Here is a 144,179-nt window from a genome sequence, read left to right on the forward strand (position 1 = left end):
CCTAGCCATTCTCGTTGTCACATTCCAGGATGCACAGAAGCTCAGGCCTGGGCTGAAAACACCATTGTGTTGTACACCTTACAACATGGCAGAGTTCTAATTTACTTGTCTACTGAAGGATGCTGCCGTACAAGAGATGGCACATTAGTCATTACCTTCTGTTGTTCACTGAATATGTACACTATCTGTAGCCCGGAGACTTTTACACATGCTGCTGCCTACCCTTAATCCTCAGGCTTTCTTTGGCCCATCTGCACACAATACAAGAGTCGCTTTCACAGAAAGTGGTTGCCTGAAATGAATGAAGATCACTGTACTCCTTTCACACACCGCTGATCTTTCTTCCCACAACGTCTCCTCATCCATTTCCATTAGTGGGCCCCTTGCACTACAAAAAGTAGAATATCCTCCTTATCTTTTCATTACTGTACAATAAGCATTGTTCCTAGATCATTATAGATAATTAAAATTGTATTTGCTTGTTGTAAGGAAGCCACTTGTTTGTTTCCTGGCCACCCAGACTCCAGAAATAATCACACAGAAGCCATACTATTCAAATCACTGCTTGGCCCATTAGGTCTAACTTATTTGCTAACTCTTATATCTTAATTTAACCCATCTTCATTAATCTGTGCATCACCAAGAGGTCATGGCCCACTAGCAAAGTTTCAGCATGTCTGTCTCTGGTGGAGGTTCCATGGCTTCTCCTTAACTCCTCTTTCTTTCTCCCAGCATTCAGTTTAGTTTCCCATGTCTACCTCTATTACCTGCATAGGCCCTGGTGGCGGAGGCACCAGCAGGCACGCCTAGGCGGCGGAAGCACCGGCGCGCAGGCAGGCCCGGGCGGCGGAGGCACCAGCACGCAGGCAAGTCCCGGTGGCAGAGGCACCGGCGTGCAGGCAGGCCCGGGTGGCGGAGGCACCGGCAGTCAGGCCTGGCAGGCAGGCCTAGGCGGCGGAAGCACCGGCGCGCAGGCAGGCCCAGGTGGCGGAGGCACCGGCAGGCAGGCCTAGGCGGCGGAAGCACCGGCGCACAGACAGTTCCGGGCGGCGGAGGCACCGGCAGGCAGGCCCGGGCGGCGGAGGCATTGGATGCAGGATAGTGCAGGCAAGAAACAGTGAAGCCTGCACTGAGAGCAGATTGCCCCGCTACAATTAAATCAAACCCAATAGATAGCATCGGTAAGAGGAGATGGGCAGACGCCAAGGCAAGAATTCACCCAACAATCTGAAAAACAACATGAAAACACCAGAACCCAATGATCTTACAACACAAGGACTTGAACACCCTAACACAGGAGAAGAGGAAAAAACTGACTTTTTGAAAGCAATAGAGTCCCTTAAACAACATGTAAAAAACGCCCTCATAGAAATGGATGAGAAGTATAACAAAAAGTTTGAAGAAATGAGTAAATACGTAAATGATACCCTGGGAAGCCAAGAAAAAACGATCAAACAGGTAATGGAAACAGTCCAAGAATTGAAAACTGAAATGGAAGCAAGGAAGAAAACACAAACTGAGGACCAGCTGGATATGGCAAATATAGGTCAACGAGCAGAGACTACAGAAACAAGCATAATCAATAGAATACAAGAGATAGAAGAAAGAATCTCAGATTCTGAAGACAACATAGAGAAAATAAACGGACTGATCAAAGAAAACACCAAAACCAACAAATTCTCATCACAAAACATTCAGGAAATATGGGACACAATAAAAAGACCAAACCTAAGAATAATAGGGATAGAAGAAGGAGAAGAGGCACAGCTCAAAGGTCCAGAAAACATTTTTAACAAAATTATGGAAGAAAACTTCCCCAACATAAAGAAAGATATTCCTTTGAATATTCAAGAAGCATACAGAACACCAAACAGACTGGATCAAAAAAAAAAACGTCCCCTCGCCATATAATAATCAAAACACAAAATATACAGATTAAAGAAAGAATATTAAGAGCTGCAAAGGAAAAAGGCCAAGTAACTTATAAAGGTAAACCGATCAGACTTACACCTGACTTCTCTATGGAAACCATGAAAGCCAGAAGGTCCTGGATAGAGGTACTACAGAAACTAAGAGACCATGGATGCAAACCCAAACTACTATACCCAGCCAAGCTATCGTTCACTATCAATGGAGAAAACAAGACATTCCAGGATAAGAACAAATTTAAACAATACGTTGCCACAAATCCAGCCCTACAGAAAGTAATAGAAGGAAAATCACAACCCAAGGAATCCAACATTGCCAACACTGCCTACAATAACCCAGGCATCTAGCGGCCCTTCAACAGCACAACTCAAAGAAGGGAGACACACAAACTCTTCTACCAAAAGCAGTAAGAATAACTGGAGTTAACAACCACTGGTCATTAATATCACTTAATATTAATGGTCTCAATTCACCAATAAAAAGGCACAGGCTAAGAGATTGGATACGAAAACAGGATCCAACAGTCTGCTGTTTGCAAGAAACTCATCTCAACCACAAAGACAGGCATCTACTCAGAGTAAAGGGTTGGGAAAAGGTTTTTCAAGCAAATGGTCCTAAGAAAAAAGCAGGTGTGGCCATACTAATTTCTAACAAAACTGACTTCAAACTAAAATCAATCAGAAGAGATCGACAGGGACACTTTATACTCATAACAGGAACGATTCAGCAGGATGAAGTCTCAATCCTGAATATCTATGCCCCTAATATAAAAGCACCCACTTATGTAAAAGAAATATTGCTAAAACTCAAGGCAGACATCAAATCACACACACTAGTAGTAGGAGACTTCAACACACCGCTCTCACCAATGGACAGGTCAATCAGACAGAAAACTAATAGAGAATTAAGAGAATTGTTGGAGGTAATGAATCAAATGGACTTAACAGACATCTATAGAACACTCCACCCAAATAGGAAAGAATACACCTTCTTCTCTGCAGCTCATGGAACCTTCTCGAAAATTGACCACATACTTGGAAACAAAGGAAACCTCCACAGATACAAAAAAATATCAGTGTCCACCTGTGTCTTATCAGATCACCACGGATTAAAGTTAGAAGCCACCAACAAAGCTACCCCCAGAAAGCTGACAAACTCATGGAAACTGAACAGTCAACTACTGAACCACACCTGGGTCAAGGAAGAAATTAAGAAAGAAATTAAAGTCTTCCTTGAATTTAATGAAAACAAAGAGACAACATACTCAAACCTATGGGACACGATGAAAGCAGTGCTAAGAGGAAAGTTCATAGCACTAAGTGCCCACTTAAAGAAAACGGAGAAAGCATACATTGGGGACTTAACAGCACACCTGAAAGCTCTAGAAAAAAAAGAAGCAGACGCGCCCAGGAGGAGTAGAAGACTGGAAATAATCAAACTGAGGGCAGAAATCAACAAAATAGAAACACAGAAAACAGTCCAAAGAATCAATGAAACAAAAAGTTGGTTCTTGGAGAAAATCAACAAGATTGACAAACCCCTATCCAAACTAATTAAACGACAGAGAGAGAACACGCAAATAAATAAGATCAGAAATGAAAAGGGGGACATAACCACAGACACAGAGGAAATTCAGAGAATCATTAGATCTTACTACAAAAGCCTGTATGCCACAAAACTGGAAAATGCAAAAGAAATGGACACTTTTTTAGATAAGTACCATATACCAAACCTAAACCAAGACCAGGTGAACGATCTAAATAGACCTGTTACAAAAATCTCCTTTCCAAAAAAAGCCCAGGGCCAGATGGTTTCAATGCAGAATTCTACCAGAACTTCCAAGAAGAGCTAATACCTATACTTCTTAATGTATTTCACAATATAGAAACAGAAGAGTCATTGCCAAATTCCTTTTATGAAGCTACAGTTACCCTGATACCAAAACCACACAAAGACCCAACCAAGAAAGAGAATTACAGGCCTATCTCACTCATGAACATCGACGCAAAAATTCTCAATAAAATACTGGCAAACCGAATCCAAGAACACATTAGAAAAGTTATCCATTATGATCAAGTAGGCTTCATTCCAGAGATGCAGGGCTGGTTCAACATACGCAAATCTATCAATGTAATCAACCATATAAATAAACTGAAAGAAAAAAACCATATGATCATTTCATTAGATGCTGAAAAAGCATTCGACAAAATTCAACACTCCTTTATGATAAAGGTCTTGGAGAGATTAGGGATACAAGGGTCATACCTAAATATAATAAAAGCTATTTACAGCAAGCCGACAGCTAACATTAAATTAAATGGAGAAAAACTCAAAGCCATCCCACTAAAATCAGGAACACGACAAGGATGTCCACTCTCTCCATACCTCTTCAATATAGTGCTTGAAGTTCTAGCAATAGCAATAAGACAACATAAGGGGATCAAGGGGATCCATATTGGAAAGGAAGAAGTTAAGCTTTCATTATTTGCAGATGATATGATAGTATACATAAGCGACCCCAAAAACTCTACCAAAGAACTCCTACAGCTGATAAACACCTTTGGTAATGTGGCAGGATACAAAATCAACTCCAAAAAATCAGTTGCCTTCCTATACACTAAGGATAAGGAAGCAGAGAGGGAAATCAGAGAAGCATCACCTTTCACGATAGCCACAAATAGCATAAAATACCTTGGGGTAACTCTGACCAAGGAAGTGAAAGATCTATTTGGCAAGAACTTTAAGTCTTTGAAGAAAGAAATTGAAGAGGACACCAGAAAATGGAAGGACCTCCCTTGCTCTTGGATTGGGAGGATCAACATAGTAAAAATGGCAATTCTACCAAAAGCAATCTATAGATTCAATGCAATCCCCATCAAAATCCCATCAAAATTCTTCACAGATCTGGAGAAGACAATAATCAACTTTATATGGAAAAACAAAAAACCCAGGATAGCCAAAACAATCTTATACAATAAAGGATTGTCTGGAGGCATTACCATCCCTGACTTCAAACTCTATTACAGAGCTACAGTACTGAAAACGGCTTGGTACTGGCATAAAAACAGAGAAGTCGACCAATGGAATAGAATAGAAGACCCTGACTTTAGCGCACAAACCTATGAACACCTGATTTTCGATAAAGGAGCTAAAAGTATACAATGGAAAAAAGAGAGCATCTTCAACAAATTGTGCTGGCAAAACTGGAAGTCAATCTGTAGAAGAATGAAAATAGATCCATATCTATCACCATGCACAAAACTCAAGTCCAAATGGATTAAAGACCTCAATATCAGTTCAAACACACTGAGCCTGATAGAAGAGAAAGTGGGAAGTACTCTACAACACATGGGCACAGGAGAACACTTCCTACGTATAACCCCAGCAGCACAAACACTAAGGACATCATTGAATAAATGGGACCTCCTGAGACTGAGAAGCTTCTGTAAAGCAAAGGACACTGTCACTAAGACAGAAAGGCAACCCACTGACTGGGAGAAGATCTTCACCAACCCCGCAACTGACAAAGGTCTGATATCCAAAATATACAAAGAACTCAAGAAATTAGACTGTAAAAGGTTAATCAATCCAATTACAAAATGGGGCACTGAGCTGAACAGAGACTTTTCAACAGAAGAAGTTCAAATGGCCAAAAGACACTTAAGATCGTGCTCAACTTCCTTAGCAATCAGGGAAATGCAAATCAAGACAACATTAAGATACCATCTTACACCGGTCAGAATGGCTAAAATCAAAAACACCAATGATAGCCTCTGCTGGAGAGGTTGTGGAGAAAGGGGCACTCTCATCCATTGCTGGTGGGACTGCAAACTTGTGCAACCACTTTGGAAAGCAGTGTGGCGGTTTCTCAGGAAAGTCGGGTTCAACCTACCTCTCGACCCAGCAATACCACTATTGGGAATATACCCAAGAGATGCCCAAACATACAACAAAAGTATATGCTCAACTATGTTCATAGCAGCATTGTTTGTAATAGCCAGAACCTGGAAACAACCTAGATGTCCTTCAATGGAAGAATGGATGAAGAAAGTATGGAATATATACATATTAGAGTACTACTCAACAGTAAAAAACAATGACTTCTTGAATTTTGCATACAAATGGATGGAAATTGAAAACACTATCCTGAGTGAGGTAAGCCAGACCCAAAAAGAGGAGCATGGGATGTACTCACTCATATTTGGTTTCTAGCCATAAATAAAGGACATTGAGACTATAATTCGTGATTCTAGAGAAGCTAAATAAGAAGGTGAACCCAAAGAAATACATATAAGCATCCCCCTGAATATTAACCTTCATCAGGCGATGAAAGAAGACAGAGACAGAGACCAACATTGGAGCACTGGACTGAAGTCTCACGATCCAAAGGAGGAACAGAAGGAGAGCGAGCACGAGCAAGGAACTCAGGACTGCGAGGGGTGCACCCACACACTGAGGCAATGGGGATGTTCTATCGGGAACTCACCAAGGCCAGCTGGCCGGGGACTGAAAAAGCATGGGACAAAACCGGTCTCGCTGAACATAATGGACAATGAGGACTACTGAGAACTGAAGAACAATGGCAATGGGTTTTTGATCCTATTGCACGTAATGGCTTTGTGGTAGCCCAGGTAGTTTGGATGCTCACCTTAATAGACCTGGATGGAGGTGGGTGGTCCTTGGACCTCCCACAGGGCAGAGAAACCTGCTTGCTCTTTGGGCTGAGGAGGAAGGAAGACTTGATTGGGGGAGGGGCAGGGAATGGGAGGTGGTGGCGGGGAAGAGGCAGAAATCTTCAATAATTAAATAAATTAATTAATAAAAAAAAGAATTATAAGAAGAAAAAAAAGATCTACTCTTCCCCAATACATTGAAGTTTGTGTCAGGTTGACAAAAATCAACCAGGGCACAATGATATCATATTAATCAGAGTACCATTAGCTTCAATAACAAAAGTTGAGATTTTAATGGCTTAATACAATAGGCATTATTTGCTTGGTCATATGATAATTTAGTGCAGGTGTTCTTGGTGGGAAAAGACTTTCCTCCACAGTCAGCTAACTCCAGGCTTTGCTATCTTGTGGAGAAAAGGGATGACAGAGGAGATGCTAGCATTCCCAGTACCAGCCTGGAGGAGATGCCAGCAATTCCTTACACTTCATTTAAGTGGAAATGTTCAGCATACTAGAAGCAAGAGCAGGATGATAGGAAATGGGATACTTATCTGGACATGCCCCCATGTGACAATATTACAGGTGATATGAAGGGCCAAGACTTTTAGTAGACAGCTGACATAACTAGCCACACCATATAATAAGCCAATGCAGACAAAATAAAACCTCCACTGAAATGCACCAGTCTCACAAGACTTGTTAATTAGAGAGATTTCTCTTTCATTTTGACTATGAACTCCTGGGCCTAATAAGGATATTTGAATTATTAAGACCAATGTTCATAAAGCTCTTTTTGGCTTCCTGACAGCTTCCATAGATTTCCCATGTGTCATGTGCTGTTATTAAATCATGCAAACTATTTGCGTTGACTGCTGGCATTCTCCTCTAATCCCCAAACCTATCCTTACTTATTATCAGCATCATAATAGAAGGCAACATGAATGCTTACCTGTAGGAAGTCTTAAAAATTTTAACACAGAACTAAAATAGAATGACATGGCATCTCTGTGGATCATTTTATTAGCATCAAACAGAAGAAATAATTTGAAGATCTTTAAATGTAGTGAATTAAAACCTCTATAAGGATTATTAACCAGTTTCTTTGGATGCTTCATAAACACAAAATATTATCTAATACTCAAATGACACTCAAACATGTGTGTGTGTGTGTACCTTAAGATGAACTTATTAAAAATCATGGGCTCTTCTTTGATGTATGACATCATAGAAAACATTCCTGTTTAATGTGAGGTACATTCTTGGGGAGGTATACTGGTCTGGTGAGTGGGGGGTGCAGTGGTGATTTTGATCTCTGTTTACTGTTTCTACTCTCCTGAACAATCAACGTGGTCCCATCTAACAGCTGCTGGTAGCCCAGGGCAAATGGGCTGACCCAGTAATTATGTCGTTTAGACTCCTTACAGACAAATGGCATATTACTAAATTAAGACCAAAATGATGTAGGAATCATTTTTTTTTGGTAGAAAGGCTATAGAGACATAAGTTTATTTGTTCATTTAATAATGATCATGGCTTCAAAAGCGTGGCTGGATACTGAGGCTGTGTGAACCACACTGATGGTGTCAAGTTCTTACTCCAAAAGGTGCTTATTTGTTGGACTGAGGAAAAGAGAGGTTGGGAAGAAGAAAAGTCGCAGTGAGAAAAAGCACTTCCCACTGAGCCTATGATCTGAGTTCAAACCTAGGACATATGTAGTGGAAAGACATAACTGACTTGTCCATATATACACTGTGGCATACACACACACGCATGTATGCACATGCTCTCGTGTGCACACACATACAATGCAATTTTTAAAATTATAAAGAAAATACACTGGACAGTGGTGGTGCTCACCTTTAATCCCAGCACTCTGGAGGCAGAGGCAGAGGCAGAGGCAGACGGATCTCTGTGAGTTTGAGGTCAGCCTGTGAGTTACAGGATTGCTAGGGCTACACAGAGAATTTTTATTTCAAAAAAATTATACATTCATGTATATGTATATGGAAGGATGGAGAGGATTCTTTTTTGACATCCGGTAGGGATTGCTAAAGAAACTGTTCTTTGGTCCCTGCTCCAGTGTCTCTGGATACCTGATATTTAGCTTCTCCTTGAGTTTGAGTCACTTACATCTTTCAAAAGAATTCATTTCCGTGCTTGAATTAATTAGAATCCATTTCTATGGTTTGAGACATAGAACCTAACAAAAGAAAAGACTTTAAAAATGGTGATCAAAGAGTCACCCAGATATGAGAATGCTAAAATACAATAATGTGATTTCTTCTACAATTTTAACAGTTGAACAATTCTGCCAAACAAGACAATTCTGAAATCAGATCAGTCAAGTTTAAAGCCACATTAAACGCTAAAGAAATGCTCAATTCAGTCCAATTGCTTTGCATAGGACCAGAGATGGTGTAAGGTGCTAGTGACGGTTAATGGTCTCCAATCTGTATATATTCTATTCCCTGGGAGCTAAGAGTCCATGAATTTAAGTACAAAAGTAAATGTGAAGGTTTCCCAAACTCGTAATTTCTACAGTTGCAACTCAAAACACTGAGCTGACAGAAACCTGGAAGTCGCATTCCCTACCCCTCGGCGACACGTCATGCCTTCAGCTAGCAATGCTGGCGCTTTTGCTCTGAGTATTTCACAGCCCTTTTCCCTCTGTGGAAACACTATCAGCCTCTTCAGAACCATCACCTTTCAAACACGTAGGAAGATATAGTATTGGATTTACCATTTTAAAAATGTTATTAGGCTTCTCCCTGATCACATTTATTCTCATTACCAGCCTGAAAGAGAAAGAACAAGAGAACAATACATCAGAAAAAGCACTGAAAACATCTGGCAACCTTCCATGTCTTTGTTTGTAAAGAGCTAATCCCTAAAGTCCAAAGACTAGGGTGCAGACAAGGTGTCTGTGGAAGAATCATGACAAGAGTATCATTTCACAGCAACAGGGAAATTCCTGAGGTTAGCAGAGTAGGTTAGATAATAAACAGACATAGTCCGGGGATCTAAATACAGAGGGGACCTGGGAGCTACTTCCTCGGCACAGTCCCTAGAATAGCTGAAGCCCTTCGGTAAGGAAACGACTATTTTGGCAAGAATTTTGACACCTCAACCACTGCAGACAGACCCTCGCTCTGAGGACTCATATGGAAAACAATGTCTATTTTCCTGTGCTAACCTGGTATTGAGATGGAGCAGATGGCTCAAGTTAAGTGGGTTCATTTACACTCAAAAGTTTAGCATCATATAAGATCCAGGGACCATCGATTTAAAAAATAAAAATAAACAGAAAGGTAAGAGTGAATAAGGTCAAAATTTTCTACAAACCTGAGAAGATGGGAAGCATGAATCAGATCTGAGCTTGAGAAAGCAAGCAGTAGAAAAGGGCATCCACCTCCTTAAATGCAAACTTTCTAAAGCCCCACCTGCTGCTCCAAACTGCCCTTAAAACACTGGGAAAGCGCTGCAATCTTTTCATAAATACACAGTCTGGTCTAAAGAAAGTCAGGAAAGCCCCGGGGGTCCAGAAGGAGGAGGAAATGGAACTGTAATGAGTGTCAGCAGCTGTTACAGCCCTAAGTTTAATGACCACTTGGGAGACAAGAGGTAAGAACTTGACCTGTGAGTACCGCAGCGGTGGAACTGGATTCGTATCTAACACTAAGGTCTGTGTATTAAGAGAACTTTAAAAAAAAAAAAATAAAGTAGGCTGTAAAAATATACCTCAGGCAAAAGATGACACACAACGTAATTGTAAGCATCTCAACTCAGCTTCATGTGAAGAATAAAATATATCAGCTGTAACAAAGTTCTGGACACTGGGCAGTGGGCAATGCATAAAAGGAGGTTTTAAGAGGTCATGGTCTGGAAGGCATGTCCATTCTGGCATGGCCAGTCCTATCTGTTCAGCTCTCTAGACTGAGTCACATCATGGAGCTGGCATCACCATGGGTCCTCCTGCATGAGAAAGAGATCACGGGGGAAGGCTCGAAGTCAGAAGGACTCAGGTGTACTCTGTTATAATGACTCAGGTTCAAGGGATTCTGTTTTTTATCTGAGGGTAACCCCATTGCCAGTGGAGGCTTAGCCATCCCCCACCAGACCCCACTATGTATGAAGTTTTTACCACCTGAACACCACCGCACTGAGAAGAAAGCCTTAACACCTGAACAAGGAAGGAAAACTCTATCCAAACTCCAGAAGAGCACAAACAGAAAACAGACTTCCTCCAAAATCAGAATCCATACCCTAATGCCACACGATCTGGAATTTGCTATTCCAGTTGCAGTATTCCAATGTTGGAATCTGTTATTACCTGCTTTAGAAGACCCAAGCTGATCACTGTCTGAACAAAGTTAGGCAGAATCTAACTTAAGTTCCCTTAGGACAGGGGTTGGTAATCTATGGTAATTTATGAAAATTTGTTGCATAAATTCTGTGATCTCAGAACCAAAGCACTTTTCATGACACATGAAAATGATGTGAAATTTAGATTTCTGTCTTGAATTAAAGTTTTATTGAAATATCCACTCATTTGTGAGTCTCTGACTGATTTTACCCCTCTAACAATGGTGTCTATGTGGAACAGCTGTGACAGAAGAGACACGGCGTCTCACCACTTCCGGGTGCACTACACATCACAGGGATAAAGTCACAGCCTGAAAACATTTTAAGTGACACTTAGATTGCTGCACTGTCTTGGTCCATTTTATGCCACTGCCTCCCAAGTGCTAGGATTACAGGTATGTGCCATCGTTTGACTTTCTAAAATGACCCATTTTCCATGATCACAGAATTAACCATTCACTTTGCTCTTGTGGCATAATTATGTCTCATACAGCCCTACCTCTGAACACTGATGCACTGGGGACTGCTTTTTCAACAGGCCCCTTGAGGGGACACATTAAAACCATAGCACAGGCCAGTGCCTTTTATTTTGCTTGTTACTGCACACTCTTCATGTAAAAACAAGACAAACAACAAAGAAACGAATAGAAAACAAGACTTTAATTATCAACCTTCTAAGGCAGAATGGAAAGTGGATTATTTGTAAACTAAACTGAAAAACGTTGTTTCATATCCTTTAATATATTAGTAACGTATTAAAAGAATAGAATATATATTCACAGAATGAGACTAAATGTCACATTCTGCATAATATACAGTGTTCTCAAAGAGTTATAAAATGTAGAATTTAATCCTGTTAGGGAAAAATTTATTTTCCAAGTGGTTTGATTGGTAAGCAAGTGTTTGACTATGAACTTACTCCCACAGGTTTATTGTTTGAACACTTGGTCATCAGCTGACGGCATTGTTTCAGGGGATTTTGGAATTCTTTGGGCATGGGGCCTAACTGGTAGATATAGGGTCATGGGGGTGGCGGCTTGTGGTTCTAGCCAAGGTTCTGCTGGTTGACCTGCTGGCAGCTAACAGGCCATGCTGCAAACTCCTGCCATCGCAGACAGAACTCTAGCAGCCAAGCCTCCTGACCACACAAGTGTGGTCTCCTCTCCCTCACGCTGCTTCTTCTCAAGTATTTGACTGAGGCAACAAGAAAAATAACTAATATGCCAAATAAGAAAAGCTATTTACCATGTGTGACTTAATTACAGTAGCCAAAAAAGGACACTCAGAGAAAGTGAATGCCATTTAGATAATTAGCATTCATACGAGAATTAGTTGCTGTAACTTGAGAATATAAAATAGGGGTGGGGGAGGTGGAGGGAGAGAGAACTGGAATTGATGTGTAAAATTTCAATTAAATAATAAAAAAGAAAAAAGATGATTGTTATGCTGCATACAAATTCAGAAAAGGAGGAAAAAAAGAAATATCATAGTGAAATTAAGACACAAGCAATTAAGCCGGGCGGTGGTGGCGCACACCTTTAATCCCAGCACTCGGGAGGCAGAGACAGGCGGATCTCTGTTAGTTCGAGGCCAGCCTGGTCTACAAGAGCTAGTTCCAGGACAGGAACCAAAAGCTATGGAGAAACCCTGTCTCGAAAAAAAAAAAAAAAGACACAAGCAATTAATTGTCAGTACTTTCCCTGGGCTCTTGATAAATCATGGCATTACCCATGCTGTGGTTATTTCTTGATAATATTTCTTATTTTATTAGCTGGGATTCCTTTTGCTATGATGAAACACCATGACCAAAAACAAGCCGGGAAGGAAAAGATTAATTGGACTTACCCTTCTATATTGCTATTCATTATCGAAAGAAGTCAAGACAGGGACTCAAACAGGGCAGGAACCTGGAGGCAGGAGTTGATGCAGAGGCTATGGAAGGAAGCTAAATACTGGCTTGCTCATCAATGACTTGCTCGGCCTGCTTTCCTATAGAACACATGACCAGCAGCCTACGGGTGGTACCAACCACTACGGGCTGGATCCTCCTCCATCAATCACCAATTAAGAAAATGCTCTACAGGCTTGGGCAGAGCCCTTTTGGAGTCAGATCTTAGGGAGCCTTTTCCTTAATTGAGTTTCTCTCCTCTCAGGTGATGGTAGCTTCTATCAAGTTGACATAAATCTACCCAGCACATTGCTATTTGAGAATGAAATACTGAATGTTTTAAGAGATTGAAAAATCAGCTTCTATGAATTTTCTGCGCCTGCGTGGTCACCAAACCATTCGACCAGCTATCTGAGGACGAATCGAACCCTTTCGAGGTACTGAAGGCAGCAGAGAACAAGAAAAAAGAAGCCGGCAGGGGCAGCTTTGGAGGCCCCAGGGCCAAGAGTGCGGCTCAGGCTGCATGTCCCAGACCAACTCTAAGGCTGCAGGCAAAGAGTTGCATAAAGAGTCCCAGGAAGACCGCAAGAACCTGCTGCCCCGCATCGTTGGGGTGGCTGACAAAAAGGAAGAGGCACAGCCGCTGCTGGAGCTTAAGAAAGAAGGAATAAGGCGAGTTGGAAGAAGACATGATTAACAACTTCAGGGTGAAGGAAAAATAATTGATAGGAAACCAGAAAGGCGACCACCTCAGGAAAGAAGATTTGAAAAGCCTTGCAGAAAGGGGGAAGGGGGTGAATTTTCAGGTGATAGACTGATTATTGAAAGGCCTATTCGAGGCCGAGGTGGTCTTGGAAGGGGTCGAGAAGACCTTGCACTTGGAATGGACCGAGGCGATGGATTTGATTCTCATGGCAAATGTGAATTTGATAGGTATAGGGAAAGTGATAGATCTGGCCTGAAGCGTGAGGACAAACGTGGACGTAGCGGATCTCACAACTGGGGAACTGTCAAAGATGAATGAACTGATTTGGAGCAATCCAATATGTCGGTGGAAACACCCGAAGGTGAAGAGACAGACTGAAAATAAGGAGAATGTAGTTGAAGAGGTTAAGGAAGGGGGTTCAAAAGAGATGACTTTGGATGAATGGAAAGCTCTTCAAAGTAAAGACCGAGCAAAAGTAGAATATAATATCAGAAAACCAAATGAAGGTGCAACAATGGAAAAAGGGGTTTGTTATGCATAAATAAAAAAGGGAAGAGGCCATGCTGAAGATCCGGTTACGGACCATTATTTCCGGAAGCCACCAAATGACGTAACGTCTCAACTGGAGATCAATTTTGGAGACCTAGGCCACCCAGGACGTGGTGTCAGGGGAGGACGTTGTGGATACAGGCGTGGTGGACGTCCAAACCTTGATAGCAGGACTGATAGGTCAAGTGCTTCAGCTCCTGATGTAGATAACCCAGAGGCATTCCCAGCTCTGGCCTAACTGGACGCCATAATACAACCCTGGCTCCTTTGCCGACCTCCTGTTCAAAGCGTTTGCGTGCTTAAGGATCCCAAACAATTAAGAATTAAAAAAAAAAAAAAAAAAAAAAAAAAAAAAAAAACCTGTCATTCATTCCATTTACACCTAAAGACTGAATTTATCTGTTTTGAAAACGAACTTCCCTAGCTACTCAGAAGTAACAAATATGTTAGTTTTGTATTTAGAAATGTATTGGTAGCAGGGATGTTTCAATAATTTTTAGAGATTATGCATTCTTCATGAATACTTTCGTATTGCTACTTGCAAGCATGCATTTCCAAACTTGAAATATAGTTGTGAACAATGTGGACCAGTTAAAAAAAAAAAAAAAAAAGAACACCTTGGAAGTTGAGAAAATATTTAGTTTGCCCAACTTTAAGTAAAATTTACTAAGATACATACAATTTGTAGTTAAAATATACAAAACAAAATTTGATAAAACAAGATGAAAAGAAGCATGTCTAAGAGAGATGGCTCAGCAGATAGAGGGGCTTGCACAGGGCCTGATGATCCGAGTGCTGTCGCTGGATCCCATAAGGGGGCAGGAGAGAACCAAATCCTGAGAGTTTTCCTCTCGCCTTCATGTGCACGCTGGGGTCGTGCACACAGATTATTCCTGATTTGTAAAATCAAAATAATTTTTATACCAAGATGGAATTTAATATTTTTATATTGTCTTTTCTTTTTGTTTCCTTAGAGCAAATGAAAACAAAGAAAGGAAGCTATGCTAGTAATCACAGGGCTGCTAACCACCAAGTGGTCCCAGTTTAAAGGGAAAAACAGTAAGTTTCATGTGTTAATAACCTTGGTTCAGAAGTACAGGTCACTGATTTCATTACATATTCTTGATACTTTATGTTAAAAATTGGGAAATATGGATGTAAAACATGCTTGTACCAAAATGCAATAGTGATTTTGAAAACACCATGGTGTGATGACTTCCAAGCTATAGGAGTTGCATTTTCCGTGAAATACATTGGTTTGACCTGGAAGACAAAGTTATAAACTTTGATTATTTAGACCTGGGATCTGTGAGACACTTTCCCATGAACTTAGCTTGTCATGTCAGAGAAAACAGTTGGCAGTGTTTGCAGCCGTAGGAAGACTCAGTATTTCAGGGGGAAACTAAAACTTGAAGATCCAATTAATTTTTACCAATAGCTTGATAGTTCCCTAAAACTTATTTTCTGATAATGAGGTCTAAAATTGTACAAATACTTTATATTTGTCAAGTGTGGTATTTTTGATATCCTATAGTAAAATGCTTTAAAATTTTGGATAATCTGTAAAACTCAGTGAACCAATGTTTTTCATGTAGCCAATGTTTAATATTATTTAAAAAATCCTTTGTGGATGAAAACCATATTCAAAGTATAAAATGGTCTAATGGATTTTAATGTTTCATAATATAAAAATTACATTAATGTGGTTTCAGGTTCCACACTGGGCTGACTTTTAAGAATCCATGCTTCATTGAACACAGTTGCAGAATGAAAGAAGAACTTTCAATTACCTGAAGGGATCTGAAGATGCCGTTCTTAATAAACACTTCAGAGTTCTTAAAAGTTTCATCAGTGCAAAGGGTCCTGAGACCACAAAGTTTGAGAAATTCTACTATAAACTCTGCATATGTCAACTTAGACAACCAAGCGGCACAGCGGCTTTGAGTAGTAATGAACCTAATTTGTCTAAACACTGTGATGTTTGTCAGGATGTTACTATCGATCCCACTTTTCCATCATCATCTTCAGCTTTACCCTATGCAAGCAGCATTTGCTGAAATTCTTTGTCTAGGCTCAGTCTTGACCCTCTCTATGTGCCTGCAACCATCTGAAGTACAGTCTGCAGGGGGAAAACCGAGAGTTGAAAGGTCAGAGACCTTCCTTTGGTCATGCATCCTTCATTCTCATTCACACCACTCCTCAACTGTTGCTCTGTGGCTGAGCTGCCCATGATGGCACCTGCCCGTCATATTTACTGAAAAGCAGATAACCAATTAAAATAACCTGCATGTCTACAAGTGTCAGATCTACAATGGGATTCAAAGGATGAAAAGAATGTGAACCAGCTCAGAATATTTATGTTTGATACCTGTTGTTATGATAACTAGGACATCTTGGTTTGGTAAAATATATTCTCCAATAAATTCTAGTCGTTGCTTTTCCTTTTTAGAGATGTGATGTGGGATGGAGTTGGAGCTCAGTGGTGTAGAGGGTGCCAGCATGTGCAAGGCCCTGGGCTCTAGGCCAAGCACTAAAATGAGAGAGAGAGAGAGAGAGAGAGAGAGAGAGAGAGAGAGAGAGAGAGAGAGAGAGAGAGAGGAAGAAGAGGAGGAGGAGGAGGAGGAGGAAGAGAAGGAGGGAGGGAGGGGGAAGAGAATATTAAATGAAGCCACTCGAAAAATTTAAGTTGTGCATGTGGCCAGGCCAGTGTTTTATTTTTTTGGACAGCACACACTAATCTAGGGTTATTAATTCAATTAAGTTTTAACTAGTTTGAATAAGTAGTTCCATTGTGCGCATAGCCTCCAAGAAGTCAGTGTCTTCCTTCTTGAGATATTTAAAGAGTTTTAATCGTTAATTAAAAATTACTGACACATGGTTTGTTGTTCTCAGCGTGATCGTGCAGCTTCAAACCCTGCTGTTTAAATCAGGTAAACAAGCGTGTCTTGTCCTGCCCTTCCATAACTGTCCAGCTCAAGCACTTATTTCTCAGCTAAGTTCCAAACTTGCACTTCTACAATTTGTGTAATCACTTCTGATATATTTTGTTAATGTTAAATGTCAAAGAATTAGAGTTCAAAAGAGAAAAGCAAAGCTATAGGGACATGTGATGTAGCCCCAAAGGAAATGTGTTTGCGATTCAGCTTGTGGAGCGTAAACGAAGCAAAGATAAAATATAGCAAGGTCTTGAGGCTGCTGTGTTCCTGCCTTGCAATAGCAGCAAGGGGCGGGGGAAGGCTGTAAGAGGCAGGAGAGCCTTCCATGCTGTTCATTTGCAGCAGTAGAGATTACTGCTCTAGGAGCTCCCGTCACACAGCTGTGTGTCAAGAACCTTGGCAGCAGGTAGCAACGTGTTCCCACTGCCCAGAAACTCCCCAAGTGTTTTCATATGCATGCCAAAGTTTCTTCCATAGACATGTATTGGTCCTTAGATTGCAGCAAGCCTTTTATGTATATTATCTGAAGCCTCAAGGTTTCCCAATCCTGTGCTTTGAGAGCACATAACTGTTGGTTTCTCAGTGAGAGAGGACTCGGGCTCAGAATGCCTCATATCTTGGGTCCTCAGAATGACCCACACCCACTTTAGATGAGAGATGAGAACTTAGATGCGGAGCTGGTGCTGCAATAGCTTAAGATTCTCGGACCTGTTCAGGGTGGGATAAATGTGTGTTGTATGTTGTAACACGATTAATAAAAACACAGAGATAGAAATTGGTATTCAACCTGAAAGTCAGAAAAGCATAACAGCCAGCCACTGGCACTTACCGCTACCATAGTGCAAACTGGAGATCCCACCTCCAGGAATCTAGGATGAGACAGTGTCTGTAAACTGTCTCCTCCCATCTTATATTCCTCTCTAGGGCTGGGATTAAAGGTGTGCACCACTACTTCCTGGTTTCTATGGCAAACTAGCGTGGTTACTGGGATTAAACGTGTGTGTCTTTGCTACCTGGTCTGTAAGGCTGATCAGTGTGGCTGTTTTACTCTCTGAACTTTAGGGAAGCTTTATTTATGAAAATACCAATGAAATATCACCTTATTATGTGTGAGAAGATAAATTTTGGGAACCAGAAAATGGGATTTATGGACCAAGTGAGTGCTCCACTGTAGGTGACCACGTGAGAGGAGCAGCAGATAGCAAGTGTCTTTGCATGTTTGCCACTGCCATTTTTATCTGGTCCTGGTACAGTGTGGATGGGCAAGGGGAGATCCTTGCTCTCTATAATGCGGTATGATCATCTCTTGGAAATATCCCGCTCTACTGGGCATTTTTATCTGTGGATTATTATGAAGATCATTTCCTCCTAAGTTGTATTGTTTAACTGAAGCAATGATTTACACTATGTTAGTGTTACTTTAAATAGGATTTTGATGATTGAGGGTTTTTTAATAAATATAGTCAGGAATTATGATAAAGGTTAGTGAAAAGATGACAGAGGTTAGTGAAAAAAGGTCAGATAAAATGTTGCCCCTTCCTCTGATAAAGCAGAGTCTGCAGAGGATTAAAAAATAGAAGCAAAGACGTGGTCACACAGCTAGATACATGAGTTTCTACTGAGGAGCCATGTAGACTGGGGCTGAGGTTAATGACTAAGAAAAACAATCGAGTCCCAGTAACCCAGCTAGCTTAAATTCTAATCTTAGTGTTGGGAGATGTGTTCACAGGTTTTGGAGTGCATCATAGCTTAAACAAAGCTTTGAAAATAACAAGTTTAGACTAAGATCTAAACTTACTTTTGTCACATGGCTTTGAGGTGAAAACCCTTGGAAAACACGCTAAAGTTTACAAGGACACAGGGATGAGCAGTAGATTCATTAAAGGCAGGGAACAATATCAAAGCAGCCCAATTATTGTCAGCTGCTGTACCTTTTTTTGCAAGGATTGTTTGGTGATCAAGGATGATGATTAATTCTTCATACCCATTTCTGCCTTCAGTCTCCTGATACCTACTTATTGATGAGCAGGTATACGCCCTAAAGATTTAAAGTAGAGCTGGTTGGTTGTTTTTCATGTGTAAAAGTTTAGGTTTGTGATTTCTTTAAGATACCTTATAAAATTACCTTTCAAGATAAGTAATAAAATGATTGATTCTTCCTTTGTAATCGCAATATGCAGCCTATCAGCAAAAGAACTGACTTAGAAAAATACCCTGCTTGCCCACACTCTGTTATATATCTATAACAAGTTACTTAGATATAAATGTATGTGGGTTCTTGGGATGACTTTGTCTTAATCATGTAAGGGAAATGAAAAACGTTTTTTTTAACCTGTATTCATTATAATAATTTGAAAAATAGAATGTAACCACATTGTAATTTTTACATTGTCTGAAAGATTTTTGTTGGGGAAAAATAAAGACAGAATGCAGAAGAAAGAAATCAAGAAAGAGTGTGTGTGTGTTTTCCTTAGTCCCTCATTTAAAAAGTTTTAGTGCACCAACTCCATGGTTCCCCTTCATGCTCTCCTAGAGGCTGGTCCCCATGGCAGTGGAACTCCATACCCATTTCAGACACAGATGTTGAAGCTCTGACTGACACTGTGACTCTGTGTTGTAAGGGGCTGCTTGTTTGTTTCAGGCTGCTCAGCCCCAAAATAATCACACAGTAACTGTGTTATTTAAAACACTGCTTGGCCCTTTAGCTCTAGCTTCTTCTTCTTCTTCTTCTTCTTTTTCTTCTTCTTCTTCTTCTTCTTCTTCTTCTTCTTCTTTTTTTTTTTTTTTTTTGGTTTTTCGAGACAGGGTTTCTCTGTAGCTTTTTGGAGCCTGTCCTGGAACTAGCTCTTGTAGACCAGGCTGGCATCGAACTCACACAGATCTGCCTGCCTCTGCCTCCCGAGTGCTGGGATTAAAGGCGTGCACCACCACCGCCCGGCTTTAGCTCTAGCTTCTTATTGGCTAACACTTATATCTTAATTTAACCCATCTCCATTAATCTGTGTATCGCCATGTGGCTGTGGCTTGTGGGCTAGTGTTCTGGCATCTGTCTCTGGTGAGGCTACATGGCTTCTCTCCACTCCGCCCTTCTTTCCCCCAGCATTCAGTTTAGTTTCCCCTGCCAAACTAAGTTCTACCCTATCACAGACTCAAGACAGTTTCTTTATTAGCCAATCGTATTCACAACATACAGAGGGAAATCCCACATCAACTCCAGATATTTGAAGACAGAATTTTTAAGGAGGTAACTACAGATAAATTAGGTCATAATAGCAGATCTGCAATCCAATAGGACTGGTACCCTTATAAAGTAATAAGGTACATGAATATACACCACAGATAAAAGGTCATTTGAGACTATATCCAGAGGACAGGCATTGTCAAACTAAGGGGAGAAAAAAACAAATGATCATAAATAAACTCTCCAGCCCTTTGGTCTAGCAGTCAACGTCTATAACTTTAAAAAATAAAATTCCTCCAGACCTGGTGGTGGAGGTCTGAAATCCCAGATATTTGGAAGGCTGAAGCAGGAGGATAACAAGTTCAAGGCCTCCATGGGCAACAGAGCAAGTTTAATAAACTCAGCCTGAACAATTCAGCAAAGCCCTGTCTTAAAATAGAGAGGAAAAAGACAGCTGTGGACGTAGTTCAGCGAAAGAGCAGTTGCCTAGAATACCTGAGGGTCCACAATCAGTCTTTAGTATTTTGGAACAGGCTCCAATACCTTAGCACAGCTGACACCATGTTAGGGCTCCATTCTGACCTTAGAAGCCAGCACATAAGCCCCAGCACTAAAATGAGAACAAAGACCTAGTTGATCAAAGATCTAGTCCATGTTTCCAGGATCTGGGGAAGTCCCTAACTGGACTAACCTTGCTTTTTTGGCCTCTGTAGTTTTGTCTCTCCCTAACTGTTGTTGCTAACTGATGTGCTTTTGTGTGTGTCAACCTGATGTGGTTTTGTGTCTATAAGGCAAAGAATGGTGAGGCAAGTTCCCCATGCAGTTGCTAGGCAGCAAATGGACTTTCTATTTGGCTTTAAGAGTGTCCATGTGTTCTCTGGTGGAATTACCTTACAACGTTGGAAAGAATGGAAGGGAGGGATGGAAGAAGAGAATGGGGGGAGGGACAGAGGAAAGAAGGGGGAAGACATTCTGCTTTTTAGGACATTCAATTTATAGTGTATTATAGCAGCCTTAGAACACTAACACAGGTGCCAAGAGAGTAAAGTCCTTGTTTGGCAGTGGTAGAGAGTAGGCATGGACCACACCTCTACCCACCTTTACGCAATCTCACACAGTTCTATTGTCCAAATTATTCGCTCCTTCCTCAACCATGAGGCTAAAGGTCTAGAGATAATATTTCTGTGAGTCTGGCATATCTCACCTAATATGATCCGTGAAATACAATACATCCAGGATGCGAAAAGTTAAACCAGTCAAGGGTAATGTTTTTGTAAAATGTTGAAAGTCAGTAACACTAGAAATCTATTTTAGCAATGATCAAAAACGAACGAAGTCGGTAAAAGGCAATTTTTTCCCTCAGGTTTTATCCCACTGGAACACTATAAAAGAACCAAAAGGAATCTCTGAAGACAGAAAAGCATAAACAGCCACATGCAAGTTCCACCCCTGACCCACTGATGAGAGCATGTTCCCTATTGCTATATAACTTCAGTTTCCTTCAACTCCGAGCATCTTAGCTACTTAACTTTCAAAGTTAGAATAGTAGTGTCACGGGAGAGAAAGTTTAGTTTTGACTTTCTTATATAGAATGTCTTAGCTTGGACCCTCTGTAATGAAAGGCAGATTAATATGAGAAAAAAAAAACAAGTTTAAGAGTGTGTGTAAGCGTTACAGCCATTAGAAGCCAGCCAATACCTATAACTCTGAAGAGAAAGGTATCCTGGCTGTCAGAAGCCAGGCTATTCCTATAGCTTGGAAGGGAAACTTATCCTGGCTGTCAGAAGCCAGGCTTTATCTGTAAGTATTACAGCTCAGAAAGGAAAGGTGTCCTGGCCATCAGAAGCCAGGCTGAACTATAGCTCTGTTCTGGTGCGGGATGGTTTCCCTGTAGACATATAGCAATCCTGTTGCTCTCCCAGAGAACCATTACAGCTCAGCTCTGCTCCACTCTGTTAAGGGAGATGCACAAAAGAGATGTAGTACTTCTGCACCTGAAAAGGTTGTCACTTCTGAGTTCCTCTCTGCTAAGGGGTGCTGCCCACCTCCTACTCCCCACATATTTGCTCTTGCTCTGGTGAAAGGGTGAAAGTTGTTACTCTCTACCCCATTCTGCTCCTGAGAAAGAAAGTCTTCCCCCAGAACTCATTCAAGCGATTTATTGGGAAGGGGGAATCAGAGAGTGGCTGCCGCTGCCAGGGTGGAGAAGGCAGCTCCGAGCTGAACAGACTTAGCCCAGTGCTCTGCCCATGGATCAATTATGAGTGAGTACATCCCATGTTCATAATGGTTTAATTATAGAAAACAAAGACTTTTCATATTTTCCTACTGTTAGTTCCTCAGTACACAAGCAGCAAATTATGTATCTTTTGTTTGTATTGTATTCAAATGTTTGTTTTCTTTTTGGAATTGCTGTTTAAGTTTCTGCGTAGTTTCACTAAAGTTATCGTTAATGAATTTTGGCTTGGGATTAGAACAGAATCTCCTATGGTTCTGCCATTGTGTACTGTATGTGTGTGTGATGGGTGTTTTCACTGCAAGAAGGGCTACAGGAGGAGAAGGAGAGGGGTTGAAACAGGGAAAGAGGCCAAGAGAAGGACTAAAATCCATTACTTGGATGTATGAAACTGTCAGAGAATAAACAATAAATGAACTAAAAAGGCACTGGTCCCCTCTGAAATGCTGGAGATGCTCTGTAACCTGCAGAAACCAATGTTCAGGGACTGTTTGAGTCTTTTCAGAAAGATAAACAGACATCTATGCTATTGTATGCAACCTTACTGAAGTCAGCCCATATAAAGGGAAAGGCACCAGTCTGTGGGGGTCCACAGAATCTGCTCCACCCTGACTGAAGGTCAGTGAACTTACTGCCACATTTTCTCTTTCAAGGTTATTGACGGGAAGTCTGACTTGGGGAGTGGCTACAAACAAGATTTTCTGACCTAACCTATAGCTATTTGGTGTTTTGGGTATTTAAATGGCCCACAGAAGTGCACACATTCTACCCTGACTACTGGTCAGGAGTTTAAGCCTATTCTTGCTCCTTCAAGGTTATTGACAGGAGATTTAACTTAAGGTGTGACTACTAACAAAGATGTCTTGACCTAGGGTGTGGCTACTTGGTGCTTTGGGAATTAAGATGGTAATCACTTCATTTGTTCCTTGTATCAGGATTTTTAAAAAAAGTCTTTTGCTTTCTTCCCCTTCTTTGGCTTGGGGTATTTAAAGGTCTTAAGAAATAAAAGAGGGCAGATTCAGTGTTCCCTGATTTGCCCTCCTAGTACCATCCTGTGTCACCGTATATCTATCTCTGTTTATTCCACCTAACATTTTTAATCCCCACGCCCCTACCCTGGAACGTAAGAACCCAACGAGGCTGGACCCTGACAGATGGCTCTCCAACGTGGGACACGACACCAGACAGTGCCTTAAAGAACGCCATTGTCAGGCTCCATCTGTGTCTGGCTGCAGACTCCGTGACAGTCAAAGCCCAGATGTCAAAACGCTTCGCAATCCCACGGGTCAGGTAGTCGCTGGAAGGCTTCAGAGAAATGTTTAAGACATTGAATTTGTGAGTTTGGGGAGCCAAGGAGGCAGGAAAGGGGATTCGGTCCTTGCTTGCCGTATTTTTGCTTCATATCCCAACAGAAATCAGTGCATTTGTGAAGACAGGACAGTTATGGGCCCCGTTTAATTTTTGTGGAAGTCCAAGATCTTCAAGCGGTGGTGGTGAGGCGAGGGCACAGTTAAAGTCATGAACCCTGACGGGGAAAGAGAGGAGCCCCTGACATGAGGAAAATGATACAGCCAATGCACCAAGCTCTTCAAGTCCTCATGATGGTTCCTTTACTCTTACAACTCTCGGTTCTAGCTGGTCACTAGGGGGCACCAGGCTCAGACTGCACCAAACTGAAGAGGATGTGGTATGTAACAGGTATTAGAACTAGGTGTGTGTGTGTGTGCGTGCGTGTGTGTGTGTGTGTTGCGGGGGAGATGTTGTAAATGGCACCACTGAGACCTTGAGGTGTCCCATGGCAGCTGAGGACCGCAGTGGGTGACAAATACACCCTGCAGACAGAGCTTGAGTGTGATGTTTATTTGAAATTAAGGGAATGGGAAGAGAAGAGAGAACAGGAGAGAGAGAGAGAGAGAGAGAGAGAGAGAGAGAGAGAGAGAGAGAGACAGAGACAGAGAGAGACAGAGAGACAGAGAGACAGAGAGACAGAGACAGAGAGACAGAGAGACAGAGACAGAGAGAGACAGAGAGAGAGAGAGGGCAGAAAAGAGGAGGAACAGTGGGAAAGAGCAACCAGGAGTGTGGAGCTTGTCTTTTAAAGGGACCTTCGCACCTGTGTTCAAACTAGGACCCTGGGCTGGCTAGAGTAAAGCCTGGGTACATCCTGCAGGAGACAGGGCAGGTCAGCATAATGCCTGAATCCTAACAGGAGAATTAGGTGAAAGGTCAGTTTTGACCCCTCTTTGGAGGAGCCCTGATCTTTGGAGAGGCATTCAAGTATAGAGAATGAGCCCAGGGAGGCATCTGGTTACCCTTTACTAACTGTGAGGCCTGGGGAAACAAACTTATTTCCTACCCCAAACAATCAAGGATACAATGTACCCACCTGAGATGATTGCCATAGTAAGTGAGTGACTGAACTTGGGTTGTGTGAATGTACATTGTCCATTGCCTACCTCTTTCCCATTTCTCAGGAAATGTCGTCAACCATTGGATTCCTGAGGGCAAGGCCACATTAGCACTGTGCTTTGCCTGGGCTTCTAGAACAGTGCAAGGCTCTCTGAGGTGCTGCAGAATCCACTGAAAGCTCGGGTTTGCGCCCACTGTCCAGCAGAGGCCGCCCTGGGCCGGGACTCCTGGGACCCGTGCGCAGGAAGGGGGAAGGCCAGTGGGTGGCCCCTGTCCTCGCCGGAGGGCCGGGTGGGAGGGGTTTGGCGATGTTGCAGGCGGGCTCTGTGCTCGGGCAGCTGGGATGGAGAAGTGCGCCTGGCGCCGCAGGGTACACAGCTGACTCCGTGCGCCACCTCCTTTTCGCCTAGCACCACCAGACACCAAAGCTGCCACAGTAGCTGCCTGGACTGATCGCTCCGGGAGGTCAGCACCACCCTCTCCTCCCGCAGCCCACCAGGCGGTAGAGGAGCTGCCCGTGCCCGGACGCACTTGGCCCGCCCCAGGAAACTCTTCCCTAGCAGCGTTCAGCTCGGTACCGAGCACCGGAGTAACATGGACTGCAAGGCGCTCATCGCTCTCTGCTTCTTCACCGCAGGTACTTGGCTCGCTACGCGGAAGAGCAAGGCGCAGGGAGGCAGGCACCAGAGCGGGTGGGAGGTTGGGGGAGGGAGAAGCGACACCGGGAAGTAAGTCGCCTCTGGAGGGTGGTGGGTCTGCAGGTATGCGCACACAGGTTTGAGATGTACGGTTTTGGCGGGCCTGGAGGGGAGAAAAGACTGGGTCCTTGCTGCGGCAGCTGTGCCCCCGCCCCCCTCCCCCCAAATTCAAGCTTTGTGAAACAGGTGGCCGGCTAACTGGTGCGTTAGAATCCCGAACCCCGCAAGGAGACGACTGTTCTCTGCGGCGGCTTCTCCTCTTTGCTGGAGTCTCAGAGCGCACCTGCCACAGTCCCAGGCATCACTTCTTTCCATGTCTTGTCCTGCCATGGAATACAGAGCCAGAGAAGGGGTCGGATAAAGCCGCTGCGAAGAGGGCTTCAGCATCCTGTGCGCTCAACCGGCCTGGCGCTCTAGGACTTAGAGGTCCCTGGAACTCCCGCGTCGCTTTTTACTTAGGCTTAGGGATGATGCGGCACTGTCTCAGGGGCAGAGGCCCAGGCTGGGGTCAAGCTTGCGATCACTGCTGGAGAACTGCCAGTCTACAGTGGCCAAGGAGCCTTCCAAAAATGTGCTCCCTGAATGAAATGAGTAACTTGGCTAAAAGTAAGGTACACACCTCCTTCTGCCTGTGCGCCCACCCCTAAATGTTACTCTCTGGCTCTATGCTGCCTCTATGCGTGCTCCCTCCCCCCGCCGTCGGATGGTCTCGGGACTACTAGCCAGCCACGACCTTGGGTAGACAACCCAAGCCAGCAGCGGACTGCAAAGAAATCAGGCACCTTCGTCTGGGGTTGATACCTAGGTTTTTATCCAGGAAAAAAAAAAAAGTATAGCCCAATAAAGAACTATGGATAAGGGACAAGGTGCGGGGGGTTGGGGGTGGGGTGGACGGAGGGAGAGTAACCCAAGAGGAGAGTCTGGTCTGTTTAAGAACTGATCCCAAACCACATACAAGTCAATTCAATGATTCAAGGTTTAGTTCAAGCGTTTTCCTTCTTGAATTGCTTGGGTTCCTGTAAATGTGCCTCCCCGCCCCCGCCCAAAAGAAGTCACAACTCCATGAGAAGAATCTGGAAGCTTCCCCCGAGGCTCTCAGAGGATAACGTAGTTTTAAGGGAAAGTTCCCCTAGCTTGAGCCAATAGCACGCTATTTTCTCTCCATACTAACGTCTGGGAGAGCCTTTCATCTGCAAGGGCTAGAGACCTGCCTGCAGATCTTTCCGGAACGGTCGGGCGGCTTCCCTGGCAGTCCTCTTGGGAGAGGAGCGCTTAAACCTGAAAATGGAATAGCCTCCCTGGCTGGATTGCGTCCAAAAGTAGTTCCCTAGTCCGCCAAGGAGAATTTGAAGACCCGAAAGGGAACCCATTTAAGAAGCGTAAGAAACCTGCTGTGGGCTGATTTTGTTTGCTAAATTGACTTTGCACCTTTATCCATTTATTTATTATTTCTTTGCGTGCTTAATATTGTTGAACATGGCGGTTGGAAAAAAATAAAACAAACAAAAAGCAAAAATTTTAATAAGGAGCTCAAATAAGATGGTTTACTGACTGATTGGTGATTATTGATTGATTGATTGATTGGTTAGTTGATTTCTCTAGTCTTCCTGTTCAACTGTGCTCTGCTGAGACAAAAATATTGCTCATTGCTCCTCCCCTCCCCCAGAGCCAGGTGGCTGGTGTTTCAGAGACTGGCTGAGCAGCCCCAGTTCTATGCCCTCAGGCTTCTTCCACTGGCATCTGGGCCATCAGGTCACGGGCTCTGGAGGCTTAGGAAGACATATTGCTTCTTTCCCTTACTTGGTCTTCATGTTGCTACCCCATACAGGGAGCTAGGACACGGAGGGCAGCTTTCTCTGGAGTTTGTGAATCTGAATTAATCTTTCCATGGACAGTTTGTTAATAAAACTTCCTACCATAAATAGACTGGAAAATAATGCCACAATTATCATAAATACCTCATGAGAGTCTCCGCATTCCAAAGTAAAGCAGTTTCAGATTCATATATTTTTCTAGAAGGTTCTGGATAATAGCAGGCACCGGCGCTGGGCAGCTTGTACTGAGCTTCCCTGGCAAACTACCCACCAAAGGGTAGCTTTTCCTTTTCCTGTTCTATTTTCTCTCCAGCGTTAGAAGCTTCAGAAAAACTTGAACAAACCTTAAAGTGATACTTATTGAACTAGAGACATTGCCCAACTGGGCTTTAATTTTTAGCTCAACAAATCCTCTTGATAAATGTGTTTCATCCAGTATATATTATGGGCACTTGAAATACATGTACTTTGACAGGAGACAGCTCAATATTTGTCCCCTGAAGTACCCCTCAGTGAGCTATATAAGGTATATAGAAGCACTCAGATGGCCTTTTTAAACACTTAAGAAGACAAAAGAAATTTATTATGGAAGAGTAGTCCACATCTATGAGAAGCCAGTGATCCAGCTTCTCTTGCGCTGGGCCTTCCCTGTCTACCCGAGCCCAGATCTGGAAGACAATGCACAGTGCACCCTGTTCCCAGGCACCCTGGGGCACTCATTGGTCCTCTGCTAAGCAAGGTGAAGAGAGCTAGAATTTCAATCTGCTCACCAGCAAGGGATCTGTGTGTGTGCACACGCGTGCATGCACACATGCGTGTTCTGGATCCATCAGCTCTCTCTTCTCTGCCTGACTAACATTGGCCACTGCTCTTTGCCTATACAAGTTCTCATGTGGGTCAGTTCAGTAGCCGTATCACAAATATACTGCAAAATTGCCCCCTTTCTCCGGGAAGGTGTACTGGAGGAATCAGGGAGAGTTGCCTGCATTCCTTTCTCCTGAAATCTGTGGTCACAGTAAAAGACATGCCATATTCCTTTGAATGAAGAGACCTGAAAATTGCAAGCTCTTTGTAATGTCCTCTGATGCATTCATTGAGGCAAAGCGTCTATGTGTAGCAAGTAGATTCTGCAGCCTGGTTATTTACAGTACCTACACTAGTTCAGGGCAAGTACCTTAACCACACTGCATTTTCTTATATTTAAAATTAGGGGAGGGGAGCCCCTCATAAGGTTGGAGAAAATGTTAATTGACTGAGCATACCTACAAGAATACAGTGCTGGGGACATAGAAAATGCTCGGTAATGTTAGCCCTTGCGCTCTTAACCTTAATAAAGCTGATTATATCCAACACTGAACACACAGGTCCCCAAATGCAGAGCTGATATCAACATTGTCACTTGTACTCCAGACTACAGACTGCCACTAACATAGCAAGGCTGACTGTTCCAGCAAACTCACATTGCAAAGTAGGAAGACAGTCAGCTGAGCCACTAAATGCCTACTTTAAAAGGTTAAGGATGTGTTAGTTCAGACATAGTACAGTGATCAGGAAAAAAAGGAAAAGGTTTAGTTATAATTAAAGAAAAATAAAGTCCTCACTAAGGACTTTTGCAAATGTGTGTATTAAGAAAACACAAGTCAGCTAGATCTGAAAGGTCAAATCCCCAGAGCAACACATTCGGGGATGATTTGGAGTAAATGGGTCATTTTATCTGATGATTCTGAGTGACTTTCTCCAGAACCCAGAGTCCTTGATAATGGCCAGATCGCTAATTGAACCTTAGCCCTTGGGCTTGCGCTAATTGTACTAGTGTTTTTATGAAGGAAATACTGGTCAAGTATTCATGCTAAGACAACGTTCTAAAGCAATAATTTTCACTTGGGGATGGGGAAAGCCCAGGACCCACAAAAAACACAGAGAGCGACATTTAAAAACATGTTTATCACCTGAATGGGACCCATGGCAAATGTAGGTTCCTTATGAGAGCAGTTAGGACTATCCACCTCCTTTTAAGAATACCTTTTCTCAATCGGTTTGTCTTTCTTGTGAGATAGCAAGTGGAAAGTTAATGTTTCCTGTAGAAGACAATGCAAGTTCTAAGAAGTAGGTGGGTTGTGCCTGCTTCGCCCTGTGGTTGCTTTCTCGTGGGATATGTGCGGTCAATAGGTTATCGCCGGGTTAATGTGCAAGCCAGACTAGAAAGCCAGACTCCTGATGTAGGCAGTTTATGACATCTTCAGTTGCTTAAATGACAGGAACTGATGTAACATCTCTAGCACTTGCATCTTTAAATATTTGTCATACTCCTTCACACGAGCACAGCCCATCAGTTATGTGTTCCTAACACTGTTTACCAACCTTGAAAATGCTGCCATTTTTGTAAGTAATAAGAACCATCAAATGAAGTCGAGAAGCGTAGGGTTCCGTCCATGGATGCTTTCACTAGGTGAAAGGAGACTGTTAACGAAAAGCGTACTATCTTAATTTTTCTGTGCCCCATGTTGCCACATTGAGCAGATAAAAACTCAGGCTATCTAGTCACATTTGAATTTCAAGTCAATAGTGATTCTAAATATATCCCGTGTAACATTGAAATTCAGTTTTTCACCGGGGAGCACTGTATTTTATCTGGCAACTCTACTTTGGCCATTCATCTTCAGAGCAACTGTGCAATGCGCCTGCTGTAGGACGACCTTCGGTTTGAACCCTGTTTCCTAGGGCCTTAGCTGTTCAGCACCACTGCAGTAAGAGTCTGTTTGTGGGGAAAACATGGAGATTTAATGGCAGCTCTCTTGGTTAGGACCTGCATAGATTAGGACTCAGGGCCAGTTTGCTCTCCAGTGAGATATTTTGATTCTGTTTCCATACCTATCAACTGTGCGTGGTTTTGGGTTTCTGACCAACAGGTGGTTTTTCTATGGCTTCTTTAACCCATTTTAATGAGCCCTTCTGACCCTCCCTTTTAAAAAGAAATAGTATATTTCTAAGAGTAGCAATGTTTTTGCCAAGAGCTGGATTTAGAAGCTGTCTGGAATATAGCTGGCAGTGATTTAAAGGGAATGTTATATAGAATAGCTTTGCATTTCAGCACCCATTTTCTTGCCAAGATCTTAAGACATCTTACAAATATTAATTATATAACTTTTATGTAATTCCTGCTGGATGGATTTGTTGGTATCACTTAAAAAGCTGTAGCTATACAGACCCTGAAGCAACACATCAGGCAGAATTATAAGGCAGATATTAAAAAGTCTTAGAAGCTATTTAACTTTGGAAGAAATTTTCCCTCTTTCATTCTCTGACAGGGAAAAGAGTCTGTGACTAGCTAACTGTTAAGTAAGGGGAAATTGTGGGAAATTACTAGGTGTGATATTTAGAAAACATGTCTATTTGATATGAATGGTAAGTAATGCAATAAAACCTCTATTTACATTCCAAATTCTGTTTTTTTTTTCTTTTCCATAAGCAAGACAATAAAGACACGATGTTCAATATGGGTGTTGAACATGAAAGGAATTAGGTGGGAGAGAATGTTTTTTTTCTGCCTGGGGTTGTAAATTTGGGGCTACCATTGGTTAGATCATGTTGTATTTCCTAATATATAATTAATAAGATGTGTTATCTTTTATCTTTGTGGTAGCCTTTCCCACTTTGTATAGTCCCAAAGCATAACCTCATCAGGGCATTTAATTACCCATCAGTGAGTCCTTGATGGAAAACTACTGACGGTGCCTGAGATCTTAATCCACTCATTTGGGTATAATTGGGGAACTTATGAACAACAAGTATCTATTTCTCAGAAATTCTAGAGGTTGTTAAGTCCACGATTCAAGTGCTACTGGGTTCTGCATCATGAGAGTGTACTTTCTCTTTAATAAATGGAGCCTTCTTTTTGTGTAGCTGCATGGTAGATGACTCAAGGCAGCTCCCTGGGAACTCTTTTATGGCCACTACTCCATTCATGATGGCTTCACCATCATGATCTAATCACCTCCCAGATCCTCTGCTTCCTAATATCATCTCTTTGGGAGTTACAATTTTTAAAACACAAATTTTGGTGACTGGGGGACCAGGGAGATGAATCAGTAGGCAAAATCTTGGCCGTGCAAGTATGAGGACCTAGGTTCAGATTCTTGGTACCTGGGTGCAGAGACACGGGTCTGTAACAGAGAGAAGGGACTCAGATGGAGAGTGTGAAGGGATCTCTATGCCTCTTGCTTGTCAGAGAAACATTACAAAGTCTGGGGACCTGAGAACCTCTTTCTTGGCCTGGTAAGGAGGCAAGGTTTTGGTGAGGGGATGCATGTCTGTCATGGGTGTTCTTGTGTTGATGTACCCATGAGAAGCAGCAACAAAACATGCCAACTAAGAAGGAATTTAGGTTGTTTTGACTTAAAAATTGCAGCATTGATGGAGGTGATGTTTAGAGGAAAGTCCCCAAATTCTCCTTCTTTGAAGCGTTGATCAAATATATCTGAGTAGGGACAAAAGATGAACTTAGAAGAACAGATGACCATCATCTATGTTCTAGGAAATGCTTGCGGGGGAGAGGAGGGAATATAATGTGAAATTGTATGTGGAAGCAGGGTTAGACGGTGGGAAGGGCTCTCCAGAAGTTCCCTAGATGACTTGGGCACAGCAAAAGGTACATAGTTGAAGGAATGCAAGATTATCAGATGTTTGAAGGAAAGGAGTTGGTAACGTGGCTTAGAACCACTAAGCCCTTCTTCCTCTCAATGTCCTGCACTCAGCCAGTCAAGACAATGTGTTTTACTTTTCTTTCAATTTCATGCCGAGTCCAAGCACAATCTAGCACTTCCATTGCTCTGGCCCTGAACAGAGCCACTGCCATCTTTTCCCTGGAAGACAGTAATGGCCTCCCAGATGTCAGTCCCCAAACTTTTCCTCCTGAGATCTGCTTTGTACAGGGAACTGTCATTGGATCTATTGGAAATGTATCAGGCCGTCACTACTCTGTGCTAAGTCCTAACCCCATTGCATCCACTTGAAGGTCAAATTCTTAAGGAGACAGTCAAGATTTGCCCATGGGGTCCATTTGCTCTTGACCTGGGTGTCACCCTTGCTCACTTTGTCCCAGTTGCCCACTCTTTTCTTACAGCATGCTGTGGTTGGCTCCTCTCTCAAGAGCCAACTTTCCTCAAGGGCTCACAATGGGCAATGTCCAGCCATCTCTAAACTGCCATTGTTGGCCGCCTTTCCAAAACTGTCCCAAATACTTAAGATGATCAGAAGAGAGAGAGAGAGACCTTGATTTCTTTTGTCTCCATTTGGCAGGTTTTAATTCCCAAACAATTGGCTGACTACTTTGGGCCTGTATTGGGACGGTACTTCATGGTCGAACACAGGGTGGCAGAATCCTGTCTACCCTCTGACTGAGCATAGGAGAATAAGAGGAAGAAACCAATCCCACAATCCCTTGGAGGACATTCCTCCAGTGGTCCAAAAGCTCTCACTAGGCCACCCCTTACAGGTTCTACTAACACTCACCGGAAAGGAACTGGGGACCAAACCTTGAACAGGTGAACCAATACGTTGGTCAGGGTAGCGTTTACTGAGAACGTAACAGTTGGACACATGTTAAAGTGTGTCCCTCCACCCCTCACCCCTACCTCTCACAAAACCACAATTTCACACAGGGGCCTTTGTCTCTCCTGTCTGTTTGGGCAGTCCTCAGTGAAAGAATACTTTGGGGCAGACAGTAGGCGCTCAAAATGTATTTGCAGGGTTAACACAATACTTAGTTGAAAATTTTCCATAGGTCATCTAAAAATGAGACATTGCAAACTTGCTGACCATCAGGTGCTTGTGTCTAGTGTAGTGCTTATACATCGTGTTTTCTAAAAGCAGTAGTCAGGCCTTTGGTCCTCACTTTACAGGAAGCAAACAAATGAATAAAAACCCCATCTCAGCTTTAAGAGCAGCTATTTTATAGCTATATGCCTATGGAATTCTGAAGTCCTTCTAAACTATAGAGTTTCCCCCTGCTATGGTCATCATTTTAGAATAGTTGGAGCTTCTTAACTCTGTGGCCAATTAAAAAAATGTCACCGCTGAGCTCAGCTAGGACGGGTACGGATATGATAGAGAGCCACAATTTGAACCATTTTGGGAGTTTTCTCAATAACTAAAAATAGCTTGGTGATGAAATGTGGTTTGAGTCTAAAGGAAATACAACTGGCAATTTCCCAGTAAAGCCTGAAAAAGTTAAGTAAATTCAGACCCTGAGTGTTAAAAGTATAAGTCAGTCACCAATAGACTCAAGGAGATAATGGGGGGGGGGTGTTCTTAATCTTAGATTGTGCATTACAGCTTTCTTAATGAGTCTGAAACTTGTGCTATGTTTTAATCCAAGCAATGGGTAGAGATGATGCTGAAGTTCCAGCTAAAATCAACCTTGTATCCTAGAATAGAGGAAGGATGGGAGGGTACCTGTAATTTATCCTGTAGGTAGATACATCCTCTGACATGGTTGGTGTTAAATTTACCCAGCATGGCACATGCCTCATCTTTATCATACAACTTCCTTCCCCTAAATCTGGTACTATCCTTCTTATTCAAAGTAGGAATGGTTGTTTATGAGGTAGCTGCCAAGAAGAACATGATCTTTAAAATAAGAACATGCTGATCTTGATGATATAAACTTAGAAAAGCAAATTATAAGTGAGAGAAAGATGATGCTTTATTTAAAACATTAGACATTTATTTCATGAGTTCTGTTTGTCCGTTCTCGAGAAAGGCAAACTTGCTGCCATCCACATTTGGCAGCTTTGACTGTGAACAAAGAGGTCAATCTCAGGTGACCCTGGGCTTGCGCTGCAGGGCCTGCAAGGAACGTGTGGTGTTGAGACATTGCAATAGGGGTGACCCCCTGCCCCCACCAGAGCAATGTTGCGAGAAGCAGGTGAAATTAGTAAGATGAGAAGCAGGGCCTAATATCTTACTGGAAGGAAAAAGAGCACACAGCAAGAAGAGAAGGTTGGGGACCCCAAATCTCATACTTAAGCATGACTGTAGATGCAGTAAAATTCTGTTGTTCTGAGACCGGAACTGGTCAGTGAAGCCACCCTGTACTCAGCATTGATCCTAAGCAGTATCAGTGAGTACTTTCAGGAGTGGGGTGGCTACGCTACTGGGCAAACATGGCTACAGTCTGTAGCTTTCACTATATGAAGAAAGAAAGCTATAGGATGAGTATACACCTGCGTTAAAAGGGGTTGGAAGGACACAGTGAGTCTGTCCCCCCACTTCTCTGAAGTTTCCAATCCCATGTTGTGCATATTTCAAGCCCACTTCTTGCAGTAGTTCATGGGGCTACAGTCACTGCTAGATAGCTGTTGCAATTCTCAGCATATTGACTTGAAAGTCATTTTGACCAAACTCAAAAATGAAATCCTAGAGAAGCAAGTTACCTCAGAAAGGTTTACCTGGCAGCGCTGATGTAACGGGCAAAGGTTCTAGGAAAAAAAAATGACTTGACATAATAATGTATTTCCTAAAATTCAACTGTTATCAAAGGCATTGTTAGGGCCACCATCTTGGATCATTTTTAAGGGGCTCTGAGCTATCAGATCAATACTTATGACATAATGATATAATTCTCTTCTAAAACCTAAAATCTTTTCAGCATTTGTTACTATGCGATCTACATTTTTAAAAAAAAAAAAAAACCACATCCTAATTTTCTCAAAATGAAAGTTGTCAACTTAGATATCAAATAATAGGAATAGCCTTTAGAAGACTATATTATTTCTTTCCTTTGGCAACATTCAATATATGATATCATCTTTCCAACAAAGTAATCAATAGTGTGCGGTTTAGGGAGATGCTGGAACAGCCATTATTAGTCCTCTGCAGCATTCTCAGAGAACAGTGATGCTGTGCTGCGGACACTGCTGGACAGGCAGACAGGGCAGGGAGAAGCTGAGCTCTGGTCCCAGCCAACCCCTTGCATTTTGAGAAAACTGCGCACACTGGTGGAGACCCGCTTTACTGGGTACCACTCATCACTCTGTGTTTCCTCTGCATCACCTTCTGATCCTCTTGTTGCCTTGTAAGGGATGCAATACTGTTCCCACTTTGCAGCTGATGTTACAGGGCGTCAAAAGTTAAGTAATAAGCCATTCATATGCAGTTGATGAGCAACAAAGCTAAGATTTGAGCCTATAACTTTCATCTGTACTCACTTCTACCCTCACTACCTTGAACTGCCAAGATAGCTGCCAAATCACTGTGCATTCCCAATGTTGATTCTCATCTGTGTCCCACATGTTACAGCCTTGGCTGAGAGCCTGCCTTGCATCAGTCTTTCCTTAAGCTGTGACACATAAGTGTTCACTTTCCCCACTCAGGATCCTCAGTCTTTGGGAACCCATTTAGGCCAGGAGAGATTGCCTCTTCCCATAGTAAGAAAGATAAATGGACCCAAATCTGCTCAAGACTCTCCCAGGTGTTCAGATGGTGGGGTCTAGGTTCCATCTTCACTCACAGAATGACAGCTCCGTGTGGAGGTAGCTAATTCCGGGCAGGTCTGATTAGCTGACTCGAGTATTTTGTTAGACCAGAAAGAAAAGACCTTCTCATGACATCAGAGGACTCAGAGAAGCTTTGTGAAGCTCTGACTGGCCAAAGGGGATGCAATGATCAATGATGCGGTGACCAATGAGAATAATAATTGGAATGGACTGAAACCTACTAAATGTGTTTGCTAATGCGTACAAAAGGATTTCGAAACCAGAACAATGAAATAATGCAGATGTTATTGATTTTCACTGAAAGATGCTAATAAGACCATAAATTATTTTGAAAACATAATACATGACAATAGAGAATCAAGTATTGCTAATTCATTAATTTCTAAATATCACTGCCTTTCTATTGCAAGTGTAGTACTGTATGACGGAACATTTGATGAAGAAGTGATTGGTTGTCTCTGCAGAAGTCTTGCAGCTAGTCAGTCCTGAAGGTGCAACAGAAGCAGTCACCTTCGTGCATAGGCTCGTGAGTTAGTGACTTTTGGTCATCAGTGGCTACCTATATCTTGAAGTATGGCATTACCAGATACTTGTCCCCCCGCACACACCATCCCTTTTGATATAGTCTTGCCACATTCAAAGGGAGCCTATGTCCTGTCAATCTTCTTCAGCCAACTGGGGAAGGTGATGGTGAATCCCAGGGGAGTGAAGTTAGAAAGCTCCAGAAAACAGGGAGGGTCAATAGGAGCAACAGTCTAGTTTCCTCAATAAACAGATCATAAGGAATAAAAGAAAATGGTCGAGAAAAAGATGTGCAGAGAAAGGAAAAATCTGTAGACCGAAAAGAAGACTTAGGAACAGAGCAACCAGTCCCAACTGTGCCCCTTATTCAAGTTCTGAACCAGGACAAAACTCTAACATTATGTGACGATGCTTATGACGTATTTGTGAATGAGGACATTGATGTGCGCTTTAATGAGGCTAAGGTTTTGTTTATTTTAAGCATGATAATGATATACACATTATTTTCCAACCTTATCCCTTAGAGACCCTTATTATTATAGCTACAAAAAATTTTATTGTTCCTAAGATATGTTTTATATAACATGGGTGCGGAAAAGTGGGTTGGGATCTTATATGAAGAAATAGTTTTCAGTTAGTAATGGTTGAAGCTGAGGAAAGGCAGTAGAGGGATTCACTGATTGCTTCCACTTAGCAGATGATCACATTTTTGTTCCAACAAGTTTTTAGAAAGGCTTCTCCTCCTAACCCAGAGCCTGTCTCCAAATGACAGTCACTCACAAAGGAAAAACTAGTTTTCCCCAACAGTGTCCCGCTGGGTATACAAACCACACTGGTGGACAGACCCAACACCCAGCGGTAGAATGCCAACACAGAATCAGCTCAATGGTATTTTTTGAGATTTATTTTGTCCCATAGTGCTGATCTTCTGTTTTACCATATAGGTCTTTTGCTTATATATCAATGGTTTTCAGTTTTATGTCTTTATGGGATTTCTGTGTGTGCCAGTGTCTGTGACTCTGAGTCTATGTGTGTTAATTGTGCTTTCTCTTCGTTTCTTTTTTTTTCCTGTTGGTTTGTTTTGTCTTACTCTGGTTGGTTAATTTGTTTTAGTTGCCTGTTTGTTTTCTAGTAGGAGGGAAAGAGAGAAAGGATATGGATTTGAATGAGTAGGTGGTGGTGAGGATATTGGAGGAACTGTTGATGACGCAGGGAATGATCAGCATATATTGTCTGAAAAAAATCTATTTTCAATGAAAATTAAAGTTATTTTTTAAAAGGCTTTTAGAAATGAAGTTTACTAGACCTCACTGTTGGGTATGGAGGTAAGTCCAACTCATTTAAACAAGTACCTTGGAGTCCTGCTAGAGGACAAGACTTTAGAGGTAATCATGTCATAAGAGGCTATGGAAGCACATACAGCATCTCTGGTGAATCAGCCTTGGGAAGGGGAGGCCTGCTGTGCCCCTCAGGATGCTTTGCCTTTGCTAGTGCCTCTTCCTCTCCCTAAACACTATTCTTCTCTGTTCCCTACTGGCCCAAGTTCTCCAGCTTGCAAGCTCAGATTTGGGTCATTTGGGGATATAAGCCTCTAGAGAGCAGGGGGCATGTCTTAACTTCACATCCCTCCATTGCATGCATGAACCCATGGGGCAAGTACTCAATGCTTGTCAAATCCAGCTAAAGAAACTGAAGCTTAGAGATGTGGAGTCCAAGGTCTCACAGGTAGATGATGGCCAAATGTAAACTCAGGTTATCATGAAAACATTAAGTTCTCTGGCTTCAGGGAATCCAAAGCCCATTCAACTTTGCCCTTTTCTCCTTAAGAGGTAAGACTTGAAGGCTGAGCCTGGTAGAGAAGTGACATATTAACACAGCACACAGAGAGATACTCTTTACTGCACTCACAGGAATGTAGATGAGCACAGAGCCCGTCAGGGCTAACTTTTAGGAAAAATAATATCTTCATAGGGGAAAACAGCCTGGGATATACAATACCCTGTGATTTGGGAGTTGCGCAGAGATGAGTACCATAAGGACCTAGAGAAAGCACCAAAGGCAGATGGGAGGCTGGGAGGAGCCCAGTGGCCTGCTTCATCTGATGACACAGGAGCAAATGATTTAGAAAGGAATTACAATTGCTTTCCAGAGAAGCTTGTTATGTTTGGGCAATCACACCACCAGCACGTTCTTATGAAAGAAAAATTCCATCCACTCTGTCTAGTCTTGTGCATGCAGCAAGGATTGCCTTGTAAAGACACTAGGAGTTGAGCTAGGACTAACTGTTATGAGGATTCTTAGAGAAAGGAAGCAACTCAAGAGCATCCTCTGAAGAATACATTTTTTGGGGGGGGGAGGAAAAAGGGCATAAGTTGTGTTTCTGGCTAGGTATGTGTTCTTGTTTAAACGCCAGACTGTTCTTGTAATCCACAACCTAACCTTTGAAATATGTCGTCAAAACAGTCTATAAACACAGCTTGGAATTCCAGCACTCAGTCAGGAGGGGCAGCTATTTAAGGCTGCAGAGTGAGTTCAAGATCAGCCTAGGGTGCATGAGACTGTAGCAAAATAAATTAATCAAACAGACAAAAACCAGTTGACGATAGTGTTTTAAAATACACAGTCATGTATATTCCTCCAAGATAAGTATAAATAAACTCTACCTCAAATGCTAAAAATAAAACAAAGCTCCCAGAACCTATAGACGCCAGCAAATGATGGCTTTTGATAGCAAGTATCTCTGTGGAAATGAAGGAGGTGTCAAAGCCAGGCCTGCCTATGGCTGGACCCCTTTTCCTCTCAACTTCACCCACATCTGCTGAGTAAAGGATTTATCAAAGAAAGGAGCTTTCCTTTCTGGGTTTTTAATGCCACTAGAAAGACACTTCTTTCCTTTGAACTTGGGACACCAGGGATGTGTCCTGGTGTCATCAACAAAGACTGGAGAGATTAAGAAGGATGTATACCTCCTGGTGGACACACTCTCCTGTTTTCTTCAACACCCAGCAGCTGAGGTTGCCAAGATTCACCCTTGTCCCTAAATATTACTGCCTGCGAACTATTGGGAGCTTCTTGTCCCCCTCAACTGTGCCAGCTGCCAAGCTTGGTATAAATATAGATTATCTATTGTCTCAGTGTCCTAAGGCTCCATAATCAATTACCACAAAATTGTACAGCTTAAAACAGCCACCATTTATCCTCTCTCAGGTCTGAAAACTAAAGTCTGGAATCAAGACTTCTGCTCTCTCTCAGAGACTCCTTTCTTGCCTCTCCCAGCTTCTGGTAGCCCCAGGTTTTCCTTGGTTTTAACCCCTGCCTCTGACATTATGGGACCTTTCCCTGTCTGAGATGGCCTGCTGCCCCTGTGAGTTCTCTCTGATAAGGACATTGAGCCAGGAAGCACCCACCTTCCTTCCTTCAGTGTGACTTCCCTTTACCTTGACATCATCTGCAGAGACAGTGTTTCCAAGCATGGTCACATTTGCCATTCTAGGAGTTTGGGTGGCAAAATACGCTTTCTTGGTTTGTTTGCTATAATATCAAGGTGGGAGGGGTTGTTTTTGTTGTTGTTTTGTTTCTTATTCATAAGAATAATCTTATTTCTCTTGATGGACAAATATCGGGACTGTTGAGATCAGATGTTTCTCAGTTTCAGTTCAGTGGGGATTAGAAGAAGCTTTACTACACAGAGACACCCTACCTAGCCCGTGACCATTAACTAACAGTAGCACACTGTGTTGTGTCAAACAATAGAAAAATTAAGAAAAAGAACAAGGAAGGAAATGGCTTTATACATTTCTAAAATATGAGAGTCACTGGAAACCAGTGGTCTAAATTAATGAGGTTTTCAATGTCTCTCATTACAGCTCCACACAGATGAATGGATCATGCTAAACAATAGCGGCTCGGATTAGCCGGCCATCCTGCTAAGTGTGAGGGGTCGGAAGGTGATTCTGGAACTTTCTGATGTGGGCAAGGCTCTAGCAGTAGCATGTATAAAGCCATTTCCTTCCTTGGTTCCTATGGAAAATTTTGAGTGCCACTTCATTTCTTCTCTGTGACTTTTAAACACAATGCTGCCGTTGTATTTACAGCTGAGAAAGGGACGGAAGGAGGTGACAATTATTCTTTTGTTGGTTCTCAGTGTAGCTTGTTGCTGTGTAGAAACGGTACCTGCACCCTGTGTGGGACAGGATCTGTTTCTAAAAGCATCCTCTTCTTAGGTCTATGTGGAGTATTATGGAATGTGAGGATGTAAGTAGCCATGAGAATTCTTTCTGGAAAAAATGCATAAACTGTGACATTCTAGGAGGATGGGTGCCTATTTACCACTGTTAATTGTTTGTGTGTGTGTAAGTGTAAGTGTATGTGTATGGATGTGTGTGTAAGTGTATGTATGTGGGTGTGTGTGTGTGTGTTTGTGTGTGTGAGTGTACGTGTGTGGGTGTGTATGTGTGTGCCTATGAGTATGTATGTGTGTGTGTCTGTGTGAGAGACAGGGGTGTGTGTGATATGTATGATGTGCTGTGTTTTCTTTCATCTTCCTCCTTACTAAAATAATTGGAATTTTCTAAAGGCTATCAAGTAGCATAAGACTGTCTCACTAGAGAAAAATTAATATTCAAATGATTCATATAGTTCTAGAGAATCTAAAATTTACTTTCCCTCCCATAGACAGGTAAAATGTTTTATACTATAAGACCCATAACCATATCTATCTCTCCCGAGTAACAGCTAAGATGTTCTTCTACAAACATGAACATGTATTTGCCTCTGAATCTATGTACCTGAGGACCTTTTCTAATCACAGCTATTTGGGATGAAAACAACCACTTGAAACCAGCACAAAGAACACAATTTCATCCATAGGAGATTCTGTGATTTACAGTGTTAACCTGTGTGGGTAAGAGAAGAGAGGGGTCGAGCTCTGGATCTATGAGCAAACCTCTTTGAGGAGAAGCAGCTTTGTGCCCAGATGAGAGTTGCAAACCAAGAAAACTGAGTCGATCTATTTTTAAGATCTCAGAGGGAGTCATTGAGCTGCCAAGATGACGTGCAGAGAGCCTGGTAGCCAGCATCGGTGCCTGAGAGACTGGGAGTAAAGAGCTCAGAAGCTTTTGGTGTTTTGTCTTGTTTTCTGAAACAACTAAGATGAAAAGAGTTAATCAAGAGATCTGTGGTTACATAAGGGTGAGCAGGTCAGATGGTTTATATATCTGGTTTGGGGCAAATGTCTGAGAAGCCCGAACTTTTTTCTAGAAGATTGTACTGGACGATAACTCTCATAGAATAAAAGAAATGACAAGAAACATTAAAGTTTGAAAGTGAGCTTCTCCACTACTGACATCTGAGAACGTCCTGGCCTCTCCAGAGATACGTGACCAAGGGAGGGAAGCAGACAAGCTGACTGGGGCCCCTTCAGCCCTGGAGGGCATGATGAGGTTGGAAGTGGCAAATCAAGCTGACTTAAGAGTTTACCAGCTCCACTTTACCCTCCCAACCCCCCCCCACCACCTACACCCATCCCCATTCTTACCCCAGCCATGGTTGAGCTGGCTAGCTTTTCAGAGGTAGTATCCTCACAGCTTGAGACCTGACTTGAAACTTCTGGGAAAAACTGGAGTAGGTCCTGAACACACCCCCAAAGTTCCAGGCCCAACAGCCACACAAAATTCCTTTGGAAATTACTGAGATGGAAACAGCCACTGTTCAAATAACAACTCCCCAAGAAACACCAAGAGCCTCTGATATGGTTGGAGTCCTATGGGAAATAATTAATGTCTCTGTGGCAATCAGCCTTGGGTGTTGGCTTTCTGGGAAGGCGCAGAAAACTTGAACTAGAGAATCAAGTTGGTATTTAATGGTTTGATGTGGGATTTCCCTCTGTATGCTGTAATTACCATTGATTAATAACTTCTGAGGGTGTTAGGTGATGTGACTTTCAAAGAACGCTGGATTAACTCAGTCAGTGCTTTCTCCTTATATGGCACCATTTTGAAGTAAAAATTCAGCTTATGCTATGGAAAATGATTAAGATCTGATTAGGCTTAATTTACATAGGTTATAAGTGACACGCTCTGGAGATGAAATAAAATCCAACAAAGGCACTTACTTCTATATGTTTGCATGTTTTCAAAATGAAGAGAAAAACTTTATTTTAAAATGTATTACATAGTTGTAATAAGGTCCCTAAGAAGAGCCATGCCTGCATTGTCATTCATTACTTTCTCAACAGAGGTTCCATTTTCTCCGATGACTCGAGAGTTTGCATCAGTTTGACCAAAAACAATCAATCAAACAAACAAACAAAAAAAAAACCTAATCAGCAAAACTGACAGAAAAAAGAATTAACCAACACACAGGTGCTTAGGAAAAGGAAAGTATACACCCAAGAGCAGGTTGTTGATGTCTCAAGAGTGAGGCGTACGTAGCTGTCTTTACGACAGCCGTATGTACCATTTGGGTGGCTTCTGGAGTTTTTTCTCAGAGTTGCTTAGGAATCCAGATGAGATCACAGGTGATTACTAAGCTTGGATAACAGCTGATAAGGAAAAATGGTGGGCCACAAGGCTCACAAAACAAATAACACCCTATTGCCATAAACAAAGTTTATAGTCTCATTTATGGCGTTCCTCAGAAATGTCAGGTTCAAATATGAGAAAGGAGTGAGATTGCACCCACTAACCAGTCATCTGAGCTTAGGCCTCGAATCTGCCCTGTTGCTATTTTAATATTTGAAAGTCCTTATTTTAGAAGGAAGATTGTCTCTGTGTAGCTGTCTTCACAGTGGATTTTGTTAACTCTGCTGAAATTCTTGACTCTACTAGCAGAAGACTTCATCCAGACTCCTGTCCTTTCCCTTCCCATGCTTCTTGCTGTTCCCTGCCTTTTCATCCGCCTCAAACCAAAAAAAACCAGACTAATGGAAAGCAGGAGGTTATAATTAGCAACTGTTTCCCAGCGGACAGAGTTCTTTAGGCTCTTTCTCTAAATTCAAAAAAAAAAAAAAACAGACCATAAGACATCTTATAGCTTACTCAGATCATCCGGGTACAATGTGCCAGTCCTAACAAGATTCTGATTGTCAGCCTGGGCCCCACTACAGACATGAGAGGGACCAGGACACAGAATTGAGGTGGCATGTACCAAGGCTACACAGCCAGGACTCCACATGATCTTATAACTTAAGCTTGTGCTTGTTCATTGCACAACCATCTCCGTGGCACCCTGAGGGTGTCAGACAGAGGTGAGGTAGAGCATACAGGTGGCCTTTAGCCCATGCGACCATCTTTATAGAAATGTGTTGGAGAGAGCACTGCTTACAAAAGAGATTCCAAGTGAAGGTAAACAAGCCGCTCCCGGGAGTTTAAATTGGAATGATTTTTCTAAGGGTACAGAATGTTCCTCCACACCAAGCTAACAGAGACTAACTAGACCTGAGACAAGCAAGGAAAGTCCTGAGTGTGGCATCTTCTCAACCTGTGAGTGCAGCCTATGAATTTTAGGAGACGGCGGGGGGGGGGGGGGAGCTTGTGTGTTTTTTCCTTCTAGAAGCAAACTCAATCTAAGTAATAATAATAATAATAGAACAGCAAGACAGATGTAGCATCCCCATGTCCTCCTTGATAGAATACTATACACATTGAATCACAGTAATTATTGTTATTTCTAATATTAAACCTTTTTATTAGATGGGACTTTGATATTAAGAAAATGGAGGGAGATTTTTCATTCATTTATTATTATTTTTTTTTTGAGACAGGATCTCTATGGCAGTGGTTCTCAACCTGTGAGTTGCGACTTCCACAGGAGTTATTTATCAGATATTTACATTATAATTCACAATATTAGCAAAGTTACAGTTATGAAGTAGCAATGAAATAATTTTGTGGTTGGGGGTCACCACAACCTGTGCCACTGTATTAAAGGGCCGCAGGATTAGGAAAGTTGAGAACCACTGCTCTATGGAGTCCTGGCTGTCCTGGAGCCCTCTATTTCTATACATAAGGCTGGCCCCTAACTCAGCGATCCATGATCTGCCTGCCTCTGTCTCCTGAGTGCAGGGGTTAAAGGCATGTGCTATCATGCCTGGCAAGACCTTTTATAGTCTCCCTATTCATTTATTTAATCTTATTTTTATTTTAAAAACAACTGTCCAGTTTCCTCACCTTGTTGTTAGCAAATATTAATAACATATCAATAATAATTGGTTTCATTATGACATGCTCATACATATGCATAATGTAGTATTTGATTTCTTTCTATAATTATCTCTTTTATTTTTGAGGTTATAATGTAATTACGTTCTTTACCCCTTCCGTTTCTTCACTCAAACCCTCCCATACTTCAAACGTATAGCCCCTTTTTTCATTAATTTTTGTTACATGCATCTTTATATATACATGTATATTCCTAAATATTACTTTTCCAGTTTGTATAATGTTACCTGTATGTTTTTGTGGATGACCATTGGTAATGGATAACCAATTGGTGTGCTCTTCCCTGGGGAAGACTATCTCTTCTGCTCTTGGCAATCCCACTTCTGTGAGAGGCAAGGGCTGGTGTCGTGGTGCATGTCTGCATTCCCAGCTCTGGAAAGAATAAGAGGTGGGAGGACCGTCCACTTTTCCCTGGTGTGAACTGAAGTTTCCAGGGATGTGGGGGATACCTATGTTAAAGATTCTACAAGGCTACCCAACCGGTTCTAATTTCTGTGACTACAGTGAGTTGGGATGTTGCAGATATATAGGCAAATTACCATGCTGTCTTTAGTCCCGTAATAGTGGCTATTCATTGCCTGTCACTGTGTCTGACTTGACATCAATGTGACAATTATTTGAAATCTTAGTGGTGTTAACAGACCACCAGAGTCCACGAACCCCAGAGGTAAAATTGTTATCAGATAACATTTGAAACCTGTTCTACTTTGCTGTAAACATAATGTTTCTACCAGTGTTTTTAAAAAAATGTGCTATGACTTTTGTTTGTTCTGTAACTATAGAAATTTCATAAAAATGCTACCATGCTTGAAAAATAATGTTTTAGGTGGCCTGAATGTATGTATGTTCCAAGGCTATTGTGACTCATATTCAGCTCTAGAATAAGCTACTTAATTCTGTTTGAGGACAAGGCCTGTGTTTTTGCATCAACACTAATTGGTTCCAGGCTAGAAAGTGAGACTGTCACAAAAACAAGAACAAAGAAATAAGGAAATTGAGGAGAGAGAGAGAGAGAGAGAGAGAGAGAGAGAGAGAGAGAGAGAGAGAGAGAGAGAGGAGACAGGGTGTGTGAGAGAGAAACAAAAACAACAGCAAGGCAAAAGAGAGAGCAAGAGAGAGAGAGAGAAAGTACACAAAGGGTCTTTATTGAGGTAACTCATGCCGATCATATGGAGAAGGCTCATCATGACCAGTAAGGGAAAGAACATTCCTGAGCATGCTCAGTGTAAGACTATTCCTCTTCAAAAACAATGGGTAAGACACTGGGCAGAGTATGAGCATCAGTATAAAGCTATAATGACCACATTACTCTAGATCACCCACAAGCAGGCATCGGTGGTTTGGGATACTTTCTCTTGCTGTGCTCTGAAGGTTCTTATATGAAACATAATGAACACTGAAAGGCGTGCTTCCCCAACTCCCATATACAAACACAGGAACCTCCCCACCAAAGCTCCTGACTGGCAGCTTACAAAGCCACGGGGCTAGTGGCTACCAGGCTTAAACTCTCTCTATATCTTCTAACCTGTGTTTGCTCTATTTTCTGTCTTCTGTCTATGTCTTTAAAGAGACAGACATCAAAATCTCCATGTGGACTGTTGGGTGTGGGAGATTAATTTATCCAAATAGTCCTGATACACAGTGGTGCTTCCATAAAGAAGCCCCTCTTACTACATTTCACATTGGTAGTGGCATGATTTTGCTACTTAGTCTGCTTGCTAGACTGATGGATTTTAGAAAGCTTTTTCTCTTTTGAATAATTGAGTCCACTCAGCTTTTTTTTTTTTTGAAGTGCAGACGCAAGCAGAAGACTCCAAGTAGAGGCTCCTGTGTGAATGTGGGGATAGGGACGACCAGAATAACACGTTGTTCTTCAGTTGTGTCTCTGTGCAGATCTACGGAGAGTTATAGTACAGAGAGTCGAGTGGTGTGGATATACGCCCAGAGAGAATGTATATGGCCGCCAGGCGTCTTTTGAACAGTGTTCCAAAGTGTGGTGAACAACTTTTATGTCCCTTCTCTAAGCAGGTATAGTCCATTGTTTGGGGAGAAGTGGAACGAAGACAACAGCCAAGCTATACCCAAATCTGCCTGCCGTGCTTTCAGTGGGCTCTGCCATTGCAGGCAGGAAGCCCAGAGTGCCATCCAAGCCTGGGGCGTGGCAGATAATCTGGAGAGAGTATCATCAGAATTGGTAGGAGCTGACAGTATTTCATTGCTTTAAGTGACAGACTCCTTTCAAAAAAATTGTAGAAGAGACTCTTCACAGAAATGCTTGTTTTTATTTGTTTTTTTTTGTTTGTTTTACATTACTCTGTAGTTTGCAAATAATGAGCGGCATCTAAGCTGCATGGTATGAGAACAGGAGTGGGCATTCTGATAAGCTGGAGTGGTGGAGAAAATGTTCCACGAAAATGAGAAACAGCTCCTACCTCAAAGGGATGTGAAGATTAAGTCAAAATGGCCTTTAGCACTTCCTAACATACAGTCACACTCAATAAATGTCATCTCCCGGTAGTATTCACGACAGCAAGAGTTACCTCTGCAATAAAATCAATAGCAGTGAATGCATAAGTAGGGTCCACATGCACCTTCTCAAGATTTTCTTTTAAAGAAAAGATCTACAACAGGGCTGGTCAATAAAACCATCCGTGATGTTGGAAATCTTTTCTTCTCTATGTCGTCCTACTTGGTAAGCCATGGGCTGCATCTGACTACTGAGAGTTTGGAAGGCAGCTGGTGCAAATGAGAAAACTAAATTCTCCCTTTATTTAATTTGCAGAGCTGCATAGGACAGGTCACTTCTGTGTCTGACAGTGGAGGCCTAGCATCATGAACTCATAAGATGTTTCACTTCGAAGAGACTAACTAGCACCAGACCTCCCTGGGTCTTTGGTGTATATATCATGGCTTCCAGTTTAGTGGGTTTTTTTTTTATGGGATTCCTGTGTGTACAAATAAAAAAAAGGAAGAAAGAAGAGAGAGAGAGAGAGATCAGCTAAAGCCTTCATTTTACCTGGCCTTAACCACTATATAGATGTGACTGAGACACTTGGTGGGAAATAGAATTGACCAGGGTCACATAGTCATTAAATGACTGACCAGGTACTAGAACCCAGCATTTCTGGTTCCTGGGAGAAAATTCACATTTTTCACAACTGAAATCTACACATATTATCTTGCCCTTCAGAAAGTGCCTGTTGACTAAGCATCATGAGCTTCAGTGGCCCTTTCCATCATTCCCTGTTCCTTCTTCAGGCAGGTTTCTGTCCTTTTGGACCTGCTATGACACACACGACATTTCCAGTAGGTCTAGAGTTATCCGTAACTCACTAACAAGTATTTGCTCCCTTATTTTGACAATAGCTAAATGTGACGTGATGTATTCTAGCAGCTGGTCTACTACAACGTGGTCAGCATCACGACCCACACAACTAGTCCTTCCCACTGTTACCTTTCCTGAATACTAAACTTATACCAACAAAATTCTGACCGTCTTAGATATTTAGGAAACAGGAGGTAAGATACTTCCTACTTTGAATGTTGAAAAGAGGCTGTCAGGGGAGTCTGGGGTGCTGGAGACGAGGGAAATTCAGAAAAGAGTCAGTCTCTTCACATAGTCATTACGCTGGCAGAATGTCTAGTTTAATTGTCTCCAAACTCTGGAGTCTAGTAGAAGGGTTTCAGCTTCCAGGAGTAGGATTGGTCAACTGGTGAATTCCAGTTGATGCCAGTACCTAGTTATGGAGGAGCAGATCTCCAAAGCAACCGGCAGGCAGCAGAATGAGCCTCCACCTTCTGACCTTCAAGGACAGCTCGTCTCTTCCATGCTGTAAATCCTGTCCACACTGCTAAAGCAACTCCCAGGGAATCTAAAGGAGAAACATGCTATTCTTTCTCCCACCCACCTTCTCTTCCTTCCTCTAGTTTTCTTCTTTGGGGAGACAATCATTTAAAGTCTAGGACATTCAAAAGCAACTTTATATATGGGAAATAAGAAAATCTAATCAGGACAAGGCATGGAACCAAGAAATCTGTGCTTATTCAGACTAACAGCCAGCAAAAGCCTCCCCGCTCAAAGGTCAAAAACACCTTAGCAAACCTGGAGAGAGAAAGGATCTCTAGGGTCACTGCATGAGTAGATTCAGACGTCTGATTCCCATCGACAGAAAATGTACTCATGTACAAAGAAGTGGGAAACGATGACCATTAAAGGGAAGAAGTAAGACAATAGAAACTGTCCCTGAAAACGACCTGGCTGAGGCTCTACTTAGCAAACACTTCAAAGCTGTAGACTTAAAGACATTCAGAGATCTCAGGGAATCTGGAGAAAGTTAAGGAAATAAATTCTAAACAAAGTGGAAGTGTCAGGAAAGAGACAAAGCCAGAAAGGAGCGAAGATTCTGGAGCAGAAAGGTCCAGTAACTGAAATGAAAAGTTCAGTAGATTGATTCACTGGCACAATGGGTCTGGCTAGAAATAATCAGTGGTTCTGAAGTAGAAAAACTAAGGTGATTTGCTCTGAAAAATAAAGAAAAATTACCAAAGAAATTTGAACAGAGTATAAGGGATCGGTGGAAAATTACCTACTACACCAGTGTATTCTTTATGGAAATCCCAGAAAGAGAAGAAAAGGAAAATGAGCAGGGAGATTATTTTTTAAAAAGTACCAAAACTACCCAAATTTGTTATAAGGTGTGAGTACAAATATCTAAGAGGCTGGTTGCACTCTAGAGAAATGAGTTATAAAACTTAAAAAAAAAACCACCCTGCCAAAACACTTTTATAGTCCAAACGGTGCAAGACAGACATAGAGAATCTTGAAAGCTGCACGAGAGAAGTGACTCGTTACACAAGGAATTCTTAATAAGATTATTACAAGAAATTCCAGAGGTCAGTAGGCAGGATATAAGGTATGTTACAAATACACAGGAGAAAGGCACTCCCAGACAAACATATGTGAGGACGTTCACTACTGCTTGACCTGTGCTGCAAATCCTGGGACCCCCTTTATGGGCAGACTTTTAATGACAAAAAGGACCTGTGAGGAGAGCTCTACCAGACTGACATGAAAAGACCCTAGGCAGTAATATGAACCCCGTGAAGAAACAAAGCTTTTAATAAAGTAAATGCATGGGTATATTAGTCATAGCTCTCTAGAAAAACAGAGCTGATATAATGAATATATAAATAAATATATATATATATATATATATATATTCATGATTATTCATACACACACACAGAGGATTTATTAAAATGGCTTACAGGCTGTGGTCTACCCAACAATGACCCTCTATCAATGGACAGTCCAAAAATTCCATAGTTGTTTGATCAGAGAGACTGGATATCTCAGCTGGTCTTCAGTATACAGTATATGTGGGAATCCCAACGAAGTTGGCTCTAATGTCAGTGAAGGTCCGAACTTGTCAGCGAGAGGGGAAGCAGGCAGAGAGAGCAAGCTTCCCTCTTCCATGTCCTTTATATGGGCTGCAACCAGAAGGTGTAGCCCAGATTAAAGGTGGATCTTCCTACCTTGAAAGATCCAGATTAGGGGTAGGTTTTCACACTTCAAATGATTAAATATTTTTTTTTAAAAAAAGCCTCACAGATGTGTCCAAGAGCTTGGGTTTTAGTTAATTCAAGATGTAGTCAAATTGTCAACCAAGAATAGCCATCACAATGAGCAATTTTAAAAGTATCATTTTAGCTTTGATTTGTAATTTTTTTTGTATTCTCCCAGATTTAAGAGAATAATACCTTAAAAATAACTATGTACCAGTCAACTTTCCATTGATACATGACATATCAGAGACACTTGACTTATTAAAAGAAAAGACTTATTTTGGATCCTGGTTCAAATCATGGTTATAAATCCAGGATCCAGTACTTCTGTGTTTAAAACTCCTAGAAGAGAAGGGGTCCCACAATCCCTTGAGGGCTGTATTAGTCAGCCTCTCCAAGGAAAGAGAATAACTGCATAAAAGGATTAATCAGAATGCTTACAGAATGCAATCTCTGTAGTCCAACAATGGTGGTCTCACACTGGAGATATCCAGAATCCAGTAACCGCTTGATCCACAAGGCTGCGTGTCTCAGCAGTCCTAATCTGGTCCTGGAGTTTCCTGGGGAGCTATTGGTCTTTGGTTCACATTAGAAATCTAAAGAAGCCAGCTCTATTAACAGTTAAAGAATACTCCAGAAACTGGACACATGGGCTTGCCAGCAAGTGTGAAGGTAAGCAGCCAAAGGGCAAAGTTCCCTTCTTCCACGTTCTTTCACCTGGACTGCAACTAAACACGGAAATGCCCATATTTAGAGTGGGTGTCTCAGCTAATTCTCTCTGGATGCACCTTCATAGACACACCCAAAGGTAAGCCTCATTACTGCCATGGGTGTTTCTTAATCTAATTGTGCTGATAAAGTCAGCCATCAAAGAAGAAAGCCAAGAGTACAGACTGAAGCCCAGGTATAAAAACATGAAGAGTGGGGATTTATAGCCAATGTACAGAGGTGGGAGTCAGTGGAAAGAAAATCACTGGGAAGAGACATCAAACATGGAGGGAGTTCTGCCAAATCCTTTTAGCATGATTTTCCTTCAAAGCCGGCCAAGGACTGACACAGCAAAGGAAAGGTAGGGTTGAGGAACATGATCAGCTATGCATGGCAGGATTCTCACTAACCTGATATAAAAGGCTTCTCATTGTGATGGCCAAGCAGGCCAAAGACAGGACAAGGACCAAAGAGAAGGTTTGCGAATATGGCCCAGAGAAGCTTCCTGGAAGTTGGAAGAGTCTGTATTGTCACCAGTCACTGTAATGTCACTTGATTGCAATCTGAGTGGTTCCTGCAGTGCTAGCTTCTATCTAGCAGCTTGACTCCCCTCTGAGTGATTTAGTTGTATCTGGTGAGCTGTCAGGGAGTAGCCTGGTCTAGATCCACCTGCACTTTCACGTCCAGCATCTGTATCTTGGCCTTGGCAACACCAGCATTGGCCAGTTTTCTCCCAAATAGACTGGCGTGTGGGTCTGAAGACAGTAAGCTTTGCCATATAGCTTGTGATTTGGCAAATAACCTGATACCTATAATCCACCAGGCAGTTCTTTCTCATAGCCAAGGGCCTTCAAATCCTCTTTCTAGCCAAAAAAATGGTTACACAGATGGAAGAACTTTATAAACATGAATTCTGTGAGCCTGCCAACGTAGGTCGGGAAGATTAACAATAATAAGACTTTGTATTCCTGTACATTTTAGTACAGTGTCAATACACCCCAGTGTAGAGTGTTTCACAAAGCCATTAAGTTCAGTCTCTACATTTGTTTCTCATTTGGGTTGTTTCTGGAGTGATGTCTTCCATGCAAAGCCATCTCATGTAATGAAACAACTTTCGATAGAACAAGTTCTGGGTTTGGCCCAAATTCTGACCTAAAATGATTTGCACAATAGCCCAGTTTCTCCAGGTTTTGGCCATGGAGACACCTAAGAATTTTGTCTGCAGGGAGTCAGATTATATCATGTTATATCATGGAGTGTTAATGCAGAGGGACTGTCGGGGGGCGGGGGGGACCCAGCAGAAGTTGATATTGGCATGAGCTGTTGAAAACTCAAGTTCAAAGTTTTCTGGGTATTTTTTTCCCCAATGGCTTAAGTTCCAAATAAATTTCATAGGGCTAACATATTTTGACTCTCCCAATTCCATAAATATTCTGAAGAGATGCAAGAAAAGTCTTCAAATCTAACTAAGCACACGTCTGTCTATAAGGTCTTGTTCTGTAGCCACTGGACCCGTGACTTCCCTGAGGAGTATTTTTCTGTATGGAGGAGGTAGAACAGTAGCCAGAGTCTGGGGCAGAATGCAGCCATTATTCACAGAGCACAGACAGGCTGTGAGCCAACACCCTGATGTGTACACGGGTTACTTGATGAGACTGCAAGCACAGAATTCTGTAGTCTGCCCAGAAAACATGATACGGGTTTTGTTATTTCTGAAATATTTAAGGTGTTCTCCCTCCTTTCATTCTTGAGCCTTACAAAGCCCCTTAATTTTAACACCATCTCCTAGCCAGCATTCATAATAAAATTAATATATTCCATGACTTCATTTCTTTTCAGCGGTTTATGATATTTAAGAGCAGGCCAATCATGATTTATTTATAGAGTTTGATCCTGTTTCTGCTCCTCTATTTCCTCTCCTGGAGAGCAGAAAGAAAAAACTGTAAATATATCAAAGAAATTAGACATTGAACTTTTCTTTCCCCCAACTGCTGCACATAAAATTAAAGCATTTGTCTCAAGACAAAATTAAGAGCAAAGAACATTGTATCATCTGAAAATCAGATTACAAAAACATCAGGTCTAGCTAATAATATTTGTACAGGTCAGGAAATACGGAAGCAGATTTATTCTGGTTTTGAGCCCCACTAACTTTCTGTGGCTACTATAGTTGGTAATAAGCCCTTTCCCCCTTCCTGGATTCTGTACCATGCCGTCTTCAAATAAAATGTGAAAACTTTTACATTTCTTGTCCTGATTATCTGCTGCTGTGCACAGAAGGAGGAAGAGGGGAGGAAAAATAACACTGGAACTCTCGTTAATTGAAACAGAAACTAAGTGCACAGTCTGCCCTGATCCCGATGATGCCCTGTTAACTGCAGAGGAGAGACAGTTTGAGCTCCACTGTATACTGTGCATTCCTTTGCTATCCATCATCTTTCTGTGCATACAGGCATACATCCACAAGAAGGAACGTTTCCTTTTGGTCATTCACTTTTGTTTCTCCTTTGCCCCAAAGTGTTAAAAATATATGATGTCTTTAAAAATTATCAATAAAATCTAAGGCTCTTTGGTTTCTAGTCATTTTGAAAGTATGGTTCTTTCCCATTCTGAAGAAATGCTTTAAGAGATGAAAGTAAATTGTGGGCTGCTATTCATGATCAAAATACGGAATAGTTTTTCCTGGCAGAACCCCCCAAACTACACTGAACAGAAGAATGCAGGAAGCCAGGTTTGGACTGCTGGTCGGGCCTTGCTAGTGGCTACTGGGTAGGTGGTCAAGGCACACACCTAGAGCTTCTCCTGAAGTTGCGGAATGGAAGAACTACTGAGGTCCTCTGCTGTTCCCTCTCAGTTCCAGAAATTTCGTGCATCACAGGGCCTTGGCAGTGCCTTTGCTACTCTTCTATTACTGTGACAAGACATGATGACCAAGGCGACTTAGTAAGAAACATTTAATTGGGACTTGCTTACAGTCAATGACCATGATGGCAGGAAATACGGCAGTGGGCCGGGAGGCGTGGTGCTAGAGCAGTAGCCAAGAGCATCTGTCTGATCCACAAGCCTGAGGCAGCGAGAAAGAGGATGACTTGGGATTCTGAAATCTCAAAGTCCACCCCCAGTGACACCCTTCCTCCAGCAAGGCCACACCTTTTAATTCTTCCCAAACAGTCCCACCAGCTGGGGACCAATGATTCACATATACAAGATTCTCATTCAAAGATCCAAAGCCAATTGCTGGCCTCATTAGATAGTACATCTGTTGTGTTTATTGCTGCTATGACCAAATATTTGACAAATCATTTAAAGAGGAAGTTTTTATCTTGGTTTATGGATGCCTGGTCACATGAACATGACAGCAGGAACAGATGACCAAGGCTAGCTACTCAGTTCGTAGCAGGATAGGAAGTAGAAAGTAGAGAGAGTGAATACAGAAAGAAGCCAGGGTGGGATACATCCCCCACCCAAGGGCACACCTTCAGTGACCCACTCCCTCCAAGAAGGCCTCCTCCTGCCTTCTGAATCTCCCTATGAATTACCACAGTGTTATAAACTAATGGAGGGGTGTCCACTCATTAGATCAAAGCCAGGAACCAAACCCCTTGGAGACTCTGTCACAGACACACAGAGGTGTGTTTCTTTAACCTTACAGGCACATCTCAACACAATCAACTTGACAGCTCACCCTAACCATCTCAGACCACACAAACTTTAGATTCTAAGGAGTTTACAGACATTCCTGGAGGAAGCACACACTTTAGCAGCTGCACCAGGACTCCAGTACCAGGGAGTGCGGACCGACACCCAGAATGCCATTTTCCTCAAACTAAGCTCAGTTACCACCATTTTATCCCATGCGGCGTAGGCGTCTTTCCTCTGGGATTCACACAACGGCCTGGCCTTGAGCAGTCCAGAGGACTTCAGTGAGGGTGCACAGGCCCCGCGTTTCATCACAACAGTTAAAGTCTCCATCCAATACAACTGGATCCCCCAATAAAACTGTATGGTGCTTTGAATAAGAATCTCGTCTGTGTGAATCATTGGTCCTCAGTTGGTGTAAAAGCAGCCACGTCTCCGGAGGAATCGGGTGTTTTGAAAGCACCAGGTCAGAAGGCACGGCTTTGGGAACATTCCTCCTTTACCCCCCCCCCCCCCCGCAGTAAAAGCTAAGAAAGGAAAGGTCACCAGTGTAGAGCGTAGTGTGATGGAACCAAATCCCTCCTGGGAAGGCAGTGCCTGACACCTTCTCTTTCAGCTGCTCCTCTATCTCGCCATCATGCCTCCCCCACCCAAAACCATGGTGTGTGCTGTGTAGCCAGCAGCCAGAGCTTTGTTCCCCACTGTCTTCTGAGAGCTGTAGAAACTGATATGATAGTTACTGTGCTTTCATCTTGAGGTCTGTCAGCTGAGCCCCTGGGCCTGCCAGGACCTGGAGGAGCCTGGCTGCACCTTTGGTTATTGTCGAAGTCTCTGGTTTACACAGAAAATCAAGGCAGTTCACAGCCAGATGCCCAGCTTAGGTGCAGAGACAATGATTGCAGTATCTTCGCTCACGTGTATTGCAGCCTCTATTATGGGCTCTAAAGCTCGAGCCAAAAGAAACCTCTCTCAGTAGGAAGAGGCCACACTCTATAACTAAACTTAAAAGTGATACTCTGTGCACAGAGGATAAATGTACACAGAGGTTTCTGACACCACAACCACAGTAGACATTCCAGATCAATCTTTTCCAACACTTACCTTTGCCTGGAGCCATTTGAGTGTGGTCCTGTCTCTTTTCTCAGGCTTGAGGAGTCTCTAGGTGCTAAGGACAGAAGACTTCACACATGTCAGTCTCCAGTAGCTCAATTCAGATTTACAGAGCATGTTTGTTCGAGAACACTCTCTTCCCCAGTGGCAGATGTCTCGCCATGCTGATTCCAACCTGTCTGCGTGTATTAGGACAGCAATTGAATTTCTGTGTTATGGCAAGAAAAAACTGATCAGGAGCCAAATGCTCAGCCTCAGCATTTGCCTGTTTTCCAGAGCCAGAGCTGAGAGATCATGCGTTAGGAGGCAGCATTCAAGAGTCGGGGGGCTGTTCTGAGCTCCCCCTCTGCTTTCAGTGACTTGAGAAGGGCAGGTAGACATGGTCCTTCAACCTCTAGATTTAAGGTTTTGTATCTACAGGGAACAATGGAATACAGAGATCTCAGAACTGAGTACTGGACATTTGGGGGCAAGTTGCTTACTACAGCTTGTCAATTCTAAAATCATCTTTCCAAAATTTCTTTCATCTTTTTGCCACATGTGAAGGATGTGTCTCAACTAATGTATCACAATTTGTCATCAGCATTTTGCCTCTCCTTTTTATTCTAATTGTTTTTTGGAACTGTAATATTATTTCCCTCCTTTTCCTCCCTCCAAATCCTTGGGTGTACCCCCTTTCAAATTCATGGCCTCTTTTCTTTGTTATTACATATTATGTATGTATGCATGTATATGTGTAGGTATATATACATATATATCTTAAACATATAAATACAACTTGATCAGTCTTAGTAATGTTACTTGTATGTATATTTTCAGGACTGACCATTTGGAACTGGATAACTGATTCTGTGTTCTTTCATGAGGAGGGCTATTTCTCCTGCTCCCAGCACTCTTCAGTGGCCTGTTCTTTGTATAAGGTTGACACCTCCTGAGCTTTCTTCCTTTCATGTCAGCACATCTGTTGGTATTGTCCTTATTCGTGACATTTCATGGATGTAGCTTCTCTGACGTTTCTAGAAGACACAATCTCACAGAAAACCTTTAGCTCTTGCAAACTTTCCGTCCCCTCTTCTGGAATGATCCCTGAGCTTTGAGTGGAGGGAGCCATGTTGTGCTCAGTTGTGGGTTTCTGCAATGGCCTGTCTGTTGCAAATATATACTTCCCTGATGTTGCCTCTTCTCAAGAGCACATGGGATGGAGGAACCTCTGAGATCTGTTCTTCCTAGACTTATCGGGAAGTCCTTATCGGGAAACGTCTCAGGCCAGCCAGGCCAGTTCTCAGGCATCCTTCTCAGATGTTCTGAGTTCTGCTTTGTGGGATCATCTATTCCACACCTTCCCCAATGGTGGGGTAAATGAGGAGCTGGCTTGATCTTCAAGCACCCTTGCTTGTGACCCCGATCTTCCTCCAGCCTAGTCTAGACAGTTCTCTCCAAGGGAACATTCTGAAGGTTTCTGAGGAGTCTGATCTATTACAGCCCATTTGCTGGGTGGTGGCTGCCCCTCCCAGAGTCACAGGACACCTTGTACAGTCAAAACACAATGATTTTATGTCACAGGGATATTTCTATCGCTATAGAGTTCCTTGAGGCCACTGGTTGTGACGGTGTCTCTGGGGGTGGTGCAAGGGTGAGCAAGAATATGGAATGAGTGTCCTGTCTCTGAGCAGGACAGAGATGAAAACATAAGAATCCCTGAGTCATGCCTGGTGGAGCAATGCTGTTTGCTCCTGGTGGCCTGCCAGAGGCAGAGAGAGCAACTACTCATGCGTCTGTAAGACCCTGCTCGTTCCACTGTTGGAGGAATCCCTGCTTTTGGCATTAAGCATCGGATGCATTTAATTTTGCTTTTAACAATATAAAAAAATCTGTGGCAACACTTTCCCTTTCAGCCATATTCATGCACTCACTTTAGAGACTTCTGTGGTTGCCTCCATAACTTCTCCATTTAGCATTGAGGTGCGTATTTGTTTGTGTCATAGCAAGAAGGTAACTTCAGAAAGGAACACAAACCTAAGTTTAAAAGTTTCTGAACACTTGCCTTTCACAGACTCACAGATGAACCTGGATGTTCTCAGAAAGTCCATTCTGACTCACTCTCCCTGACATTCTGTAGAGGAGCCACCTTTGAGAGACTTGTCATTTAATTTACGTCTTTGTAGTAAGTTCCTCAGTTAATACCCAGTGTCGTACTCCACTACCTCTTCCCTTAGTCTGCCCAGAGGCTCCACGAAAGCAGCAAAGGCTCCTTCTAAGAATAACTACATTCTCTGGGCTCTTTTATTTGAAATGTGAAGTCCTTGACAGTGTAATCTAGATGATTCCCTCCTGGATCCAGACAGGAAGACAACATGAAAACTGATAATTCGGGGATGAGGACTCCAGGACAGCTGGAAGGTGTCTCAGTGGTCACAGGCTTGAGCTTCAATAGAGTTGCAGCTGAAATCATTATCTTGTTTCTGCTGTACATCATCTGCTTTATGAGCTTTAGTTCTTGGGAGATCATTTTCCTCCTTTGCAAACAGTAAGGCCATCATACCTTTGGTGTGACTTTTCCTGAGAGGAGACACAAACAAATGCTGTCTCATCCCAAATAGAGCCCTGACAATAGACCAAAGAAACTAAGTCCAACTCTCTGAACCAATGGGTTTATTAGGTTTGCTTACAGAAGTATGGGCTTACGTGCAGAAGTATTTACAGGAGCAGTGATGACTCAAAGGCAGCTGTATCACTTAAAAGCACACCCCAGTCACCTCCCTAGACCGCCTGCATGATTTGTTGTCAGCTGGAAAGGTCAGAGGTTCTCTTGCCTGAAGTTGTTACCACTTACAGAACCTTGAAGAGGAGCCTTGGGGGTGTTATGTTTCAATGGTTTTCTAAGATTTAGGATTGTTCCTGAGCCTTGTCAGTTTCCTGTGTTTCCTGAGTTGGGAAGAACCTCTTTCCACCCCACAGGAGGGAGTATTGCTATTTGGAGGCAATTTCTCTACAACAGTTCTGCACAGTGGTTATTCTGAAGATTAAGCAAAACAATGTAAGAATGTTATAATGCATATTTATCTATAATCTCTATAATTACATCATATTTAGGTACTTATAATTATCTCTTTCTACTTCCATGCTGCTTTTAGGAGCCTTGCTTAATATTCTTGTTTGTTTGTATTTCAATGTTTTTAATCAATGATTGGTTTCATAAATTCACATTGTATGGGTCATAAACTTAACATTTAAAAAAATTAATGAAACTAGCCATATAGGCAATGCTGGAGAACATGTTGAAGAGAGTCACATTTCCCCCATTAAATAGAAGTAGGCCTTCAAAGTATTCTTGTTTCTTCCATAAAAGGTCCAGAATATTGAAAACAACCAAGAACAGCAGAGAAGAAGGAGAGAGTGACAGAGACACAGAGAGACAGGGAGAGGGAGAGAGAAATAGAGAGGGAGAGGGAGAGGGAGGGAAAGGGGGGGGCTGATAAAATATAGTCCAGGGGTACAGTGTGGACACCGTCTCATGGATTCTGATAGTCAGGTACCTCATCTGTATATTTGCCTTAAAAAAGAGTCAAAGATCAACAGAAAGTCCTGTCCCCAAAGATCAGGACAACCTACATCCCCATTATTGTCCGTGGCAGTACAGACTTCAAGATAGTCATGAAATTACAATGATAAGAAATGTAGGCTGTCTAGAAGAAGCAGATTCTGAGCATCTATTTTAATAATTGCCTATTTTCCTTTTTTTTGATGTAGCTGTTTGTTCAGGCAGGCCAATGAACTGAAGGCTTTGGAATGTTTCCAAGGTATGCACTCCTGAGACTCCTCATTCCCTGAGAATCAGAAGGAAGGGTCCAGCTTCTGAATTTATAAATTTGGGGTGCTGTCTTGATCTCGCTGGGACCTCCAAATGTTAATCCTAAAGATGAGAGGAGAAAGACCACCAACCCAAATCATCATGGTCAAATTAATTAAAGCAAGTTTTTTTATTTGTATATGATATCTGACTCCTCCTAAGGCAGTGGGGTTCAAGAGGTCAGCCTTGGATGTGAGGAAGACAAGACTTATAGAGCTCAGGATAGGGGGGTTTCCAAATGGGGAATTTGGCAGGCAAAATAGGTGGGGTTCCAGGATCAGAACATAAGCAGAACAAATTAGTCCCCCCTGAAACAATTACATGGCTACAAAGTGGACATAACAAGATAGTCAGTGGTGGCCATATAACCTTTTGAAACAAAGGTAGTGTTGCAAGATGGTTATAACAACTTTTTAAAACAAAGGCATGATTGCGATTCCTGGAACATGCAGTGCAGAACCATTTGTAGTTAAAGGTTATAAGGTGGGTCATAGTCTGATCCTTGAGAAACAGGTTTGATCATAGAGAGGAATGAGCCTAGTTTGTCTTTACTATGGGAGATGACATTTAAACCTAAGATGGAAGCAGGCTGTTTTTTCAGTAGCAAATCATGAACAATCCAGCCTCCTTTCCCTGCAGAGTTAGTGGTACTAGGGTCATCTCCCGTGTCACTGTGACATGCTTCAGTGGCTATGTGACCAGTTACATAAGAGGCTCAGCTTCAGCAGGCACTGGGGCACACTCAGTAAGATGCACACAGATTCGTGGCCCGTTGCCAACAATGAGTTGTCTTTTTCATTGTCAGCTCAATCCTGGGAAGGGGACACTATTGCTATCCCATCTTACAGCTGAGGTGACTGAGGCTGTGGAGGAGGAATGCAAAGTGACTTACCCGAGGTCAAGAGTAATGTACCTGAGGTTCGGAACCATAATGTGAACCGTGATTTCACCACCCTCTGTCTGAATGCAGCACAAACACAATCATCTCATATAATTCAGCAGGAGCCAAAATCCACAAAAAATAGACCCAAGAAAACCATCTTTTGTTTTTCACCTCTTCTTTAGTAACACTAATGCTTGAGAGATGGCATTTTCACAATGCAGAGGACCTGCGATGCATAATAACCCATTTTAAGATTTATGTGTGCCTGGATGCCAGCAAAGTCTGCCAAAAATACTTTCCTGGTTTGAAAAAAAAAATAGATGGATTTGGCTAGCTTTCACCTTTCCCAGTGGTTTTGAAAAGTTTCTTTTGCAGTTTGAAAGACAAAATACAGATTTAATTATCTTTTTCTAGATAATGTTCTAACCGCCTAATTACACTAAAAGCATTAATTGTAGATATTATGAACAGCGGTGCACAATAAAACATTTCCTCACGATTTAACCAGACTCACCAATTAAATAAAGTCCTGAACATCTTCCCTCAAACCCTTATTATCTCTACGTTCTCGCAAACAAGTAGCTCATTTGCATGGAACCTGTAGCAGCAGATGCAAGCAAGATGCATGTGCTTCTGTGTGGGGGAAATCTACATAAACAGCAGGGGAAGATGCTAAACGGGGGAATGTAAGCATGTACCTACACATGAAGGTCAATGGCAATGGCCATTTGCTTGTGAGTGCGTGCACACGTAAGTGTGTATGTGTGTTTGTGCATATGTGTGAGTGTGTGCATGCGCACAGACAGACGCACAGCCTGGAGTGAAAGAGCAGAGCAGTTGCAGGTGACTTCAGATTGTGGGTAACTCAAACCTCTGAAAGTGTTAAGCAGGGGGAGATAGACTTGGTGAACGAACCAGACTGCTGCCATTACACCTATGAACAGAACAGTGGGGCTGTGGTGTTGGCCGTGCGACTGCTATGCCATCTCCATCCAGCTCTCGTCATTTCCCTTGGTGGAGTTAAGACGAGAAAGCCCGGTGCACACTACAAGTCCAGCTCTGCTTTCCTCTCCATTTGTTTCATTCTTTTCCATCTGCAGATTAATTTCCCTGTGTTCTCCTTACAATTTAAATATTACTTCTGGTAGATTCTCCAGAGTTCTAATCCCCAGACAATTACTTGAAAGAAGAAATCTAATTGGTCTAACTTGGCTAAGGTCTGCCCTATTCACCAGCTGTGATTGGAGAATAGGAACGCAGCATGGGGGTGTGACCACAGGGCCCATTCCTTTGCAGATTAGAGAAGGTTTTTAAAAAGAAAGAGATTCAGTACTCTCATAACACTTTTGAAATAATTATAAACACTAATAGTTGTAAATAAATGCTTAGCATAAGTATATATATATACACACATGTAGTTTTAAGTATAAATGTTTAATACTCCTCATTATAAATGACAGACAGCATTTACTAGCACTTTTATCTGTCAAATACAAAATGCTACAAAAATACAAGAAAAAGGTCAATTCATCACTAACTAAATACTTCCTGTGTGCCTAATATTTACCAGAGTCTGCTTTAAACAAAACCATATGGCTTTTGCCTCTGATTTAAAAAAAAAATAATAAAATGGAGGGCATGGCTTATGTGCTGCTTCTCAAAGCAGAGACTTCTGGCGTAGGCAGGCCCGCATGAGTTTGAAGGGACTGCAAGAGAAGCTTAAAGTTCAGTTTGGTATGCAAAGAATGACAGATAAGGTTATAAATGTAGACTAATCTAAAGTCTCCGAGGGAAAGGTCTTCAATGCTGGAGGACCGGTTTGAGCTTGTGTCCTAGTCCCCGTTCTATTGCTGTGATGAGAGACCATGACCAAGGCAACTTACAAAGGCAGGCATTTAATTGTGGGCTTGGTTACAGTTTCAGAAGATTAGTCCATCACAATCATGACAGGATGCATGGCAGCAGGCAGGCAAGCATGCCTCTGGAACGGTAGCTAAGAACTGACATCCTGATTTGCAGGAGTGGGGATGGGGGACTGATGTGGGCTTCTGAAACCTCAAGGCCCATCTCCAGTGACACACCTCCTCCAACAAAGTCATAACTTCAAACCCTGCACAAGCATTTGCACCAAATGAGAACCAAACATTCAAATATATGAGCCTCTGGGGGCCTTTCTCGCCCAAACCATCACACTTGGCTTTAGAGACAGAGGTGAAGTGTTGAGACACTGATGTCCTATTAACAGGTTGTCTTTTGGAAGGTCTGAGTAGAGAGGGGAGGACAAGGGTTCTCCTCTTCTCCCTATTGTTTGGTATAATGATGACAAGAATGTGCGAGCATCTCTCCACCCACCCCATCAGCAACCAAAGAGTCTTCCTCGGGTGCTGGTTGCTACCAGCTGAGCATCCTCATTCGATTCAATCCAGTTCAATCCTGACACCATCCATCTACTCGGAAGAAATGTCAGCTTCCACAAAGTCTCAAGAGCTTAGTCACACAAGACGACCTTATACTTCAAATACCAACTGTAAACACAGGTTGTCACACTTCTAACCAACTGCTGTAAACTGGAGTTTCTTGGTTAACTTGTTGTCAGGTCTCACGGAACTCAGAACCGCATCTACTAGTTTGCTGTAATGGTTATTGCAAAGGCTACAGATAAATAGACAAAGGAACGGGTGCATGGACCAAGGCATGGAGGAAGGTCACAGAGCTCCCCAGCCCTCTTTGGGTACACCTACCACCTTCAAGGATCCCCACTTGTATCAAGATAGAGGGAGCCATTATGGGGTTAACGAGAAGCCTGGTACTAGGGAAATTCCCAGGAATCCACAAGGATGACCCCAGCTAAGGCTCTAAGCAATAGTGGAGAGGGTGCCTGAGCTGGCCTTTCCCATGATCAGAATGATGACTATCTTTTTTTTTTTTTTTTTGGTTTTTCGAGACAGGGTTTCTCTGTGGTTTTGGAGCCTGTCCTAGAACTAGCTCTTGTAGACGAGGCTGGTCTTGAACTCACAGAGATCCGCCTGCCTCTGCCTCCCGAGTGCTGGGATTAAAGGCGTGCGCCACCACCACCCGGCTTGATTGATGACTATCTTAATTGTCATTGTAGAATCTTCATCTAGTAACTGACGGAAGCAGATGCAGAGATCCACAGCTAAGCACTGGGTCAAGCTCCCACAGTCCAGTTGAAAAGAGGGAAGAGTGATAATATGACAAAGGGGTCAAGACCATGGTGGGGAAACCCCCAGAAACAGCTGACTTGAGCTAGTGGGAGCTCACTGATTCCAGACTGACAGCTGGGGAACCTGCATAGGACCAAACTAGGCCTTCTGAATGATGGTAACATGTGTGACTTAGGCAGTTTGTGGGACCACTGGCAGTGGGATCAGGATTTATCCCTAGTGCATGAACTGGCTTTTAGGAGCCCATTCGCTATGGAGGGATACTTTGCTCAGCCTAGATATGAGGGGGGAAGTCTTGGTCCTGCCTCAATGTGATATGACAAACTTTTTTTGACTCCCCGTGGGAAGCCTAACCCTCTCTAAGGAGTGGATGGGGTGGGGAGAAGGCGGGAGAGTGGGAGGATGGGAGGAAAAAGGAACTGGGATTGGTATGTAAAATTAAAAAAGATTGTTTAAAAAAAATTTTTTTTTAAATCCCCACTTGTTCTTTTATCAGTACATTCCCCCAAACCTGCCCCTTTGGTGAGTGCTTCATTATGTGTGCATGGTCAACCCTCACTAAGACACCACTGAACACTGGTAATCAGCTGTGTCAGCTCAGTTAACAGTCAGGTAATGCAGCAGGAAGCCCCCCCTCTCTCGTAACTTTCTGCTGGCCAGTGGTCACTCTCCTGCTATGTGGAATTTCCAGCTATCAATCATCTTACTAGCATTAGGAAGATGGTCATATTCCTTTGGGGAGTCTCAAAGTTTTAAAAACTGTACATCAGAAAAGACCAATTATGTTTTCCTAATGTCACAGGAGGGTCACCTGATAATGGATGAATCATTGAAGCTAGAAGCAATGACATCCAAGACGAGGCCTTAGTAGCAAGGGAGTGACAATGGGACCATTAAGAGATGAATAGGAATAACCTTGGAGGGTGAGAATTCATAGCAAACAAGAGACCTCGTGCATGTGAAGCTGTTGTAGGAAAGTGGTGGAGGTGCCTGTTAGACACATAATATATGGAAATAATAGAAGATCAAGATGTCAAAGATGACTTCTGAGTTCCAATTTGACCAGTTAGGAAGTTGAAAGTACTAACCAACTAAAAAATGTCACTAATGAAAATCAATCACAGGGGAAAGGTCAAAAAAAATTAAAAACCCACATTTTTTGTTGCTGACCTTGAAGTGCAAGCAGAGCATACTACATAAATGTGCTGTGTACACACCTGATAGGGTTTCCCACTCAAGCAGTCAGGGCCCAGGAGCCACTGCAATGTGTCCTGATGGCAGAGTCTTTCACCTGTGTAGACATTCTTCAATATCTTCCCTGACACGACCAGTTTTTCTAGTTGGAAGGAGGAAGAGCTTTGCAGCTGAGGTATAAATAGGGATTAGTGAGTTTCTTCAGAATGCTTTTGGCCTCAGCACAGCACAGCTCTGGCCAGACACGAAGCTCAGATGTGCCAAAGCAGTATCAGAGACAGTGGAAAGCCCTCCAGCCTCTGTCTGTGGTCCAAGAGACATGAACTTACAATCATCTAAACACAATCTTAAAAAGCTGCACATCAGCACTGGCCAAGTTAGAGACAAGGATGCTCCTCACACAGAGGGGTAGGCTAAGATCAGAAAGGGGGAGGGGTGCAGAGGACACAACAATGGTTATCAATCAATCAAGCTTAATACTGTAATGAAGTACTCAGACTAATTCAGACAGATGGCAGAAATGTTCACCTGGATTCATGCTTTTGAAATACTTGTTATAGAAATGAGAGTTCAAGGCCCACTAGTATTGTGAGGTTGCCACTAGTACTTGACAAGAAGCTGAAGCCAGTTTGAAGTCAGGTGACAGTGCAAAGAGAATGCCTGTGTTGTGGATTCATCCGAGGAGCTACAGAGATAACAAGAGCCAATGGAATGGATGCACTATTTTAGAAGCCATGGGAACAGGCTTCATAGCCAACCTTTCTAAAATACCATGTAAGCAGTAAGTTTACAGGGGCACCTTTCATGGGCTTAAGGGCTATTTGAAACATCGTTGGACTCTTACAGATTATTACAGCTAATATGCTTGGTTCTCACTTTATAGACACACCTGAATCACACACATGTACGTTATACATGTACACACACCTTCCACATATATACACTATTTTTAAAATACCTAGACAGAAAAGCAGGCAAGGCCAAACAGTTTCCCTGAGTTGAATATGCAGTGCTGAGGGGTTTGGGGAGGACAAAGCATTAGAGCATTAGATCTGAACCTGCAGAGAATTCAGGTCCAATCTTGGCTAGGTTCTGACAAGTATCCATTTATATGCAGAATTCTAGAAGTTGGCAACAGAGTCGCTAGAAATTAGTTGACAAACCCATTTCTGACTCTCATTCTGACTGAAAATAACCCGTGTGCCTGTGAGGCAGGGGGAATCCATATACAAGGGATATTCAATTAGTAATAGAATGACTAATTAATAAAAATAGTTGTGGTCTCCACATCACAGAGCTTAAATACAAGTTAAAAGGGTAAAAATTTTCAAGTAATTTAATTCATTTCCCAAGACAAAGTTTAAAACAATGAAAGGGATACAAATAAGTAAATAAATAATCCAACAGCACAGATAAATACAATGCCTGCTGCCTAATCAGAAACCATCAGACACTTAACTAAACACCAAGTCAGGAATCACATGGGGAAGAAAAGCCAGTCGATGGGATTTGATCCAGAAGTGGTACAGATGACAAAGTCAATAGTAAAGAACATTAAGTTAACCATGGCGAATGCATTGCATGTGTTTAAGAATGGAAGCAAGCAAGGATGAACTGCAGAAAGGGGTGGGGAACTCCTGCAGAGTCAGACAAAGGGCAAGGAAGGCCTTACAATGTCTGGTATGAAGACAATGTACTAATAGACATTCATTATAATAATTAATGAGTTTAAGAACAATGGTTTCAGTGTTTTTAAAATAAAAACTGGAGGACAATAACTAAACTCACAGAAAGGCAGTGGGATTAGAAGCAACTTCTAGTTGGCTTAATGCAAGGGATCTGGGGAAACTGTGGGCCAGTGCATCTGTGTCTTGACTGAGACGATGGTTCGTAGACTATACAAGTATGAAATCCTCAATTAGAAGCACTTAAAATACGTGTTATTGTGTATCAATTGTACTTCATGAAGATGAGTAGGGGCTGGGGAGAAACTGTCATCATGTAAACTTTGAAGACCTGGGTTCAGTCCTCAGTAGCCATGTCAGATAAAAGGTAAGGCAGCATACACTTGTGGGCCTAGTACTAGAGGTGTAGACTGGTGCATTCTCTGGCCAGTCAACCTTCCCGAATTAATAAGCTCCAAGTCTATGAGAGATGCCATTTGAAAAATAAGATGAAAGCTCCTGAGGAAAGACATCTAAAGTTGACCTCTGACCTCTATATGCACATGTACCACCCCACATGTACACCAGCATGCATGCTTACATGCATCCATACACTCGTAAGACAGATAAAAGTAAAGAGAATAGATATAGAATCTTAAATGAAAGAGTGTTCAATGTGAGCAGTAATCATTACAGAAGACTTCTCAGGAGTAAAAAGGACCTCCAGGAAGGCCTTGCTCAAGTGGCAGAAGAAACTCAGTGAGGTCCTTAGGCAGAGGACAGAGTACTGAGAGCTACGAATCAGGAATTTGTCTGCTGGACAGAAGAGAAGAACGAGGCAAAGAACAGAGCCAACAGTATTCTTCCATTTTCAAGGGTAATTTCTTCCTGAAACCCTAATGAAGCAAATTCCTGTCAGTCTAAAACACAATCGCTGCTCATTTCAAGAGATGCCAAGGTATCCTGAAAGCCAGAATTATACCACTGATGTTAAAAGAACACTAAATTCGTGTCAGTAGCAGACACTAGTTCTAGCCATCATAGTATGCACTTTCTGCATTAATTATTCTGGGACATGACTGGATGTCTTAGTTTAGTTTCTAAATGGCAAATGAGTACCACATCCTTAAACCATTTTAGCCCCCAATAGTAAATAAGTCAATAAAAACAATGCAGATAATGCATAGATTGTCATTTGTAACACAGTGACATAAACTTGCGAAGCAGAAATACTGGGAATAAAGGACAACTGAGAAGATGGCGTCACAAAGCAATTGTTTCCAAATGATAGATCAGTGGTTTCCTAAGAGCAGCAGGTGAGATTGCAAAGGGACGTGAAGAATCTCTTCTAGACATTCTGTTCAATATAGCTTCGACGAAAGCATACAATCTGAGACAGCTCCCATAGACATAGATAAGATACATCACAAGCCAACACAGATAGTGTATAAAATTTTGAAAATCTAAATTCATGTAGACCCAAAAGGCATATTGGAAGGTAAGCTAAGGGAAAAGTAACAGCAGTTAAGAGAGGCATTTGAATGATAGATTGGGGTTTTGAATTTAGTCAGGAAACTTAGAAGATCTAGAAAAGGAGAGTGACCTCGTGAATGACATCTCAAAGATTAACCAATTTTGTGTGCAGAGTAGAATTAGGCAGATGATGAATGACATGGGAAATATTTAAGATGTTATCATGGGGCAACTGGGGAAGATAGGATGTGATTGTGCATTTTTTAAAAAGTGACAATACAAACCCAAACACATCTAACATGAATAAATAATATGCATGGTGCTTCTCATGTACCTGACATTATGTGTATCAGCTATCATATTATGGAACCTGCAACATTACTCTCCATGTTTCACAGCTGAGGAAACAAAGGAACCAAGAAATTAAATGATCATGATTCCAAGTGCTAGTGGAGAGCTGAACCAAGGTTTGGGTGACTCGGTTTGGCTACACAGATCCATAGTTCTCTGCTTCCCTCCAGTATTTATTTCACAGTTCGTACCATGGCTATTGGGACTGTCACTAATGGAGCCAAAGATGATCCTGAGTATGACTGTAGGCAGACTTTTCTTTTCTGCCAGCCAGTTCACAAACAGAGACAATACTAATTATAAATGCTTGGCTGATAGCTTAGGTTTGTTTTTAGCTATCTCTTATATCTTAAATTGACCCACTTCTATTCATCTATGTGAAGTCCCAAGGCTCAATTACCTCATGTATGTACTTCCCATCCTGCTTGCTCTTCATCTCAAGGCATGTCCTCAGACTCCACCCTTCTTCTCCCAGCATTCTCTCTACCCCCTCAAATCCTGCCTAGCCATTGGTCAGTCATCTTTGTATTAACAATGAGAGCAACACATCTTCACAGTGTACAGAGGATTAGAAGGATTATTCCACAGCATGTGTCCACTTCTCTCCATGGTCACTGCTGTAGCCCAGGCGGTCCTCTCTCTACAGTGGCCCTGGTTGCTTTCTCCCTTTCCAAAGATGCTGCCCCTCCAGTCATCCTGCTCTCCGGTCAGCTCTCTCTCTCACCAGAGTGATCTTTCAGAAACGTGATCACATAACACTTCGTTCAAAGCTCCTCTGTGGTCTGATCCCTCCAACCTTCTCATTCCTCATTTGCTTTTTAGGTTCCAGACATAAGCCTTCATACACTCTCATTTCTATGGCTTTGATGCTCTTTTTGTTGGGAATTCTCTTTTCCTTCTGTCCAGCCCCCTTTTCCTGACTACTTCTACAAGGCCACTTCTTCAAGAAAACCTGCTGTAATCTCCTGGCCAACATTTGCTCCAAACTTCCTTCAATGTACCTGGACATCGCAAGTCCTCTCCATCTTGTCACTGCCAATTACACTGCATTCTAAACTCTAGCTTAGTGAATGGCCACTCCGTTGACTCTGACGCTATGGGGAGACAGTGATTATTGTTTATTTTATTCCCAACACTCAATACATTGCAAGGGGCCTGGTTGAATTCTTCCAGTTGAAATAGAAGTGAATATTGGGTTTGAGAGAGTATAGAAAAGAAATCCAACTTTCTTTGAACACCTTAAATCTGATTAGTACTTTTGACAGAATTAGAGAGGGTTTAAGAAATTGTTTTTGGAGGTGGTTAGCAAGGAGATATTCAGTTGACATGTTGAATTTGGTGATAAGCTGCCATGAAAGAAGAAATGCCCTGTGTGCTGCTGTGGCATGGCAGGGCATGGGTTCACTTGGGGATGAGGCTGCAGAGTCAGACTTGCTCATTATCATTTTAGAGAATTTTCCTCTCCTTGCCTTGCTCAGTAGTCTTTACCTAGGTTGATTATTGCTTTATTACAGTGAAACAGAAACCAGATTCATACCAGGCATATTCCATACATGAAGGGAGAAACTATTTCCTCTGCATCTTTAAGAAAGTTTGTTCATGTCTTATGTGCTTTGCTATTTCTCACTTGGATAGAGAGGCAAAGAGTGGGGTTTCAGAGATAGGAGCCAAAACTTGATCAATTGAATCAAGAGCTCTTGATTCAATTACACAGCAAATAGAAATGCTGTTTCTCGTCTTGCAAAAAAAAATAATTTTCCTTCTCTACACATCATTATTTGATAAGGGCTTTTAAAAAGGGAGACTTTCTGGATGAAGATCTGGGAGTGCAGTCAACTGTACCCAGCTACAGTACTCCTGCTGCAGGGGCCTGACTAAGAATTAGGAAGTACTTTTCACAAAAGATGGGGATCAGTCTGAAGCAGCCTCTGAACATGTTTTGGTAGTCTGGCTATCAGAAAGTCCCTTCCAGAGGACCTGCGAACATCTGTCTATCCCACAATCTAAAAGAACAAACCAGTCATTTCTCTCTGAGAACTGATATGAGGAATTTCTATGTCTGGGCTGAGGCCAAATATTTCTTCCTTTCTGATAAATCATTTAGAGAGAGAAGAAAAGAGAAGGAGGGAGGAAGGACAGAGAGTGAGATATTGAATTATTTCACTTTAGTGCAGAGGATTTCTCTTAATAACTCCCTATCTATAGAAATAGGATCCTCTGTGCTAAAGACCTGAAGATATCCATATACCTCTGGATGCAAACCCTAGTTTTATCTCTTGCAAGCAATTTAGCTTTGGATTAAACTTGAACAAAGGGGAAGGCCTATGGCTGAAACAAGGAGAGTTCAGGGAATCTGGCTCGGGAATCAACAGAATTGTGGAAGGCAGCGGGGAATCAGGTTGGATACTTAGACCTGGAATCACTTTTCACATGAAGCCACTTCAGATTTATGTGTAACTCTGTTGTGGAATATTTATTTACATTGTGAAGACGTGTCTTTGCCGAAGTGCCTTCTGATTGGTTTAATAAAGAGCTGAATGACCCTTAGCTAGGCAGGAAGAGGTTAGCAGAACTTTGGGGAACAGAGTTTATTCTGGGAAGAAAGGTGGAGTTGCCAGCCAGACTTGGAGGTGTAGTAGGGAGGCCACTTGTTGGTTCCTGGCCACTTAACCCCAAAATAATCACACAAAAACTGTATTAATTAAATCACTGCTTGGCCCATTAGCTCTAGGTTCTTATTGGCTAACTCTTACATATTACTTTTACCCATTTCTATTGATCTGTGTATCGCCACATGGCTGTTGCTTACTGGCTAAAGTTCTGACATCTGTCTCCAGCAGGACTACATGGCTTCTCTCTGACTCCGCCTCCTTCCTCCCAGCATTCATCTTAGTTTTCCCCACCTAACTCTGTTCTCCTATAGCTCTGCTATAGGCCCAAAGCAGTTCCTTTATTAACCAATGGTATTCACAGCATACAGAGGGGAATCCCACATCATGGAGGGAGCAGGATGGACAGTATGGAGATGCGGTAACACCACACGGCAGAATGTAGATTAGTACAGATGGGTTAATTTAAGTAGTAAGAGGTAGTTGAGAACAAGTCTAAACTAAGGCCAAGCTTTCATAGTTAAATAATAAGTTGCCGTGTCTTTATTTTGAGCTGGTGGTCCCAATGAGAACGTACTGCGATGAAACTCTGCCTCAGATTACACGTGGATTACAGTGTCATCTCATTGTCCCACCAGTGCCAAAGGGGACATGACAATATATGAAGTGATGTGGTACAGAAGACTGAATATAGGCAGCTGGGCATGGGTTTTTTTTTTTCTTTTTAACATTTTTTTCCAAGCTGCAGTACTTGGCAATTCTAAGCAAGTATACCCAAAGCAAAGTTTTTCTTTGGGTTGAGCTATGAACAGAGCACAATTTTATACAGCTTTCAAAATTTCCCCAACTTAGCTCATGGTGCCAGACTCCGTGACTCCAGACTGATGTGTCTAAGAGCATGTGTCAGCAACGGATGCAGAGGAACGTTGTGACGGGTCCCAGAGATTCTGATCAGATACGCTGTGCTCCGATAACGGCAGCACCCATTACACCTCCCCGGGTGGGGATGCTACAGTCTTCATTAGCAGAGAGGCCTAACACTTAAGGCTGGGGCAGTTGGGGGCTGTTAACAGGTGGAGCACGGGAGACCTGAGAGATAGTTCCGTGGGTAAAGTGCAAGTCTATGAGAACCATGAAGACCTCAGTTCAATACCTAGAACCTACGTAATAATGCTGGCTATATTGGTATGGCCTTGTAACTCCAGAGCTGGGGAGGCAGAGAACCAGTGGATATTTGGGGCTTACTGACCAGCCAGCTTTGGCTAATGGGCAGACTTCAGAATCGGTGACCCTGCCTCAAAAAATAGTTTATCTCTTGAGGAATGATACCTAAGGTTGACTTCTAGCATGTGTCCCACATATGTGTGGTGTACACCCACATGTCATACAAACAGAGCACATGAGATGCTGGGTATATGTTATATGTGTTCAAGAAGTGACTGTGGTTATTTTTGGCAGACATGCAAACCCTGAGGAAGGAACTGTTGTCTTTCTGGACTCATGAGTGTGTTAGGTAATGAAGGCAGAAGAGAAGCTGGGAATTTTAGGTAAATTAAAAATTCTGAACACTGCTGCCACAGGTAACAAATTGGGAGGTAATTAACCACATTAAATGAGAATTTGTCTCAGAGTTTCTTCAAACAGCCCGTTTCCCTTGTCACTTCAAGTATTTGATGAAAATTCATTACCCACAGCATCGCTTACATAAAGTATGCTCTTGCCTAGTGATCACAGCTGATTTATTTCATTATGGGCAATGTTTCTCAGATGGGACTCGCCCCTACAATATTAACAGGCAACCTTAATAACACCTTATCTTAATCTGCTGTGTGCCGCTACAACAGAATCCCACAGCCCGGGTTATTTGCAAAGAGCCAGTTCTTTGATTCAGTTCAGGAGGCTGGAGAGGCCACAGTGGAGGGGCTGGCATCGGAGGAGGGGCTCCCCCACGGTGGAGGAGGCAGGGTGATAGAGGATGTACACACATACCCATATGCATGCATGTGCAGGTACATGCTAGAGAGGTCATGATAGGCTACAGCCCAACTCATTTTTTCATCCAAAACCTACTCCCGCCATCACCAGCCCACTCTTGAAATAACAGCATCAAAGGTCCCACCTCCCAACTCCATCACACCAGGGACTAATTTTCTAGCACATTGACTTTAGGAGGCACATTGGAAACGTAGCACAATTGGAAATAAGATTTGTCTCACTCACCCCAACCGAAACTCCTAGCAGTCGTGGAGAGGGTGCCTGAACTGGCCATCTGCTATTAGCAATTTGGTGGCTTCCCTAATTGCCATCAGGGATACTCTATCCAGTAACTGATGGAAGCAGAGGCAGAGATCCACAGACAAGCACTGTGCTGAGCTCTGAGAGTCTTGTTGAAGATGGGGAGGAGGGGTTTACAAGCTGGGGGCAGTCATGATGGGGGAACCCACAGAAACAGTGGATCTGAGCTCTCGGGAACTCCTGGACACTGGACCAACAGTCAGGGAGCCTGTGTGTGTGACAATCGTGTAGCTGGGTCTCTTAGTAAGGCTTCTAACAGTGAGAGCAGGACCTCTCTCCGGCACATAGCTGGCTTTTGGTAACCTGTTCCCCATGTTAGATTACCTGGAGATAAGGGAAGGAGCTCAGTCCTGCCCCAACTTGATGTGCCATGCTTTGTGCAAGCCCATGGGAGGTCTGCCCCTTTCTGAATGGAGATTGAGGAGGTGCAGATGGGGTGGGGAATGGATGGTAAAGGGGAGGAGGATGGGAGGAGAGGAGGGAGGGGAAACTGGCTGGTATGTAAAATAAATTTAAATGTTATTTAAATAATATTAAAAAGAAAAAAAGTTTGTCTCACACAAGTTTTCTGCTAGTCACAACTGTATGCAAGCTGTGAGAGTGCAAATGGTTTTATAGCCTTGCAATGACTGTGTTTCCATTCTTTATACAGGGACAGAATGGTAACGTGGTTCTTGCATCCCGCAGGTGGCCTGTATATCTGTGAAAAAATGCGGGGACATAGAAAGATTTCATGGGGGGAAACAATGAAACACAAGGGCTCTCTTGGACCCTGTGCAGTGTGCTTCAGTCCACCACCTCCCATCTGCCTGCCCTCAGTCCTCGTTTGGAAAAAGCTCATTGTCATTAGAGAAATGCAGTATTGAAGCTCCCTGGTCAGAAAGAAGGCTAATAATGAGGGGAACTGAGTCTCAACAAGGACAGTCTGTAGCTTACTCGGGGAGCTATGGCCTTGCTGTCCTCAGAGGCAGGGCCCTCCGAGCTCCGAGCTGCTTCAATCCTTCCAGCCTGGAACACACAAGCCAGTGACAAGCCTTGTTCTCTGGGAGTCTTTCAGGCTCTAAGCACTGCAGCCCAGTGCTCTCTCAAAGCCTGAAACTTAGGAGACAGTTTCAGAGGCAGGAAGAAAACTAAAGGGCTACATCACAATGCACTCAGGAGGCAGAGGCAGGAGGATTTCTGTGAACTCAAGGCTGACCTGGTCTACATGGTTTCAGGGCAAGTCAGGGCTACATAGTGAGACCCTGTCTAAATAAATAATAAAATAATTAATGATTATTTATAATAATACATAATGCTGTAATATAAATATAATAAATAATTAATTGTTTGTCTCAGCATTTCACTTGTCACTTTTCTAAATGATTTGACCGGCATGCTCAATCTAGTCTATAGCATATTTGACAAACTATATACAGTGTTTATGAAGTTAGCTGTACTAACAGCAGAGGGTTTCCCACACAGCAAGGCCAAATGGAAACATTAAACACTTACATATAGGAGGGAAAAGAGAACTGTACCAGTCAGTGAAAAGACTCTTGAATGTAAAGAAATATCTGTGTGTGTGTGTGTGTGTGTGTGTGTGTGTGTGTGTGTGTGTATGTGTGTCTCCCTCCTCTGTATTGTTTTGCTACCTGGGTGCCTTGCTAATAGCATGCACTCCAGACACAGCTGCTGAACTAGACAAGCCAAGGGTAATCTGCTAAATGATGCTTAAAGTTTGCAGTAGATGCAGTGATGGTGAATTTTGATTGTGAACTTGATTAAGCTAAGAAATGACACGGACATTGGTGAGGGCCACCTTTGCAGGGTATGAGAGAGCATTTCTAGAGAGGATTAATTGAGGGCAGAATACCCACCTTGAATATGGACAGCACCATCTCATGGGCTGGGATCCCAGACTGAATAAAAGAAGAAAAGGGAAAACTGAGCTAAACAGCAGAATGCACCTCTCTGCATTCTGATTTGTTGAGATGTAAGCAAGAACTGCCACTTGTTCCCGCCACTACAGAGCCAGCTGCCTTTGGGCCCTGCCTGCAATGGCCAGCTACATCTCCTTACCCTATGCCAGATCAAAGAGCTCCCCGCTCAAGTTGCTTCTGGTCAGACATTTGGTCAGTGCAGCAATTCTATGGAATGTGTTCTAGCTTGCACTTCATTGCATAGATAAAGACAGGCTAACCAGTCTAAAAATAACCAGGTGTGGGCCCCAGGCTCTTGTTGAGTGCTAGTTCCTGGCCTGATATACATATCTTTGGAAAATGCCTTTAAAGTTTCTGGATATTTTAATAAGGCACGGGTCATATTTAACTTTTTCTTCTCTTTTTCTCTACATCCTTTCTTTCTTTCCTTTCCTTTCTGATACATTTTTTAGGATATATGGGGACAGCTTGCACTTCATCGGGATTCTGCCCAGAGAGCACATCCAGGAAACTGGGCATACAGCCAGGCACTACTTTGTTAAAGGATGAGGGAAGCAGATCACTCACAGTTGAAGCCATAGGAAAAAGACAGCTACCTAGGTTAATTCCTAAAAAGCATCTCTTGAAAATCACTACTGGATCACAGGAGTAAGGGCATTTGGACCCAGGATCCAGGCCCAGATGTCAATGTAATTGCTTAGTGTTTGTTGAGCTCTTACTTGACAACAGGTACTGTGAAAAGCATTTTTCATGATCTATTGTTTTTAGTACACATCATAGAAATTCTGACCAACAGTGCCTTAATTCTCAAACTATACTTTCTTCCTTAACAAGAAGTCTAAGCTATGTATTTTTAATTAACTGGCCATCTATAGACAGTCATCTCAGGTGTGTGGCTTGGCAGTTCAACAGTATCGTTAAGGAGAAAAACTCTTTTCTTCACTTATGTAACTCTTAGTAGGTTGACTTTATCCTTGACTTCAACACAATGTTAACCACTGTGCCAGACATCACATCTGCGCTAAAGACAAGCATGAAGAAAAAAAAAAGTAGTAGCCAAGAGTCTTGACCCTTCTTACATAGTCCTTTTATAAAGAGGCAGAGAATTTTCTAGCAAACCCTTAGCTTCTGTTTCATCGATTTTGTCAACCAGCACTGGAATACACTGATTGCCATTAGCAAGTCAGGAGATTAGGAAGGCAATAGGCAGCTTTTATTCTCTTTGGGAAGATAGGCAAAAAGAGATTAAAGACTAGCTATTGAATTAGCCAGACAGTGTCTACCTTCCATGAAGTACTGATTAATGCTGACTATAAACCCTTTGAATGCAAGAACTGGTGGTACCTCTAGTTTGTAATAAGAGGATTAAATGAATAAGACAAAGTCACCCAGTGAAGACATGGTTTGACTTATTGTTTGAACCATTACAGGCAGCTGTATATAATATCATGGTAGTTATAAGAGCAAGAGACATGAAGACAGACTGTTTTCTCATGTCTGACCCAAGGTTTGCTGCTCCCTAGCTGAGGGCACACTTAATAACCCTGAGTCTTACTGGGAAATTAAGATTTCAAACCTAAGAGTTTGCCTGTGGCATGATTCCGTTGGTATGAAGTTCAAATACAAGCAAAGTAAGTCTAAATGGCACAAAATGGGATTCGAACTACTTTGAAGGAGTCATGTGAGGAGAGAACACGAAAGAAGTTTCCAGAAGCCGGAAGGGCTCAGATACTTTTTGACTATGAAAACGGTGGCATAATTACTTCTGATAGCCCCAGCCACTGGCAGCGTACCCATAACAAGTTGCCTCTAAAGAGATTCAGTCTTGAAGCAGAACAACGTTATAGGCTTTGCTAAATTCTGTTCTGATGTTTCCAGGTCCATAGGGATGAAAAATGGCTGGCTTGTGTCTCTGGCATATTGGAGGTGGAAAATAAACACTGGACCACCCTTTAGCCAGACAAGAGATCTTTGCATTTTATAAACACTCAGAAAAAAAAGAGTTCTCTTTTAACAGGAGAGAGACAGAGAGCTAGACTTAACTTATAAACCTAAGAATATGGCTTGCAAGCACAGGATGAAGCTATGTAGGGAGAATCCCACCTCAGTTCTAGGAGGACTATCTCTGGTAAAACACCCAAGTGGTACCTGCATGTTATCCTTGCTCTTTGTTTAGAAATGTCAAGAAATGTCAGAAAAGTGAGGTATATCTAAAGTGATACTGCCCACCAAGGCTGACGAACTGGGCACTGCATTCAAGCCAGGCTCTATCCAGGTACTATGTCAGACCATCTAAGTCCCATTGACCTAGGGGTCAATATAATGATGCCCTCGAAGTGGACTACAGAGCCCTGGAGGAAACACAGACTGGCCACAGAGACATCTTCATTTCTAACAATGGAATATTTTAAGTCAACATTTTCTGTGTGGAAATGTGACAGACTTGTCCAGAGCCCCACAAATGCTAGGATTGAGCCTATGGAAGGAGAGTACCAGAGAACATGATGTTACCCCTAAAAATACCCCCGGCAACCAAAAGAGCCCTTAGAGTCCTTTTTCTTTTGACACTGCCTACTGTGTGGTATGTAATGGCTGCATCCAACCGGAAATGATACAAGAGAAGGTACCGTACCTATGTCCATGCTCCTTCTTCCCACCATCTTCTGAAGAACATCACTAAGAACCTTTAACATTGAAGCCCCTGTCAGTCATCGGATGGTATACTTTCTCGGTAGTGCCTCCTGGGACTGAGCACTTCAGCCCTTCTCAACCCAGAGGAAATGAGCTTTGGTGGAGCCTTGGCTGACAAAGTCAGGTGTTAAAAAAAGAATAGGATCTTTTTCCCAAGAGGTACAACATTCTTTATAAATGTTATTTTCTCATTAGCATATTAGTATGCATAGCAGGGACAGAGAACTGATGTTGTCAGTAGAGCTGACTGTGTGGATGGAGACGCTGAGTCATACAGCCTGTCTGCAGACTCTGATTTAGTCACTCTCTGCCTACTGTTGGGACCAAATGGTGTCTCATTTCCACAAGCAGTGCACTCAAGACAATGGGGCTCTTCTAATAAAAACAAGTATCTTCTAAAGCAGAGATCAGTGGCTTAGGGGCACACACATTCTGTCTAGACATATGGCGGTTTTAAAATACCATATGGTTAGAGCACACTCCAAGTGGCAATGAGTTTCCAGATACGACATGCAACTTCTAGAGCACTGGGTGCTCTGAGCAGCCCCAACCAAAGACAGCATGGGTCACATTTGTGAGCTAGTTATACTCACACTAAAGAATATAACGACCCAGTTTAGATACTGAAGGAAAACCCAATCTCTCCCCATCCTGGAGTTCCCAATGTCTATTTAATGTGGTCGTAGTGAAACAGGCTTGTCATTAAGCCACGTCATAAGGTAGTATTTCAGGAGCTGATGGCTCTGACCTGTATCATTATTGTGGAGAAGAAATCCCAGACTCAAGATGTGTACAGCTCAGTTGATAGTTTGTCTAACATGTGCAAGGACTTGGGTTCAATCCCTAGCACTACACAAAACTGTGAACCTGGACATGGTGGCTCATGCCTGAAACCCCAGCGCTAGAGAGGGAGAGGCAGGATGTGGGACTATCAGATATTCAAGGTCATCTTCAGCTTTATAGTGAACGTAAGGCCAGCCTAGGCTACAAGAGAACTCCTCAAAAGAAAAAAGAAAGCCTTCAGTCTCCAAAACTGAGTCAGCAGAAATAGCAGATGTCTTTGTAAAGCCCATCTGAAATTTCATGTTAACTATTCATTTTTATGAAACTCATAAACATGTGAATAACGTAGGGGGCATGTTTCTATCATGACCCAGTTTTAAATCAGAAAGCACTTCTGCCTTCAAAGGATAGAAAAATCCCTGCTTTTCTCATCTTTCCTGAGCATGTTCTCTGTATCAGGCACTAACACATCAAGGATGAGGCTCAGTCCTGTCAACGCAGTGGGAGGAAGCAGAGAGAAATGATTGACAGGAGAGTATTGCTACAGTTCTCGCCCATATGAAGCCAGAACAAAGGCGTTTTGTAGTTGGAGTGTATTTCACAGAGGAGCTCGGGCTCCATTTCTCAGAACTGGGCTGGCAGACTAGAACCAGGGAGGCTGGAGTCAGACTAGGAAGACCAAGAGCCAAAAAAGGGAGGCAGGACATTTCAGGAACTCATACTGAAGACACAGTGGGAGCTGTGGAAGCACTGAAGTTCAAAAGAGTTCATATAATTCTATACCATTTTTAAGAGCATTCTAATGGCCTACATTAGACACTATATCTGGGGGGAGAAGGGGAAAAGCTTTCAAACATGGGTTCCACAATTCACAAATGCGCCTGTACTTTCTAACCATAGAACAGCTAAAAGGCCAGGATTGGGCAAGATGGTGTAGGTTCAAGTTTCAGCTTAGAAAACTTAGTTTCCTTTTCTGGGTCTGGCTCTGGTTATTTGTGAAACTTAAGACAGAAGATGCTAGTCTTGTGAAGGTTAGATGGAAGTCACAGGGTGTGGCTCAGCCTAGGTCCTACATCCAGCACTCACTCATTCCCTCAATATGTGTGTGTGTGTGTGTGTGTGTGTGTAAGAGAGAGAGAGAGTTTGTGTGTGTAAGAGAGAGAAAGTGTGTGTGTGTGTGTGTGAGAGAGAGAGAGAGAGAGAGAGAGAGAGAATGTGTGTGAGAGAGAGAATGTGCGTGTGTGAGAGAGTATGTGTGTGTGAGAGTGCGTGTGTATATATGTGTGAGTGAATGTGTGTATGAGAGTATTGTAGTGTGTGAGAGAGTATGTGTGTGTATGAGAGAGAGAATGTGTGTATGAATGTGTGTGTGAGTATGTATGTATGTATGTGAGAGTGTGTGAGTGTGTATGTGTGTGTGAGTGTGTATGTATGTATATATATATATGTATGGGAATGCGTGAGTGTGTGTGTGTACGTGTGTGTGTGTGTATGTGAGAGTGTGTGAGTGTGTATGTATATATATATATGTATATATATATATATACATATATATATATATATATATATATATGGGAATGCGTGAGTGTGTGTGTGTGTACACATGCCTCTGGCTCCTCAGAGGCTGAGCTAGAGCTGTGTAGAGTGACTGTCAGCATTTAACACACAGCTCTTGTGCCGCCCAGGCCTCTGCCAGGAGACCGCAGCCAGCACTTCAACCTAACTTGGCAACCACAGAGGAGAGCTGACTGCACTTTTATTAAGTTTCAGCAAGTTTGCCAAAGCTTTGTCATGTCTTTTCTCAGGTAGCTGACAAGCTGGGGGCAAGGGAGGACAAGGAGAAAACAGGAAATGGACAGTCTTATACCCAAGCTGCGTGAGACTACAGCACCAGCCGAGGGTGCTGCTCGTGGACATTAGGGACAGGGGCGGGGGTTAGGGTGGTGACACGCGGATGTGTCAGGAGGCTCAGAGCAAACTCTTTAGTCAACACTGCCTCATAATGCCTCCCACCAGTGGGAGAAAATGCCTGAGTGTCCCATCTATCAGCCCCAACCCCTCTTCCTCACACGCTAGAAAACCAGAGATCAAGCAAAATGCTCAGTCTTTCACATATCAAAGACCTGTAAACTGGGGCACTTATGTCCTGCTCAGGACAATGCACGTGGGGACAAGCAATTGAAAACTATGTTTTGCTTTGTTTTGTTTTTTGTGACAGCTATCTGTCAGATCATCTTGCAGCACGGTAGCTGGAGTCTGACCAAGCCAGGATCAGCCTGCGCTCGTAAATCCACACAGAGTAACTTATGATTAAGTTGACCATGTGCCCTTTTACCACACATCTGATCTAAGAGCTACTCCCCCTGGGGTCATCCATTTGACACAGGTGGGCCTGATACTGCCCAGACAGTACGCACCATGGCTGCTAATGTCACTTTGTCTTTAAGCAATGTTGGCGCATCTCTAAGAGAGAGACAACTGGGTTTTATGTCTTCAACCTTGTAACTTCCATTTTCTCAAGGAAATACTAAGAGTCCTTTGGTTTTTCAGAGTAAAGTGGCTCTGCTGTGGAGGGAAATTGGACAGAGCATGATGGTTGGTTTTCCAACCTTCTCTGATGTCTCCTGAAGGCTCTTGCCTGCTAACTCTGTAATGGCAGCTGGTAGAGTTATGTCTTGCAGCCATGTTGAGGCTGGGGCACAGGTTGCCTGGAAGGGTCAGACATTAAGTGCTCAAGTTCTGACTCCGTCTTCAGAGACAACGCCCAGGTATTGTTCTTGGTATTGAAAGGTGCATCACGTGGCTTTCCTTGCCTGTGTCTGTTCCCTTGTTTGCAGGTGAGAGGTTCCAATCCTGACTCTTTTCTTCAGATGTTCAGAAAGTGTGCACTCCTACCTGTTAGACCTCTTTAGTTTGTTGTGCCTATGAGAAAATCAGTTGTCCATATGCCACAGAGGTTCGGAATAATGAATGTGATAAGCTTAGAGACAGCTCTTTCGGAGCTAGGGTTGGGGAGGTCGTGAGAGAATGGGGGCTCCTACTAATGGAATCCATGTCCTTATAAAGGACATCATAGTGCTCAGGAAGATGAGACAGAAGAACAGTCCACAAGTTCAAGATTGCCCTGGGTGACATAATGGGTTCTAAGTAAACTTGGGCTACAAAATGAGACCCAATCTCAAAACTAAATATATATATACATACATACATACATACACATATATATGAGAAAAAATAAGAGAGCATGAGAGAGAGACATGCTGTCTCTCCCCACTCCACGCTCCTCCCAGATTCCTAAAGAAAGGGCACGTGAGAAAAATCTAGTTGATGACCATCTGTAGACCAGGAAGAGTGTCCTTATCTGAAACTGAATTGCCTAACACAGTGACATCGGGCTCTCACCTTCTATAACTGAGATGCATTGTGTTAAATACTCAGCCTGCAAGTTAGTTATTGCCACCACCATCCAGAAAACAAATGAATGTGGCATTCTCTAAGATGGTCATAGTATGTTCATCTGGGATGCTAGTAGAAGATCTGCCTTTAGCTAGGCAGGGCAATGGGATACAGACAATATAGCAAAGCTAAGATTTTTAATATCTTATGTGAGTCATGGTGCCCAACATTGTCATACAATTTTGTGCATTGTTGCTTGGTTAGAAATTGCCTAAGCTGGACCATAAAGTACTTGAAAAAAGTACAAAGTTGTTAGCCATAGGAAGTAGATGACCACCTCCAGATCTCTCTGGAAGCAGGCAGGATGGGAACAGAAAAGTAAATTAGTAAGAATTGCACAAGGAAGCGGAAGTCTCCAGCAACAAACCAGCGCTTGGAGCAGCGATTTTTCGACCTATAACGATATAACAGAATAGCTTTTGGCCCTGCAAGATGTAACAATGCAAGTGTCATCCTGAACAACAGATATCTTAGGTGCCATCACATACAATTCTTATCCTTTTATGAATAGCTCAAATGTTGTCTCTTCCGTGACTTTTCTAAATGTCGATTGAAAATGACATTTGGATATTTTTACATCCTGTAGTGCAGAATTTATTAATCTTTCTCTGAGGCTTCAAGTGAACCTTGGCTTTACTTTTATAAAGCACTTATCACATTGTGTTACCAGGAAGTTGGGTATGGTTTCTGTCCTGCTCTACGTGAACTCTGAAGACAGAAATCTCACTCTTGGGTGGATACCCAAAGGAACTGAAAGCAGGGAGATAGTTGATCTTTATGCACTCATACTCATATCCATGGCAACAGTCTTCTCAATGGCCAAAGGATGATAAGCTGATAAACACAAGGTGGAATGGATGGATGGATGGATGGATGGATGGATGGATGGATGGATGATAGATGGATATATGGATGGATGGAATAGATAGATAGATGATAGATAGATAGATAGATAGATAGATAGATAGATAGATAGATAGACAGACAGACGGATGGACAGACGGATAGATAACAATACAGAGGGTATTCTAGCACATGCTATTGCATGGGTGAGATTTGAAGACTTTAGGATAAGTGAAATAAATGTATATTAAAAGGACCAAGCCTATATGATTCAACTTTCATGAGACCCCTAAACGATCGTTTTACACGGCATATAGAAAGACCCTTTGCACGAGCTGCAAAGAGTGAGGGGAGGAGAACTTGACAAAATGAGAAGGTTGTAGAGATGGATGGTGACCCCCCGAGACAATGTTAATAAACTTAAAGCCGTGAGCTGCACACGCAGATTGTTAAGACGGTAAACATTGGCTATGATTTTTACCATGCAGTCTTTCTTACTCTTTAAAAAGAGAGACGTGAAGCTGGGGTGGGGATGATTTTAATTACAATCGTCTGAGAAGAGCTTCTGGGGTGATTCTGAGTCAAAGCTAATCACAATGAGAAAAACCTAAGATGACACGGGCTCTTTCTGATTTCGTTCTAAGTACAACAGGATGCGTTTGAAGTGTTTTGATTAGCTGAAAAGTGAAACCAGACATGATAGCACACACCTTTGACCTCAGTGCTCAAGAAGCAGAGGTAGGTGGATCTCTGGAGTTCCAGGTCAGCCTGGGCTACATAGTGAAACCTTGCCATGAACAAAAAGAAAAGAAAAGGAAAGGAAAGGAAAGGAAAGGAAAGGAAAGGAAAGGAAAGGAAAGGAAAGAAAAGAAAAGAAAAGAAAAGAAAAGAAAAGAAAAGAAAAGAAAAGAAAAGAGCAAGCACCTTAAAAGATTTTAAGATTAACTTGAAAGATTTTCTCGGTTGTGTCTGAAAAGCACACAGAGATTTCTTCTGGGCGAAACCCAGAAGCCAGGAGGCCTTTTAAGAGGCCCTGCTGTCACCTGAATAGTTAACTTGGGGATGTTGAGATGATTATGAAGAAAACGAGTGTATCAGGTTCAAGGGAGCGACTGACTGAGAACTCGATTTGGGTATGAGGGACAAAGGCTGGCATATCTATTTTCAGTTGAGAATTTTGCAGTTGGGATTCCCTACACTGAGATGGAAATGACAAGGCAAAGCCAGTTGGCGGATGAGGAAGGTACAGAGAGGCAATCAAGGAACATGCTACACGGAGTGGAACCATGAGCCCAGTGCCTGCCAGACTAACTCCAAGAAGTCCTTGCTTAAACTTAATGAATGAAGAATAAAGTGAATGACTAACTCATTGGAGGGTAGGAGCAAGGTTGAGGGGAAGAATTAGTTCTAAACTTTACAAAATCTGAAGGGGAAGATTTGGCAAAATCATGACTGTAAAGAATACCAATCTAGAACTCATGATACTCCCAAACCATACATGAGGGCTTTATTCTAAAACTCCTCTTCCTTCCATGGGAATGTGCTTCTAAAGCCACCAAGCCCTGCCTCGGGGTACAGAAAGGCAGAAAGATAGAGGGAGGGGGCAGGCTCTCCATGGCTCTTCAGGATTTGAAATAGGAGCAGGGCCCGCAGAGGCCCCTCTGAAACTCTACCCACCTCCTGCCAGTCACCAAGCACTGATTTTCCTGTTCTCTGTCTCTCTCTCCACATACACACACACACACACACACACACACACACGTAGACACCCTTGGCATCCCCAGTGTGCAGCTGTTATGCAATGACACGCAGTCATGCAGGCAAATGTCAGGGGTTTCTGCAGAGGGCCTCACCCACTAAGGATGGTGATTTAAACCAGCAGGAGACAAGATTATTTCTTTCCACCCGAAGTCTTGAGTTGACTGACCTGCTAATTGCTCTTCTGGAGGGAGCTTCGGGCCAGTTCCTACTGGGAGACACAAGTCAAGGCGACTGATAAGTGAGAAGAGTAGGTTTTAAAAGTCACTTTCACACCTCAATGTCACCTGCACAGTGGGGAAAAAAAGAGAAAAATACCTGGAATTACACTGTAAATCAGCTGTGCAATTGTGCGTGTATATACAGTTTTCGTGCAATTAACTGTGTTTGTCCTGATTCTTTCTTTCATAGGACTGAGGGTACAGGGTTCACCAACATCGACCCCAGTGCCTGTTTCTCTTATGACAAAAATGACCCCCTCTCCAGCCACCTTGACTACCTCTGCACAGAATACTACTATGGCCAGCACCCCCTTGGCCGGTGGCACTCACAATGCTTCTGTTCTCCCCACTGTTGCTGCATCCTTGACATCTCAGCTCTCCAAGAACATTTCTACTGTCCCCAGAGAAGAGGCTGTCACCAGCACAGCTTCAAAGTGGAACGGCAGCAACACAGAGTCACCTGCCAGCTTCTCCCCAACGAGCAACGATGTCCACTTGACACCCACTCCCAAGGAGCACGGTCTCAACAGTTCTGAAGCAAGTGTGCCAACCACTACACCCCAACCACCCACACTCATTTCTTCTCAGGCTCCAACCTCAACATCCACATCCCAGGCAACTTCCCCACCGGAGTCTCTGTCTGCCTCCAGCATCTCTAACAACAGCTCCGCTGTGACCAGCATCCAGTCCACTGGAGCTCCAATGGCACCCACGTCCCCAACAGAGGGGCCCAGCTCAAGTCAGACACCCACTTCCCATGTTACAGCCGAACCGGCACCCAAGGAGAAATCACCCCAAGATGCTGAGCATGACAGAGTATACTGTGAGTCTGAGACCACCACCCCTTTCCTGATCATGCAAGAAGTGGAGAATGCCTTAAGTTCAGGTGAGTCCCTCTTGAGATGAGATTGATGTTCTAGGTCATGCTAAGGTCAAGCACTCCTCCCATGGAAGAGAGGTGGAATGCGCAGTACCTAAGGGTAATTATAAGGCTCTATGATTTTAACAAGAATGCAATTTTTCAGTTGCTTAACATTTCATATTCTTTGTAGTCAGTTGTCATCAGTCTGATGTGTCTTTACAGAATGTCAAGGGGTTGTACATAAGTAAGACCATGAAGTAAAATTATCGGGTCAAGCTTTCCTAGGTTTTGCTTCCAATAACTTCCTTGGCCCCTCTCAAAATGGGGGAGACCCCACACACACACAAAACAAGATCTTTTTCCTTTGGGTATCACAAAACCAAAGAGAAAAACTGAAGTTGCGCATCAGGGGCCTACATCTGTTTATGTCAGAGAATGGAGAATTGGGGAGTCTAGGCTCGGAAGTGACTGGTTTACCTTGTCTGAAGTGGGAACATCATACACACAGGGTTTTCAAAAATAACAAGACGGATAAAAGGAATATTCAAGACTTTGCCTTTAATATGGGAAATTCTTTCCCTCCTCCTATGGTGTGGTAGTCATGGCAGCTGGTGGGTATGTCACGAATAATATAGATTCAGGTTATAATGAATTTTGAGGTTGTTGGGCCATCACTCTGGAAGCATCTTAGATCCAACTAGTTTTGGCTAGCCTGGCTGTAGAGGATGTTCTGGCCTTCAAAGACAAGATTAAGGCTAAAAATTCAGCGTCAACGCTGGATGACAGCTTCGGCTCTGAGTCCTGACCTGGATCTCCTTCTTTCCCTATGCCCTTCATTTTCCTCATCAGTAGGGTTGTGCCACACACTGTCCTCATGGAGATCAAATGGCAAACATGGTGCTTAGGGGAGCCTCTGGTCCAGAGTAGCTCCAAAAACTACAATCTGGCTCAGTTCTAATGAAATGTTGGCCTTAGAAGCTGATCACTGTAGGGTAGAGGTGGAGAAGGTTTGTTCATAGACACTGCTGTGCCTCCTGGAAAATAGCATGGATTTTATAGAACACTGCACTCATTTTTATTCTCAAAAAAACTCTGTAAAGTTAGTGTCGTGTTAACCTCATTTTACCATCTTGAAAATTATGGCGGACAGATAGATATTCAGGGTCTTTTCTAAAGCTACACATAGCAGACCCCAATGTGGAACTCTAAACTTCTGGACCTTTGGCAGAAAAGGCTTCCATGAAAACAGCTGTCCTTGTGGCAAAGAACCAGTGGGGCAAGAATGACCAGCACGCCAAGTGGAAATGGACCCTAAGCCTTTTCCTGAGTGGCCATGGGGCAGGCTTGCATTGAGAATAGAAGGTTCCACTCAGATCATGTATGACAAGCTAGGGCCAATGGAAAACTGTCAGTGGTGAGAAAAAGACATCTTTTAGTGAGAACAAACTCTGGGAATAGACATAGTGCTAGAGAGCGGTAGGAAAAGAAAAGCTGAGATTAACAAAGGAATAACTGCTATGGAAGAACCCATAGGCTAATCGGACAAGCAGTCCCAGAAAACTGTAAGCAGGAGACACTGTAGAAACATGTGGAACTTTGGTGGTGCTGTACACTTTAATCCCAGCACTCATGAGGCAGAGGCAGGAGGATATTTCTGAGTTTGAGGTCAGCCTGGTCTATAGAGCGAGTTCCAGGACAGCCAGGGCTACACATAGAAACTCTGTCCTGGAAAAAAAGAAAAGAAAAGAAAAAAAAAAGAAGAAAGGAAAGGAAAGGAAAAGACGAGAAATGTGAAAATTCCAAAGGATTAAAAACTATTTTTCACATCTTATCTCAAAGGCTGGGGGCATACCAGTGAGGGGAACAAGAGTGAAGGAAACATTTCAACCGGGCTAAAGGCGTCCACTGCAGAAGCCTGGCTGAGGTGCAGGAGGCGTATAGTAAGGGCCAGGCATGAGACAGGACAGAACTGAAACCAGAATTCAGTAGCAAGCCCTGTGGATCTTTCCATGTCCTCCATGACAGCAGTGACTCTGGCTTGAAGGGAACTACCCTTCCTTCCTATCCTACCTCTACTCTGACATGCAGCCAGAAGCCAAGACAAGTGAAGCCAGTGGCGTAGCGGAGAGCCAGGTGGAGAAGGGTGGAGGGCAAGCCTACAGAGGGGTAGTGGTGACCCTTTCCCAGCCCACTGACACCTGTTCACAGTTCCAGGCCAGTACTCAGCACGCCGTCCTTAGCTGTCCACTCTGTTGCTGTCTTACCCTGACTTCCTGCCCGAGTTATGAGGGAGGTGCCTAAAGCAGAGTGGGTTTCGTAAAATCCATCTCTCATAAAAGGAGCATCCGGGTACAAGCCTGTGGGCATGGTCCCATCCACCTTTTTCTTCCTGCTCTGGACTCTTAGTGCCATTGCCGGTGAGTGCTGCTTCCTTTGCTTCTCCCCCGCAGAATTCCACAGATGGGATGGTTTGATACTCTAGAGTACGAAGTCTAAGCTTGGTGATAGGGGATCTCCAGGATCTGATATGTCTTCCTGAAATCCGCTAGTTCCTTTACTGGAACTTTCAGGAATGTTCTGGCATTTTTGGCTTGGTCTTTAGATCATATTTCTTCTTTATTTCAACCTAGAAGGCCCAAAGTTTCAAAATTGGTGACACACAGCTGAGTCATGGTCCTTTGTAGTTCAAGAAAATATGCACACATGGGAACTCTGCATGAAGAGAAGCTTGGATGGATGGGGAAGAGAGAAAGGTGTCAGGGGAGAGTGATTACCAAGTCCAGGCCAGGGTACATTCATTAAACACAGAGAATTTGTCCCTTAAGATCTCTTTAATACAAAATTACTTAAAGTGCATCTGCCAGGACCCACTGGCTGTCTTTGGGATTCAAGCAGAGAGAAAGGACACAAGTAACTCCTAATTCTACTCCTAGCTTCTAACCAAGATATGCGGGACAAGTATGGGGACCGTGGGATATGGTCTGTCCATTGCACAGGGAAGAGACTATTCCCTGGAGGAGTGAGGTGCTTCGCTCACAGTCATGCCTCTGCTCAAGGTCACGCCTCTCAGGACAGAGCTGGGCCGAGAATGATCTGGCTCTGGGCCAACCTAGCCTTGCTGCACACACCTCATCAGCCCTCAGCTCACCTGAGCTCCTGTTTCCAGGCAGCCATGCAGAGATGCTCTCCAGAGATCAGTTGCTGCCAGTGCTAAGCACCACACTTTGTGTGACAGTTGGTCTTATTCTTGGTTAGTTTACAGAGCTCATTTCTATAATCCACCTTTTCTTTTCTTTTTTTTTTTTTTTTTTTTTTTTGGTTTTTTTTTGGTTTTTTGAGACAGGGTTTCTCTGTGGTTTTGGAGCCTGTCCTGGAACTAGCTCTTGTAGACCAGGCTGGTCTCGAACTCACAGAGATCCGCCTGTCTCTGCCTCCCGAGTGCTGGGATTAAAGGCGTGCGCCACCACCGCCCGGCTATAATCCACCTTTTCAACAAACACTTAGTCCTAGTCCACTGACTAATTGAGAAACAATTAGTTTCTCATTCATAAAAGCAAATGTTATGTGAGTTCAAATCAACCAGAGAAAGCGTGATCCTCCGTGCTGAAGGGAGCTGGGAGCATCAGGAAATGGAGTCTGAGCAGATGGGTGCCAAGGTGAGGGTCCAGAATTTCTGCAGGTGATGTTGAGGGGAGCATACCATATCTGTAGGACCACCTGCTCTCGTGAGGAACCCTGTATCTTCCCTACCTCCTGCTCCTTTAGCTAATTCTCAGGCCCAGGTAGATTTGACTACTAGATAGCTGTTAACTTGGACGGCCATGGTCGGAGCCCTCATCTCCAAGGCACTGTGTCTGCTTGAGCTCCAGAGCAAGTTTTCTCTCTTTCCTCTACTTGTTCTGCCTTTGCCTCCCTCACAGCCCATCAGCAGGTGTTCCAGGTAATATTGAGTACTACAGAGCCACCACACCCTCTTTCTTCCCCTGTTGTTCCAACCCCTTGCCTTCCTCCCTTTGGTCTGATGGTACTGAGACACACACGTCTACCCTGTCCTGTTTTATAAAACTGCACCTGTGTCTATCCTGCTGTCGGCCAACTGAAGACCTCCCCGTGGTCAGCCATGAGCATCTCACACTTCAGATGTCTGAGGGAGACTATTAAATTCCTCAGCCGGTGATCTGTGGAGCTCCCTTCTCCCGTCCTCCACATTCAGTCACTCCATTGATCTGACCTGATGGCTTCTCAACTCTCTCTCTCAGGTTGCTACAATATTGCTGAAAGTGGCCTGATCACTCATCACACCCTTCCAGACAGCCATTTTTAGAAACAGGGTTTTGGATCTCCTGGGTTGTTTTGTTCCATTGACTCAACCCTGATGACCCACACCTGCCTAGTCAACTGAGGGCCTCAGAATCAAGCACCCCTAGGCCTTGCCCTTTTCTGTGGATGGATTCTTTTCTTGGTGATTCTTTCAGCCTTCACTTCTGATCTTTAGGAGGTCATAAGTGTTAGACCGGACCTCATACCTCCAATAGAGTGGCCTCTAAGGCCTAGAACTGCAACTACTCCAAACAGAGATGGTCTGTAACTCAAATCGTACTCACTGAGTTTCAAAGACCCAGTACAGGAAAGAACAGAAAGTAAACACTTATATTTTTTGCAGGCTGAGGTGTTAATATTTTACATATATTGAGTTAGATAAAAATGATTTTTTTTTAAATGAAGAACCAGCAACTCCAAACAAATCCCAGGTAGTTGCAGCTCTGATGGTCTAATTGACTCCCTTTTAACCAGAATGGAGGGCCATGGTTTAGGTGATGCTCTAAACCTGTACAGACTCTCTATCTCATTGTTTTATACTCCCCAAGCTCCCTGGCATCCTTCCTATTAGCTGAACACAGAGAATCCTCCTGCCACAGGGCCTTGGCACACACTGTTCCCCTGTCTGAAACACCCATGCTCCTTCTTTTAATGTTCTGTTCCTTGTCTGGACTCAGTTCAACTCCCATCTCTTTAGCAACCTCCGCTCGGCTAAGTGGAATGATAGGTGCCGTCAGTGTGGATCCATTTACCATACTTCACTTGCCTTGCTATTGCTTGCTGTTCTCTGACAGCATCTCCTGTATCTGGAGACTGCCTGCTCACTGCTAGGAAGGACCCTGCTCACAGGCAGCATCTCCTGCATTGGGAGACTGCCTGCTCACTGCTAGGAAGGACCCTGTTCACAGGGAATGAGGAGGAGGTTATGTCTCAGCTCTCTGATGTGGCAGATCCTCGGCAGCATTCACTGAATCAGTGAAAGTGTGCATCAGTCAGCACCAGGGAAGCTGCTACACTCATCTGACCATCCTTATCCATAAGATGGAAAAGGAAGAAGATCTGTAGGGTGTGACTGTCAGAGGTTAAGGTAGCATGTACACTTAGCTATTACACAGTGTCCCCAAACAATAGCTTTGACTGTTGTTTTATTATTATTTGCTATTTTATTAACTTTTTGATCCTGCCACTATCATCATCTTTATTATCCTGTTTATCATAATGAAGGATGCCCACAATCTTCAACAAGCACTTATTAAGCCAGGTATATGACTCTATGCTAAAGATACTTGTGGCAATGAATAATGGTCTCTTCTCTGGAAATCTACAGTATAACACATATGTCCTAGAAAGCAATGTAGAGTCCCAGGCTGTCTAAGCAGGTACATCACCAATGAAGGAGGAAGAAGCTTCGGGAGGGGTGTCAGGCCCTAGCTCATAAGGTTGTTGCTGTACCTGGTAGTCCACTGGTAGTCACTGAAGGGAAGAATAGTCTAAGAATTGCTTAAACAGTATTCAACAGCAGAAGAAATGAGCAGGGTAAGTTGTAAGCAGTTGAGGACCAAAAAAATATACCAGTTCACTTGGTTTCTGGTTACTCGTCATCAGTGATAGACAGGTCATGTTATTAAACTACTCCAACGTTAAGGAGTTTCACTATAAACTGAGGCTATCTTAAAGTCCTTCGTGTGTGCCATATCATGACAGTTGTTTGCTGCACTGACCCAGTGCCAAAGAAATGAGATCCTTGTTTGTGAGAACCTAGGTTGGAGGTTGGGCTATTTCCCGGCAGAGGCTCCCCTCACTCAATCCTAGGAATAGACCCATGAGGCTGGATCGGCTGTATCTCTTCTAAAGGTGAAAGCTATGCACACAGAGACCAACTTAAGTCTCACGTGAGGGCCAGGGCCAGGGTTCAATCTCCACCCTCCAGACAGGTCTTAAGCCAAGGCTTCCTGCCACTGAACCCATCCTGTCTGACGTAATGGAAACACAGAGTCAAGAGAGCTAACAGTCACCAGCACACTGCAGCCTTTGCCCAACTAGAAAAGGTGCAGCTTGTGTTAAATTTGGATCACACTGTGTTATCAATCCAGGGCTCCTCGTGTGTGAGTACTCTGACGTGGTTTTCATTCCCCGAGCAAAGTCAGTGCAATGTACAGCTCAGGATGCTGTGAGCAGAGGAGGGAGGGGCTGAGATGCAGAGCATGTCACTCTCATGACGTCACCAGGCGACACACACCCTTCGTAGCTGTACTCATTCTGTTTGTTATAGTGTGGAACCCGCAAGTCCACGGGGATTGTGATGCATTTTCCGGTACAAATGAGGACGGAGCTATGAAAATTGGTGGCATTTTCTGAGCTGTGAATTGCTGGTTTGAAGTCCAGTTTTTTATTCAGCAGGAACTGTACTAATAAACACCTGAGAGGGCAGTACTACAAAGACATCTGGACATCTCTGTGTCTCCAACTCCAGGAATTTTCATGTAGAAGACATCCATGCCTTCGAGATGAATGTAGAGTTGAAAAAAAAAAGAATAAATTGATAGGAAAGATAAAAGAATCATTTAAAAATATACCTTGGAAAGTTTTAGGAGTGAAAAATGTATAATGTAATAAGTTAATGACCTAGTTCAAAAACATTAAAAATTGGCTAAAGGACTTAACATTGATTTAATATAAAAACATATGCATGAGAAGAGCATATAAAAGGAATACTAGCCTTTCTTAACATATTTTTAGAATGCTCAGAAGAATGTATCAGAAAGCAATAGTCCTTAAGAGTAGGTTGTCTGGCACTCAGTTTATAAATCCATCATACCCACTAGCAGCAGTGAGTGGCACTGCACATTTTCCTGTCCTCTTCCTCCCACTTTCTATGCCTTCTCCATCACCAAGTATTACTATTTTTATTCATATACTTAATTATCTTTATTTTCATGAGTGTTTTGCCTTTACATAAGTCTGTAAACCACGTGTGTGCAATACCCACAGAGGCTAGAAGAGGGAATTGGGTCTTCTGGACCTGGAGTTACTGACAGTTGTGAGTTTCTGTTTGGTTGCTGATAACAGAACCCAAGTCCTCCGAATGAGCAGCCAGAGAGCTCTTAACCACTGAGCCATCTCTCCAGCCCCACCAAATGTTCTAGACACTGAACTATTAGTAGCTTCTAAACTCAGCCACATCTGCTGCTCGTTTGCAAGTCAGGCCTCTCAGAACGCCACAGCAGAAGCCTCCATGCTCGCCTCTCCACTGCTCCATTTCCCTGGTCTTGCTTATTTATGGCAGAGCAGCCAGAGAGGGGATTAAACACAAATCAGACAGAACTCCTATCACTAACCTCCGTCAATATCTCAGGATTAAACACAATATTTCAGGATTAAACACAAATCAGATAGAACTCCTATCACTAACCTCCATCACTATCTCAGCCGTCAAAGCAAATCTCCCAAGTTTTCACTTCATGTGCCCTCTTCCTGCCCCCCCCCCCGTGAGGCATCCAAACACCTGCCCCTCACTCTCAGCATCTCCAAGACTAGCTGAATCTCAGGTTCCCAAGTCTACTGGTCTTCCTCATGACTTAGGGTCACCATCGACGCAATGCTTCTTTCTGGAACCTGCTCCAACACCTCATTCCAGTTCAGTCCTCGAATCTCAGCTCAGACATTGCTTGTTATGGATGTTTCCTCTGTGCCTTTCAGTCCAGTTCTTACCGTTCAGTTACAGTGGCCACAGCTCGGGTGTACCCTTCTCCACAGCAGGGTGATATACTGAGCTGTGTGACTGTTTATTGCCATCACTGCTTCTCAAGACACATGGGGATCGGGAGAAACTGTTTTGGCTCAAAAATATATTCCTAGCACCCAACTTTGCCTAGCTCCAAGTAGGTATTCAATAAATACTCAGTAAATAAACATTTTTTGTTTTATATAGAAACGCACACATTTTCTTAACTCTGTATATTTTGAGTTTTGAATTGAAAATGAAAAAATATTGAAGACCCTCCCCTGTGTGTGCATAGATACCTCTGGTACCACAGACCATCTCAAGGGCTCTCCACTGTCATGATGGGTCTCCACTCTCCCCCACCCTGACACACCTCTTTGTGCCCACATCCTGATGCCCACTTTGGGCCTTGTGATGAGTGCTGGCTGCAATAACTGTTCTTATGAACCTTAGTCACACTCTCTTCTTACAGGCTGGATTTTTTTTTTTGTTGTTAACCTTCAAACCTTGCTAATTCCCAATGGATTCTAATAGATGCTGTTTCAGTTAAAACACAATCACCTATTTCTCCTTTGACTTACCTTCACTACTTAAACCTTAATCTGATTTTGAAAGTATTTCTAAGATACCCTTTAAAAAATATATGTCAAGGTAATAAAACCAGCTATTTGCCTTTCATATTGTAGCAAGATAACCATTGTGCATTTTAATTGCCCCAATGCCATGTTTTATTATATTTGGAGAATTTCTGTCTCCATGGAGCAATTTTTCTTTTCTGCTTCAGACTTGACTTTCATCAGTGATAGGTGAGAGGTGGTTTTGAAAATACTTCACTGAGAATTAGCATATAAACCCTGATAGTGTTGTTAAGGAACCTACAGCCGGATGGCTCAGTAAGAGAGATGGATGAGGACTGACCTGATCTCAGCTCCACACGGAACCATCACAATGTTCTAACTCAGGACAGCGCGCCTTTTTAGTTAGAGAGTAACTAGTCAGGAAATGGAGTGTGACTCACCATCTATCCATCAGCTTTGTCAGCAAAGAATCTCAAGGTCTCATCCCAGGGAACTGAACTGGGACTATTGTGTCAAGAAATCATATAAGTGATGCTGAATTCAGAGTGTCCTTAATATGCCTGCCTCCTCCACCCTAGGAAAAGCAACATGTAGCCTTTTTACAGTGTCTTACATTCATGGCTAGATGAATATCTTCAAGGAGTAGAACACTGGCTTAAAGACAAAGGTGATTCTATGCTGAGATGAAACATCTCACTGAGCTGGTGGAAGTGAGCCATGGACACTCTGTGGCGCGTTCCGTTTAGAGACGGTGCAGAGTGACTTTCAAGATGGGCTGCAGGAAGGCGAGGCTCTGGCGATGGCACGAACTCTAACATGAACCGGTCTGGCTCAGATCTCTCTAGTGCCTTTTGCTACATGAGAGACCCTGGGGTAAGTTTGTCTATCCCTGGACATCATCTTCAAAATGAGGGCACACAGAACTGTACCTAGTCTGTAAAATTCTTATTAAGACCTAATAAGACAACGGCACAAAGTCCTAATGGAGTTAGCAGTAAATGACGTCAGATGTTATTATTACAGTTGGAGTCTTAATTTGGGGGGAGGTGGCTACTGCTAGCTCAGACTCTTTTAGACTAGTTTTCTTAGCTTGGAATCTTAGAATGTTTATACGAAACGCTTTAAGACTCCCAAAGGGAAACTTACAGTGAGTATTGGGTAATAAAAGCCCATGTAAGTACCTGTCTTTAGTACAATACAGAAAAGAATAATCCAAACGGTGTGAAGGAGAAAAACTTCTCCCCTCTGAAACAGTAACACTTTCACTTGGGGAGCCAAAGATAGTGGGCTAAAGAATGAAACAACGTGAGTCTTCTAGCCGAGAAGAGCAGTCTTGGGGTGCCAGGGGGAAAACAGTGAGCTAAGAGAAGAGGATACCCTTAAGGGGCCAGGGCAGTACCCTCCCCTAACTTGCATCACAGTTGGGAAATTAGTTTTGTTTTTTTTTTCTTTCCAGTGTTTTTTAACTGGAAAACCTCAGAGGCTGAGTCTGGGAAAATTTAAACTTGGTAAATATAGTGTCTGAAAGCAGGCCCCCATGGGGCCTCGGTGATTAATTACATGGGGACTGAATTTAACTAATGGTTCTTAGGAGATCTCTGATTCCTTGGGGTTACTGTAATTATGGTGATATCACTGCTCTCACTCAGAGTTGTTGGGACAAGTGACCCGGGGGATAAATGACCTGAAACAGTAATAATTAAAAGCAATAAACATGCACATTACTTGGCAAGGGGGCGGGGCAGGGGACTGTGTGTCTGTCTGGCTCTGACATTGGCCTTACCGGCTTTCTTGTGGCCTGTCAACAGGGAGGCTTCCAGAGTGGAAGGCTGCACTTACAAACACCGGGCTACCCCAAAAGGAAAGGGGCCTTCTCCTGGCAGAATGGATGAGTTCAACCGAGACCTCTGCCAACTCTTCCATCTTATTATGTCCCTCAGGATGGTTTGATCCTTGGCCAGGCTTCACGTTTTTTATTAAACTACTAGGTAGAGTATAGATTGTAACAGTGGCACAGCCATCGTCTCTCAATGTTGGAGACAAGATTGTGTCCTTCCCGTAATATATCGTCCCCTCAGGCAATATTCACAGAGATGACTTGGGACTTGAGAACCCCCAAGCTGGTCCTTAGTAATCCTCATTCCCTGCAGACTGGGTATAGAACTCGCCCTCCAGACAACTCAGTGTGAGCTGTTCTCCCGACAGCCCAGGAGCTGCTCTGTGGCAATCAGCTTAGGCAGCACCGTGCTATGAGAAAAGGGATAAGCAAGATCATTGCTATTCTTGGAAATCCCAGGTGGCTCATATTACAGATGGCAAAGGCGAGCTGGGACTGGGCAATCTAAACAGGTAGTTAAAGTCAATTCCAAGTGAGAGGGAGGTCTCATTTGTGTCGGGAAAGACTGTAATTGTAAGTGAGGTGAAGAAACTTTAAAACCATGGTAACGGAGAACCGCCAGAAATGGCTGCACTAATTGCAAGCCTGTGCCCCGTGCTTCCTGACAGTGGGTACTGGGCTGAGTTCCCATGAGAGAGCAAAGCAGAGAGGAAATGCCACCGGGATGTGAATGAAGTTCATGCTGTTTATTACCCTAACCGATCAGCCTTTCCACTGTTCATTTTAGCTCAATGCTTTATGCAGCAAAGTGTTGATTATTACTTATCTGCGTGGTGTATATGTGTACATGTTCATGTCTGTACATGCAGACAGTGTACATGCATGTGTGTGCACATTGTGTGTGGAAGCTAGAGGTCAGAGTCAGTGTCTTTCTGAGTCCCTCTCCACCTCAGTTCTCGTGACAGGGTGTCTCACTGAAGCTGAAGTTCACCTATTTGACTGCAGTGGTTGGCAGTGGACCAGGGACCCACCCAGCTTCTGCCTTCCCGGCACTGAGATTAGAGGTGTTCCCAGGCTTTAATGTGGGTGCCAAGGAGCCAAACACAAGTCTTCCTACCTCTGTGGCAAGGCCTTAACTGATTGAACCATTACCCCAGCCCACAACAGTACTTTTAGGCCAAAGGACAAGTATTCTCCAAACCAGGTCTTCAAAATACGTGGAGTGTAAAAGTACGGTGGCGCTCCTGGCCCAAGTCTGAAGCCAATCTGTGTGCTCACCTAGATGCCTACTAACTAGCTTTTTTATACAAGTAGACACTCCAGATGGCCAGCAGTTGCCTGATTTCACTCAGTTGGCTTCTTACCCTGTGTATGACGACATAATAAATCAATGATTTAAAGGTTTAAGAAGGGCTTGCTAGAGAAAAGGAAGACCTTGCGGAGACAAGCTTAGGTTGTCCTCATTCAAACACTTCTATAGATTCACATACAAAGCATATGACGATAAAGGGCTGTCTTCCTTACACCATGTATAGTAGCAAAGTGTGAGGAAACAAGCTCGAAGGCAGAGGAGATGGCTCAGTCGGTAAAGTGCTTGTGTACAAGCGTGGGGATCTGAGTTTGAGCCCAAGCATTCACCTAAAACAAAGTGGTGTTGCATATTTGGAATCTCAGCACTAGTGGGAGGAGAGACAGGCAGGTCCCTGGGGCTCACTGGCCAGCTAGCCTCATCTAATGAGTGCACCCTAGATTCAAGTGAGAGAAAGTGTTTCTGGACTCCTCCTGAGGAACCATATCCAAAGTTGTCCTCTGACGACTTCTCTTTATCTCTCTCTCTCTCTCTCTCTCTCTCTCTCTCTCTCTCTCTCTCTCATATATATATATATAATTTATATATTATTATTAAATTTATTTTATGTGAGTTGGTGCAAAGGTGTCAGTTACAGACAGTTGTGAGCTGTCATGTGGGTGCTGGGAACTGCACCCATGTCCTCTCTGGAAGAGCAGCCAGTGCTCTTAAGCGCTGGGTTATCTCTCCAGCCGTCCTCTGACTTCTACGTGCACACGCATATATATATGAACATGTACACATCCCCATATAAGTTCAAAATTATTAATTTTAATTAATAATAAATTAGCTATATTTCAGAGGAAATCAGAATTATTTTGTAAATTTCTTATTTTAGGCCTAGGCAAATAAAGAAACATGGTTTGGTATTCCTGGTTTTCAGAGACTTCCAATTGAAGGCCCGCAGGACCTGCACACTTGGCTCGTCGGCTTGCCAGTGCATCTCTTGTCTATATCTCGGGTGTAAATATGCACTACTAACCACAGCTACAGGTGCCTGTCTTAGGTATGCCAGAGTAAAGAAGATAACTAGAAAAATGGGGTTTGAGGTAGATCCACCCTTTGAGATTAGATGTGGGAAGGTTCTGGGGAATACAAAAACTGTGTGCCTCTTCCCAGAATGCTTCTGGGGTTCCCTCGCCTTCCCACAATGTCATCCCTGACCTTTAGAATACTCAGTGACTTGGTCCTGAGTACATAGACCTCTTCACAACTCCTTTTTATTTCCCCTACACCTTCTTATGTAGACATGGTTCGTTCCTGTGAATCATGTGACCGTGGGAAAGTCACACTGTCTCCCAGTTCGTGAAGTGGAAAGAATGGCTACAAAGATCTCAGGGAAACCCCTCTCCCCTTGTGCTAGTTCACAAAACATTTCCTTCTGTCTGTGCTTCTGCTTTGGAGGCAGAAAGCAAGGCTTAGCTCTTTTTTAAGGCATGCATTGAGGATGCTTCTGTCTGCTGCCCGGTTCTGATGCGGAAATGTTGGGCGTCTGCTCTCTTCCTCGCTAGCTCCTACCTCACGCCTCCCCAGCTGTCTGTCCAAATCCTGCCCGCCCAGAGAAATGATTCATTCTCACCTCTTCTCAAGACTTGTTCCAACTCTTCCAGACCATCTCTCGCAGCTACAGGTAGAAACACCAAGTTTGGCATTGGCTACCTCCCTACTTATCGTCCTATCTGCCAATCCAAACCTGGACCCTCCTGTGGGCTTCCCAGACACCGATGCTTGCCTCGGCAAGCCACTGACACGATTTTTTCTATTCTACATTCCTAGAGCAAGAGGAAGCCAGGAGTCCATCCAGAACAGTCTTTGAGACCAGGGAGTTCACTCAAAACAGCCTTGTGAGATTATAAAACGATGAAGGAAACAAATTTAGCTCCCACAGCCTGGAGTAGAGTAAGGGAGGAAAAGGTCTAAGACAAGCAGGATCCTTTTCCCGAAGTCAACACGACCTTCAGTAGTTCAAAGAGACCATCCACTTAGGTATATGAGGAATAAGGAGATATTTTTCGCTCTCTCTTCTCATCCCACTCAATATACATCCCATCATTTCCCCCTCCTCCACCACCAAACAGATGGCATAGACCCCTACCAGAAAGTTGTGAACAACAAAAGAGTCTGTATTGAACATGAGAAAATTATTTCTTGTCATTTTTTTTCCTAGACAATATAGTCTACTGACAATTGGCATTACCTCTACCCTTGACTGGTTATACTAAGTAGTCCAAAGGCAATTTATAGTATATGGAAGATGTGCATAGACTATATTAAAATACTCTTCCATTTTCTATAAGGAACTTGAATCCCTTGGATTTTTGTGTCTGTGGAGGATATAATGCCAGTCCTTCATGGATGCTGTGGGATGACCGCTGCACTGCACATTTGGCAGAAATATAAGCAGTTATTGGGGGGGTCACGATATGTGTGTATGTGCATGCATGCACATACATGCACTCACACACGTGCTCAAAACCAGTGCTCATATCTTTACCTGCTGTCCTGTGACTTGTGGCTGCTTCTAATTCGTTCTCTTCCCAACACACATATCACCACCAGAGAAGTGTCAGTTGCCGCTATTAATTGTTATAAATTATTAATAACCCTGTCAGCTGCAGGGTTATTTAATATCCAGTTGTTTTTGCACTTTGACTCCTCTTCACAGTGCCTATTGCAGGACCCAAACTACTACACAGTCTCGAATAGGACCTTGACTCCAGAGAGCCAATAGGAAGCAGACAAGACATCCAGAGCGCAGGCTTGATCTAATGCCTGGCCCAGCTCTAGCACTTCAGTGAAGGCGGCTGGAGCAGTTAGTGGGTAGCAGCATGGATTCTGAGCCAGCGTGTCCTTTGTAACAGCCCTTTCTAGTTACCAGCATCTGGGGCCCTACGCCTCTGTCCTCAATTTCTCCATCGGTAAAGTGGTGATAACAAAAGCACTTAGTTCACAGAGTTCTTACAGGGATAGATGCATTGAAATGCTGAAGCTTACAGAGTTAAGGGCAGGGAAGCCGTAGCTGCTACTGTTAATAGTGGCCTCGCTTGTTTACTGCTGTTACCATTGACGACAGCACTTCTGCAAAGATGGAAGAGCCTACCATAATAAATGGAAATCTAAGGCACATGCAGTTCTGGGACTCACCCTCTCCCCAACACACGCAGAGACAGACACTTTGAAAGAGAAAGAAAGAACTCAAGGCAAAGTGCCCCTGGTTCCTGATGACCAGTGAAGGAACTGTCACACACTCTGACGTGGCCACTTGTTCCTGTCTCTTTCTCCCTGACTTTTTGAACCAGGAAGAAGGAAGGAAGCATGATAATCCTGAAGAACAGTTGAGACAGCTGTTAATGAGTCTGCTCAAGTGCAGCAGGAGAGTGGGCACACACCCAGGACCCGGGTCAGGCACTCACACTCTGCTGAAATACAGTAGGAGTGTGTGCACACACCCAGGACCCGGGTCAGGCGCTCACACTCTGCTGAAATACAGCAGGAGTGTGTGCACACACCCAGGACCCAGGTCAGGCGCTCACACTCTGCTTAAATACAGTAGGAGTGTGTGCACACATGCAGGACCCGGGTCAGGCGCTCACACTCTGCTGAAATACAGTAGGAGTGTGTGCACACACGCAGCACCCGGGTCAGGCGCTCACACTCTTCTTAAACACAACAGAAGTGTGCACATACCCAGGACCCAGGCCAGGCCTGCACACTCTCCTTAAATACAACATGAATGTGTGCCCATACCTGGGTCAAGAGTTCACACTCTGCTTTAATACAAGTAGGGGTGTGTGCACACACCCAGGACCTGGGCCAGGCACTCACACAATATGAACCAAATCCTCTGACTAAGTGGTTCACGTGTCAAAACAATGGACAGGAGCTAAGCACTCTTCTTTTCCTCACCCTTGGACACTCCTCCATTGTCTGTCCCACCCCCTGTGTTCGCAAGCAACACCTGTGAAAGCACTGGTCAAGTGTGTTCATAGGATATTTAGGTCCACCTTACCACATCCTAGCATTGGCATTCTGGGTGCATTTGACAAATATTCCCAATAAAAACTTCGAATGAAAGGCTTCTTTCATATTGATTGGGGTGGGGAGTTCACTCAAGGAAAAAAATCTAAAAGTGGAGATACAGGAGGTAGCCCTGACATGCGAAGAAACCTTGAGTTTGAGACAACGAAGAAGTCCACCCATCTGTTGGTTAGAGAGAAGCGTGGAGAGAGAAGCCCCTTAAAATGGTTGTTCCAGGACTGCTTCTGGTCTTTGACCAAGGAAGCAGTGTCTGGCCAAATCTTAGCAGGGGCATGATATCTTTTTAGGAGTTTGCTATGACTGCACAGGTCTAATCCGTCTCTAGTCAATCATTACTGAATTAACTCTCTTCCTTTGAGACTAGTCATTATATAGTGTGGGGGTGAAGGATGGAGTTAGACCTAGACAAGAGGGTCCAGGATGAAGAGGTGCAAAGCCTGCCTGTGTTTGAGAATGTCCTTAGTGCCATGACCGGTGTTGAAACTTCCGGTTATCAGGTTCCCTGCCGGTATCACCATGAGTAATTCAACACTGAAGGAAAGAGTTAAGAACCTACCGTGGGCTGGAGACAGCGCCTGGTGCTAAAAATATGCCAAGGCTGAAGAAGATGCAAGATGGCTATGATTAGAATTGGCCTAAAGAAGCTCAAAACCACAACCCAGTGTTTGGAAATAGGAGCCACGTTATTAGCTGGTCCAGAGCGTCCGTCAGGAAGAGCACCTCAGAAGCCTCCATATGTAGTTATATCATAAAGGAAGAAAACAAAAACAAATCAAACAAATGAACCAAGAAGGCAAAAGCTGAGGTGTCCATGGAATAGGCTACAGAAAGTAACTAGCTTGGTGAAGACAGCAACGCAAAAGGTGAAATAAACCCCGGGTTCACATGTTACTCAGCTCCGTGAGTTGCCAAATGTAAAACTTTAATCAACATCTCTATCTTCCTAGGCCTCAGCTTCCTCATCTATAAAACTGGAGTACATTCGCTCAGCTTATAAAAATGCATTAAATGAGAGGCGTAACCTTCTTGGTCAAGGACTGGCCCAAAGTCATCAACCTGCAAAAGACAGGAGCTGTCCTTATCCTTGAGCCCATTTGTCCTCCTTCTGGGGATTATGCAAGTGACAAGAAGGGGCACTATGAGAAATCCCGGCTTTGGGGTGGCGTGAACTTCACGGAGGCTTTGGTTTCTGAATCTTCACGAGTTCTCTGGTTGGGCAGAACATGTTGGCACAGTACACTCTTGTGTCTTGGCTTACACGATGTGCAGATACGTTTCCTAATTCTCCCACATCTGCCCAACCCACAGCTTTACTGCGTGAGTCACAGCTGGTCGGTAAATAATGGACTCCAAGGAGGAAGAAAAACGCCAGCAAACTTCCCCACACCCTTTCTCAGCACAGAGCCCGTGAGGCCGTACATCCCTTGTGGGCAAAGCTTCCCCCACAACCCTTACTCCTCTTTCTTCTCCTTGTTCCATCTTGGAAAAAATAAATAAAAAGGAGAATATGACAAGGGGAATTCCAGGTTAGTTTACACAAAAGTTGGGGAGCAGCATTTGTTTGCACAAGGGGGAAAAAACCTTACAATTACCACAGAAAGCAGTGCTCCCAGGAGCTCAGCAGCGCTCTCTCTCTCTCTCTCTCTCTCTCTCTCTCTTACACACACACACACTCACACACACACACACACACACACACACACCACCACCACCACCACCACCACCAAGTGGGGCTTCCCAGGACAGACAGCTGCTGAGGGAAAACTCAGAACACAGACTCTTCTAGGCTCAGGCTAAATCTCCTTCCAGAAGACTCCAACTCCTGGAGTGAGGATAGAGGCAGGGATGGAGGTGTGGAGGGTGGCTCATGAAAAGATCCCAAACTTCATCACAAACCATTTTGCCTTTTACTTTTGCTTCACATTGTTGGAACCAACTCTCTAAAGGGTCCTTTACCCAGCGTCCCCCAGGAGCCTACCAAGTAAAATGTCAACGGTAACCTCCATCTCTGGTAATAACGATGATGACACCTGTGGCCACCAAAGGTGGCCTTGAAGATTTGCACCTGCTCCTGGAGCTGGATGACCACAGTGACGTGGAGAAGAAGCAGGACATTCTGTCACTTGTTCTCTCCACACACACAAAAAGAACAGTGCTTAAATTGGGGGAACTGCCTGATTTGTTTTAAAAGGAGGTGGTATAGAAATAAGTTGGGTAAATGACAGAGGTGGAGGAGACCGACACCCTGAAGAAGGTCAGACCTACAATGTCCCACATGAAATTATTCTTAGGTGGTTGAAGAGTCTTAGTGGAACCAGCTATATTCCTTTCCTTTTGGGAGCCCGGGGGTAAATTAAAAGGGTGAGTTCTTTTTTTAAAACTGCATCTAACCACAATGACTGCATCCTTCTCAATCGTCAAATGCCCCCCTCAGCTTACCTTGTGGTTCTAACCCTCCCTTTGAAAGCTCTCAGCAGAGTTCATAAGAGGCTTCCGTGAACTTTGAATTGTTCTAATTTCAGCATAGTTTGGAGGCCAAGAAGCTAAGAGCTGCCTTTCAAAACAGGAGTGGAGGTTTTTCATAAGAGGACGTGACCTCGGGCTTTCTCCACTTGACCAGATCTGTGCATTGCAGCAATCGGCACCACAATCTTCCTAATGCCATCGAAAGGGGGAGATAACTGCACTGATGATTACGCTCATCTGGCTCAAAAGCCTTCTAAAAGCAAAGACGTGGAGACACAAGCTGTCCTGGAGTATGCACACTCTGCAATGGTTGATATGGCCAGTCTCCATGGAAACAGCAAGCTCTCCTCATTGTCTTCATGTTAGCAATGACCCTTGGCTCTCCCCTGTAACCACTAGAAATGTAGATGTCTGATGTAGCCTTTCACCTAAAACTTGAGGGAAATTACTAAAGAGTTAAGTAGTGGCTTTGCTTCTTGGCCCTGCCCTACTTCTTTTGGAAGTAGAAGGGATGATGGAGAAATCAATAAGCACAATCCATTCATGGAAGGAAGGTGGAAATAAAAGAGATGCCAAATAACTTACAATTGATAAATCTTTAAGGATGTGCAAGAGAGAAGAAATGGTCTGGGATCATGCATTGAACTTCAGACTGGTGTGTATGACATCTCATTTGCCTGTAATAAAATTGTGTGTGATGAGCAGAACACACAAGTCAATCCAGCTGACTAAATAGCTCCTGGTCACACAGCGATCACAGTTATTCATACATGTGTGTATGGCATACGTGCATACGCAGGCGTGTTCACATACACACACACATACACGTCGACATATTTCACTCCAGGTCTCTCGGTTTTTTCCCAGGCATTTAAGGACAGCTCCCTTCACTTGTTGAATCCGTAAGTAGTGTACTAAAAGAGTAAGCAGGTGTATTACACCAAAAGTCTTCTGAAATATTTGGGGACAAGAATCTAATGGATCATTAACACTTCTAACATAGAATAAAAGAAAAGTATATATATTACTAGCCAAAAACTCATACAGAAAGGGTGCTGTACTTCAAAGATATATTTGGAGCCAGAGTGGTTATTTTTATATGGTCATATGCCTAAAGGGTTGGTCTGTCTGCCTCTCTATTTACCTTCCATTAATATTGCTTTAGGAAGCAGATTCAAACTATAGCAGAAAGCATTTGCATCCCTTTATAACTGTGTTGCTACAACAATGACAACAAAAGTATTCCCTGAACAGTTGACCTTATTTTCCATACCAAACTTGATTTCATTCTCTATAATCCAAATTTACTGTTTAAATATGGGCATCCCAAAGAGAAGCGTTGGTGTTTTTTTCAAATGCTATGATCTGATGGCATCCGCGAAATTTGCATGTCTCCTTCTGAAGTGACCCCTTCAAAGCGGGCACTACTGAAACAGCTGTGTGGATCCAGTTTTATTAAAAATTCAGCTGCATTACTTCATAGTGGCGCTTGAATAGGACACCTTTCTCCCGATCTTTCACAAGGGACCCAACGACACAGGAAAAGGAGGACACTGGGAGACTTAAAATCTCCTCACCCTGCAGACAGCAGTGCTGGCAGCTGACCCCACCACTCCTCAAAGGACTGTGAGATATCACTATGCACTGCCCTTCGTATTCCAGGGCATCCAGCACGTCATGATAAATGCTAAAACAAGTACTGGCTGCTCACTGAACCTCACTTTGCTGCCTTGTTTTGTTTTGTTTTGTTTTGTTTTAAGTTGAGTAACAGAATTGAAGTCCCGGCTTTTGTTCTTGTTCTAACTTCCATCAGAATGATCTGAGGTAAATAGTTTTTTCCTCTCCCAGAGGAGATGTGGTTAGATCTTGGGTACTCTAAAGATCACCAAGCTAACTCTTTTATTATCTTTTCTGGGCCTTTTCCTTACAGGCAGTATCGCCGCCATCACTGTGACAGTCATCGCTGTGGTGTTGTTGGTGTTTGGAGCTGCCGCATACCTAAAGATCAGGTGAGACTCTCCTTCCTTCTTGAAAAGAACAAGATTCCTATGAGGCGCCAGGATAAAGGCTGTTTCGCCATGGGCTTGCTCTGTGAGGGGCATCTCATCCCTCAGAAATACTGTCAGGGAAGTGAACGTGGCCAATAGACTAGCCCCACGTTAGACAGGGACGGACAGTTTATAGAAAACACTTGAGTATAGGCACGGTGATGCCACTAGAGTTTGGAGTCTCTGTGCAGGCGCTCTGCCCTGAGATCACGTGATTACTCCGGGGAAAGCCGCGCGCGCACCTCTGGGAATTAAGGCTCCCTCAGCTGTGGGCTGGGACGGAGGGCAGAGCCACTGGTTGCTCAGTCCTGATGTTCTTCATGCTCATTGATTAATTGGCAATTCATCTATTCAAGGCATGTTTATTAGTCTAGCCAAAATATAAAAACTAAAAGGAAAACGTAGCATTTTCTAGAAAACTGGGCTTTGGCACCAGATTATGGCCCTTTATTGTTAGTTTTAAAAACATTTTCTCCTATGAGGTGAAGGTGAGCATAGAGGGTAGATGCGATTTTATGTCCTTAGCCAGACAGAAAGTTACAATACACTTCAAGCCCTGTCCTTATTTCCCGTCACTCTGTAAAAATCCAGACGTTCTCAAAGTTATGTTCCTCATGTTGAGACACACACACACACCATACAAACACACACACAGACACACATACATTAGACATAGATACACACACACTTAGAAAACTAGCATGCCTTTACAAATTGTTCTGTGCGCTGATGAAAACTCTGTAAAAAAAAAAAAATGCTGTTTTTAAACTATATTTCTCTCCAGCCCTAACACCAGATAAATTTGGGGGTAAAATTGAATGAATCTCTGCTTTTCTCCTCTATGTCTCTCTTTTCCAAACGTAGAAAGCCCACGGTGACTTGAGCATAGGGTACTGCTTATGTATTGATCCATCCACATTTGACACTGTAAACGTAAGGATAAGGTAGTCACACCCAAGCATTAGAAAACCCCTAAGGAAAACCCCTTTCTACTTCTCCATTATGTTTTTGTAGGGAAAGTGGTGATATAAGTAGGTTAATTGTTTTCATGAGTCTTAGACAATGCTAAAACCCATTCAAGTGTTATCTTGCCAGATTCTTGGAAAATACCTCCGCCTGAGCCTTCACCAAAAGTATAGTCAGCACCATTGATGTCTGCCCCTCCCTGTATGTGTGTATATGTTGTATATGTGTGCGTGTGTCTGTGTGTGTATGTGGATATGAGTATGTGTGTGTACATATGTGTGTGCATGCATATGGGTAACATTAGGCTTGCCTTTGCCTAGAAATTTGTTTTGCTTCTATCATCCCATATTCCTAAGGACAATAGCATGCAAGTGTTCTCTTATCTGGGGGACTCTTATCACCTGGCTACCAACTGAAATTCCAGGTCACGCGGGAGCTATTAGCTTACGGCCTATACCTACAGGTTACATCCCTGGCACAGCCAACGTCCCTGTGAATGCAAAGCCACTGGAAAAGGCACCTTGCCTCCCAAACCCAGCGCGCCTTGCCAGCTCTGCTGATGGGGCTTTACCTTCCCCTTTCTCCCCAAGGGCTCGTTTCCGCTAAAGGCATCGGTAAATTTATTAGCCGTTCGTTTTCACGTGTCTGTTCTCCAGTGACCTCTGACCTCCAGTCTTATCAGTGTCTACTGCCTGGAATACTGTGTCTTTTAATGCCCAGAGCCTTCATAGGATGTGGCTTATAAAACTGACCTTCCCGAACTTTCTTAAAGCTCTCCTGCTATGGACCCATCTTGAGCGCAGGAGTTTCAAGTGGAAGGGGAGAACAGGAGCTCCTCATTTATGCTCAGCACCACACTGGCCTTTCTCCTGTAGCTGTCGAGCTCGTCTTGAGATTGGAATGATGGGTGTCAAGTGCCAAAGAGGCCATAGCTTGGTAGTAAGCGCAGGACCTATGGACAAGCATCTCAGTCTGCCCTGTGCCATAATGAGACACTTAACTCCGGAGTATGGAGGATTAAACCGGGAAAGCTGCGCATGTTCAGTGGGGAGGCTGAGGGGAGCTGCTGGGGGCGGGGCGGCTGATTGCTGTGTTACCCATCGTTCTCAGAACCCAGCATCTCACAGGATGCTCGGTGAGATGGTAGATTCCAACAAGCGGCTGGCAGAATGACTGTGTCCTTGGCGTCCCCACTTGGTCGTCACAAAGGATTCACAGTTGTGTGACTGTGTGCTGTGTGGCAACTTCCTTGCGATGCTCTTCGTCAACAAGGTTGCGTCTGTGGTAGACATTCACAAGCAGACATCCCAGGCAGTCTCCACTCCAAGGCTCATTTGCAAATTTAATGGGAAGCGGAGGCCCTCCCTACCTCGTGCAGGAGGGTGCCTTTAATTAGTGAGGATTGAAGAGTGCTGTAAGTCAGTTGTGTTTTGTGGAAATGGCTCAAATCTGCTCCGCTAGGAGATAAGCGCCCCACACAAGAGCCCACATCTGCAGAAGTGGCTGGCGCTGTGATTACGTGCGTGGCTAACCTTTCACAAAAACTCACGTCATCTCGATTTTTAAACACAGCAGGGCCTAGTTCTCCACGTGTTTTTATTAGAGGTTCGCTGCCTTGCTTTGTGTCTCACGGTGACTGCAGACAGCGTCTGCTTGTTCTTGGGTTTCCTGACAAGCCCCGGCCAGCTGCCAAGGCCAGGGTCGTTTAGAATTTGTCCTCCGCATGCTATTTTCCAGGTTAGCTTTTGGAGGTCTGGGGGTCATTTGGCCCTAGCCCCTCTGTGGCTTTCTGGGCTCTGCTGAATAAAATTGCCAGTGGGGGTGGAGGCAAATCACAAACAATTCCCAGTGATCCTGATCCTGATTCAGTGCTCTCGACAGGGTCCTTACATCCGCGTTTCTAACTAGCTCACCGAGGATGCCCAAGTCGATGGTCCAAGAATCATATTTCAAATAATTCCGCTTCATCCTTATACCCTGACACTTCTAAGAAACACTCGGCTGTGGAGGTCCCCTAGATGCACAGCCCTGTCCCTTCATGCCTCAGTGACTCTGAGTGAACTAAGGGGTGTTTGGTTTATCCAGCCTTTTAATTCCCACATTTCCTGGCTCTAGAGAGGCCTCCTCTTGTAGCCTCTTCCTTACCGAGTTCCTGGACGCACCTTCCAGCTGCCTTCCACTTCCTTTCCAGGAAATAACCATGGGTTCCAGCCTCTTCCACTGGAGCCATAAAAAGCCTCTGGGCCCCCACCCAAGTATGACATGAGAGCTTTAGAATATAGCTCACTGCAAGGGACTACAGTTGGTCAACAGCAAGAGTAATCCTAGAGGCTGGGTCGCCTGTCGGGGTGCAGGTGTGAGGAAGTGGGAGCCACTTGTGTAACCCACACAGGCTTTCACTAACCACTTCTCCAAAACTGGGTCTCCAGCCCTCATCTGTGGTGATGGTCTGACCGTGGGATGGTGTCTCACCGATAACTAACTGTAGTGTGAAAGTGATTGGCTATTGGAAGATATGTTTGGAAATAATAGCTTTGAGGAAAAAAAACAGACTGTGCAAGAAGATTTTGAAAATAATGTCTGGAAATGTGCCCATCGTGGGGATTTTGGTAGAAAGAAACAGAACTGTAAACTCTGTAAACTCTGCCACTAACTTGCTGGGGTAACACTGCCTGGCCCCCTGTGGCCTCAATTTTCTTAGCTTTAAAACTATGTCCCAGAACATTAATGTCCTAACTTGGACAGATCGTTACGCAAAGCACAGACCTTAGATGATGCTGACGGGCACCACTGTCATGGCTGCCTGCAATATTCAATTTTCCATGAATTGAAACATTCAATGTGAAAAGTCAATTGTCTTTTTAACAGGGACCTGGTAGATAAAGCACAAATGTGTTTGGTGTTCCCATCCCCAAGACTTTGCCCTCGTTCCCACCTCTATCTTTAGGATATGTTCCAGACATCCATGGGACTCATCCCTAGTCTCCTCAGGTGTCTACTCAAATGATGCCTTCATGAGTCCTTCTCGGCCACCATTCAGAACTGCAAAGCCCACCTCCCACTGGGAATGCCTCATGCCTTGCTTTATTTTCCCCATGACACATAATTATTTGTAACATAGCTATTATGCCCCATCTCAGAACGTAAGGTCCCTGAAGACAGGTATTTAAGTGTATCTAGTTGGTCAAGGTGTCCCTAGGTTTCCAAAATCGGGTCCCTTAGACTATGTTTTTAATCAACAGTTCACTGAAAGGATCCAGGCAGGGATGTGGTCATTCGACATTGGGAGTCACTGGTCTAAACTGAAAAAGGAGACAATGACCACCACACCAGACATCTTTGCTAATGGAAGTCAGGGCTTAATTACTGATGGCTAATGAGTGTGGCATTTTCCCCAAAATAAGCCCTATCATAATGTCTGTGTTTCCTTCCTGCTTAACTCATGGTAAGCACTGATGATTGACAAGTGGGTCTCCCCTGCCAAAAGAGTGGGGTGGAGGCTTTGCCAAGAGCTGGGATGTGCCCTTGGAAAACCAGCAAGGGTTTTCTAAAAATTTTTGTTTAGACTCCAAGAAAGTGAAGCACCACACTTAGCATCAAGGACAATAAAGTAACGACAAGAAGAGAAGAAAGTAAAACAAGAGACTAGTCCATATTTTCCCTCTCAGGGTCTGCCTTTAGCTAACTGAACCTTGTGCACAGTAGAAGCACAGAGGAGAAGGTAGTGCCATTGACTGGGGGCACTGTGGGCTCTGAGCTAAGTGCTGCAGAGCCACAGCGTAGCATGGGGTCTGGCTGTAATTCTCCCCCTCCTTCCTCTCTCTAAGTCGTGTGGAGCCTTTGACCTCCAGCATTCTTTACTGATTTTTCCCCGCATTGCCAGCTTTGTATAACATTGCCACAAACCATAAGAACCCTCTCTAGTATTGACCACATTGACAGCTACATAATTTCTTTGCTACTAGATATAAACTGTCGCCTCCAAATATTTACACTATAACCATAACATCAAGCTTAACACATTAAGTGTACAGATAGTTACCGATAGTTTATTTAAGAGGAACCAATTCATAAATGAAAAACACAGGGCAGGTGTGTATCTGTATTGAGAAATCACATAAACGAAATTGCTTTTACCCAGGAATAATGTCACTCATGCCGACTGCTCCACAGATTGAAATTAGATAAAGGATATTGTCCTACAGAGTCAAAAGAAGGTTTTTATTATCAGGTCCCCCATAAATAATAGTGACAAAGCCCTCTAAACTCCTTCTGTCTGCCTTTCCTAACGTTAGCCAAGGAGGACTTTGTTCTTTTATGTCTTAGACTCTGCCTGCACATGCCCCTCTGGAAAGTGAACCACATCCAATCAAAATGGGCCATGACTTAAGCTCTGGCACTAAGCACCAACTATTCTCCCCTCATCAGGTCCCACAACTGAGTTTTTCACTTCCTCTGCCCACAACAACCTCTGATTTACCCAAGCCCAGCCTGAACCCCCACATATCCAGTACTTGTTCTGGCCCTGAATGTGTTAAGAGCAAACCCTGCAGGTTCAGTGCATTCCTCTTTTTTTTTTTTTTTTTTTTTTTTTTTTTTTTGTGTGTGTGATAGATTAGGGATTATTTTTTTTTTTTTTTTTTTCTTTTATTTATTTTTTTATTCTTTTTTAATTAAAATTTCCACCTGCTCCCCGTTTCCCATTTCCCTCCCCTCCTCCCAAATATTGCCCCCTCCCCCCACTCCCCTCCCCCTATCCCCACTCCTCTTCTCCTCCCCCCACACCATTCCCCCTCCCTCTCGATACTGAAGAGCAGTCCAAATTCTCTGCCCTGCGGGAAGACGAAGGTCTTCTATCTACGTCCAGGAAGGTGAGCTTCTAAACAGGCTAAGCTCCCACAAAGCCAGTTCATGTATTAGGATTGAAACCTAGTGCCATTGTCCTTGGCTTCTCATCAGTCTTCATTGACCGCCATGCTCAGAGAGTCCGGAATCAACCCATGCTTATTCAGTCCCAGACCAGCTGGCCTTGGTGGGCTCCTAATAAATCAGTTCCACTGTCACAGTGGGTGGGTGCATCCCTCGTGGTCCTGATTTTTTTTTTCTTTTTATCCCTCCCTCCCCATTTTGGTTTATCCATACCCCTCGTATTTCTTTCCTCACTCAGCAGTACTCATTGTTCAGATGTAAAGGTGAAGAAACGGAAGCCAGTTCGAGTGCTTTTCTTCATTCTCCTCATGTTTGTAATGTAGATGCCTCTTTCAAAGCAGCGAACTCAGGGCTAGCATTGTCCCAAGGGCCCAAAGGAACCCACAAACTAAGATCTGGTGGCCAGAGGAGTGTTAGTCCTTTGACCTCACTTTGCCATAGTAACATTTTATAAGATTCAAATGACAAGAATGTCAGAAACCGGATTTCTTCCTATGCCTGGAGTACAGCTTTGGTAGTTCTGCGCTCTGTGTCCCTGTGTCAGGCTTAGAATGGGCCTGTGTGAGCTGCATTATAATAAAAGTTACAAAGGCCAATGTTTATTGTGTGCCAAGCCTTTAAAACGCATTACCTCATTGCCTCCTTCTAACAACTTCAGTGCATTTTTTTAACTGTCCATTTCATAAATGAAGGAACAAAGGGGTCAAAAACCTACTCAGGACATACATCTATTGACCAAACTGACAGTTTATGAGAATAAAATTATATGAAAGAGATTAAAATGCCACAAGACGTTAAATTACCTTCAAGGTGAAGCAGGGGCTCTCTATCAATGAAGGCACAGAGTTATTAGGAATATGTTTGCCAGACTTAGAGCAGTAAAGTCGCGCTGGAGCACAGGGTGGATGCCAGCGTTAGAACGCCTGGGGTTTTTTTTCTCATGGGGCAGCTCCTGTGTCTCAGTTATCCGACTAGTGATTGTTTGGAACAGGAGGTTTTTAAGTAAGTGGAGGGGTGGCCATGACTAGCACGTGATCTTCACCTACCAAAATGGCCTCTGCTCTTCCTGTGTATCGAAAGGGCTGTCGCGTGTCTAGGCTGCTCCTTGTGTGCCCTCTCTTTCCCACACCCACACGATTGTGAGCTGACAGTGTAAACAGACTGTTGTGGGACATTTTCAAGTTTCCATGGATAAAGATAGTGTCCCCCGAGTCAGCTTACAGGAACTCTACCGGAACCCTGAAACAAATACAGCGAGGGTCTTTTCTGACAAACTGCCGCCTCTGCCAACCCCTGGCTGATGTCAGTGAGCTGCAGGGGAAGAGCAAGTGTTTTAGTAGCCTATGGAAGTGGAGCAGAGGTCTTTTGTGTCCCTCCAGTTGTGTTTCTACTTTGCTTACTGTTCGCTTCTGACTAAGAGAAGACTTTGGGGATTGGGCATGTTTTTCTGTGCTGTAGTTAGCATCCATGATTTCCAATTCAGTCTCAGCCCCCTGGGTATAAATTCAGCTCTTATCCCTCAGGTTCCCAGAGTCTGATTGTCACCTCAGCCCAGCAAAGAGGGCAGCCTACCCAGGCTCTGATGGGGCATTGACATTGTGGGCGGCTATGACATGTGTAAGAATTCACACACTAGCATGAACCTCAGAGGCACCATGTGTGTGTTTATGTTGTTGTTTCGATTCTGTCACTCATTTTAGTCTTTAAATGCCCATGCCATTCCCAGGGAAGCACCCGTCTTTGTGAAGAGATTCGCTTTTGTGAGAACTCAAGATACAGATACGTCTTTGTCAGCTCCCGTGTCTTCCGTAGACCATTATGGATGACTTAACGTGTGCCAGATCTTGTAGATGCTAGAAATAGAACCATGAATAAACATAACAGGCAAATTATAGCTACCCTCACGAAACACGTAGTCTAGCTGAAGAAGAAGAGTAATTACAGAGCAGATCAATTACACTTCCCGAAGGCCGTTTTCCTCATCAGAGAAACACTTCTTTCCCCCAGTCTTGATTTTGAGGATCTACTAAAAACTGAGTCTAGACTCACTTTATAAATGACAATGAGACACCAAGAGCAGTGGTAACAGCAGTAGCGTCTGTGACTGTGTAGATATTGCTCTAGGGAAAATTAGTCCCGGGACCTATATCAAGATTGCGGGCCCCTAGCTTCCCTTCCCTTCCTTTCTTACTGGACAGCTGAGGAGATGGAGCCTCCCCTCCCTTCTCCTGCACTGAAGGTGAAGGAGAAAAAGACTCAGCCAATCTCAACAGAAAAGGCCAGGCCGGCTCCTAGGCGGATGTTGATAACTAGGGTCAGCATAGTCCAGGCTTTTCCTGCTAGCCAGTCCCATGCCTTTCCCTCCACAGACCTGTGAGCATCCTGGGTTCAGGCTACGGGTATTAACTTGTCCTCAGATGGCACATCTACAAGTGACATCATCTTCTTCTCACACAGGCATTCCTCCTACGGAAGGCTGCTGGACGACCATGACTACGGGTCCTGGGGAAACTACAACAACCCGCTCTATGACGACTCCTAACAAAGGAAGGTGGCTGGGCACAAGAAATAGCGGTCCTTTATTTATAAGTGCTTATCCAGTAGAATTAATAACAAGTACTTGATGCTCATTGAACGACAATCGCAAGCCCTGTTTTGTTGGTATGGTTGGTTTTTTTGTTGTTGTTGTTTTGTTTTTGTTCTGTTGTGTTTTCTCCTCCCTCTCCTCTGGCTGCTACTACAACATCCCCCTTCTGATACAAAAGAACCATTTTGTACAGGCCAATCGAGGCCGATTTGCAGCTGGCATGGGCCATCTTTGCACTGACCAAGCTGGACACCATGAAGTGGTGGCTGCAGCCCCCACCGCAAGACCCATCGGAAGGACTGAGGAAAAGGGCTCGGGCTGCCCTGTTGGGGATTTAATTTGAGGGGAACTTTTGGTTTGGGTTAATTCTTAAACTTCTCTATAGGAAATTACATGGAGGATCAGTGGGGAGAAGAGAAAGGAATCCCTGGAGGCTATCACCCTGTGTGGAGGATGCAAGGCTTTCTTGATTTCTTTGTAATCTTTCTTTGCCTGGCTGTGTCTGACAGGACGCCTACTTGGTCCTACAAGCAGATAGACAACTCTTAGCTGCCTAATTAGGAAAGATGAAAGACGGCTGTACCCAGGAGGAGCCCAGCAGGCAGGAGCAACGCGGCCCAGCAAGCTGCTGTCAATCTTAGCACGCTCTCAACCTGTTCTCCCCATCCAGGCCACTGGAAGGCCATGGGGATCCCTGCCCACTCCCCATGCAGGCCACTGGAAAGCAATAGGGATCCTAGCCCATTCCCCATCCAGGCCACCGGAAGGCAATGGGGATCCCAGCCACTGGCTTTCAGAACAGTTACAACACAGTTTGAAAAGAGAGACTCAGAGGTGAGCTTGAAGAACAGCAAGGGAGAGGAATGTGGACAATAAGGATGGGGGAAGAAGGGAGGTACCAAAGCTCACAGGGACCCTCTTGAAGGAAGGAGGAGCCAGCTCCCCATGGTAGTGGGAGATACTTAAATCCTGGAGGAGCCCAGAGAACTATCACTTTGCATACATAAAGCAACGGGTTGGGGAATGGCTATATGCTGTTTTAAAACAATGTTTAAAAAGACAATTAACCTTCCATAGGAAGTAGACACCGAGAATTACCTGTTTATTCCCCCTAACATCTACCTTACTCATTCTTCCTTTTAATAAAAGAACACCGCTGGGTCTCTAGTCTCAAACCTGTACAACAAATTTTGAGAAATAGCCATTTTCCTTCACCGGCATTCATTTATTTCACTTATTAACCATCAGGAAGTGATTTTGTCTCCCCCGGCCCCCAGCCAGGAACATTTGAAAATGTCCGGTGGCCATTTTTGACTGTTACTACTTATCTTGAAACACTACTAAGGGGTGGAGGCTGTGGTTCCTTTGCACAGGATGAGCTGTGACCACAAAGAGCCTCCTAGGCCGACACATCAAAGGCTGACATTGAGACTGAGATGTCTTGTGATGTCCTTGTGATGTCAAAAGAAACTCACACATCAGTAAAACCCTTTCATTTTTAACAAAGTGAAACATCATTTTTTTTTCTCCAGAGTGGTAGCTCGTTGACTGATAGGTTGCTTTCCAGCATGTGCAGTTGCCTTATATTGTTGGTGTTTCTAGAGAGCTTCGCTACAGGGCTGCACTGCTGGTCAGCAGCATCTGATCCTGGGACCCAGCATCTTATGCTCCGATTTCATGTAGTAGAGAGCATGTGTCTTAAAATATGTTACCATGTCCTATGATGTCACAGAGAACAAGAAACCATCAGTTTTTAATTCCTCAGACAGATCCTGCCCCATGATTCTGTTGGAAAAAAAAAAAGAACACTATAGTGCTATCCTCTACCCCTCTGGTGTGGAGATTACAAATAGGGGTACTGCCCACAGCCTGCCATCCAGGTGCTGGGGGAAAATCTTCCTAAATCTCAGAGGTGCCAAAAGGAAAGAGCGATCATCAGAGGTCGTCTGCAAGCAGAGAGGGGTTTGCAGAAATTAAGATAACCCTGAATATGAACACACAAGGGCACACACACGAACCTCCTCATAAAAACTATAAGGGTATGCCCTCTGGCCATGCTTGACATTAACAGCTGTCCCTCATTGCTACCCTGATCGCTTCTCAAGTCTCCAGTTAGGCAAAGGACAGGGCATTCTACATCTCATTTTCCTCCCCCAGCCCAAAACCTTTTTGACACATGACACAAAGCTCTCCATGAAACACTTTAGGAGACTGTACTTCAGGAATCCCTTCTGGGGTCAGTCCTAGGCCAGAGGAACCAGCTTCCCTCCCAGGATCCTCACCTGTTAGAAACCAAGGACACACCAAGAATTGTTTTTTTTTTATGCCAAAGGATGCCATTGTGCATGAACACGTGACTGTTTTTGCTCTGATTAACTTCCAATTGCTTCCAGCAAAACACAGCGCAGTCATATGCATTGAGGTGATGGCGTCCCCTCAAAACTCAAAGCATGACCCTTGCTTTGTTTGATAGTATAAAATGTGTACATGTGAGAATTTACTTTGCCAAATATATTTTTCTTCTCTTGAATTGGTCTAGAGAGATCCCAGCGTCTTTATTCTACAAACGTTGCTACACACACACACAGAGAGAGAGAAACGCATACACTCACACATGCACACACACCCCTCTGTAATATATGCCAATAATTGATATCTTTTACCTCAGGGAGAGTTAGTTCAAGTCTATACAAGGGAAATTAGTGGCCCTAGTAAATCTAAACAGTCACACCCCATCATGGATAGGACTGGCTCAATGCTTTAGAGAGAAAGTCAGAGAAGAAAGTGAGCTAGGAGCCTCTTCTAAATGGACTGCCAAGTGACCAGAGAATGATATGCAACTCTGCTTTCTTTTCCTGGGACCCTAGTGGGACCCCCCAGTCCTCCCTGCACAGCTGTAAAATGGGGGTGATGCCTTCCTAGTAGTCTCGCCCCTTCCTACCTCACAGACATATTGTGAGGATTAATGAAATTGTGTCAACAGTGTTTTCATTTTCTGGAGAGAAGCTATTTATGGACATTTCAAGTATTATATAGATATATAAGTGATCTCAGTTTCTTATGTGCTGTTATACTGGCGTGTCATTTTTACTTATTCTATAAAGCTCCAGTTAATGTCATGGCCACATCAGATGGCCATCAGAGCTCTGAACTCCCCCCCCTCCCCCCGTGCATCTGCATGATGCAGGGTCACCTGGTCCTGGGACCACAAAGAATGGTCTCCCCTCTGACTGTAAAGATGGCCCAGGACACAGGTCTCACAGGCATGCATCAGGATCCAGGTAAGGATGACCATGGATGCCTGCGCACTAATGTCAGGAGACCTCTGGCTTGCACACCCCAAGGAGTAGACCGTTGTCTAATGTGATCTGTTTGCCCTTCATCTTGCTTGCAAGGGTGCATGGTTCAATCCTGTGCATCTTGAAAACTTGCGAATGGTCCAGATGCTAATTTGCACGTCGATTTTCCTTTGCCTTTAACCTTCTTTTGAAGGCAAATGGATGTTCCATTTCAACTCCGATCCTGGAAAGGTTAGCTGATATTTGCTCTTTGCCACATTTCTCTCTTGGACTAAGTTAGCTGACACCGTTGAAAGCAGAGAAGGTGTGCAACATCTTTGATATCTGATGACATCATATCTACATTTGTTGTAAGATCTATTGCATACCAATTATAATTCTACCAATTAAAGTGGTTAAAAGCTTATGTCTAGCTGTGGTGATTTACATTTTGAGAATTTTTGCTCTCCAGGCCACTGGGTTCATTTTTATTGGTCATATTAAGTAACTTCCACTTGTCCTTAATGAAATTGTATCCCCATCAATAAATAATATTTTCTGTAGCACAGGAAGGTCGCTCTGATCTTGAAACAATCTGGGAAAGCGTTAGCGTTGAACAAACCTTCTGAGCACTGATTTCACTCCCAAATATTCTGTGTGTTTCACCCAGCCGAGGTACAAGTAAACATTTTGATTCAGTGAGAGAGACGGCAAGCAGAATCCAGTCACATTAACGCGCGTTGGCATTAGTGTGCACGTGGTGTTTGCTTCATTCCATTTCAAAAAATTAAATTCAGCATATTCATCCTTGCCTGACAGCTAATTAGCAGGCAATTTCAGCCATCCAGAGTATAATTTCAACCTCAAGAAGCTAAGCAAATGTTATTTTGCTTTTGAAGGAAATAGCCACAGCAAATCTCATGCATTTTGCTCCATATGGGAGGAGTGAACCAGCTGCAAACTGAAAAAAAAATTTAAAAAAATGTTTTCTTTCTTCTTGAGACCTAGCCTAATCGAGTCCTGGCAGGGTTTGAACTTACTATGTAGCTCAAGCTGGCCTTGAACTCCTGACCCATACACCACAAGGACCTCCTAGACATGACTGACTCAATGTGAATGTATACTGAAAATCAGGTTTGATCCAGTTAATTGCCTGGCTACACAGCATCAAAGACTTGCTAGGACATCACAAGGAATGGAGAGCAAACATGGAGCAAGCCGCTCCTATTGGCTGTTTTCGGTGATGTCGCCTGGATATGTGTCCCTCGGACGCTACGGTATCGAGGCCTGGTCAGCAGTCTGCGCACTCCTGGGGTTATTGTGAGATCTTCACAAGGTGGGGCCTAGTAGAAGGAAATTAGGCAATTGAAGGCAAATCTTTGAAGTTTGGGGACCAGGACCCTCCTGCGTCTTTTGCTTTTCAGCTGCACAAGGTGAGCGACTTCCTCGGCTTTCCAGTTCTACTCTGGGACCATGAGAAGAAAGACCAAGGACTAACACCTCTGAAAACATCAGCCAAAACAAATCTCCACAGCCGCTGTTTCACACTGGCAGACAACTTCCCCGTGATCCAGTTGCTCCCCTCAATCTGGATCCACGGCACCTACGTAAAAGCCATGCCTGGCAGCGCATGGCTATAACCCTGGAGCTGCAAGTCAAGGACAGGGATGGGGGATCCTGATGACGTGCTGGCCAGCCAGTCTCATAAAAATGGTTCAGAGAGAGATGTGGGGGGTCGCCCCCACCCTGTCTCAAAATGTAAGATGGAGAGTGATAGAGAAAGACACTTGATAACAACCTCTTGCCTCCTTGTGCAGTCACAGGCAAAGAATGTGTAGCAGTAACACACTCTAAGTTCTTAGATTCTAATTAGTATCTGTTCTTATGTTATGATTTTTCAGCCTCGAATAATAATGTTTTCAGGTACTGAGTACACAGTTTGGAACATTTGCTCATCTGTAACTGGAGAGTTAATGCTTTGAGCTTTGTCAGAAAGCACTGGGTCAAAACTAAGTGTTGCAAAGCCCCCATCTTGTTTAGGGAAAGCCGAAAAGAGGTGATGTTGCTTCCCTTAAAGGATCTCATCCTTGGCCAGTGCAGAGCCAGCTGTATTCACTTCACTGGAACACTCCACTGCACGAAAACACGGTCAGTTTACATCAACAAATGCATGCAGTTTCTATGGAACCAATAAATTGGATATTTACAATATTTACAATAAATAAGAAGTGATCGTAACTCACTGGGGACTCAGATGCCAATGGGCCTTGTCTGTATGGGAGGTCATTGTAAACCCCAGATGGGGGTTATAATATAGATACACACAGCTGGGAAACTGAGGCTCGAAGATGTGACGCTTAGCCATCAGAACACTAAATCTGTCCATATACTCAGTAATGAGTAAGATGAACTCGCTCTCCCAATCATTTAAGTCCAGTTAGCGGCAGGGTTGGGACCCACGCCGACTCTTTCTGTCATCCGAGCCCTCTCCACCAAGGGACCAGTATTCGTAAGCCTACGCATGCCACCTTCTGCAAACACGGGACTTTCCACCCCTTGCTCAGGCCCCCCTCAGCTATTTTGAGCAATCTCAAGGGTGTCTGGCATGGAGCCAACAGCAAGCTCTGTCAGCTCCCAGCCAATGTTCCCTGTTGGGCACTGTCACCTCTGTGCTAATCCTGCTATCTGCCAAACTGTGTGCTCTAGGAGGAGACTGCCTGCCCTCCTGCCCTGAGAGGACATCAGCGTGGGGCCATGGGCTCTTGAAATTTTAGTATTAACCTGTCCCTGCTGACATCCACAGGAATCAGGTTTGAGTCCTTAGCAGAATGGAGTTGGGGTGCTAGCTTTGCGGTCACCCCTGCTACCATCCAAGGGTACATCACGGCGTCAGCTCATCTCCCCACGGAGCAGTGACCGTGCTGCCTTCTCCTCACTTAGCACTTTCTGTGAGCCACATAGTGTTTGGAGCATCTGATGGAGCATAGCATCCCTATGAGGCAGCTATGATTAAAATGGCCATAGTATGGATGAATACACTAAGGGCCAAAGATGTGTCTAAAATAAAAAATAAATAAAAATGAAAGGAGCCTGTGGTCACAGGTAGTGCAGCAGAGGTAAAATGTTGACCCATAGTCTTCGGAATTCATGCTCTGGACCACTTTCAAGTAGAATCCTCATTCCATGTCAGAATTTCCTGGCCCCTGCACTCTGCCAGCCATCAGCCATTCCTAGCCACGTGGGGCAACCCCCAGCTACAGTTAGGTGCCCAGCTCAGACGCAGGATCCTCCCTCTAGTGAGGGTTCTGAAGTGGCCCACTCCGTGTCTGAATGCCTGCATGGTAACGCTTGCTCTCGCTTTGACTCTTTTGAAGGCAGCACAATCCTCCTGACTGGTGACATGGCCATCTCTGCACTGACTCTGTCTCATCCTATTCTTCTGCTCAAGGTCACTGTATGTTTCTACTTTGTTTTCTTCTGGTAATACAACACCTAGAACTAGTTCATTTTGACTCATACTTCCACAGGTAACATGGTCAAGAAGCTGCATTTGGTGATAATCTGTTCATTCAGTCTCACAGTGTGGTACAAGGAAGCATATGGTAAGAGGCCAGGAATGTATGTGTGTGTGTTTGTGTGTGTGTGTGTGTGCGCGCGCGCACATGCGGGTGTGGGTGTGGGGGGGGATGTGTTCTGGTCTATTGTAGGGGACAAATTATACAAGCCCATATTCCTACATTGTCTGGCAGTCAGAGAATTATGAGCAGCCTATAAGGTCGCCTGCCACACAGAAGGTGACTGCCTAACTTTATGATACTGAAAATAACCTGACACCGTCCTAAACAAGTGACCAGGATATGTAATGTCGCTCTGTTCCTTCTATTGTAATTTAGGGGGTCACCTGGGGAAGAGGTGTTTTTCAGTCTACATGACAAACTGGGCATGGCTGTGACAACACAAACATAGCTGTAGACATCACCTAAGTCATCCCCCCACACCTAGGAAACAAAATGCTAATAAATTTCCCCCTCAGTTTATGTTTTGATAGAAAAGTTGTTTGGATAAACACGGGCGATCTCCAGAATTTAAGCGAACCCTGAGACTCCCTCCCAATATTGTCGTGTAAACTGTGCCTATTTAATCCCACACCTTCACTCTGGTATGAAAAATGGTTTATGTCTGGAATGGTCCCCAACATATTGGCACCCACAATGTGGAGCTGACTGGTAAACCCCAAAAAACATGAAAGAAGTGATCCCAACATTCTATAAAAGCCAGCAATATTCAGTTATGAGGATTTTTCTTAAGGTTTTATTGCTGTGAAGAGACACCATGACCACAGCAACTCTTATAAAAGAAAACATTTAACTGGGGCAGGTTTATGGTTCAGAGGCTTAGTTCATTATCATCATGGTGGGAAGCATGGCAGCATCCAGGCAGACACGATCCTGGGAGTTCCACATCTGGATCTGCAGGCACGAGGAAGAGACTGCCACACTGGGCCTAATCTGAGACCTAAGAGCTCACCTCCTAGTGACAAATCTCCTCCAACAAAGCCAAACCTACTCCTGCTGTAGGAATTCCTACCACCAGTAGCCTTTTAAGTTACCCGCCCACTTGGGCGTGACCTCTTATACTATATATGCTGATGTAAAGCACACGTCCAGCCTCTTTTCCCATTGCGGGATTTGGTTGCTGTTCCCGTTCCAGCAGAGGATTGTGATCTGTGAGTCTACCCCCTAAATAAATAACCCTCTATTTACTTAATTCCCAGCTTGTGTGGGATTTTTTTAAGCGTCCTTCTTCATACTCCAGCAACACCTCCTAATAGTGCCACTCCCTATGGGGCTACGAGGGCCATTTTATTGAAACCACAGGGCTCCACACTAATGACTTCCTCTAATCCCAGTCACCTCCCACAGGCCCTACCTCAAAACATCATAGCCAGATTGTTTAACCATCTCTATGTATCATCATGTCTATTAAATCTCATCATTATGGATATTAATGGGTTCTGGAGGACTAATCAAGTTAGGCTTAAAGTTTGGCTCTCAAATGCCCTGCAAAGGCTTGCCTGTTAAAGCTTGGCCCCTACAATGGTACTAAAAGGAAACAGTGAGACCTTCAGGAGGCGGAGCCTAGCCAGAGGCTAGTGGGTCATCAGGACGCTTTTGAAAGGCACCCTGCTCGCTCTCCTTTGGTTCCTGACCGTGAGGTAAGTAGTTTTGCTCCACCTGTACTCCTGTCATGGAGTGTTGCTTCACCACAGGCCCAAAATTAGGAGGACAACCAGCCGTGGCTGAAACCTCCAAACCACGAGCAAGAAAAAAAAATTCTCCTTATGGGTTAATTTTCTTAGATATTTCATTGGAGTGATGGAAAGCTGACTGCTATGGACATAATATGAAGATTGAACCATATAATTTAATATAATTTAATCACCAACTCAACATCAGGAGTCTCCAGGCTTCAGATCCACAAACTCATTAATGACAAAGTCCAGAACTCCCTCTTGTCTCCCTACTGTTTCCCCTTGGCACATGGGCAGAACTGACTTTGACAAACACTGCTGGGTAGAGGGTTGAAAAGCTCAACCAGTCATAAAACCAGGCATTGTCAGGAAGTGTGAGAAACAGAAGTTCAATGCCAGCCCAGGACCGGGACGGTCAGCTCTGCTACAGGGGCTATCAGGAGAAGCAAAACCAAGAAACTGCTCTGCATATTCCAGGAACTTACATAAAAATATTAGCGCAAAGTTAAGTATTTCATAGAAAAGCTTTGTCTTACATGCATTTAGAAAAATCAGGAGGAAGAGGATTGGCTAAGGAAGCCATCAGTGGGTCATTGTTCAAAGCCTAAGGTTTCAGACTGCAAGAAGGAACCAGAGGGCTCTCAAGAACACATTGGGAGCTGCAACTGAGAGCAATGCTTTCTGAAGAAGAATGGGTCACAGTTTTTGTATCTTCCATTCCTTGTTTGAAAACCTGTCACAGACAAATATGAGCTAGAGCCATATAAGACAAGGGATCCCCAGAGGTGTCCTGTCTGGCTATTTTACATTTTAGGAAGGAGGTCTTAGAAAAGGTAACCATTCCAAGCCAAAAATAAACATGGTCTGGCATGCTTCCTCCTTAAGGAGCAAGGCATGACTGTAGATCACTGTATCTCTAGGCACACATATCTTATTCCTAGTTAACACGCTGTCTTCCTCTGGTGCCAAATTATAGCACTTAAACTCAGTTTCTAGTGGGAAGAAGATGGGGAAGGATAGGAAAAGATCTGAGGATTGTGTGTGTGTATCCATGTACATATCAAAGAACGGAAGAAAATATATAGACACTAAAACTTCCTCTTCGTCTGGTCATATAACTATGTTATAGTTTATGCCTTTCCCTGTCCACTAGCTGTGGCATGTTCCCAGTGTTCTCTGCCAACAACTCATGTGCCCATGACTCTTGAGGCAGAGTGACTCAACCTTTCTATCAAAACATCAATAAAACCTGAGGCCTGGAAGGAAGGAAGAGAACTAACTACTAAGCTGGATAATGTTTCTGCCACTTAAATATTTTTAAAAGACAAATGAACTAAGAAAAGAAAAAAAAAGAGAGACAAATAAGGCAGAGACAGAGACCCACATTGGAGCACCAGACTGAAATCCCAAGGCCCAAATGAGGAGCAGAAGGAGAGAGAGCATGAGCAAGGAACTCAGGACCGCGAGGGGTGCACCCACACACTGAGACAATGGGGACGTTCTGTTAGGAACTCACCAAGGCCAGCTGGACTGGGTCTAAAAAATGCATGGGATAAAACCGGACTCGCTGAACATAGCGGACAATGAGGGCTGCTGAGAAGTCAAGAACAATGGCACTGGGTTTTGATCCTACTGTATGTACTGGCTTTGTGGGAGCCTAAGCAGTTTGGATGCTCACCTTACTAGACCTGGAAGGAGGTGGGAGGTCCTTGGACTTCCCACAGGGCAGGGAACCCTGACTGCTCTTCAGGCTGATGAGGGAGGGGGACTTGATTGGGGGAGGGAGAGGGAAATGGGAGGCGGTGGCAGGGAGGAGGCAGAATAAAAAAAAAAAGAAAAAAACAAAAACAACAAAAAAGAGACAAGTAAGGGAAGAGTGGGGAAAAGAGGGTTGCATGTGCATACATAATGTGTGAAAACTTCTCCCTCCCTATTTTCATTGATCTTCCTTCTTTCTTCTCCCATCATCCTCATCTTCCTCACCCCCAAAAGAAAGAAAATGGAGAGGAAGAAAATGGAGAATGTATTCAAAACCATTCTGAGTTTTTCCCCCCACTGCACTCAACATCATGGACCATTCTACATGCCATACCCATCAATCCCTGGCAGGTCCTCATCTCCATCTGTGGGTCTCTGAGAGCTATGCACTCCTCAGAAAGACTAGGGATGGCATAAGAGTAAAGAAAGAAAAGACACAGTCATGAACACAGGAAATCTGGGTCAAGTGTGCTGTGTGCACTCGAGCAGAGCGGCACCAACTACACAACCGTATTTACTAACCTCGGCATATTTAAGTGTAGTAAAGGAATAGACGCTGACTAGTCCAGGGAGGAGGTGTCTGTCCATAGGAAAGCATCTAAAGCCGCAAGCCTCCAGGAGAAGGAAGCTGCGGTTGCTAATTTTGACACACACTGCCATCATTTGCACCGAAACCAGAAGAAGGCTTTGCCAATTTGCCATGGGTCTGAGGCATTGGTCCTTGATGTGGTTGTGCTGTGTCCACAATACACTTCCACTTGGAGCTTCTTTAGAAGCTCACAGTTAAGCGGATCCACGCCTATCAAAGACTTAAAATAGTATCTGGCACTGAGTAAGAGCTGTCAGAGCGTGTTCTTGCTTCTCATTTTAGAAATGGAGAAACTGAGTCTACCTAGGATGAACATAGAGCAATGTCTGTTTACAGACTCTGTCTGTAAACTAATACTCCCTAAGCACATGCTATGGGAACAGACCCAGGTCTAGGCGCTTTGTTAACATAGAGACCCTCCCAGCTGCTCTACCAAGAAGATACTGCCATCCAGGGGGAACCCAGACTCACAGAGTGGGCAACTCTAACTTCTATTTGGTGGGTAATCTAGATCTGGATCAAGGGTTTGATCTTAGACCCTGATGCTGTGGTCCCAAAGTTTATACTTAATCAGCCTGTCCTTGTTCAACATTGGTCATGTACTCAGCTCTGAGATAGATAGAACTTAGGGTACAGAGAAATAAGAGTCACACTTTTTTTTCTGAATTACTAATTTTGAGCCAAATTTTTTTCTTCTTGTTGGCTATTTGAGCAAAGTAACATCTGAACATCACTCTATTTTTTTATTTGTTTTTTTGTTTTTCAAGACAGGGTTTCTCTGTAGTTTTGGAGTCTGGAACTAGCTCTTGTAGACCAGGTTGGTCTCGAACTCACAGAGATCCACCTGCTTCAGCCTCCCAAGTGCTGGGATTAAAGGCATGCGCCACCACCACCCGGTTATTGATCTATTCTTAAGTCTCAGTACTGACAGTCGGTAGCTTTGACAGTGTTGGACCTCAGACTCCTCATTTATAAAGCAGATGGCAATGCTTACCTGGCTGGCAGCACCATTTAAAAAGACTAAATAAAGCAGGCAGGTGCGCATCTGGCATCGCAGCCTTCACTTGGGATGCTGAGCAGGAAGGAGGAGTGTGAGTGATGAGTTCAGGGTCAGCCTGGGCTATGTGATGACAATGTCTTTCAAAACTCAAACAACAACAAGGCAGGTAAGATCTTTAAGCCCAATGCTCAATCAACACTTACCCTTGTGTCTTGTGTCTTATGTCTTGTCTCTTCTCTGTTCTAAGAAATGAGAGGATGGAGCTAGATATGCAGGTGTTGTTAGTGGATGAATGACAGCTGAAAAAGAAAAGGGTTAGAAACCTGGGTTTTGCTACTGAAAACACCAGTAATAGAATCAAAGTGTCAAATGCTTATGAAAAGAAAGTCTTCTACACTTCAGCATGTCTTTTTACAACATCAAGATTTCATATGTAAAACCAAATCTACATACACTTTAAAATATTTGGGCTAGAGAATGTGAGTTTTGGCTAATTGGTAGGGAGGTGTGTCTGGAGGATTGAAGGTGCTTCCTTTTTGTTGATGGAATCTTGGGAACAGGAGGTTGTAAAGGCCAGTTTATATTTTGACAGAACGGTACTGATAAGGATATCAGTATGAGCAAGCTAGAACATGGCTGCCTCCGGATATCCAAAGAACCCCAAAGTAAATGGTGACTCAATCTGTCATAGAACTGTTTTTTTGACATTCTGCCACTTCTGTGTGGTTCTATATAAACATAGTCTTGAGGTCAGGAACCTTCTTTGTCCCATTTCTACCAGCATGCTTACGTCCATCTGGTTCTCTGTGAGCCTGCATTATTGCCTGTGCCTGCCTGGGTGTGGCCCATGTGGCCCAAAGCAGGCCTTGGCAGGCTGCCTGATGGGTGACCTTTGCCCAGAGTAAATAGAGCATGGCTTATCTGCCCTAGATGACAGGAGTGCTTTTCAACACCCCACCACCACCACCGCACCCCACCCCTGGCTTCCCGTGACTCTCCTTTCTTCCTGGCTTCAGAGCATGGATCTCAAGTGAGGGCTTGGCAATGAGAATAGGCAGTTTTCATTGTGCTGAAGATCTGGGCATGCCAACATCTGGGTCGTGGGAGGCAAAGTTTTCTCTGCTGAGCTCACGTACAGGGCTAAGTGTAAGGGTCAGGGGTGTCTTCCTTCCCAGTGGTCTCAGCTCCCTTTGTAAGAACAGTGAACACCTCTCTGGAGCCTCCCACCGCTCATATTGAAGGCTTCAACAACCTGATGGAGCCTTTCCTGGCCTCACATCTGCCTCTCAGCCTCCCCTGAAATGGTTTGCAATTGTCGAAGTCTGTCCTTCACACCACGTCCCACCTTGACTTGATGGGCATTCCTAGGCTTTGTTTGTAAGAGTTTACAAAACCACCAAGAATTCCTTTTCCACAACGTACCCTTTAGGATCAGGGCTTTTGGCCAAGCTTGGCCCTTATCATCACATTTTACGCCTCTCCCACACACCACATTGTCTTCTGACGAATTTTTGTCGAACCTAAAGAAGTATTACTTTCAGCTGTGGAATAATAACTTCATCTGGGATAAAGTTCTGCTTATAAGAAACCTTCATGAGACTGAGCTTCTCGGCATAAACCATCTAAAGTCAAGTGGTGTCTGTTTTCAAATATACCATGAATCATGGATGAAGTCTTTGCTCGAAATGGGGATTCCTGCCTGTTAACTAATTATACTGACATCAATTCCCCCTGAGCTACAAAAAGATTCCAAGTCTCAGGTGAGTTATTTTTGGCAGAGGTAATTCCATATCCCAGAGATGAAGTTCTTTGCATAATCAGGTTTCAACATGTCAGGAGCAGTTTGGAGCGATATTAAAGTGTTTCTGGCTTTTGAAAGGCTTCCAAATGTCCTTAAGTCTGTTCAGTGTTTTCTAAGAAGAAAAAATAAAAGCTGAACATTTTGTCAATTTAAATAGTATCTTAATACAGGGGCACTGAGCCCCATGCTTGGACATTCAGTCCTGAAATGGGCAACACTGTACCCAAAGGAAAGAGAACAGTCTGGAAAAGCTGACGTCACAAGCTTGAAAAGCTTAACACTTAAGTAAGCAAAGAGGAGTCATGGAGTGGATTAAAAAAAAATAAAAACAACTTATATTTAGCTCATTTCCAAATCAATATCCAATTCCATTAATTGTCCCCTTCTAGGAATTTGAGACATTGGAAGACAGGAATGATGCTTGACAGCAAACTAAAAAGCAACATTCTTCAAAAGCTTCATGGGAAAAAATAGGGAAGATGGAAAAGAAATAGCCATTGGTCTAGAAGAGAAAAAGTCATTTGTCTAGACGGAAAGCGCAGACTGAAAAATACCCATGCCCACAGACATTTTATGAAAGAAAAGCATAACCCACAGACATGCAAGAATATTTCCAACCTTGCTAGGTATTTTCAAAATTTTAACTAAACTAGAGATATTGGTTTGCATAAAAAAATTTATACAAAAGATTAATTCCCAACTTTCAAAACCAGGAAGGGTCTTAGAAGTCGCCACCGAAACACACACACACACACACTACTGAGGGGCTATTGATTACTGCTGGGAGAGAATCATTCTGCTTTGATAGTGTGGCCCATTGTAGGTTACCAGTGTATTTAACTGGGAGCTGGGTGGCAGGCCCCAAAGAGTAAAGAGAAAAAAAACACAACTTTATAGGGGAGAGATTTGGGGATTAACACTTGGAGAGGAGAGAGGGGAGTTTAGCAAGGAGGATCTACAGCACTGGGCTCCAGAGGTCTCCACCAAGCCTCCAAGAATCTCTAGAGGCAAGGGGCACTTAGACATTTTCTCAGATTGGTCAGCATTGATTCTCCTGCCTCCCCAACCTGATGGGACCGTAACTTTGGACAAGGCAGCACACTCCATCCACAGTAATTCCCCAAAATGAAACCCAGCTGGTGGTTCCAGCGGGCAGGAAACACACAGACCTGAGTGGGAATCCCCCCGGAACTCCACGATCCTCACTGCACTCTGCCCCTAGCATCACATAAGCAGCCCTGCTTACTTCACATAAGAAAAAGCTGGAAGATACTCCTCCAGCACTCTAGTGGAGCCCTATCAGAGGAAGATTAGAAAAACTACATCCTTGCCGTTATAGCTAACCTTGGGACTACAGGAGACATTGGCCTCACCTGGCTTCAGCCACCAATCCGAAAGCCTTTAATCTCTGGGAGCTTGATAACTAGGCCTCTGAGGTGCCACTTACTGGTCACCATGAATTCTTCAGACCGTGGTTGCCACATTTGTCCCTGTGCTGCTAACGTGGGAAAATGTTCACCAAAACCAACCTGAGGGAATCACTAGGTAAGGGTCCATTACTCCTGCCAATGGAGCGACAGCTTTCTTTGCCTCCAGGTTCCTTGGTATAGCGTTGGAAGCAACTGAGTAGCAATCCTGCATTAGCAAGCTCTTGTGTAACTTAGGGGAACCCAGAGTCCCGGGAAAGAGAAGTATCAGTTTCCTAACAAGGCCACTGGGCAGGTGGCAAGCAAGTTCCCTACTGTTTTCATCTCTTGCTTCTTGGATCAGATTATTATACATTTTAAAAACGTATCACCATACGAAGTTCATTGATTGGGGATGAATAGTAATACACGACAGAGCGGAGTGTCGCATCCCCCCTGGAGCACCCTCTTATAGATAGCACCTCAGCCAAAACGTCAACAGAATATAGTAGGCTATGCCAGTCCAGGGACTACTGGGTTGTAATAAGAGTGGCAGCAGGGCTGCGTCCCACCACACAGTTAGCTTTACCCAAAATAATTACACAGAGACTGTATTGTTTTAAACACTGCCTGGCCCATTAGTTTTAGCCTCTTATTGACTAGCTCTTACATATTGATCTAACCCATTTTTAATATTCTGTGTAGCACCACGAGTTGGTGGCTTACCAGGGAGGATCTTAACCTGTGTCTGTATCCTGCGGGAGAATCATGGCGACTCACTGACTCGTCTTCTTTCTCCCAGCATTCTGTTCTGTCTACTCTGCCTACCTAATTTTCTGTCCTATTAAAGGGCTAAGGCAGTTTCTTTATTTAACCAATGAAATTAACTCCTCCATCACTGCTGGATACCGAAGCCTATGAAATAACAAGGGCCACCATGATGATGTATCTACCATGGCACCTGATTTGCTACAACTGGTTTTTGGTTCCATTGCAATTTTGTGTGGAGTTTCATGCTACAGATCAAACTCTCTCTGAACTCTTGGCTGATGGCATTGACATTACTCTGAATGTAGAAAACATCCTACATTTGAGGTAGATACCAAATCTAGTGTAGAAGAGATCCCACAGCATGACTTCCCACAGACCATTTTCTGTCTCAAGCCCACGGAAGTTCACAGTCTTAGCATCACTCAGTATGTGGCTTAAAGCAGTATTTCCAAGCATGCAATCTACTCTCTCTGTATATCAGAGATCCCTATCAAGTGCTGAGCTCCTTTTTAGTGATAGGAAGTACAAAGTATTGTCACCTCGGTACTTTGGAGACAATGCTCCAGTGTACCACAGACCATTAGGCTAAAAGCTGCATTGTGCCAAAGGCACTAGAATTTTCTGAGGGTTTGACGCCAAACCTCTACAGCACATGGTCTTGATTTTCTATTATTACATTAAAAGTTACCCCAAATTCAGCCTGAAACAATGTGCATATATTACCTCACAGCTCTGTCGGTCAGAAGCCCAAGGTCAATCTGGCTTCTCTGTCTAAAGTGAAGTCACGAGGCCACCAAGGGTCAGCTGCACATCGTCCAGTTCACTCCAGAAAAAATGCTTCAGAGTTCCAACCACTAGGTACCACAGTCTAACTGTATCCTATGTAGACCCGGGAGATTTTATCACTTCCAAGTTTTTAAAATAACGCTCGAACATGAAGCACTAAGTCACATTGGCTGTGCTTACAACCTTCACTATTTCTTCTCAAATCAAAACCTGTGGACTGTGCGCCCACCAACTGTTCTGTATAAATAAAACAGTGAGTGGTTTTCATATTTCAGTGAGATCTCTTCTACTGCCTGAAACTCACGCATGCAGCACAAGTTTAATTGAGATCTTTAATACCTATTTCCCTCTACATCACGACATACAAAGCCATTCATTACGAGAATGAAGATTTCCCATGACAAGAGGTTTCAGGAATAGTGTTTAGCAGGCATCAAGCAATTATAGGCAAATGTCACCTGATCCATATCCTAATCCAGTCGAAACTGAGCCACAGCGGTCCTGCAGCTCCTCAAAGCACCGTCTACTATTATCCTGAGCTTTTGGTCGTAACTGCTCCATCATATCCTACTTCCTTGATGTTGGGAAACACACAAAAGAGCCACTTCAGAAGAAATTTAACCAATTCTCTCTAAACATGACATCCACTGTTAACTCTACGAGATTATTTTGATTTCTGTGATAAATATCTTTTTGTCATAGGTAGTGATACTTCAAAGGATTATTCTCCCCTTTGGTAACTTCCCCAGCAGTGCCACAGAACTTCCTACCATACAGAAAGCATAGTCATTTACTTTCTTTTGGAAGACGGATTTGTTCTCATGGAGGTTATGTTGGAACAAATTACTACTTGCCTTTATCCAATTTTTCCTTCCTCCTCTATTTCCGAAATTCCTGTTTTAGCAGGACACTACGCTGCTCAGATAAAGACTGCCTGTGTGTCACCTGTCACAGGAGAGCCATCATGTGACTTAGTTCTGGTCAATGAGATATAAAATGTTCTGTCTATGGGGAATCCTTGGGAAGCCAACACCTGCAGCCATCTTTGCTATGACGTAACTATAAAGACAAAGTTAAGATGGTTTCACAATGAGAAGGAATCTATAGCCCTGATAGCACCTTGAAGCCCTGTGCCTGCTCCCAGACTTGAGAGAAATAAATGAATCAATTGCTTATTCCAGTTACGGTTGTGTGAGGGTTAGTCTCTCTTCTGTGTAAGTGAAGTTGCTGTTAGTGAGAACTTTGTAAAAAGATTGCATTTAGGAACAGGTGCAAAAGCTACAATGGTCTCATGCCTCTAGCTGATGACATTTTATAGCAGGTGACAAGCAAGTAAAGAAATTTCAAGTTATTGGTCCAGTAACACTCAACATTCCATTATTTATTGTTATGTTTTCTAATGCTATCTTTGTGTGTGTACGCACATGTGTGTGTGCATGTGTGTGTGTGTGTAGTTATATTGAGCTCAAAGATTTATTTATCCCAATTCATATAAATCATCGTATATATCCATTGTACTGACGGTCTATATTGTGGAATTTTGTTCCTGTATTCTGAGTTACAATATTTATCTGATCATTGTTATTTTGCTTTTCGACAATTCTGTTAAGTCTTGAAACCATTTGATGAAACTGGAATCTCATGTGGTGACTAAAATAAATATACAAGCATATAGGTATGTAACAATAATTAATGATAAAAACGAGGCCATGAATTTGGAAGAGAGCAATAGGGAGCTTATGTGAGAGTTTGGAGGGAGAAGGAGAAAATGGTGCATTTATGTTGTATTTCCAAAAAACTAAATCATTAAAAAATACCAACCATAAATTATGATACCAAGAAAATACAATGGTAGCAATGAGTTATAGAAAAGTGTTCAAAGTATGAGGCTTTGTATATACACTAGTCTGTAGTGGCTTTACCTCCAGTTTAGGTATTTGGAGGTGTGAGGTAAGTGGAGAGCTTGTAGGTCTCATAACTGTGAAGAAAGGAAGCATCCAAATGTATATATGCAGGGAGGCTAAGCTTGCCTATAAACTACATAGAATTATGACAAGAATGAGTGTAAAATAGACACCATAAACTGGGGCCAAAATAACATATACATACATGCACGCATGTTCACACATACTTACATACATTCATATATACATACATGTGTAAAATAAGCAGAAAGTACTTTCATAAACTTTGTATGACTCAAATGCAAGAATACATTTGGAAGGAAATTATCATGTATAGATAGAGGAAGAGAATAAGGTCATTTTGAAGAGGAATTAGCAGCTAAAACTGGAAGGCGGGCCTCCAGAAGGACCTATTTAAAGGTATCTTGCAATTCCAGCTGATTCCTTAGGTAGCATGGAGGGAAATCTGGCTCCATTGTTAGCAGTGATTGAGCTCTCTGAGGTTCAAAGCTGATCTGAACACAGTAGAGGAGATGGGTAAACACCTCACCCACAGAGTCCTTTAACACACAAACACCTTGAGGACATTTTGGTTTGTTAGGATCAAAACCTGGATTTCTCTTCTAAAGAAGATCTATGAAATCAGTTTGACAAAACGGTTGTTTCTTTTTCTTATATTGATACATACGTATGAAATTGTCAAGAGAATATATATATATATATATATATATATATTTACAAAGAAGTAAGATGTCAGAGAAGTGATCAGGTCATGGGGATGGAGCCCCAGGAACTGGATTAGTGTTTGTATGCCAACATCCCAGCGGGGATCTGGCAGGAGCAGGACCACTATCTCTGAGGAAGGTTCTCACTAGAAACTACATTTCTTTTACATTGAACTTAGACTTCACAACTTTCCAGAACTGTGAAAAATAACTTTCAATTATTTATGAGCCACCAGTCTATTGAGCCTTGCTCTACTAGCCTGAGTGGATGGAAACTCCAGCTCCAGTTCAATAGGGAAAAGAGAGTGTGGGAAGCTGCCGCAGCGCACTGAAGCTGGTTAGTGACTGCAGATGCCTTCGAGTCATGGACCTCCTAAGCCTGAAGGTTTTCAGGGCTACATGGAGATACAGAATCTTCGTCTCCCGAACAGCTCGCCCTTACGTAATCACAAAGGCCCCTGCATTTTGTCTGCTCTCCACACCCTCCAACATCTAGTCTGGTCAGAAATTTCAGCTTGCTAAAGCGAGAACTAGGCGTCTCTGTTTCTGTGACCCAGGACTGTCAGAAGACTCAGTAAATGTTCCGATTCCCTTGAGTCTCCTTTCCTAAAAACAAACAGCCGCCCACTTCCCGGACCTAATGAAATCTTAGCAGGCTGACAAGAGGAGACAGCTCCATGGGTTTTTGTCTTTTCTCCAGAATCCAAAATTATTGGTCAACATTGTCACCCACGCCCCAGACTCACCAGGGTTTAAATTCCTGAAGACTAGAACCAGAACATGGCTGCTTCCCTTCCCCATCGTCTGATGAGAAAGATAATCGATGAATGCTGTGAACCCTGACATCCTGGAGGAAACCCTGCCAGGGCTGTGCTGTAAGCCCTGAGAAAGGGAAGTCAGTATCATAAAGAAAATGCTAAGGACTTAGCCTTAAGAATTCCAAAACCTTCACACATAGCTTCTCCTAAATAATTTAGCAGCTGGGCTTATTAGTTGAATCTTTAACCACAGAACTCCAGGACCACTGAAGAGATCGTGCCTCAGGCTTGAAAGGGACCAGACTTGAAAAGATCCTGACTTCAGTGCCCTAAGATGCTTAGGGGAGAGGGACCAGGAGACACCATTGTCTATTATAGACAATGTGAATAGGGGACCGGACATTTAACCAACAAATTAATAAAGTATGAACAGCCTGAATGTGACAAGTGCCAGTGTGTTTGAATTTAAACACAGAATGAATTTAAATATCACGTAAAGGCTCCCCTTTCCATTTGTTAGGAAAACAGCACTTAACTCTATTACAAGACCTTTCTCTATGGGTGATTGTCTTTCAAATACTTTTCGAATAAGACCCCATTAGAATACTGCTTTATATAACTTTGATAATTTAAAATCACAGTTAGAAGCTAATTTTTGGCATTTCTTATGGTTGAGAAGTAGATTAAACCAAGGCCGAAAGGAGTCAACTGTAAAATGGAAAATATTGGTATGGTTGCCTGTTCTATCAATTTGGTAAAATGGGAAATATTGGTATGGTTGCCTGTTCTATTAATTTGGTAAAATGGGAAATATTGGTATAGTTGTTTGTCTTATCAATTTGGCAATCCATAAACATTCCCTAGAATTCTTATGACAAAATATACCATATGAAAAAGTTTAATAGAACAGGATTTATGACAATGAACACGGCTTAAAAAGTATCTACAGAGTAGGATGTAGTGCCCTTTGGGCATAAGCCAAGGAGGGTGGATCTGGGCCATATGATATATTTATTTTTAGCTTTTGAGGGTCCTAGAAACTGATTTTTCAGTCACTTTTCTTTCTTCTTTTGAGAACCCTATCAAATCTGTACCCTGTTTTCTGACTGGGTTGGTTTGGGGAGGATTGTTTGTTTTGGTGGTTTTGATTCTTTTATTTTTTATTTTTTTAGTTCTTTATACTTTGGGGATATCAATCCTCTGCCAGATGTATTAGTGGCAGAGATCTCTCCCATCTGTGGGCTTCTTTATGTGATGATTTTTTTCTTTTACTTCTGTATGGTTCAGCTGATCCATTGTTGGCCTTGATTCTCAATTCTTGAGCAATGGAGCCATGGACAGAAAGCCTTTCCCACACCTGGACCACGCGGGGCACAGCTCATGTCCTCTCCCACACCTGGACCACGCGGGGCACAGCTCGTGTCCTTTCCCACACCTGGATCACACGGGGAAAGGACACGAGCTCCTTGCAGCGGACTCCGTGTCTCAGGCCTCACGTTTCAGTCTCTGATCCATGGGAGGAACTGAAGAAAGGGAAGGAAGAAAGGATAGAATTATATGTTAATTTCAAAAATTAAAGTATTTCAAAATGGGATGTGCCTGGAAGATTGAGATAAAACAACAGCCATCTTCCGCTGACAGTCACTGCTTGGATAGCAGGGCAGGTGCAGGGCCTGCAGAATCCACATCGCCACTCATGGCTGCCCAAGGTCATGCTCGCCTTCCTGGGTGTTCCTGGTATTGCTCAGCGGAGACCTCAGGTCTGTCGATGGATGTGCGGCTGGGAATCCAAGCAGGCCACAGTTTCTACTGATCCCCCTCCCAGCTTTCCTTCGTTCTCACTTGAGGAGCTGGATGTGCCCAGCTTTAAGATCAATGGCTCTCAACTCACCCTTCACTTCGCGAATGTCTCACAACATACCAGGCTTAATTCTTGCAACAATCCCACACCCACAGCTCAGAGAGGTCAGCTTCCTGGTTGGCCTGTGATGCTATAATGTATTGAAAGGGTCATTCCGGGGCTGGAGAGATGACTCAGATATTAAGAACACAGACTGTTTTTCCAGAGGATCCAAGTTTGGTTCCCAGCAGCCATATCAGTAGGTTCACAACCACTTTTAATTGCAGCCCCATCTAGGGAATTTAACAACCTCTTCTGGAATCCTTGAGCACCCGTACACAAATATACATGAATACACATAACTAAAAACAAATGTAAGTCTTCAAAAAGTGAAAAAATCTTAAAGGGTCATCTCATTCCAGCATTAGGCCAAGTACTTTCCCCATATATACCCGAACTTTATTAATTATGCTATCTTTTTTTATCTTCATGATATCAGTGTAAGGTTAGTATCACAATCCCTGCTTTCAGATAGGAAGACACATCTGAAAGAAATGACCCAACTTACCTAAGAGAATCCGGGTCAGTGAGAAAGTCTGAGTGCTGCACAGCATTTCTCTTCAGCAGCTGTCCCTACCCACCGTGCACTTGGTGCACATACGCACACCCAGCAGAGAGGCTGCCACACGGGTGCAATTGCAAGACCAGTAGGAAAGGGAATAGATGGTGCAATGGCTAAGGAAATTAATCAAACAATGAAGTCAGTCTAGGCCACATTAGAAGCAGGAAGGAGCAGAAGTTAGTGACGCTCCACAAATTCTCACGACCGCACAAGGTAAGCGCAGCTGCTAGCCTTCTTTCAGAGACTAGGAAGCAAAGAAAGTATGAAATTCCCAAGTGAGTAAATCTAAATGAAGCCAGTTTATAGGCATCCTAGCTCTTCAACATTGTAATGTATGAGCTTATGACTCAAAGTCAGTTTCTATTGCTGCAATAAAGCAGACCTGAGATAATCAAATAAAGAATGGGGTTACTTTAGTTCATAGTTTTGGAGATTAACTGTGATGGATGGGCATATTATTGGGGGGCTGTTGGGCAACAGGGTATCATGATACATGGCAGAACAAAACTGACCACCTCATGGACAGGAAACAAAAGGAACAGTAAGAGTTAGGAGCTAGTGTCCAAAACCCAAAGGAGCTCCGACAAGGTCCCACTTCTCAAAAGTTCCACCCTCTTCCACTGGTGGCAGTAACCTTTGAAAGGCTTTCTATATCCAAATCACAGGACTGAATCAATAAGAAAAGGGAGGGGAAATGATAACAAAACTGAGAAGTCAAAGCTGGATGAGGAAGAAGGGGAAAGGCGACAAACAACATTCATGCAACCAAAGTATTTCCCGCTCGCGTGCTGGAGTTTGGACTCTATACAGATTGTGGAGATATTATAAAACTGTTTTCCAGTCACATGCCGTAGCTTTGATTCTATACAAAGGCATTACACAGAGATATTGTGATTGTCTCTTTCTCATCCTCGTGCAGCTTACATTCCAAGAAGCTAGGCAGACATTAATCTGCAATTTTAATTTTAATGACTACTATATTATCAGCAATTTATTTCAAATGACTATATATAATGTGAGATGTTTGGGTGGGCATCTTAATTTGTACAATAGAGGTGAGGCTAATATGTGAATTACCATAATCAGAGAAAGGCAATATGTCCTGTGAGGTCGTTAGTTAATGTTTTAAAGCTAATCAAAGCGCTCCACAGACAGCTACACCCATCGTTGCCTTCATATCAGACCAACAATTCTGGTAATTAGTGTAACGGATGCTACAGATGCTTTTTCTTTGGCCAAATAAATGATCTCATATTTGAATGGAATATCCAAAAGTATAGACATATAGACATTTAGACATATCTGTCCTTCCCTAAATAAACATGGGAGTCAGAAAGTCTAATAGCTTCATACACTTTGGATGCATGCTTTAGTCTTAACATTTCTTCTGAATGGATATCCTAACTGATCCTGCTTAGAAGTTTAGCTGAATCCCACTGCCAATATATGTATGCATCTGCCTCCACTGAGTCCTGTAATTAATGGCTTTACTTGGTGCATACAAAGACAGAAAGCCACAGAAGTTACGATACAGCCTTAGGACAGTTTGTGATTACTTGATGGTATCTCTTACACAGACGTGAAGTTTGCCTTCAGTATAATGCTCGTGCTGATGGTGAGTTCTGGGCTAAATATAATTACAAATGACCAAGGTGGTTCAGTTCATTTTACAATAGCAATTTAATTTCAGATATAAATGCCTCAGGAGCATTAGCAAGCAGGGTACTGTGGAAATGCATGGGTTCTAGTCCTGCCCTAGTCTTATAATTCACGATTAGAGTTGACCTAAGGAAAGGATGTAAGATACACTGTGGGCCAAAGACCAACAAATCTTAGACTCTCTGAAGACGAAAGGCCACCTGTTCGTGCCCTGATTCAGCACAGGTGACATTGGCTAAGGCAAGAAGGTGCCAGTTGACATGTAGGCTGGTAGGTAAAGATGTTCATTAGCTGGAATTAGAACAGGACACGCAAACAAAGGAACGGATGGATGATACATTCCAAAGAGAACTCCCTAGGAAAGAAGGCCGAGTTCAAACACACAACTTTTCCATTTGGAAACAAACCAAGACAAACCGAAAGGGTGATGTGTGTGGAAAAGAAGCTTGGTCTTCTTCAACTCAGATAAGCCTTCAGCCCAAACGAGGAAGAACTCTGCCCGCGGCTGATTTGCTCAGGCCTGTTATCAATGTAGCCGTATTTTAAGTACAGTTTGTTGGCAGTGATGTGCTTGACCTAAGTGGCAGTTGGTGGGCTCCTTTGGGCATCGCTGTGCTTGGCAGTGCCAGCTTTGTACCGATGCCCAATTAGCCCACAACTCCTCCGTAGAAAACAAACCTCACCATTTGCATAATTGTTTCCTTCACTGCTTCCTTTATAAAAAATAATGAGTCATTATGCACATAATTAAAGCAAGTGAGAGCGCAGCTGACGAGAGTCACATGAGAAGGTCGAGAGAAATTAGCATCAAGGCTGGTCTGCTGTGCAGAAGGCCAATCCAATAGGCAGTGTCTCCTGGGAGCCGACTCTCTTAGGGCTCCTCCTTTGGATTTTCACTGAGTTCATGCTTCCTGGAGGAAATATTTCATCCTGCCCTTCTCCCCAGCTCCTTTTCTTCCTGGCTTCTAAATGGTAAGTGTCTGGCTTGATGTCTGAACACTTTGCTACAAATCCTCTCACCTCCTTACCCTGAGTCGTTCTCCCAAAGAACCTGACCACAAGCAGCCGTAAAACACTAATGTAAACGCAAGAGGCTCTTCAGTCCCAAGAAGGTTTGTGGTGAGAGTTACGGAGATGACTTCCTCTGTGCAGCTGGAGTGGGGTGGAAGTCAAGTGTCTTTCCCCCACTTATGTCTTATCTCTAAGCATTTGTTCTAAATTTTAATTATTTAGTGTGTGTGTGTGAGAGAGAGAGAGAGACAGAGACAGAGACAGAGAGATGGATGGGGAGGGCACGGGTGCTGTATCACACATGTGAAAGTGTGATTTCTGCAGATTAAATAAAGCAGGCTCAACAGGTGCGCGGGGCAAACACCTTTACCAGCTGAACCAACTCCTCCACTCTAGACATTGACTTTATTTTTACAATATTTATTACTAGAGAGAGAGAGAGAGAATATGTGTGTCTGACATGCATCTGACATGTGTGTGAGTACTGGTGACACATTCCACAACACAACTCTCAGGAGCCGATTCTCTCCTTTCACCGAGTTTTTAGGATTCAAATTCAGGTCTTCAGGTTTGTGTAGCAAGTGCTTTTACTTACTGAGCCATCTCTGTGCATTTTCTTCTAAAATCTTTTTTGTGGTGCTAATGGATCCTTCTACCTGGGCATCTTACACACCTGGTTTATTTCTTCTCCCTCAGACTCAATGACCCAGATCCTAGAGGGGGGTCTGAGGAGCAGATGCTGTTTACAAAATGCAGTCTTAGGCCTCCACTCCAGACTTACGAATCCGAATAAAGGTTTGAACAAGATCCCAGGCTATTGCTTTCCACTTCAGTGTGAGAGGCAGACATCTAGGGAACTCCTTCCGTTTGGCTTCCTCTCCTGTGGTCTCTGACCACCTCCTACTGCACAGCCCTGGTTAAGAGATTCCTGCCTTAGAATTATGGGGTGGCCTGGCACAACACCTGACCCGGGAGGGGTAGGATCACAGATCACAGCAGCTTACCTGCCACAGATCCTCCCAGAGAAGGAGAACCCTGCACACCTCACAAACCCTGAAGAGAGGGAATGGCTGAGGACTTAGGGAAGCAGGGTTAGTGGAGAGTGGGCTGTTTCCTGCAGGTGGGTATGACCCAATCTTTTGAATAAATCTGCAAGCCATCATGGTCTGGAACAAAAGCAAACACTGCTCCCAACTTGGTTACAGGAGGGGTATTTGATTGGTGGGGTCTTAGCAACAAGAACCACATGGGGAAGAAAACTCACAGTTAGTTAGATTATCCACTCAGTCTCCAGTTTCACCAGAGGTCAAGACCACATTCAGTACTGAACCTTAGCTGTAGGCCTTATGTCATGCAGCAAAGCCATGTTATAAAAATACATACTGAAGCCATGACACAAAATCACAGGCTTGTCTCTGGACTGAATAGGAATGTCTCATTCTTTACCTTTGATCTGTCCCTCACTCATCATTCTGTCCCCAGCATCTAACAAGTGACAGGTACAAAATAAATATGTATTGAGTTCATGAAAAAAAATGCAGGCATGTAACTAGCAAGCATGGTGTCTAGACTATGACAGATATTAAGTATTTACAGTCCCATCTCTGCTTTACATTAGGCTTTGCCCAGATCCAAATAAATGACCAACATAACCCAGGAACTGCCTTTAGTGTATAAAAGAATTTCGTCTGTGGTAAATGAACTATTTTACTCAGTAGGAAACAACATAGAATTTGATTGTTCAATAAAGGTTGGAAGACTTGGATTCTGCCAACATTATCTGAATCCCTGGTACATGCCAAGCACTGCTAATTGCTCTCCCATACATGATCTAATTTCCTCTCAACCCTAGGTAGCATTCGCTCTCATCCCCATCTGCCGGCCAGGAAACTGAAGAGGCTTTTACCCAGTCAAAACTAGCCCTGCTTATTAGATCTAATCACGGCCTTCGCCAAGGTAACCCATGATCTGCTGTGATAATACAGTGATAACCAGGCAGTGAGGTAGAGCCTTCGTAGCAACAGAGGTATCAGTTACAATCTGGGAGATGGCCAACAGTCAGAGAATGTTGAATTTGCTGGGCTAGCTAATAATGAGAACAGTGAGGAAGAGGGGCAGGTATAAAAAAATCCTTTGAATTGGTTTCCTAGGCTGATGCAGATAAAATCTGACAGTAACTAGAAGATCATTGGAGAAGCTGAGAACAGAAAGTGACAGTACGGGGTATATAGTAACCATCCATTTTTCTAGCCTACATTCTATGTGTGTGCACCAGGACTGTATTTTTCAGTCCCCGGAAGAACAATACTCTTGCTGCCTCACATTAGCAAAAGCATAGCAGAGTGGTTCAGGGTAAAGATTCTGACTCCAGCCTCTCAAAGGTCAGATCTCAGAAAGCCTGCTTGCTTTCTGGCTAGGTATCTGGGCTGATTATTTAATTTATCTCTGCTTCAGTTTCCATCTGCAAAATACAGATAATAAGAGCTTCTTCTATTCATAGCATTACGGGGATGGGATAAGTTAATATACATGAATTACTTAGAACAGTGCCTGGGACAGAGTACCCCACGTAATGAGAGGCAGTTATTGTTATGAGTCAGGGTTATGTTTCTGACTTACACAAAAGGTCAATAAAATAGAGTGATCATGTGAGATTTATCCAAATGGACAGAGCAGTGTGGCCCAGAAACCATCCTTAGTATACAAAAGAACTTCATCTATGGTGAAGGACATAAAAGTAGGAGATTGAGATAATTTGGTCTCACCACATCTTACCCTGGCCCTGGTGGTACTTTGAGGAATCACTGCAAAATCCCAGCCCATAATTAATAACAACGCCTTACCCCTAACAAGAGAGAAAAAAAAGATTAGCCGTGTGTTCATCATGTCAGCGAGAGATTCAGTCTCAGAATCTCACGTCTGTGGCTGTGTGTTTCCATTTGATTTGTTTATTTGGGTTGTTCTTTGGTTTATTTTGAGACAGCATCTCTTTATATAGCCCTGGATGGCCTAAAACTCAAGATCATTCTGCCTCAGCCTCTTGAGTGTCGGAATCCAAATGTGTGTCACAGTGACACATTCACAATCCCTTTGAAAGCCCCTTTCCTAGATTGTACCGCTGATACAATCCATTAGACCAAGCAGGATACAGGTAGCTCATTCTGATAAAGTAATAAGCAGTTTAATGAAGGGGTTATTGATAAAACGTATGAAAAACTAATAAGGATGAGAGCTATCAATGAGAGGTCTTCTATCCTAGGAAGGTCTGAAGGAATTGGTTCCTTATCAGAAGGTGGGGACTCTCAGACAGTCACCTGGCAGGATTTGTGGCCTCCTGGCCGGGCACAAACAATCCTACTCTGAGGCTAGAGGAAGGGGAAACAGAGAGTAGACTTCACCTCTCTCAGAGTTCTCTCACCCTCTGAACGTCTGCAAACCAGGGAGAAAGAGACCCCAACTAATCTCACTGCTGTGAGTCAGCTTCCTTGAGGATGCAGGAGGGTGGAGAGGGAGGAGCCTGTGCCTCTATAATAAGTAAACAGAAACTAAGAGGACCCTAGCCACACCTAGTAAGAAAGGAAGGAGTTAGCTGACATAGATAAAAGCGAGAGGAGACACTATCTTGCTGAAGTTTCCTAAGGACAGGGGGCATCTGTCTCAGATAAGACCAGACCCTGTGACATTGTTGAAGAGTTTATTCATAGTCGTTGTGTTAATGATTCCCAACGTTAAAAGAAAAGACCACATGACTTACTTCTCATTTATATTATTAGCCCCCAAAGTTACTTTAGAATCTATCTTAAGACATGTGACTGTGTTTCCATGCAACTGGAGAACAGGTTAAGTCAGTAGATTCCTTATGCTTTGATTGTATATCCTGATTAGATGGGCCAGACGAGTGACATCTGGTGGAATCCCAGCTGTGTGGCTTTGGGATTGCCAGCAGTCACTCCATCCTGCGAGGTTATTCTCTTCCACCAACCTTCTGGAACAATGGTCTTACTGACTCCACCCTGCTTCTTCACGCCTCATCCCATTGGCCAACTGTGCACTCTGAGCTTCAATGTTATAGGAATTCTCTCTGAAATGTGCGCGCGCGTGCACGCGCGCGCGCGCGCACACACACACACACACACAAGTTGCTCTGGAAAAAGCTGACTAATCCATTCTGTGTCAAGACAATCACTAAAAATTAAAGACCAGAGGACATGTATTCAAGAATGCTCAGAAAGGCCTAGGGGTGTGGGGAAGTAGAGACAGTCTTATTAAATACCCACCCAACCCCAGGCAAGGAGGCAAATACCTAACAGGTGGTAAGATAAGAATGAATGTGGAAGCCTACCCTGAGGAAGGGGAGAATAGAAATACTACCCCATCCTTTCCCGCCTTCAGAAAACGACCAGTGAGATAGGCAGGCCATCACACCCTGATTGTTACCTGAGACAGGATTTTAATTTCTGAATTGAGACTAAGATTTCAAAAATTGTTATTTTGGCATTA

At 43.4% G+C, this 144,179-nt stretch overlaps 1 protein-coding gene and 1 pseudogene across 1 annotated transcript; both read left to right on the forward strand.

The window, feature by feature from the left end:
- Positions 1-13,226: 13,226 nt before the first annotated feature.
- On the forward strand, positions 13,227-14,345 carry LOC130876385 (plasminogen activator inhibitor 1 RNA-binding protein-like; annotated as a pseudogene).
- Positions 14,346-25,206: 10,861 nt separating this feature from the next.
- Positions 25,207-116,326, forward strand: Parm1 (prostate androgen-regulated mucin-like protein 1). Its single transcript, XM_057772708.1, has 4 exons — positions 25,207-25,506; positions 85,008-85,703; positions 105,921-105,999; positions 114,391-116,326. Exons 1-4 carry the CDS (start codon positions 25,464-25,466, stop codon positions 114,473-114,475), a joined length of 903 nt encoding a protein of 300 aa, XP_057628691.1. The 5' UTR covers positions 25,207-25,463; the 3' UTR covers positions 114,476-116,326.
- The last annotated feature ends 27,853 nt before the right edge of the window (positions 116,327-144,179 follow it).

This window comes from Chionomys nivalis, chromosome 6 (genome assembly GCF_950005125.1).
Source record: "Chionomys nivalis chromosome 6, mChiNiv1.1, whole genome shotgun sequence".
Taxonomy (NCBI): domain Eukaryota; kingdom Metazoa; phylum Chordata; class Mammalia; order Rodentia; family Cricetidae; genus Chionomys; species Chionomys nivalis.

Bases quoted from the DNA above. Each gene is read 5' to 3' on its own strand.
- Parm1 (XM_057772708.1), top strand. From the start codon at position 25,464: ATGGACTGCAAGGCGCTCATCGCTCTCTGCTTCTTCACCGCAG. The intron at 25,507-85,007 runs GTACTTGGCTCG...TTTCTTTCATAG, and splicing joins TCTCTGCTTCTTCACCGCAG to GACTGAGGGTACAGGGTTCA. The intron at 85,704-105,920 runs GTGAGTCCCTCT...TTTTCCTTACAG, and splicing joins GGAGAATGCCTTAAGTTCAG to GCAGTATCGCCGCCATCACT.